Source organism: Ascaphus truei, chromosome 1 (genome assembly GCF_040206685.1).
Source record: "Ascaphus truei isolate aAscTru1 chromosome 1, aAscTru1.hap1, whole genome shotgun sequence".
Classification (NCBI taxonomy): domain Eukaryota; kingdom Metazoa; phylum Chordata; class Amphibia; order Anura; family Ascaphidae; genus Ascaphus; species Ascaphus truei.
Window position 1 is genome coordinate 136,538,291 of NC_134483.1, and position 144,179 is coordinate 136,682,469.

Sequence of the window (144,179 nt, forward strand, 5' to 3'; positions counted from 1 at the left end):
AAAATTAATTTTAATACTATAATGTTTTATTGATTATTGATTTTTGTGTATAATAATAAAATTGTATGTATAATCCTACTATGATTCCTCTCTTATGTATTTAAAGAGAGAATCTTTTTATTAGAATATTTTATGAATTATATAAAATTTCTTGCACTTAAAACCGCACCTAGATATATGGGATAGATATGATAGCTGCCCAAAAGCTAGGGTGTTTTAAACAGTTAACCTTTTGGAGGAGGGGTTAATAGTAAAGTTCCAGTGGGTATAAAATGACCAGTAGAGCAGGTCACAAGCACTCCTGATGAAGACGTCATTTTAGAGCGTCGAAACGCGTTGAGTGTGACCCTGAGACTGAGAGAGAGAGAACGTTGAGCCCGTGATGTCATCTCCAACCGGCCGGAATTCCGGAAGTGACGTGACGGCTGTTCGAGACACAGTCGGGTGGCGCGCAGCAGCAGCAGTGATCGGTGATGTGAAGTGATCGGAAGATCATATACTCCCTATGCTGTTTATCCTTTTGGATCTTGTAAGCCTCCAATTCATTCGTTTGTGGATAAAAGTGTTTGTTTTATCCCTGTGTTTTGTCTCTACTTGAGATCTTAGCTCCTCCTGTGGTTTTACCACATTGTTTGGTTGGTTATATGTGTTATAGCCTCCTCTTTTAGTTTTCTAAGTTTCTTAGAAACCACTTCATTGTGCTAACAATATCACACTATGTTGATTTTGTTTTTATTTTTGTTTTTATTTTAAGGTGCAACCGCTCCCCTGGTTTTTTCTGTGCATACTGTTTCTGGACCTTGAAACAGTCCATCTAAGGGTTTGAGTGATTTATTGTACCCATACACTGGCGACACACTTTATTCGAGCTCGGCTAGTCCCACGAATTCGGGTATACCCGGGTGTATTGAGGTTTGTGACTGTTTTCTGCCCGAGTGCATTGGGTTATTTTCCAGGCAGGGATTGAAGCATTTTATTCCCGCTGGCTGCAATACTGCCCAGTATATATATATATACTGCATTACAATTCATGAATTTATGCCATCTGGTAGACACGCGAAGCATTGCAGCCTATTAAATCCTAATCATTATCATTTAACAGATCAGCCGCCCGTCAGCCAGGCATGAACCCAGGCTGGGAAGGCAAATGCAACGGGGCTTGTCTGAGATGAGGAGCGGCGCATTCCAGGTATCTGCCAGGTACATACTGGGTATTTGCTCGAATAAAGTGAGTCGGTGCAGTACTTGTACTTGTTGATTTTTACCTTATTATCACATTGCACTTTTGTATATTATATATTTATACTATTCACTTTAATAATTTTAGTATTAGAGCGCCATCTACTGTTTGTTTGCTATATATCAATAGCGGTTAGCTCTAGGATTATGCACTATTGCAGTGTGTATTGTGTTTTTGTCTCAAATTTTCTGAAGTAATACAACTGCTCATAGGATTCAAGCGCCTCTTCAGACATTCAACAAGATCAGCTGTGATATCTATATCCTAAGTGCCAGAGAGGTCTGTCGTTCTTACAGTAAAGGCACCTGACAGATAGCATCCCACGTTGGAATATCTTTCAAGACCATCCCCGATAGGCATACCATCAGCGGCACCTGACACGATCAGTGTGATTCAGAAACCTCTCTGCCTGCGGACGTGGAAGGGACCCAGCACTGATACAGTGTGGTTCAGAAACCTCTCAGATCTGCATAATGTCCCAGGCAAGGTAAAAAGATGGCCTTGATACAGTGTTGTTCAGGCACCTCTTATGTGGCAGTACAGTAGATGGAGTTGCATCTTAAGCGGATACCCTCCGGGAGTACCCCGCTAGCAACCGACTGGGAACACTCTGGTCTTGATACAGTGAGTGCCCCCATTAAATTCTAAATCAGCGGGTTTCCCAGCCATACTTTGCCTCCCCTGTTACTCATCTCAGCAGCAGCTCCAAATGTTGCACCTGTTTCACCCTGCCACGGAAGATCCAACCACAATATGGTTATTGTCCCCGGTACTGTAGCTCACCTGCTGATTCAGAAGGTCTGAGTTGCTCCATAGTTGTAGTTTGGGAGCAGCAACAGGGCTCACTTTCTCCATCTTTTTCTCCATCTCTTTACTGTGCAGCGCCTCCATCCCATGAGGATCCTGCTGGATGCAGGATGGTCTCCACAGCAAATGCTCCTCTCCAATAACCACATACCGTAGTTGGTCCAACAGCAGATTTATTGCATAACAGCATGATAGTTCTCCAGCCCTGGAGCAGACCCCAGGGGCTTGAGGCCCAAAGAGCCCATCCCAATCTCCTTGACCCTCTTGTAAGGAAAAGCATAGCACACTGTCCCATAATCAACAACCTCCATTTGGTGGAGTGTCAGGTAATGACAGGCTTTTATACTTGTAACTTGTAGAGCTTGTAACCCCGCCCCATGACATAACATATACCTGGCTTTGAAAATAAAGGACAGAATGAAATGTTCTTGAATATTAATAATTATTCGTGTGATTATTTCAGAGTAATATCAATAACTAGCTGCTAGATACTAGTTAATACACTACAAACATAAACATATCCGGGAGGGCCAGAGCCCAGGGCCCACTTAACGGAAACTTCAGCCAATCACGTTAATGTCTGGTTAATGGTATCAACTACAAGTTTTATTAATTAAATAATGCATATGTGTTTAAACTATAGTACTGAAACAGCAACAGCCTATCCAACCCAATGTTAAAGCCTGCAACAAATAGCTTTAGCTTGAGGAGACACCACTATGTATACATTTCTTCGGCTCTTCCTACTTCACCTATTATAATTTCATTATTTTGATTGCGGATTATGCTTTCAGGTTCAAATTTTTACGTGGCAGATCCATATTGGATTTAATTATTCAAAAATTATTTTTCCATCTCTACCAGCGAGTCCCCTCTAATCTTTTTCTTATCCCCCTCTCTCTCACTCTTCCTTCTCTAACTCTATCCTCTTCTCGTTATTACAATCCTTTCACACTTTCACACCCTTTCCCCGCTCGCACTCCCTTTCTCTCCCACCCTCCTCTCTTACTCTGCTCCAAGTCTGGGTCCTAGCAAGAAGCAGTGGTTTCTGATGATAGCAGAAATTGCACCTGACTTCCGACAGTGTCTAATGTAACTTCCAACATGGGACTGCCAGGGTGGCCCCTCTCCATCCCCAGGCCCGGGACTGATGTCCCTGCATGTTCCACCTGTCGGCAGATCCTTAAGTGGCATGTTACACCTAGACATCTATAAGCACAATCACTTTCAGTAGCATTTCATAACTTAGCATCCCTATCTTTTCATTATGTTGCAATAAGATGAATTGACAGTTGTGCATATTTTTACATTTTAGAGTCTAATTTAATCTAATTTTGCCTCATTCACTGCATATAATATAGTGATTATTTCACCCTCCCAAAGTTTTACAGTACCTGTTCTTTCAGTTCTTTTATAAACCCAGCATAACAGTAAATTCTACTCCATCTAACAATCTGGCAATGATCAAACATCTAAGTAAAACACATTCTACTTTTAAAAAAAAATACATGCTTTTGTGTTTTTGGCCTTGTATATGAATAAAATGTATATTCTAATATTTTACAGCATTATGGTTTAGAATATGTAAGTTGACCTGACCCCAATTGTTGTCTATTGAATGTGAAAGCAGGTTTTTTTCTTTCTTTTATAATAAAGAAGAAAGGTAGATTTTATCTGCTGTGCTTTTTGACAGTTTGAAAGCTAATGATAAGAAAAGTTATTTCTGGGTTACATACTCACCCAAGAAAGGTTTTGTGCCTGTGCAACAAAGTTCAAGGTCTTCAAGCATCTACAAGAGGAATCATAACCGTCAGCACAGATAAAAAAATTTTTAAACGTATATTTTTATTAAGATTTTTCAAATATAAATGGAAGGGGTACAGAAAAAAAGGGGGGGAACAACCATGTGGTATTAAAATTCTTACAGTCATCAACAGTCACATTACATTGTGTACGGCATTTTATAAACAACATCCTGTATCATACTCTCCTCCCAATACCTCTTTTCTATTAAAAATCATTTCCTTATCCCACATCCCAGGGATATCAAACTCTATCAAACTTTCTTGTGGTATGGTTCAGAAATGAAGTTAGTTTCTCCATTAGTTGTACATCATTAACCATTCTAATAACTGTTACTGGAGACCAGGTTTATTAACACCTTTTATACCGGTATCATATGATTGAACAAAACAAGGAGGTAAAATAAATTGAAATTTATTCAGGAAAAGACATACCCACAATGGATCACAATATGCAATAGAAAACAGAACTTGGCCCTTGAAAAGCGGGACTTACAGTAGGAACATTTCTTGCTTTGAAATCTCTGACGCTGATTCACGTCTATTTCTCCCAGAGCATCTTTGAATTTTCCGCTGATGTTTTGGTTCCTAGAATCTGAGGTCCTGATTGGCTGCAAGGTTTCTTATAGGTTTTGGAGTTCTAGTCATAAACAATTACAGCCAAACATGAGTGGGAATTTCCCTGCCAGCCTATCACCGATATTGCCGGTATACTGAAGCCGGGTGGGCACCGATTCCAATTCTGCTAAGGGGCATGCACCAACCTGGCACCTCTGCCTCTTAGCATATTGAGCCCTCCCGCTGTCCAGGCTCTGCAAAGTCTGGGGCTTGGCAGATGTTGGCATATAGCCCTTTGTGCTATCAGATGTGGGTACTTGAGTGTAACTGCATTACTCCGCCTGCCCTAACACCTTGGCATCCCTGAGGCTTTCAACTCCGGGACCCGAGTAGACACAGTGGCACCAAGCCTGGTGGCCATCTGGTCTCTTGGAACCCAGGACTTGTAAATCCAACAGTTCATATACAGTGCATCAAACATATATACCTTTATTGAATGCACACTTTAATAAAATATGCTTTTACACATTACTTGGCTAAAATAACTAAGTCTCTTCTGGTGTGAGGGATAGAATGAGAATCTTTAATTTATACTCACTAGTCTTTTCCCTAACACTGTAAAAATCTGACTTGTTTTTTTTCTAAAACCTCAGCTTTGCAACTTAGCTGGAGTATCCCCTGAACCCCTATACTGGTATGTATGTATGTATGTATGTATGTATGTACAGTATGTCTTTATTTATATAGTGCCATTAATATACATAGCGCTTCACAGTAGTAATACACGTGACAATCATATAAATAACAAATAATACTAATAACAGATCATGGGAATAAGTGTTTCAGACATAAAGGTAACATTATAGAAGGCGTTCCTGCTCTGAAGATCTTACAATCTAATTGGTGGGGAGAACGTGCAAAGACAGTAGGAGGGCATTCAGGTAAGTGCGTCTGCAGGGGGCCAAACTTTATGTATCGTGTATAGTATTAGCCACGGTGCTACTCATATGCTTCTTTAAGCAAGTGTGTCTAAAGGTGGGTCTTAAAGGTGGATAGAGAGGGTGCTAGTTGGGTATTGAGGGGAAGGGCATTCCAGAGGCGCGGGACAGTCAGTGAGAAAGGTTTAAGGCGGGAGAGGGCTTTAGATACAAGGGAGTTAGAGAGAAGACATCCTTGAGCAGAATGCAAGAGTCGGGATGGTGCATAGCGAGAAATTAGGGCTGAGATCTAAGGAAGAGCAGAAGAGTTTAAAGCTTTAAAAGTGAGGAGGAGAATTGAGTGCGAGATGCAAGATTTGATAGGAAGCCAGCAGAGGGATTTCAGCAGGGAAGACACTGAGAAAGATTTAGGAAAGAGTAGAGTGATCATGGCAGCAGCATTTAGGATAGATTGTAAGGGAGACAAGTGAGAGGCAGGAAGGCCGGACAGCAGGAGGTTACAGTAATCGAGACGGGAGAAAATGAGGGCCTGAGTCAAAGTTTTAGCAGTCGAGTAACAAAGGAAAGGGCGTATCTTTGTTATATTGCCGGAGGAAAAGGCGACAGGTTTTAGATACGTTTTTAATGTCAGGGGCAAATGTGAGAGAGGAGTCGAGTGTTGACCTAGGCAGCTTGCTTGAGCTACTGGGTGAATTATGGTACTTCCAACGGTAATGTGGAAGGAGGAAGTAGGGCCAGGTTTCTTCTCCTCAGGTTTGTGAGGAAGTATAAGGAGCTCTGTTTTTGCCATGTTAATTTTAAGTCGGCGGATGGCCATCCAGGATGATATCCCAGAGAGACATTCAGAAACTTTGGTCTGAACAGCAGGTGTAAGGTCAGGGGTTGAAAGGTAAATTTGTGTGTCGTCAGCATACAGATGATATTTAAAACCAAGAGATGTGATAAGGTCACCTAGAGAATCTGTGTTCAGAAAAAAGAGAAGAGGTCCCAGGACAGAGCCCTTGGGTACCCCCTCAGAGAGATCAATAGAGGAGGAGGAGGACATGTTAGCAAAAGAGACACTGAAAGTACGATGGGAGAGGTAAGAGGAGATCCAGGATAGAGCTTTGTTCCAAGAGTATGGAGAATGTGAAGGAGAAGAGGTTTGTCCACAGTGTCAGAGTTACAGAGTAACCTGGGGCATATAACGGGCATCCACCTTTATACTAGGGAACCCAGGTATGTAGCAGGGATCTATTAACACCTTATGCCCCATTTACCTTTCCGGAATGTGCTGCAGACGGAATCCTAGTGCTGAGTCGAAGGACATTTCAGAGTAGGAGTTTGACTGGAGCATTGTGCTTCAATGTATCCGAGAATCTTACCTGATTCCCGGGTACATCTTTGGGGTATCCTGTAACTCGGGAACTCTGCTACATAGCCACAAGCTGTAAAGACTTTCTCCATCAAACCCACCCTGAAACTCATAGCCTGGCAATTCCAGCTTGCTGGATCCTCTGTAAAGGTAAAAACACAAAAAATCTCTATAGTCGCATAATTTACACACTGCCACACTAAAGCATTTACGACAGCCGGGTCCAAGAGCTGACCCCAAAACACGGATCAGTGGTAACCTAGTGGGCTTAATCTTTATTATTGAGCCTGGTTACCCTCTCACCATCCCAATAACCTCTCTTCTGGAGGGCGGAAGTGTCTTCTTCCACGCTGCTGTTACTGCGCATCTAACCGTGTTACAATATGCAAAATCAATTTAACTGTATAATGACTCACATCATCCATGGGCTTATCCAGAATAATTAAAACTGGATCTAGCGGCATCTTGATCCCCATCACATCTTCTATCAATTTCAGAATGGTCTTCCAATATATCTGCATTACTGGCTAAAACCACCAAATATGAGCTATAACCCCTCCAGTATCTATCAGTAGACCCCCAAAACATTTGCTTTAAACTTTTGGGGGTGTAATACCAGCGTAACACAATTTCATAAATATTCTCTTTCGTTACTATACACATAGAGGGTTTACCTGCATTATCCCAAATATCTTCCCAGTCCTCTCTTGTTATTTCAGTCTTGAAGTCCAGAGCCCACTAATTCATATATGTATGGGCCGGGGTATCCTTTTGAGGGATTAAACCCTGGTACAGAGATTAAATCAGACCCTTTTGGTATTTTTTGGTTTTACACAGATCTTCGAATCGTGTGTATCTAGGGAATTCCTCCTAATAGTAACCCTGCCGAACAAAATTTCGGCCCTGTATATATTTGAACATCTCAGTTAGAGGTAGACCATATTTTCTCATCAATTCCTCAAAAGACATCAGCTTGTCTTTATCTAATAGATCTCCCATCTCTAGAATCCCTCTACAGGTTTCAAAACCCTGACCCTGGAAACCCGGCAGAAACCCTGGGTTACCAAACAGGGGTGTAGGTCTGGATGGAGTTGACATAACTTTATATTTCTTTTTTGCCAGCTGCCAGATTTTCAGGGTAAATTTGATTACAATCGTGTCAGTCTGTCTCCCAGTACCAACCCCGAGGCTCAACCATAGCAAGGAAGGCAGACAAACTGGTCTTTTTAGTGAGCTCTCCATGTCCACCAAAGCATAATTCGCTCCCCCCCCCCTGGAGAGTGCCAGTACACCATTTGTCTCAAATGAGACAAGCACAACAGTGGGTGTGAAAAGTTTGAGTGGAGGAGTTTTGTTCTGTTTTGTCCTTTTTTATGTAGCTTAATGGAAGAAGAAAACAGTTGCGCAAATCTCATCAGGACATAGAAAATAAAAGTAGAGACACAAAATAGTGCAATATTGTCAACTACAACAAATGTAATCAATGTTGATAGCTCTATAAAGTTTGCACTCACGTGTACAACGTGATATTAAGGCGTTGTGGTTGTTAGAAGTTACCAACTTTAATTTCCAGACAGATACTCCGGATCAACATCAGTATTGTTGCATAGGAAAGGAAGGGAAATCCATATACAAAGGAGAAAAAGCAAAATAATATAATATTGCTTTTAATATTAAAAACACAAAGTATTCCACTTACATAAGTGTCTTTGTGGCGAGCATTCAGACCACCCTGGGTCATATGGACACACAATTATCTTCACAGCAACAGCACCTGCTCCGCGGCCATCACAGCATACACTGGGCTGATTAATGTAGTCCTCCACTCTGGATGTCACCAACAAAGTTCCACTCTGTAGTCAATGACTCACCCAATTCGTGTTTCTACTTAATAGTCTTCCTCAGGGGCTAATCTAACATATTGCACTGTTTCCCTTCCCTGAGGAAGACTATTAAGTAGAAACGCGCATTGGGTGAGTCATTGACTACAGAGTGGCACTTTGTTGGTGACATCCAGAGTGGAGGACTATATTAATCAGCCCAGTGTATGCTGTGACGGCCGCGGAGCAGATGCTGTTGCTGTGAAGATAATTATCTGTCTATATGACCCAGGGTGGTCTGAATGCTTGCCACAAAGACATTTATGTAAGTGGAATACTTTGTGTTTTTAATATTAAAAGCAATATTATACTATTTTGCTTTTTCTCCTTTGTATATGGATTTCCCTTCCTTTCCTATGGAACAATACTGATGTTGATCCGGAGTATCTGTCTGGAAATTAAAGTTGGTAACTTCTAACAACCACAACGCCTTAATATCACGTTGTACACGTGAGTGTAAACTTTATAGAGCTATCAACATTGATTACATTTGTTGTAGTTGACAATATTGCACTATTTGGTATCTCTACTTCTATTTTCAATGTCCTGATGAGATTTGAGCACCTGTTTTCTTCTTCGATTGCTGGTTGGATTTGGTCTGAATCCTGTGTCGGGAGCTGGATTTTCTAAGGACAGTATATTGTTTATTGTTATTTTGGTTTAAAGTGGTGTTATTTGCGCTTGATTATTTTTATCACTATTGTTTATGTAGCTTAATAACTTGATTTTATTTTTCCAATGCTGGTGAGTTTCCATCATTTTTCCTTTTTGGAACGGTAGTCCATTTGATCTATCCACCTCTTGTCTCACATGAGAGGCTACTGTATATACTATTTTAAAATATTTGGTACTGCCAAACCCCCTCCTTCCTTTGGCCCGACCTATACTTCATAAATCCATGCTGACTGTTACTAATAATGTTGTTTTCCATAAAGTATTCCTGAATATTATCCCATACTAAACCTTCAAGTAGCTTCCCCACTATTGATGTCAGACTTACAGGTCTGTAAATCCCTGGTTGTAAATACAGAGGCAAAAAATGTGTTTAACACCTCTGTTTTTCCTTATCTACAAAAGTTTGCCTGCTCATCTCAAACTGAAAGAGTCCTATATTTTCTTATGAATTATGATTATGTTTTTTTTTAATCTGTGATGCAAGCACACTCCTGTTACTGTTTTTTTCCCCTTGTAAATCACGTATACATGTTCAGTGTGACTGCTGCCTCAGCAGTAGGTTCTAGTGAGAGAAATTAAGGGACCTAGGCTCTTCCCCCACGCCACATCCCGTGACGCAACGGTGGACATTCCTGTCTCAACTACACACCAACGTTGCATTACATTGGGCACTAGAGGCGTTAACAACATTAATTACTTCACAGCTGCAATACACTCCACCACTGCCTATCAGTACACAGTCTACCTGTGATGGCTCATTGCCTGCAGCCTTCCCATTGGCTCTCTGTTCTTTATATGCTCATCCAGCCCTTAGGCAAATTGGCTGAGCATAAATTGCTGTTTACATTTCAAGTGCTTGCCTCAAGCATCCTGCTGCCCTGCTGTTGCTCTTGCATTCTGCCTTGATTTTCTGTTACCTTTGACCTCAGCTTGTACCCAGACCGCTGCCTTCTCTGACCCCTGACCTCAGCTTGTATTTGGACTCCCACCTTCTCTTCTCGTGGACCCCATCTATGCACAATGACCATCCGACTTCTCCAATTCTAGACCACGGCGGGTATCATGACTTTTCTGACCTCTCCTACATGACCTCCACTCTGCACTGCGGATACGGTTACGCGGTTGTAGGACAGTGTATATCACTATCCACACCTCAGCCTCGTGGTCCCGTCCTGTTTGTGGTGAGCACTCATTACAATATGCTCAGCCCCACAAACATGGACCCCGGTGAGGTGGGTCACGTCCTGCACATGCACTCTGACATGTTTAACAAAATGGTGGAACAGCTTGACCAGAATAGTCGACGTATAGAGCTACTTCTACTTACAGTATATGCTATGACTGACCAGGCTAAACGTGCTCCTGTGGACCCTGTCCCCTCAGCGGTGTCTGCTCCCACAACCATTCCCTTGAACGGAGCCTTCGAACCCTACTGCCTACATCTACGCTATGGCAGCGAACCCCTTGGTGGTTGTGGGTTTCTTAACCAGTGTTCTATTCAGTTTGAATTGGTGCCATCACGTTTTCTATCCCAGCGATTTAAGGTGGCCTATATTGTGTCCCTGCTAGTTGGTGATGCTTTGGCGTGGGCTTCACCCATCTGGGAACATTTTTACTAAGCTGGACTTACTGTACGAGAAGCGTACAATCTTGTAAGAATCTGACAGGGGATGAGTGTAAAACAGCGTTTAACACTCTGACGGACATTACGAATACCTATTCAAGCCTTTCGATCTTTGTAATGCTCCCGCGGTATGTCAGGACTTTGTTAACAAGGTTTTCAGGGATCACCTGGACCAATACTTAATTGTCTATCTAGGCGATATTTTAATCTTCTCTAAGTCTGCACGCGAACAACCGGGTCATGTCAAACAGGTACACCAACGACTACGGGAGAATAACTTGTTTGCGAAATTGGAGAAGTGTCATTTCCATCAGACTACAATGTCCTTTCTGGGATACATCATCTCCTATACTGGCCTTGCCATTGACCCAGGCAAAGTGAAAGCAGTTTTGGATTGGCCTCATCCTATGACCCTGAAGACCGTCCAAAATTTTTGAGGCCTCGGAAATTACTGCCAACGGTTCATACAAAATTTTTCATCCATAGTAGCGCCCATGACGGTGTTGACGCACGAAGAAGCTGACCCGGAGCTTTGGCCTTCTGCAGCCCTTCAAGCATTCGAGAAGCTAAAAACTGCTTGTGCATCCTGATCCAGGACTGCCCTTCATGCTCGAAGTGGGCACTTCAGATGTTGTAGCTGGGGCAATCTTGTCCCAAAGGAAGACTCCACAAGCCAAACTACACCCATGTGCATTCTTTTTTTTAAAAATCTCACTCGCCGAACAGAATTACGACGTGGGCAATCGTGAACTGTTCGCCATCAAAAGGGCCTTGGAGGAATGGAGACACTTACTCGAAGGCACTGAAAATCCGGTTATTATTCTGACAGATCATAAGAATCTGCTCTACATCGAAGGCACTCGCCACTTGGGGTCGCGACAAGCTCGATGGTCTCCTTTCTTCTCTAGCTTCAATTTCATTATTTCCTATCTACCAGGTTTTAAAAAAGTGAAAGAAGACGCCCTCTCCTGTCAATTTTTAGTAGAAGACAGAACATACTTCCATCATGTATCATCTCTATTAACACATTTGATACTATGGAGGACAGTCTGATATTCCGGAGGGTCTCGAAGTTCCAGAGGGATGCCTTTTCCCCACACCAGCCTATCGTCGAAAGGTATTTGAATGGGGTCATTCATCTAAAAGTTTCGGTCATACAGGTACAAGGATAACTGTTGATCTTCTGGAACTGACCTTTTGGTGGCCAGGGATGCGTAAGGACATTAAGGAATTTGTCACTGCATGTTCTACTTGTGCCCAAAACAAGACTCCCCGTATCATGCCATCAGGGTTGCTGCAGCCTCTCCCGATTCCGGACCGCCCATGGTCTCAGTTTTTCATGGATTTCATCATTGAACTACCCGTATCCAGAGGAAGGAATACCATTCTGGTGGTGGTCGACCGGTTCTCCAAGCAGGCCCATTTCATTCCCCTCAAGAGCCTACCCAATCCTCTCAAACTATCTGAAATATTTATAAAGGATGTATTTCATCTTCATGGGGTCCCCAATTTATTGTGTCAGATTGAGGCTCCCAATTTATCTCTAAATTTTGACAGGCCTTTTGCAAACAACTCAGAATCTCTCTTCACTTATCTTCCGGCAATCACCCTCAGACTAATGGTCAGATGGAGCAGATGAATCAATCACTTGAATAGTTCATCTGTTGCTTAATTTCTGATACCCAGGAAAACTGGGTAGAGCTCTTGCCGTGGGCCGAATTCTCCCATAACAATCTACGTAATGAGTTTATTCAGGACTCACCATTCTTTTCCAATTTCGGCTTCCATCCCTCAGCGCTTCCTACAGTGGGACCTGGATACAGGGTACCAGCAGCAGAGAATAGGATTCTGCATCTTCAAGAGTCATGGCTCAGAAAGGCAGTCTCTATTCAGAAAAAGCAGGACGACCGGCATCACCATGAAGCACCGATTTTTTTTTACATTTCAAGTGCTTGCCTCAAGCATCCTGCTGCCCTGCTGTTGCTCTTGCATTCTGCCTTGATTTTCTGTTACCTTTGACCTCAGCTTGTACACGGACAGCTGCCTTCTCTACTCCTGGAACCTGGCTAAGCACAATGACCATCTGACTTCTCCAAACCTAGACCACAGTGAGTTTCACGACTATTCTGACCTCTCCTTCCCTTACCCGGCTACACAAGCTCAACTCTGCACTCCGGACGCGGTTACGTGGTTGTTGGTTGGTGTATATTACTATCCCCACCTCAGCCTTGCGGTCCCGTCCTGTTTGTGGTGAGCACTCGTTACACCAGGAAGCCTGGGTGGATATCTCGGTCAGGGTAAGCCTTCCGAAGCAGGCGCCCGGCACCTATTTGAGCTTAGTTTTCACCCCCAAACCTCCAGTAATTGTGAATTTTGTCTTTATTTTGTGTATTAATTGTGTGTACGCGGGTTTACCCGAATAAACTCCATTTTATTCCACTACTGTGTTTTGCCTAGTGAATGATCTCGGTATAAAAGTTTTACAATTCCTTGTCTCCCGTGACAATACACAACTATAACAATGGTATTTGGGACCAAGGCTAAATTCTGAAAGCTACCAACGGCAGAGCTACAAATCAGAACCAACTCTAACACTATTCTGGCCATTGTCACTAGTTTTAAGTATCTGGCATATGTCATGACTCCCATTTAACATTTTTGTTGCGTATTGCTACTCTGTCATCCAAAACCTATGCAAAACAAGTTATTTGTAGGAAAATATCCTCTCTTAGCCCCCGCTGGGCGCATCACACAGCAGATGTTAATGCTAATTATAGACTACTGGGACATAGAATTAGGTACATCAACCCAAACTCCCTTTGACAAACTAGAAACCCTCTACAACTCAACATTGTTTTCTAATGTCTAAACTAAAACACACATCACTGCAAAATGCTCAAAAACCTACTATATATTGGCTATCCTTGAGACTCTCAAAACCACCTCCAGTTTAAGTATCTTCAGGACTACAGCTGTCTCACATTGTAATCTTGTCTGTAACTGTTACATATGCCCATAATCGTATATTATCCCTAACTGCCCTGGAATGTCTGTAAATTGAATGTATAACTTCTGTTAATTTAATGTAACCATGTATTGTCCCCATAACTCTGTGCCCTGGACATACATGAAAACAATAGGTAATACTCAATGTATTATTTCCTGGTAAAACATTTTATAAATAAATAAAAGTCTCTACTTTATTAAAAAATTAAATACATGCAATATAAGTTGTTTATTGTGAATATGTATGTGCTAAATTATATACAATTATCCTAATAATCGAATGCGCATATTTCATGTAGAACATGATATGTAGTAGTAATGTGTATGTAGAGGGTAAACAGCAAAGATTGGAAGGTGCACAGCTTTATTGTAGAAAAAGAGGGCTGAAAAGCCCTACTGGCTAACACAGATTTATTGCACTGACAAGGTGTGAATAGCAGCAAACAGTAAAAAAAACCTCTAACGCATACTGTAGTCCTGTTTTTAATAGCAAATACAGAATGATAGTGATATATGGTGCTTACGTTTTCAACCGGCAGCAATGTTTTCAGTAATTATAAGTGTATTGTCTATAGAGAACAAACTAATTGCCTAAAACTGGTCAACTGCATCAGGACTTGATATACAAGGAAATTGGCGAAGCATAAAATAAACAATATGGTGCATACATACAGTACAAATACATAGCGCCTGGGGAATACAATATTTGATCATGAAATGTGAAACACATTTTAAATGTTACAGTTCTCTAAAATTTCAAGCATGAAAAATATAGGAGTTTTCAGCCTTTTACCAAAATAGTATAGCCATGGCAGGTCCAGCTATCTTTCTGCCCTCCTGTCATGTAACTTCTGATAGCTTCAGATATCAGGGTATCTTCTTCTCCATATACCAACCTAGGAGGAATTGAATATACCAATATTTGAATTTGTGTTGTATGTGGTTTTGTTAGTTAGTCCAATTTTATTTTATATTATTGATACTTAAAGATTGATTTTAATTACATCATTATTTCATAACTAGGAGTGCTATAACATGGGCCCTTTTTTACTTTGTGTTCTTACTAGGTTCAGTCCACCAAAATAATATAGCCATGGCTGGTCAAGCTATCTTTGTGCCCTCCTGTCATGTAAGTTCTGATTGCTACAGACAGTGACAGGCATTCCTGTGGGATTTGCCTCCATCACACAGACTCCTTGAGTGGCAGGAGAGGTGGTGACACTGGGTCTGTGTTGCAGCCAATTATGGTGCAGACCCTGTGCCCTCTCCTTTTGCATTAAGGAGGATGCCTTCCAAATTATACTGGTAGATCAGTCTGAGTTGTGTGCTTTCCCACCCGGGAAGGGAGAGGAGCTCAGCCCCTCCTGGTGCTGAGGGAACCAAGATCTGTGCATAGCACAAGGTCTCAACATTATCTGCTGGCCAGCACCATCCAAGGGCCTAAAACCCATTCTCCACTATATTCTCTTTTATACCACCTGCAGTGGCTGCATCAAATAAAGACCCCTTTTATACTGTATATGTAGCTCACTTTCCCTCACCGCCTGGAAGATGTGTGACTACGGTGTGTGTGTGCAGGGTGCAATAACTGTGGCTCACAGGAGGCCTGAGCTTCTGCTGCTGGGAGCCTGGAGTGTACCTGGATCGATGCTCGGTAGCGCCTCCACCTGTATGGGATTCTATTATTTAGAATAACCCTGTTACAGGACCCACATGCAATAAACCACATAGTGAAAAGATAACAGTTTTACTACATGAACTTCTATGAGATATATACATACACCACCACCAGGCCACACATGGCCGTACTCATCAACCCTCTGTGCCCCACCAGGAACACAGTCCCCAAAGTACTGAAGAGGCCCTTGGGCACCAGCCACCCTGTTGTCCACAAGGTAATACCGCACCCAATGTGTGGTACAGCGCTGCCCACTAAAGTGTTTGTTGGTGCACTGGCAGAGTTGGGTACCTGCTGGGTGATCCCACACCCGGGCGCACTGTGGAAGATAGGATCCACGGATGTCCTCCGTGAAGCCTCCACCTCTATGTTGGGTGGGTCCCGCGTGCATGGTACCAACTTAAGAGTCTCTGTGGTGGCAGGTGTCTGGTCCCAGACCACCTGAGTACAGGATACAGCCATGTCCTGTCTTGATCCGTTTGCTATGATTCTACAGGGCAGTGACCCTACCCATGGCTCTGTTCCTGCTTCAACCACAAGCCCTTTGGTGCTGGGGCCTAACAGGGGATCTCAGGCCTAGTGCAGGTGCCACAGACACCTGCATATACCTCCTACCCAGACCTTGTTCCAGGTCCAACTGGCGTGGTTCCAGGCACGTGAAATGTAGCAACTCTTGGTGCAGGGAAATCCGGACACGTGATTGGCTAAGCTTGATCTGACTAGCAACCCCTAGGGCTGCTTGGGATTGTAATTCCACTATGGAGTACTCATTGTAATGGCCGCCTGCTCACGCTGCTCCTGTGCATGCGCAACATGTCCTTTGCTCTGGCGCCAACCTCAACATGGCGGCACCATGTAGTGGTACTCCCAGCGGGCCTCCCGCGATCTGCTCACCTGGCAACAACCTCCTTGCAGCCACCAAAGGTGCGTGCTCCCTGTACCGGCACCCCGCGCTCCCGCAACACTCCCGGCACCTGCCGGACACACCTGCCGCTGCAGCGGAGGTAAGGGGCTTATGGGGGACCAGGGGGACCCGGGCTACATATACTTATGGCTAAGTCACAGTCTATTGGACAGACGTATTGGACAGATGTATAGGAGAAAAGAACTGTCATGGTAGGGACTGCCCAAATGAAAAGAACCTTAGGATCACCTAAAGCCTGTCCTGTTCCCCACAACATCGCAGAAGCTCATCTCTCTGGGACCCTCACAGGTAACCAGCACCACACGTAGCTGTAGCCTAGCCAAAACCTCCTAGTTGGGGGGGGGGGGAGAGAAGCAGTGCTACAATAAAATAAAACAGTTCCTGTTATTACTAAGAAAAAAAATCTATACTTATTTTTGTAACTGTAACTAAATACAGTAAATGTAAATAGTTCTTAGATTTTTTTTCTGTTGATTGGAAATTTATCAAATGTTTTCTCCAAGATGAGTCTGTCTTCTCTTTGTCTAAAGGTAGAAGAAGAGTAGGGTATGCTGGTGGAGGAATGGAATGTGATTCAAGCTAAGGAATTCAAATCTCTGACAAGTTTTTAATTACTGTGTTTGCAAATTATCTTTTAAAAATGACTACAAATTGTTTATAGGCACCTGTATTGCAAAAAGGTCTGCACCTTTAAACTACAGTTTGATGACACTAGGCAGTTCTGTAATAAAATGCTTTGAGGTTAAAATGAAAGGATGGCAAGAGTACTGCTTTTAGGATATAATTTCTGTAAAAAAATATTGTAATATAAAATATATCATACATTAAATTCCCACAAGAATGTGCTCATACTGTAAGTATTCTTTTTATTTGCTGTTGGCTGTACGGTGGAGGGTATTGGTCACTTTTTTACCCACATACAGCTGCAGCCACCGGCATTTGACCACATCCCGGGGAAAACTGTGAGTTCCCCAGCAAAAACCCTGCGAGTTGTCTAGAGCAGACTTAATGGCCCATCGGATTAAAACAGCGGGGGTCCCTGCGTTTGAATGAGACTCGTGCTGTGTGAATCCTACTAGGGTCCACCTGTCTGTAGGAGACGCGCCGTAAGAGATAGACTGATAAGGACCCCTGCTGTGTTAATCCGATGGGCCATTCAATTTTCTGCGGACCATCTTGCGGGGAATTTGGTGAATTGGCCGTGAGTTTGGAACGTGATGCGGTCCAATAGCGGCTGCTGCCTCTGTAACTTACTTTGTGTACCTGTTTTGTGACCACTACCAGCTTTGCAATACAACCTCTGTACTCTCCTGACAATGATGAGACCCAAAAGGTCAGAACAGCTATCTGTGATTAGGCTTGATGAACATTCACTTCTTTAACCCAGGCTTTGCTGAAAAAGCTATGTAAAGCAGCAAGCATGCACTTATAGGGATAAATGTTAAAATGGGTTAGAAGCAAAAAGTGACACACTGTGTGTGCTCATTTGCATGTTAATACATAGAATCCCTGGCTACAGTGGAAGCAATGTATGCTGAGTGACGATGCGGAAAGCCTGATTTGCGGACCTGTCTGAAACATTTGAATGTGATCATATATATTTGCTTTTAAAAAAGTACAGACATAGCATATTGCCAGAAAGTGCTGTGTGCTCCAGAACAAGGTTAAAATGTAGATTTCACATGAAAATAAAACAGCTAGGCTTACTGTCATTAAATAAGCAAAAATTTAATCTGGACTTATTATATAAATAGTACAATGTAATGGGCAACATAAGAGGACTCAAATGATCTGCGTGTAAGTTATGTCTATGCCTATAATGACATATTCAGACACAATAGTATCTGACATGCAGTGTGAATAGCCTTGTATATATTCAAACAAAAACAGAAAGGCTAGCGCGACATACAAAATGACACAACATATATTACAATACTTCAGTGCTTATCTGCTCATGAGTAAGGGTCATTTAGTTAAACCCTTTGACCAAAAGGTTAGAAGCCTGAAACCACTTCACGACATGACCAATCTGCAGGTCCTAACACTACCAGGCACAATTCTCATGTACTTCTCTTTTCTGCTGGAGGTGGAAAGACCATACTGGGTCTGTGATTCACAGCATCATGATACAGTATGATAACGCAGCTATGTAAAGCAGCAAGCATACACTTATAGGGATAAATGCTAAAATGGTTTAGAAGCAAAACGTAACACACTATGGGTGCTCATTTGCATGTTATTACACAGAATCCCTGGCTGCAGTGGAAGCAATGCATGCTGAGTGACGTTGCGGAAATGCTGATTTGCGGACCTGTCTGAGACATTTGAATGTGATCATAAGTATTTCCTTTTTTAAAAGTACAGACATAGCATATTGCCAGAAAGTGCTGTGTGCTTCAGAACAAGGTTAAAAATTTAGTTCTTACATGAAAAGTAAACAGCTAGGCTTACTGTCATTAAATAAACAAAAATGTCAATGGGACATACTGAATATAGAGTACAATGTAATGGGCAACACAAGAGGAATCAAATGATATGTGTGTAAGTTATGTCTATGCCTATAATGACATATTCAGGCACAATAGTGTCCGACATGCAGTGTGAATAACCTTGTATATATTATTTAAATAGAAAAAATGAAAAGACCGCGCTCCATGATAAAAATAACAAAAAAATGTGCTTTAATCCATAAAAAGACAATGCTCACTTAATCAGTAATTGAAAAAAGTAATTGACTAACTATAATTTATAATAGCCACAGCTGTTAATAGTCCCATAGCAGAACAAATAGGGACAGTGAAGCAGTTGACACAGTAGTCCCAATTTCAATTAAATTCAATACATTCACTTTGTGTACAAAGCGCAGTACCTCTCTATTTGGTGCAAAATGACATCAACTGGTCTTGATCTCTCATGATGTAGGTTCAACCCGAATTTGCTTTAGTTGTAAATACTGAGGGGCCTATGCAGGAAATGGCGAAAAGTCCTATCTCGACAGTTTTTCGGCAAATATGCCTACAGCAATTCAGTAAATGCGGAAAAGCTGGTGAGATGAGCAAGATCCGCCGTTTTTTTTTGGCGGGAAAAAAAACTTGCCGCACATGTGGCGAGAAGCCCTATCTCACCAGTTTTCAAACCCACTGTATTCTAGTAGCGCCGATCAGCATCTTGGCGCTGATCGCCGCTCTAGAATGGAGAAATTTTCTCCAAATCGCTCCGCCAAGAAAAGTTGGCAAGAAGCTGGGGCTGAGCGGCGATACGGGACATAGAAAAAATCAGGCCTTTTTCCTGCCTCGGATTGATGCCGTGGGGCTCCAGAGCTGATACCCATTAATACCAGCACCGGAGCCCCCCGACATCCATCCGAAGCAGGAAAAATGCATTTACAGCTCACTTTATTACCTTAGCGGCTAACCGCTAAGGCAATGAAGGGGTTAACCATCCAGTACCAAGCTTATTGTTGTGAGCGGGGGTAGATGAAGGGGGTATTTGGGCTTTGGTGAGTGTTTATGACTCGTGGGGGGGTTGCGGGTGGACTTAACCCCTTCATTACCTTAGCGGTTAATAGCGCTACGGTCATGAAGTGGTGAAGCCCTCCAGCTACCCATCCGCAAGCCCTAAACAACCAACGTTGGGGCTAATACCCACTGCACCCACCCCTGCTAGCCACAATATATATATATATATATATATATATATATATATATATATATATATATATATACAGTGCTCGACAAATAATGATAATCAGTCGCCCGTTGCGAGTGGATTTAGGCAGCTGACGACCCGTGCTGCAGCTCAATGAATTCCCCTGCTCGTGCCAAATTTATTTTTTTTTTTTAAATAAATAAATAATCCCCCTCCCTGATTGGGTTAAAAAAAAAGTTAAAAAAAATGGCGGCAAATCCTGTGGTCCCGGCGCGCGTGCACAGGGCAAGCAGAGTGTCCTGCCATTTGCGCTGCCTGTTCCCCCCAGCAACCCAGAATCCCCCGCATCCCTCCCCCCCCCCCACTCCCCACGTGGGACGGAGGGGGAAGCCCAAACCAAGCCCCGCGCGCAACCCAGCCCCCCCCCCTCCGCTCCCCATGTGGGACGGAGGGGGAAGCCCAAAACAAGCGCCGCGCGCGGTCCAGCCCCCCCCCCCACACCCTCCCCCCTCCGCTCCCCACGTGGGACGGAGGGGGAAGCCCCAAAAAAGCGCGCGATCCAGCCCCCCCGCACCCTCCGCTCCCCACGTGGGACGGAGGGGGAAGCCCAAAACAAGCGCGCGATCCAGCCCCCCCGCCCCCTCCGCTCCCCACGTGGGACGGAGGGGGAAGTGCCAACCCAGCTTCCCCCGTGCGCGCCTCCTGCGCCAGTCCGCCTCCTGCCCATGATCTCCCCCTAATCACCTGCCCCCGATCCTCGCTTGCTGCCCGGGGGTGTCCGGGGAGTGTGCTGCGGCGTCGGCCGCTTCGGGGGGGGGGGGGGAGGGACGGACCTGCTGCTTCTGCTGCTGAGTCCCACGCTGCGCTGTGTGTCCCATGTCTTGGAGAGGCACCCCAGCCATGTGGAGGGCCCACTGCCGTGCGAAGACCCCACTGCTGCCACGTGTGACCCGGTGAGTGTGTGAGTGTGCCTGTGAGTGTGTCTGTGAGTGTGTCAGTGTGCCTGTGTGTCTGTCAGTGTGCCTGTGTGTCTATCAGTGTGCCTGTGTGTCTGTCAGTGTGCCTGTGTGTCTGTCTGTGTGCCTGTGTGCCTGTGAGTGTGCCTGTGTGTCTGTCAGTGTGCCTGTGTGTGTGTGTGTGTGTGTGTGTGTGTGTGTGTGTGTGTGTGTGTGTGTGTGTGTGTGTGTGTGTGTGTGTGTGTGTGTGTGTGTCTGTCTGTGTGCCTGTGTGTCTGTGTGTCTGTCTGTGAGTGTGCCTGTGTGTCTGTCAGTGTGCCTGTGTGTCTGTCAGTATGCCTATGTGTCTGTCAGTGTGCCTGTGTGTCTGTCTGTGTGCCTGTGTGTCTGTCTGTGAGTGTGCCTGTGTGTCTGTCTGTGAGTGTGCCTGTGTGTCTGTCAGTATGCCTGTGTGTGTGTGTGTGTCTGTCTGTGTGCCTGTGTGCCTGTGTGTCTGTCTGTGAGTGTGCCTTTGTGTCTGTGAGTGTGCCTGTGTGTCTGTCAGTGTGCCTGTGTGTGTGTGTGTGTGTGTGTGTGTGTGTGTGTGTGTGTGTGTGTGTGTGTGTGTGTGTGTCTGTCTGTCAGTGTGCCTGTGTGTCTGTGAGTGTGCCTGTGTGTCTGAGTGTGCCTGTGTGCCTGTGTGTCTGTGAGTGTGCCTGTGTGTCTGTGAGTGTGCCTGTGTGTCTGTCAGTGTGCCTGTGTGTCTGTCAGTGTGCCTGTGTGTCTGTCAGTGTGCCTGTGTGTCTGTCAGTGTGCCTGTGTGTCTGTCAGTGTGCCTGTGTGTCTGTCAGTGTGCCTGTGTGTCTGTGAGTGTGTCTGAGTGTGCCTGTGTGTCTGTGAGTGTGCCTGTGTGCCTGTGTGTCTGTCAGTGTGCCTGTGTGTCTGTCAGTGTGCCTGTGTGTCTGTGTGTGCCTGTGTGTCTGTCAGTGTGCCTGTGTGTCTGTCAGTGTGCCTGTGTGTCTGTCAGTGTGCCTGTGTGTCTGTGAGTATGCCTGTGTGTCTGTCTGTGTGTCTGTCAGTGTGCCTGTGTGTCTGTCAGTGTGCCTGTGTGTCTGTCAGTGTGCCTGTGTGTCTGTCAGTGTGCCTGTGTGTCTGTCAGTGTGCCTGTGTGTCTGTCAGTGTGTCTGTGTGTCTGTCAGTGTGCCTGTCAGTGTGCCTGTGTGTGTGCCTGTCAGTGTGCCTGTGTGTGTGCCTGTCTGTGTGTCTGTGTGTGTGCCTGTCTGTGTGTCTGTGTGCCTGTCTGTGTGTGTCTGTGTGTGTGTGTGTGTGTGAGTGTCTCTGAGTGTGTGTCTGTGAGTCTTCTGCGTGAGTGTGTCTCTGCGTGAGTGTCTGCGTGAGTGTGTCTCTGCGTGTCTGTGAGTGTCTGAGTGAGTGAGAGTGAGTGTGTGTCTGTGAGTGTCACCCTCTCCCTGTGTCGCCCTCGCCTTCTCCCTGCCGCCCTCTCCCTGTGTCGCCCTCGCCCTCTCTCTGTCTTTGTCTCTCATTCTCTCTGTGTGTGTTCTGTGTCTCTCTTTTTTTGTCTCTCATTTTTGTGTGTCTCTCATTTTTGTGTGTCTCTCATTTTTGTGTGTCTCTCATTTTTGTGTGTCTCTCATTTTTGTGTCTCTCATTTTTGTGTGTCTCTCTATTTTTGTGTGTCTCTCTTTTTCTGTGTGTCTCTCTTTTTCTGTGTGTCTCTCTTTTTCTGTGTGTCTCTCTCTTTTTCTGTGTGTCTCTCTTTTTCTGTGTGTGTCTCTCTTTTTCTGTGTGTGTTTCTCTTTTTCTGTGTGTGTCTCTCTTTTTCTGTGTGTCTCTCTTTTTCTGTGTGTGTCTCTCTTTTTCTGTGTGTGTCTCTCTTTTTCTGTGTGTCTCTCTTTTTCTGTGTGTGTCTCTCTTTTTCTGTGTGTGTCTCTCTTTTTCTGTGTGTGTCTCTCTTTTTCTGTGTGTGTCTCTCTTTTTCTGTGTGTCTCTCTCTTTTTCTGTGTGTCCCTCTTTTTCTGTGTGTCTCTCTCTATCTGTCTCTCTCTATCTGTCTCTCTCTATCTGTCTTTCTCTATCTGTCTCTCTGGCCGAGTCCATAGAAGGACAGGCCGCGCTGAGCCGTGCGGACGCTCCGCGCTGAGCCCCTGCATACTCAATGAGGATGCCTTGAGAGGGGGCTCACGCGAGCGTCCGCAGGCGTGCTGAGGCGCTGGAGTTTTCAGCCGACAGCCAAGCTGTTTTTCAGAGCACTGTCGGCTGAAAACATCCAATCAGCGCGGAGCAGCGTCAACGTCACGGCGCCTTGACGTCTCTTTATCTGTCTCTCTCTGTCTCTCTCTCTGTCTCTCTCTCTGTCTCTCTCTCTGTCTCTCTCTCTGTCTCTCTCTCTGTCTCTCTCTCTGTCTCTCTCTCTCCCACTCTCTCTCTCTGTCTCTCTCTCTTCCACTCTCTCTCTCTCTTCCACTCTCTCTCTCTCCCACTCTCTCTCTCTCCCACTCTCTCTCTCTCCCACTCTCTCTCTCTCTCCAACTCTCTCTCTCTCTCCCACTCTCTCTCTCACTCTCTCTCTCTCTCTCACTCTCCCACTCTCTCACTCTCTCTCTCTCACTCACTCACTCACTCCCACACTCTCTCTCTCTCCCCCACACACTCTCTCTCTCTCTCTCCCCCACACACTCTCGCTTTCTCCCCCACACACTCTCACACTCTGGATCTGGATATCTTAACTGCCCTATACTACACTGAAATAACCTATACTGCTTACTTCCAGATCTGACTCAAGCTTCACACGGAAGACATCGAACCCCCCCTAACCCAGAAGACAGGTAACGAACACCTCCCCTCCAATGTATAACATTGCGGGAATGAGGGTACCTGGACTTTGAGGGTCTGCGGATCAGGTAAGATCCCAGACGGGATTGCTGCTTTAAATATTGTGAAGCGGGGGCATCCAGACACTAGTTAAGGGGTGCAGGAAACTAGTCATTCACATCTGGCTTTTTTTTCTAGATTCGACATTTATACACACACACACACACACACACACACCAAGGACTAATTGTAGTATAATGTAATACAATAAATATGTTCTTACTAGGAATTTATTCAATTTATTCAATTTATTTAATTTATGGCTTTTTTTAAAATGCGTGGCTGGGGGCGGGACTAGAGGCGGGGTTGGGGGCGGGACTAGGGGTGGGACTAGGTGGCGAGTAGATTTTTTGGTTCGGCGAGTAGATTTTTGGGTGATTTGTCAAGCACTGTATATATATATATATATATATATATATATAATACACCAACAAACCCTAAACCTCCCTATCATACAGTACATTTATGTAATTTTGTGGATGCACAGCAATGATAATATAGGCTGGCGGTGGCCCTCGGGTGTTCCCTGCAAGTGTCCCCGCTTGCCAGCAGTATCAAATCTGTGCCCCAAAAAAATAATTAAAAAACACATAAATACTTTAAATAAATACACCCCCCCCACCCGCCCTCTAACTTATACAGTAATAGTAATGGCCAAAATAACTATTATCCTCATATGGATAATAGTGCATTTGCCCCATAAAAATACATGAATCCCAATAAATAAAATAAATACATCTTGCACTGACCCTTGGCCGCTAGCCACGATGAAGGCCATCCTCACCTTCCTCACGTTCATGCCCTTGGGTGCTGAAAAACAAACACAAGCATAAAAAGAGCCAATGTAATGTCCCCTAACCCCTTAATCACCTTAGCGGTTATTACACTGGCGACACACTTTATTCGAGCTTGGCTAGTCCCACGAATTCGGGTATACCCGGGTGTATTGAGGTTTGTGACTGTTTTCTGCCCGAGTACATTGAGTTATTTTTCAGGCAGGGATTGAAGCATTTTATTCCCGCTGGCTGCAATACTGCACAGTATATATATATACACTGCATTACAATTCATGAATTTATGCCATCTGGTAGACACGCGAAGCATTGCAGCCTATTAAATCCTAATCATCCTCATTTAACAGATCAGCCGCCCATCAGCCAGGCATGAACCCAGGCTGGGAAGGCAAATGCAACGGGGCTTGTCAGAGGTGAGGAGCGGTGCATTCCAGGTATCTGCCAGGTACATACCGGGTATTTGCTCGAATAAAGTGTGTCGGTGCAGTAACTGCGACATTTCCTTTAAATGACGTCCTAATTTTTTTTTCTTTAGCCAAAATCACATGCTTTTCACGGCCCAATCAGGATTGTGAGAACCATTTGATGCTTCCCGAGATACAGGCCCGGTTATGGGGTGCCGGTATCTCCTATGAATGGAAATGTCCAGCGTCACGTGATCGGGCTATCTCCATGCATAGGAGATACCGGCACCTCATAACGGGGCCTCTATCTCGTGAAGCAGGGGGTCCCCGGACATTAAACCAACGCGGTTCATCTCCGGAGACCCCCTGCACATCTACAATATTAATAAAATTGTCATGTAAACATTTTTTATTTGCCGTCGAGATTTGTGCAGATAGAGGCTGATCTCGCTCTCTGCTGACAGATCTCGCCAGCGGAGCCCTTCTCGCCAGGGCTCGCCATCTCTCTGCCGGATTCTTCTCACAGATACGCGCACCTTCCTGCATACTGCGAGGGGAATCCGTCAAAAACATGGCGAGTTCTACATCTGGCGAATGGCCATTATCGCCGTTTCCTGCATAGCCCCCTGAATCTTTTAGGGATCTTCACTGCTAGATTAGAAACTCTAACAAGAGAAAAAAATCCCCTTAGCTCACAATAGTTTTCACCATGTAGAGTCACAGGAAAAGCGGACGACGGTTGTAGAAAAGTTTCTAAGTTCTCTGTGACTGTGTGCATCATATGTCTGAGCTGCACTAGCTGTGAAACTTTACTGCGGTATCTCCCTGTCAATGCTTGATAATATCACCTCATTGGATCAACACAAGAAAGTCACGTGTCTCCATTTGAATGTGATCAACTGTATTTGCTATTAAAAAAGTACACATGGTATGGGATGCCGATACTTCCGCCATATTTAAGTGTGTCCGGAACATTTAAAAAATGCTGAATTATAAAGGACGTCATGACGGTGGCGTCCTGAAGCATGGCAACGCCATCTTGGTGCAGCAACACGGCTTGTATCACAGCTTTTTAGGTGGACTTAGCCGTTCCTCACCGCATACACTTACCCTTTATACAATACTTATGGATAGAAGTGGGCACCTATGGACTCCTATATAGCAGATATTATACTGCCCCTTTATATATGCGGGTGCTCATTATCCTAATCATTATCTTAGTTCAAGCACCCATGATGCATAGACATGTAGTGTAATTTTATGTAACACTGACTCATTTCCACATTAGGGATACTGATATGCTGTTCTGTTATTAATAGTTGTCACGAGAGACCAGGACTTTTAACACATTTATTTATATTTGTACCGGGATCATTCACTAGGCAAAACAAGGTAGTAACAACAAAATGCAGTTTATTCGGGTAAACCCACATACAACACAAAGAATAACCAAAATACAGGTAAAGGTACACTTACTGGATGTCTGGTGGTGAAATCTAGGCTCTATTTTGTGCAGGGTGCCTGCTTCATTAGGCTTAAACTGACCAGGATATATACCCAGACTTCCTGGCCCTCTTTTCGACTGTAGTTCCTAGCCGCGACTGCTACGTTCCAAAACAAGAACTTGTACCTTGCGTCTGACTTAGTCTCCGCAGGGCAGACTTTCCTAGCTTCAAAACTAAGCCGGTTGCTCTGCTATTCATGATAGCACAATTTTGAAAAGCTCGCCCTAGCTTCATCGCCACTAGTTCGACTGGTTCCCTTACTGGTTCCCTGACTGGGGGTTCTCCTTATATACACTTACACACACTGCGCTGAGCTATCCTCCACATGGAGGTAGTAGGAGCGACCAATCAGAGCGTGGGAATTCCTTCCTGCCAGCTAATAGGAATAGGGGCTCATCGTTTGGCTGATGTCAGAGGAGGGGGCATGTCAAGCTGGCTCGGTATGCCCAGTGGGCGGGACATATGGATTGACCAATGGGAAATGTGCCTACGTTCTGTGGCTTCACCCAGTCAACCCATTTCCACCTACTGGACAGGCTCCACTGAGTCTGGCAGACCAGAGTGTCCTCCCCACAGGGGATCTCTGTTCCCCCGGCCTCTTAACAACCCGACATCTCTCAACATTCCATCTCCTCTTTGAACTACGATTTCTTTTCAGATCTCCCGGCACCTATATAGATGCCCGGGCTTACAGTACAGACATCCATAGCAAATGCACCAAACATGATAAAACATATTTTAATACATATAACTTGGGGAGACCCATATCTATGCAGGATATAGGACTGGGATATCTGGGCTTGAAACCAGGAGTCTGGGGAACACTGGCCAGCCTTTTTCAATTCAACCCGCATACCGGCAAATCATGCCTGCACGCCGGGAGAATTAGGGGACTACCGGTAACTTTGGCCCCTGAGCTCCTGCAAACAAAACAACTGCATTTCTACCCAAATATCCCACCTAAAACTTACACACATAAAGTTTCATGAGTCTAGGGAAAAGGGAACATGAAAAGTATAAAACCAGGGGACACTTTAACTTTTGCATGTTATATTACATGACCTCTTGCTTATGGTGCTATGTAGCTGCCAGGAACCCACGTTTTTCAGGGATAACCAAATGGGCATAACCTTTATTATATAGCCTGGCTACCCCCTACGGTCACATGTGAGCCTTTTAAGTGAGAATATATAGTTAGACTATAGTTTGACTAGAGATGACAAGGGACTGGACATACTGCAAGCTCTTCTACACAAGGCAACAAACAGTGAGCTACTCTTACCACACTATGATCTCATGCTTGTTAGCCTGCACAATTTAACCCCCTATACACCTTATTTTACTGCAGCCTTTCCCAACACTGACTGCACACAACTACCTACCACACCCACTACAAACCCTGAATAGGCCCTAGCATTGCAATGCAGCAAAACATTTGACAAGGAAAAGGCACACCCCTTCTGTTTAGTCTGCACACACTTGGCTCACAACAGCTCCATGCAGTATTACCTGCCACTGGCATAATGAACCTGGTATATACTGCTGCGGCAGAGTTTATTCGAGCATTTGCCCGTTCTCTGCCGCAGCAGTAGCCTGGCGCGCGCCCGAGAGTGACGGGCGCGCGCCGAAGCAGCGGAAGAGCGCCCTCCGATCGGGGCGCTCTCCCTACCGCTGCCGGGTCCGCCGGGTCCCCCGGAACCCCCTGCCGCCGTCCCGCGATCGCGGGACACCAGGGCTCCCTCGGGGAGCCCTGGACACGCGTGCAGGGGGCGCAGGCTCCTGAAGACGCGTGACCACGCGTCTATGACGCGCGGCACGCCGAGGGGCGGCCACTAGCAAGCCGGGAGATTTCCCGGCTTGCGGTACCGACCACACTCGAATAAAGTGTGTCTGTACTGTACTTCAACATTGTTCTTTTTCGTGGCCTCATGAAAATGTTACTCCCTCTGAACACTACAAACTCCTCCCTCCTAGCCCACACCCAATATCACCATACTCCCTGGACTACTCTAAAGCCTTGCACTATCTACTGAATGTTGGTGGAGAACTCTAAAAACCAGCACACCAACAACTGCTCACTCTAATGGTAAACACCACAAATGTACAACTTCCAAACAACTACTTAAATTTCTACTCATACTATTACTCTCTTTAGCAGGTGATATTGAACCTAACCCAGGCCCTCCCTTTTCAACTCTGTCCCATACCCCTGAGACTACCCCCTACAATTTCATTACACCACACAGACACCTTTTTATTGTCACATACTGTATGTGATTATCCTCAACTGACAAACATCCTCTCTATCCACCTTTAAGACCACCTTAAAACACACCTGCTTAACGATGCATATGAGTAGCTTTGTGGCTAACACTATACACCTGATACATTAAGTTTGGCCCCTTGCAGATACACTTACCAATATGCTCTTCTACTGTATCTGTATGTTCCTCCTACAAATTATATTGTAAACTATTCAGAGCAGGGACTTGTTTTCCTAAATGTTACTATTATGTCTGAGGAACTTATTCCCATTATCTGTTATTTGTATTATTTGGTATTTATATGCTTGTCACATGTATCACTTCTGGGAATCGCTATGTACATTGATGGCGCTAAATAAATAAAGACATACATACATACTGTTATTTATAGGTGCAACCATATTTGAAATAGTAAAACTGGCATGGGGGGCGGTCCAAGTTTACCCCATATACAGACAGTTACACACGTTTCTTCAATATCTGTTTAGCTCTATTTAGGATATCTATTTTGCATAACAGTCCAAAGTGTGTAACTAATTTTGTAATGTATAACATATATAGATGCCTTTCTCTTTCCACTGTAAGGATGTAAAAATGTAGAGGCAATGCAAAAAAAAAATTTCAACATTAAAATCCACTTTTCTTTTCTTTTGTAAAAACATTAGCTAAACCCTAGAATTCCCTCATCTCCCCTTGAATGAAGTAAACACACAATGTTCCTTAAGACCACAGCTTTATTAAATTAAATCAACAACTAGATAACCTTGCAAGGCTGCCCATCTGTGATCTAGAGTCTAGGGCATTGCTGCAGCTCATGATCCCTACTGCTGCCAAAAATTTGACACTGCTGCTGTTGGGAACGATATCAGCTACTTATGTTGATCTTTTTGACTAAAAATGGCACTCTAATGCTTTGCATTGCCTAGAACTGAATGTTAGTGGCAAATTCTTGAAAACAGCACAGCAAGCACAAATAAATCAAGCTGCCATTACACACATTATTCATTTGCAATCCACAAACAAATATTTACATTTCTGCTCCTATTGTTACTATTGTTGGTAGGGGGTATTGAATTAAAACTAGGCCCTACCTCTTCCACTAATTTCTACACCAGAAAAAAATGTCCCTTTCAAATTCCCAAAAAGGCGACATTATCTGTCATCCACATAATTATTCGTAGCCTACAGACCAAACTTGATTAACTAAGGGAATGGTGCTTCTTGTATAAGCCTAATGCCATAATTCATACTCAAACATAGCTGAATCTCCAAATGCTTGACATCTCTTTCTGTTTCAAGGTTACTTAATCTATAGGAAAGATCAGTCTTAGAGAGGAAGAGGAGTGTTATTTTATATTGAGGGTGTTTTATATTGAAGATTCCTTAAAATGTGTGTTACTAAATAACCTAATTTGAAAATTGTCTTTGCAAAATGTGCCTCTCTTTTGCTAAGCAAATCATCCGGGTTGGCATCTATCGACCCCAAGGCCTCCACTACAATCCCTACAGTATCTGATATGCCTTTCTTTCTCTGCATAATTTATTCTTTGAATGAAAACAGTGAACTTTTACTTCTTGGTAACTTCAATCTCAATAGTCTTGACCCCAAAAACAACAATCTGTACACAATTCAAATTACACAATGTAACCCAAATATTTTCTCTATCAAATCTAAAGTCCCTTTCTGTCTCACTATGTAAAACTAGCAACGCTATAGAAGAACATGCCAAAAAAAAAAAAATGCGGAAGAAGCAGGCGCACCATCCACAGAGACACCAGGGAGAGGAAAAGACCCCGTACATTGCGCCGATCACACATGTGCATGGGAGTTTATCCCTTACCTCCTGCTATATATAATACACTTTTTTTGCATACTGTGCCATGAGTGTTTTCTCTACTTTTGCATGAATTGAATCGTAAGATTGTTGCTTCAGCCACACACGAACCTACCTGAGTTTCAGCTACCCCATGCTCCAATCAGAGAGAGATTTGAGTCTCTGCTATGCCTCATACTATATGATAATCTGTGAGTGAACTGACACAAACCATATACATATCTAGACCTTAGTTGTATTGGTCTCCCTATTGCGTGCTTTTTTATCTTTTACAAACTCCTGCTGTAAATATTCAGTGTATTGCAAGAATGTATCCAAATGTATTGTTTCATGATTAATGCATAGGCAGAGTACAATTCACATCCAGCTCAGGCAGGGGTCCCCCATAGTAGGTAGGGTTAAGGGATAGAGGGCTAGTCATACAACTGTTACACAATGCATTTCTACATTATCTTTCTTCTGGCTGCAGTGGTTGGCAAATAACATTTGGTTACATTGGGAGGGCGACAAGTGAGAGAGCATTATGTTGTGAGCTGTTTTGTGTACCAAACCTTCACTGATATTCTAACTTTTTTTGGAAAGGATATAGTTGTCCAGTTTTGAATAGTTTGTGTTATAGTAATATGTTTCAATATAAAGCTACAGTACTAATACACTACACCAGTGTTTTCCAAACAAGGTGTGTGCTATTACTGTAAAAAAAACAAATGCTCTAATGTTTAATGAATAAAGTTTATATTAAGCATTACACACAAAGTCTTAAAGAAGCTTTCCCTTTGAATAACATAAGTATGTATGTATGTATGTATGTATGTATGTATGTATGTATATCTTTATTTATATAGCGCCATTAATGTACATACAGTAGAGCTTCACAGCAGTAATACATGTGATATAATCATATAAATAACACATAATGAGAAGAAGTGTTTCAGACATAAAAGTAACATTTAGGAAAAGGAGTCCCTGCCCAAAAGAGCTTATAATCAAATTAGTAAGTAGGAAGAACATATAGAAAGAGTAGGAGGGTGCTCTGCTAAGTGCATCTGCAAGAGGCCATGGTGGATGTATGAGGTGTATAGTATGGACCACGTAGCTACTCATCGTTAAAGCGGTGGGTTTTAAGATGTGTCTTAAAGGTGGATAGTGAGGGTTCGAGTCAGATAGGAAGGGCATTCCAGAGGTGTGTGGCAGTCAGTGAGAAAGATTTAAGGTGGGAGAGGACTTTAGACAAAAAAGATGTAGAGAGAAGACATCCTTGAGAAGAACACAAGAGTCAGGATGATGTACTATATAGTTAGAAATTAGGGCTAAGATGTAAGGAGAGGCAGAAGAATGCAAAGCCTTAAAAGTGAGGAAGAGAATTGAGCATGAGATACGGGATTTGATAGGAAGCCAGGAGAGGGATTTCAGCAGGGGAGATGCTGAGACAGATTTAGGAAAGAGTATGTGATGCGGGCATCAGCATTTAGGATAGATTGTAGGGGAGACAGGTGAGAGGCAGGAAGGCTGGACAGCAGGAGGTTACAGTAGTCAAGACAGGAGATAATGAGGGCCTGTGTCAGAGATTTAGCTGTAGAGCAAGTGGAAAAGGTGTTTCTTTGTAATATTGTGCAAGAAAAAACGACAGGTTTTAGCTACCTTTTGAATGTGAGAGGAGAATGTGTAAGAGGAGTTGAAGGAGTTGAGTCTAACCCCTAGGCAGCGTGCTTGTGATACTGGGTGGATGATAATGCTTAATGAATAGCTGTATAATTTTTTGGCAAAAAACGTGGCGAGAAGTGACTTATCGGAGCTTTCTGCATAGGCCCCAAAATCTGTTGATGGATTATGAAGAATCCACTAACGTGTTGCTGAATCCGAAGATTGGATTCTACAAATCCATCAACAAATTATATCCAATGACGGTTTTTGATGAATCCGTGCAGATGAAAACCGACCAAATCCTTTTGCGGATTTTACACTGAAAAACGGATTTTGAGTGGAAAATGCAAGAAAATCTGGGAAACAGATTTGGATGGATTCGCCCATCTCTAATGACCACCTTGGTACAGTATGCTGTTACATTTTTATGTCCACTAACTCTGGTCAGGGAATTTCCCCCAGAGTTCTCTTGCAATAATTATCTGCATTATACTCTATGAATAAAGTTATGACATTGCAATCATCATCATGTATGAAGAACACACCAAATTAGATAAGTAAGGAGCTGGTAATAATGGTAATGGTCAAAACTGGCTCTTTTGACATTAAAACCTGTTTTTGCTTTTTCATTTGTGGAAATGGCCAGAAATACGCAGTTCACGCATAACATACAGATTACAATTAACCTTGATGAGTTCTGCATCGCATATACCCCCAGTGTTATCCTTGTAGATGACATGTCCAGGAGGTTAAGGGTGCGCATTTTGCATGCATACCGTGTTTGGTGGGGTTTCATCCCAATTGTTGCTTTTATTTGCCTTCTTCTCACTCTTTCTGTAAGCTTTCGTGCCATTTTTAGCTTAACTGGGATTCCCTGCAATCTAGCTGGACATCCATGTAGTTTAACTCGTCTTCAAAGAAGTTAGACTTCACATCCATGTGACCATTTATTTTCTATGTGCACAGCTTACATACACTGTTAGTGAAAGTTTCGGAGTGTAACATGACTTGGGCCATGGAACGTGACTTTAACAATGTTGCAATTAGTATTTGACCATATATAGGGATGTGGAGGAATACATCACATGTGATAAGCAGTATTTACCCTATAATCTTAAAAACGATAGTGTTTCCTTTCACAGGTACAACTACTCTTGAATTATATTTACCTTGTAGTTAACGTTACTGCACTGTACTATCTCACCTCTCAATAAATATTTCTTATTAAGCTTCTACCCTACTTTCTGGGTTTTGTTTGGTATTGGGACAAAAAATGGGCAGAGCAGGAGTGAAAGATGTTTAATTGGATAGGTGTGAGGACGCATAGAATGTTAAATTGATTGTTCTTACTGTAGCACCCGTTTTGTTTTCGATGATTTTTATTTTAGAATATGCATGATGGAGGCTGTGTGGTTGGATTGAGAAAGTGTTTTGGTGTGTACTGATTATTATTTTTTTTTTTAAATACTTGGTTAGGAAAAATGCCATACACGTGGGTTTCAGCATCTTAAAGGCCTTTATTTTTTCAACTTATCAGAAGCTATCCTCACAAACTTTGTTTCAAGTATCAACTGATGCGAATCGAAGGTGCAGCTTTTTATATGACTCACTTTGGGTGTTGAGTAGGGCCTCTTGGTGAAGGAGATGAGAAAACCCCATTGCATAAAAAATTAGCCATGCCATAGTTTGGTATAATGTACAGTAAGTTTTTGTTAATATACTGTAGTACTTATTCAAGTAACTCAGAGCTTCAAGCTTACAGTATATACACTTTTTCAGAAAAAACATGTTTCATATCAATTTCAACAATCAATCAGCACAACTTGTATCTAAATGATCTAAGGAGCTTTTTGAACATATGCAAACAATTTGTAATTAGTCAAATATATTTTATATATATATATATATATATATATATATATATATATATATAACATTCAGTAAATACTATATATATAGTATAGTATATTCGTATATATATATAGTACTGTATAGTATATTCATATATATATATATATATATATATTTATATATATATATATATATACTTTCTATTTAGACACAAATATACTGTAATAAAATTCATGAGATTTTCAAATGGTAGTATGTATACACATTAAAATAAATGTACTTGCATATGTTTTAAAATATGCTTCAACAGTTTTTATACAGTTTAATTAAGTCATTCATCTTTATATTGAATAGTATTTACTGAATGTTGTTTATACAGTAGGTTAAATAGGTTTGTAAATCTGTATTAGATAACAAGCACGGTTTGTCTCTGCCATTACGCTGGCTTGAAGATAATTTATTATTCATTAAAAACAGATGCTATGTACTGTAGATTATATGTATTGGCTGCGTAAAATGTTTTATTAAGACATGATGTACTGTAAATGCATTGAATTTAAGCTTTTTATTTTCTAACAGAAAAAGTAAACAACAAACAAATTCTGTTTATTCACAGTTATTAACATTCACCAGGCTTTTCTTATATGATGTATTTCTGTTTTTGTTCACCTTATTTAATGATGGTATTTTAATTGTGTCGTCGAGTTGTAATATCTCCTAAAACATCTGTATAACTTTGTAACCTGCCAACTCAAACTAGTGTATGTACAGTACATTCCAAACAGTGTCAAACACAATATTAGAACCTCAAGTTGCTTGATAACTCTGTAGCCCTTGTACCCCCACCCTGAGTGAGATTGGGGTCATCTGCTTCTCTGGATACTCCATTTGCTCCATTTAGTTCATCAGTGCAGCGCCTCTAGTTAGCATGGATCTTCTGGATAGCTGCAGGATTGTCCATACTGACACCTTTCTTTCAGCAGCAAGACATTGAAAAACACTGGTGATGGTTCCATGGTATTTATTGCAATCAGAACAGATGTACAAATCAAGTGCATTCTTCTCCCAGCTTCCCCTATGGAAAGTACACTGGTTAAGGCTTGAGACCCAAACCAGGCCTTCTGGACTCCTCCTCACATCCCCTAGTGAGATGGAGGTTAGATAGTGCTCACTCCACAGGGGGAGGAAAGAGAGACAACCCCCACTTTAGGAAAGTGCCAGTATATATAGCCTTGAGTTTGTGTTTGTAACCCTGCCCCTTAACAGGGCAGGTTGAATACTGATAGGTCATCACATCCTATGTGTGACCCAATCAGTATCCTTGCCTCAAGCTGACACTTTCTGGTTTTTGCTAGGCCCGCCCTTGGATACATTTAATATATATACAAAGCTGAAAAAGCACACAGGTCCTATTTGAAGGAATTAGCCCATCCACTGCCTGCACCAATCAGGACTTACACTGGTAGGGCCCAGGAAAAGAAGTAGCGGCCAGAGGCTAGGCTACATCTCCTTCATAGGATAAGATTGTCATCATTTTGGTGGTGTTAAAGCTTCACGTAAGTTCACAATTTAGAGGATTTCTGGACATCCACAGCTGACGGTAAAGCCAGTCATGTTCTGTATATGAAATTTTGCAAATAAACATTAACTGTGAATATCATACTACGGGGTAAAGTGGTGAATTCAATATGCCAGGAAGACCAATGTATAGGTCTGCAGTACAGCAGTGACCTTGTAAAACCAATCTTTGAAAATGCTGGATTAATTAACAATGTCCCAGCTGCCTTGTTAAGGGACTTGAAAAATCCAGTCTCTTCACTTGTACCTTGTTTCTGTCTGAATCAAGGAAGCATACCCTGAAACTGTATGTTTCTATGCTGGACTTGAACTGCCCTTGCTGCAAAAATGGCAACGCCCTGCCCAGGACTGATCTTTAAATTGTTGTTATATGCTGCAGATCAGGCTATGGATTCTAAGCAGGTAAAAGCCGCCATACTGGATTGCTTAGGCCTGACCCCAGAGGCCTACTGGCAGCAGTTGCGGAATTTGAAATTTACTTCTAAGGCCTAGATTATTATATCTGCACACCCGTGAGCTTCGGGCCATATAGCCTCGTGCACACCTGCAGCCCCAGAGATCTGTCAATTTGGCTGCAGAAGATTGGGAGGCGTGGCGGACGCATCACGAAGCTGGTTCGCCCCCATTGGCTGAACCACTCACGTGACGCAGACGCACGCGGCTGCGCTTGAAAAGACAAAAATGTTTGTCTCTTCAAAATGCAGTCGCGCGATCGCTCTCCATTGTAGATGCGTGCGCAGTAGGGTCGGCCTCATAGGCATTAAGCAATTTGTACTTGTCGCATGTGCACGCTAGAAAAATCACGCTGACTAGAAGCTTGGACTAAGCTGAAACCCGGGGTCATAGCTCAGCGCTTACTGGACTTGTGTATGCGGTGGATACAGCCCGAGCAGCGCACTAAGGAGGCCATTGTTGAGTAATTTGTTTTTGAGCAATTCCTACAGGTGATAACCCCTCCCACATGCTCGTGGGTAAATCACCATGCTGCCAAAACCTTAACTGTAGCTATTCAGCTAGTGGAAAACATTATAGGTGATTAGGACCAGGAGAGGGTCCTGGGACCACCAGCTCCTGTTGATACAAAAAGAGGGTGGCTGGTCCAGCGGATAAACTACAACCCATCCATTCGTGACCGGCAAGCCTCACGAAGGGAACAGTCTTTCCAAAAAATGGAGAGGTATGGATGCTGGTCATCGCCGAAAGCCTCGTCTTCTGCCTGATCGCAAAAAGAGGGGAACTTAAGAAGATGTTGCACACAGGAACCACCCAACTCCTAGTCTCCAGTCTCCAGGTCACCTGAGAGGTATCCACGTCAGCTCCCTATGTCACGACTTCAAGTGGAGGTAGGACCTCAGTGGCCGGAACAGTAGGGGCAGGCAAGGAGGTATCAGGTTCATAGGTAAGGGTCCAGGGCAGGCACCAATAATCATAATCGGGGTCAAAATCAGGGGTCCAAGGCAGGCAGCAATAAACATAGACGGGGTCACAAACAGGGGTCTAGGGCAGGCAGCAAGAATCGTAGTCAGGGTCTACGATGGTGAAGGGGTAACCAGGCCATCAATAAAGATATTATGCCTTGCTGGTTACCTCTGAACCCTATTTCAGGTTTTAGAGTGTCAGCTCTTCAACATGTGTATTGTGCCTGCAATGAATGTAATTGTATGAAAATAAAGATGTTATGCCTGTTTTACCTTTCTAGGAGTGTTAACCAGTGAAGATTCTCAGGCTGTGAGTTTCAGGGGAACTATGCGGTAAAAGTGTTGTCAGAATGTGTCTAGGTAGAAGGGGCCAAGAGTTGCTGGTTACCCCAAAAATGTATCTGGGAATCAGGCCAGATTCCCGGGGACATATAGACACATCACCCTGGTCAAAGATCTCCATTGAAAACAGTTACATGACTCACCGCCAGGTTTCCCTGCTTCAGCACAGACCAGAAAGGTAAATGAAGGTGTAGCCAGGTAACCTGATGGCTACATTTCTGCCCTTGGGCTGGCAGTAAACCCTGGTACAATCAGGTTGCCAGTAGTTACTAAGGGGTTTTCCCCCTCCAAGGAGGTGCACTTGAGGGTCTGCGGATGGCGGTGACATCAGGCCTGGGCATGACCAATCATGAGCCAGACATGGTGCCCTCCTCCTGGATGTACTTAAGGGCAGTACCACCCTAAATTTAGTAGTGTACTTCTCCCACTGAGGAAGGCAGGTCACACAACTGGGAGCCTGTGATTAGGGCATTCCCTTGTGCTCTTCCCTCTGGGGGGAGAGTGAGTGTAGATCATACCTCTGCCTCTGCTAGGGAGGTAGGGAAGAGCTAGGATGGCTGTGGGTGTCCTTGGCCTGTAGTGGCGGTCAAGAGACCATCCTTCAGTGGGAGCTGAGAGTACTGCATCGGGCAGAAGCCTGTGTAACTGTGCTGAACAGAAAACAATAAACCTTTCCTGTTGTTATATACCTCCTGCCTGGTGCGTGACCTTACTGGAGGGAGAGGTAATAAGTTCTACCATGGGAGATCACCTTCAGTTCCTGGAGCCTACATCAGATGGAGGCGCTGCACTGCAAAGAGTTATGTGGGGTATGAATCCCAGAAGCGTGGTCCTGTGTCTCCACTACCATCGGCGGATGACTCAGCACTCCTGTTGCCAGCAGGTATATGTACCGTGCACCGTAGTAATTGACAAATCTCCCACCAGGTAAGGGAAACACCATTACACAAAGATACCTAAATCATTGGTAATGACTGGGAATGGCCAGAAGGAGGGAGAGTTAGAGCCTGGAGAGTTACCAGAGCTTACTCTCTCTAATATTCGCCAGAGGCAATGTGAGAACCTAGTCCTTGCCAGACAGTATGAGAAGGTTGTAAAAAGTGATCACAATATGTTGAATGCACAAGGGGTAATGGTGTTCCCCCATTTTGAATTGTCGAATGATAATCTGCATAAGGTGATTAAGCATATACAAACAGGAGAGGTCACCAGACAAATCTTTGTCCCTAAGGTGTTTATTAAAGCTGTCTTCGCCCTAGACAATACTATCCTTTTGGAGGGGTCACTTTGGTAGAGACAAAACCATGGACCGTATTTTGTTCTGGTTGTATTGGCTAGGATTGAATTATGATGTTGCAAAATCATGTACCACACACCGTGAAATTGGATGGCGCTCTCCCACAATGTATACAAAATAGTAAGGGTGGATAAGAGAAAATGAATAGGTAATAGACTAATGGGTGAAAGTTGCTCAAAAACCTCTGGTAAAGACTTGTTTCTGAAAGTCCTCCTTTTCAAACATTACTCCACAAAAATTCAGAGGTAGCAGGATACATTAAAAACAAGATCATTCTTTAATGCTGTGGAAACAATTATATTCTAAGAACGAGTTGCCACCACCCAAAATGGATGAACAACGTGACAATTCCGTAGGATTAAAATAAATTGTACAGATGAGGGTGTTTTTATAGACCAAGCAGAGTATTAAGAAAGAGAAGTACTTGGGAAAAAAACTATAGTGAGGAACTCTTGAACTCCCTAGAAAAAACTAAAAACCTTGAGAGGAAAAACCTAATTAAAGCTAAAGAAGAATTATCTTCTCAAAGTGAGATAAAGAAAGATTGTAGTGTCATGTTTTGACAGAATACAATAGAAAAGCGCATAAAATTTAAAGGCATTATTGAGACATTTGCATCTACTTTTGAATGATCCTCTTCTAAAAGATGAAATTCCAGCAAAACCTAATGTGATTTTTAGAAAAGCATGCAATTTAAAAAAAAAAATAGGTTAGCTCCAAGTGCCCTAAGGAAAATAAAAAATATAGACAAAAATGCAGAGAGGTTTTCTGAAAAATGTGAAAGGTTTCTATGGATGAGCGTCCTGTACTGCTTGTAAGTATAAAGCTATGGAAAAAATGTTTTTCAAGTCAAAAGTGGGGTACCCCAGGGCTCTGTCCTGATGCCCGTCTCTTTTCTCTTTACACACTCTATCTAGGTGACCTAATCACATCTCTTGAGTTCAAATATCACCTCTATGCTGACGACACACAAATTTACTTTTCTACTCCTGACCTTACACTTGCTGTATAGACTAAAGTTTTTGAATGTCTCTCTGCTATATCATCCTGGGTGGCCAACCGATGACTTAAACTTAACATGGCAAAAACAGAGCTCATACTTCCTCCCAAACATAGCCCTATTTCCTCCTTCCACATTACTGTTGGACGTACTATCATTCACCCAGTAGCCCAAGCACACTGCCTAGGGGTCACAGTCGACTCCTCTCTAACATTCTCTTCTCACATTTAAAAGGAAGCATAAAACTTTAGTTTTTTCCTCCGCAATATTACTGTAACGGATGGGACTGAGGTGGGGATGTGAATACACCGACCTTAGACCACGAAGCCGGTTCTGGATTGTGCAGTTCGTGGTCATTCATAGCAGGGTCGGGTTTGGAGAATGTAGAGTAATCCTTAGACAAGCCAGGGTCAGGGTTGAAGACGTCAGGGTAATCGATATCCAGGCTGGAGTTCGGCAACAAGGAATCAGGTACGCAGCACATCAGCGTAGCAGCTGCACTGCGGGGATGGCCTCTACGCGAGGAGCGGGTGCGGCTAATAACAAAGGCCTCTGCAAGGCAGGAATGCAGCAGGCCTCAGGAATCAGGAAGATGAAGGTTAGCGCTGGAGATCCAGCGCTATGGGCACAGGAACCAGGACACCGCCTGTGCAATGGAGATATACAGCAGGCCCCAGGTACCAGGAAGCTAAGACAAAAGAGCTTGTGGCCAAACACAGTTACATCCAAAGGAACTTTGGGATTATGCTCAGCAACTTCCTGGGGGGAGGGGCTGGCTCTAGATAGTATTGCCAGCGATTAGGGACAGAGCTGCAGTGATTGCAAGCACAGGTGAGTGCATGCAAATCCAAGGGAAGGTCTGTTCTGAAAGTTCACCAACTCTGCAAGAGTGAGCTCCAGCAAAAACCAGGAACAGATTCCTTACAGTACCCCACCCCCCTTAGGTGAGAACTCCAGGCAAACAGGATCACTCATAGATCTGGGGGACATAGAATTGTTCCTAAATTGTCTTAGGTGGGATGTAGAGCTGTAATCCAGCAGTTCATTGGTGAGTACCATCGGTGAGAACTCTGGGCGAACAGGCTCACTCATAGATCTGCGGAGCAAGGAATTGTTTGTGAACTGTTTTAGGCGGGAAGTAGAACCATAATCCAGCAGTTCATTGGCGAGTACCATCTTTAGACATGAGAGAAGTGGTACTTCGATTCTTGACGCGCAGAAAGCATCACAAAAGGATTTGGAAATCCAGAGCTATGCAAGAACAGGAGAGTCCAGAACAGGGACGTCTGAGAGGCACAAGACAGGTGCCCGGTAGTCAGCGCTAGTCCCAGAGTACAAGACAAGACAGAGTGATTGTTGGTCGGTTGTGGTAGAGGAACATTCTGGAAGAGCAATGGCATTGCTCAAATGGGTACGTAGAAGTTTGTGAGAAGCCATTACTCCCAAGGAAAACTGAACAGGGGTTAGCAAGGGTAGAGGGTGGGTTTACTGAAATATACTGATATAATCCTTTTGATACAGTCCAGGCCCGTTATCCCAAACAAGTTGAGTGTGACGGTAGTAGAGTTCATGTAGTTTTCTGACGTGGCACTGGTAAACGATAGGAGGCCAACATTCCTGGGCATCTGAGGTTTAGGGAGCATCAGGTCCAAAGTCTGGACATCCAGAAAGGATAGAGTAGGCACCAAAGAACAAGCAGAGAAAAGCATGCCCGTGTCCACCGTGGGAGCACAAGAAACAGGAACGGACACCACAGGAAAGGCAAAGAAGTCCAACAGTGGTGTTTCAATCTTTGGCGAGGGCAACATGAAATCCAGAGGAAACCCTTCAGGCACCACGCGGGCCCTGCGGGCATAGGATCTGCTAGCAAAGTGAGAAAGCTTTGATCCATACGGACTTTATCCGGTACATCCAACATCCAACCTGGGGATAACTAAAACCTTCACCCACCCCCTGTATCAACAACAAATCAGTGCCTGCTTTTTAATCCTTTCAATTCCTTAGCGGCTGGCTGCTAAGTTATTGAAACTGGCTGCAATTTTTTTTACGGCACAGAATTGATACCGTAGGCCAGCGAGGACCCTCGGAGACCTCCGGACACCCGCAGGAACCACCCAGAGACCCCCGGACATCTACGGGGACAACCTGGATACCCCCCGACTCCCACGTGTTCACCAGACACCTGTGGGGACTACCCGGAGACACCCAGACACCTGAAGGGACCACCTGGAGACCCCCAGACACCTGGGGGGACCCCCGGAGACCCACAGGAACCCCCGGAATCCCACAGGGACCACCAGAGACCCATGTGGTACTCCTGGGGATGCCCCATAGACCTGCAGTGGTCCCCGCTGGTCTCCGGGGTGTCCCCACGGCCTCCGGTATCAATCCTGTGCATTAAAAATAAAAGAAAATGCTTTTATGTATCTTGCAATATCTTTAGTGCAAACCTTTAGCTAGCGACAAAATATTGCAAGATTTTAAAGTTTGTTATGCTTATCACTGTTTAGTGTTTGCGTTTTGCGTTAGTGTTTAGTGTTTACTGTTTGCACTGCTTAAAAAGCAGGCAGTATCGCACTATAAGGGCATTTATCGTGAATTAAACCTCGTTTCACTGTTTAGTGAATAGGCCCCTTTGACTGTCTTATACTGTATATGTTTTGCATATATTTGTAAACATATACAGTAGTTGCTTAGCAACCATGCTCCAAATAGGTTGGGCACCAGTAGGCACGCAACATTTGTATCCTGTGAACTCGCAAACTCTTGAATGTATTTAAGCCGTTTTTATTACTTGTAGTATCTTAACAAAGGTCGATTGCCGGATCAAAACGTTGATCTTTTCACATTAAATAGGTTTACATATTTTGCTCAAGTCCTCTAGAATGCTCTGTTTCACTCCTTTTAGAAAATAATTTTGTATTCTAATCACACCTGGCAGTGATGAACGAGCACCCGAGGCATTTCAAATGAGTCGTGTCAGTGCACCTTTCTCTCCATTACAGACATTACAGTCAAAAAGGACAATTATTTTTTTATTTTAAATGTGTTGGATGTAAGGTATATTACATGTTATCACAGAAGACAGTGTAGAAAAATGTGTAATATATTACTAAAATATAATTTATTTGTAAATATATCAAACTAAATCTGATATTAAGAATGAAACACGTTGTAAAAAATAGCTCTATCATTTTCTCTTCCATTATCCCTTTGAAACGTTTCTTATTTAAATATCTCTGGTCTGCAGTATTTATGTTCTAACATCAATATTTATTTGTGGATTTTAATTAATTTAACTTGTACTGGTATGATAATTACTGGATGGTTAGCATGCTCATCAAAATTATGAATTAAACAGTGAAGAAAAATGTATCATGATTTAATTTAAAATGTATTGAAACAGTCAACCACAGTTTCCTTCCTCAAGCATGGCTGTTTTTGCAGTCCAAAGCAACTTAAGAAATCATTCAATTTGGTTGCTAAGAATATATATTTCCTTTTGTTTTTTTTAACAACTCTGTAAGCAACAATATAGCAATCTGATATCATTATATTTTTTTTTCTGTTGTTTTGAGCATCATAATTTCTCCCTTAGTCCCAGATCCTCAAAACTCAATTAAGTGAGTTAACAGGACATTAACCTACAGTAAGTTAACATTACATTATGCTTTAATAATCTTCGATGTTCAATAATGTAACGTATTGTCCTGTTTTGGAAAAGAAAGTGAATTACATTAAATATATCAGATATTAGTGATTATTATACCGGTATGGAAAAGAGGTGTTGCCCCTATCATTGTCTATCCACAAATGTCCTTTAAGGTTAATGTAGGTATTTAACATGATGTTGGTTAAGTCATATACAAAGGTGGTGTTACTTCCATTCATACAAAAACAGATGAGATACCAGCACTCCTAATATAATAAACAGGAGTGAACAGTGCAAGAGGGGATAATAAGGAACACAAAAAAACTGAATGGCTCATGGTACAGATGGGCCAGTGGTTCAGAAGCAGATCCACTGTAAATATGCACTCAATATCACTCAAATGAAAAGGATGGAAAATGAGCATAAATGCATACAGTGGCGACCAACTTTATTCGAAGTTGGCTAGTTCCGCGAATTTCGGAATATCCCGGTGATTTGCGGTTTAGTAATGTTTTCTCCCGGAGTGTATTGCGTTATTTCGCGCCCGTGATTTAAGCATTTTATTCCCGCTGGCTGCAATACTGCAATTCCGTGTAAAAACGCATGGGGGCGTTTGCGAGCTGTTGTCTCTGAAGTCTAATACCTTCGCGGTTCAACCTACAGTACACAGTCTGTGCGTGCGTGCGTGCGCGCGCAGTAATAGTAAAATTGCATATTTAATTTTATTTTAAAGTACAGTACTGTACTGTACATGCTCGGACCCTGTTGGGGTGAAGTGAGGGGGTTCCTAACATCTGGGGGAAAATGAATTTTAATTCTATGGTGAGTACTGTCTTGTTGCCGTATTATTTTGGTGGGGCTGGCTGGGTACTTCTTTAGGGGGCTGACCATTACTGTACAGTAAAACTTTTCTTTTTCTTTTTTCTCAGTATACTGTGTAATAAACCCGAATAAATAAAACTATGCATTTATTCTACATGTTCAGTATCGTGTCATTATTTGTCTTCCACAGTATACTGTACAGTGGTATACAGTGCCTAACATCTATGGGCAAAAATAATTTTGTTCCTAGGTGCCCTAGAACAGAAGTTCCCACGCCAATTGCCCGTGAACTTGACCGCGGCCCTAAGTAGTTCCCACGCCAATTGCGCGAATAAAATGTAAAATAACCCGTTCGGTGGGTCTAAGCGGGTTGAAATTTACTTGGTCCTCATGCGGGGGGACCCTTGCCATAGTGGCAAAATATCAGCCTTGCACGACCCCCAGAACCGGAGGTACAAAAAGACAGTTTAAAAGCACATTACCAAAGTGGCTTTTTTTCTGCCATGCAAGTCAATGGCAGAAACCTGAACTTTAACATCACCCTGACTCCGTTCTGTTGCCACGAGAGGGTCGCAATTTGCCATGCAATCCTGCCGCAACTAGGACTACATGGTGACCGAATCTGAACCCTCTAGGTCGAACAGAACCGAAGTTGTGGGTTCCAGGTTTCTGCTCATTCTGACTTAGCCGGTTCAAAGCTTGCTCCGCCATTACGCTCAATGGTAGGACCCTCCTCGCCGGCGTGACCCTTTCTCGCCGCCATTACTGAACGGACCATGTTGGGGTCAAGTGAGGGGGTTCCTAACATCTAGGGGCCAAATAAATGTTATTTCTAGGTGCCCTAAAACAGAAGTTCCCACGCCAATTGACCTAGTTCCCACGCATATTGCTGTAGTTCCTACGCCAATTGCGCGACCAGCCAGTTAAAAAACAGTGCATCAAGCCTCTACAGTACATTTGTTACACTGGCAAAGGAGCAAATGGAAACGATTTGAGGCAATTCAACTTATTCTTTTATTGGTGGAGTCAGAACAAAAACATTTATTTACACATACAGTACAGTACTGTACAATGTTGAAACATTTAAAGTGCACAGCAATTCAAAACATCAACAAAACAAAACATTTTGATGCATGGGGCAAAGGGAGTTAAAGTGACATTTTAAGTAACATCTCCTTTATTAAAGAAAAAAAGGGAGGGGGTGTATATAGCGCTAAAAACAGAACAAATGTGATAATGGATGATGTAACAGAGCGTGAATATATATTAAACAATAGGCAAGGCTGCCAGGACCAACTAACCCAAACACAGTTAGTGAAACACAAAGAAAACAAATACAGACCGGCGCCTTAGAGTCCAAATAGATGATGTATAGAAAGTCCAAGGATGGTTTAGGATGTCCAATAAATGGTGATCTTAGTCCAGTGGACAGCAGGTTCCTCAGCAGCAAAATTGATATGCCATGCAGGGAAGACAAGAGAACAAGATCATAGTGTAACAAAGTATGGTTAAAACATAAAACATATAGACATGGACAAACAAGCACAAACAACACTAAACAAGTAGGCTGACTAATATAATGAATATTTAATAAACACAGTAAAATCCAGCAAGCTGGTGACGAGCAAGAATAGGATCCGGTGTTTTAAAACCGGAATCCTACTTACAGCAGGTCCACAGTGGGCGGGACAACACACTGATTCACACTCCAAATGCCAACTCCTATGCACCGCAACTCCAGGAACTGCTGAGAGTATCTGCTCCTCTACCAGTACAGCTGGTGAATAGCTCTCAAAGGCCCAACGCGTTTCGCGCGCATGCGCACTTCTTCAGGGGGACCTGAGTTGGCATTTGGAGTGTGAATCGGTGTGTTGTCCCGCCCGCTGTGACGCAGTTCCGGGCGCAAAACGGAAGTCGTCCTGTGAAGGAGAAGGCAGTGTCGCCATCTTTGGCATCAATCCGAGGAGGTACCTGCAGGACTCTACACGTGGCACGCGTCCAACTAGCATCTGTCGCCGGACCGCCATTACACCATTCCTTTGCGCATATCCTGTGGACCTGCTGTAAGTAGGATTCCGGTTTTAAAACACCGGATCCTATTCTTGCTCGTCACCAGCTTGCTGGATTTTACTGTGTTTATTAAATATTCATTATATTAGTCAGCCTACTTGTTTAGTGTTGTTTGTGCTTGTTTGTCCATGTCTATATGTTTTATGTTTTAACCATACTTTGTTACACTATGATCTTGTTCTCTTGTCTTCCCTGCATGGCATATCAATTTTGCTGCTGAGGAACCTGCTGTCCACTGGACTAAGATCACCATTTATTGGACATCCTAAACCATCCTTTGGACTTTCTATACATCATCTATTTGGACTCTAAGGCGCCGGTCTGTATTTGTTATCTCCTTTATTAAAGAAACCCAGTACTGTATACAGTACAGTACAGTGGGATGGTGCGCAACACTGTCAGTGAGACCTGCACCAGTTCAGTCCTAGAGGGCAGCAAACAGGGCAGGTTTTCATGGCAACGTTGAAAACCGTGCCTGTTTGCGGCCCTCAGGGACTGGAGTTGTGCATGTCCTGTGAAAAAAAAACACATCAACATCTCCTTTGTTTAAGTACAGCAGGTACTGTAGGGCAAAACATGTACAGTACAATATAGTTCAGCACAACAGTATGGTCTCACTGACAGTTCTCCACATTGTCCATCCATGGCCGATTCCTTGCAGGGCGCAAAACGCCATTAATGCAGTCTCTAACGCCTTTCATTACAGGATCTGTAACTGTATAAAAGCACCGCATTTCTTCCACAATGTTTTTCCTTAAATTGGCAGGAAGGGCCTTTTTAACGCGATTTCCTTCATAGTTCACTTTGAACACCCACTCGCAGTACAACGTGTAGGGAACATGGTGCTTAAAAATGATCAAGGCATACTTGTGGGGTACACCAGCACTCATCACCCTATACTTCTCCCTGAGACCCGGTGGCAGATCGCACAGGGTGATGTCGGGCACTGTTTCGATGCGAGCCGGTGTAGGTCTTTTGGGAACGGGTGTGCTTGAGGCGACGGGCGATGGTAGGATGTCTGGGAGGAAGCTTTCCTCCTGTCTTGGTTGCCGTGTTGTCTCCTGGCGTGGTCTTGACGGGGTTGTCATGTCCTCCTCAACGGCATACATGTACACTATATCTTCTGGTGGAGGGGGTGCACTTGGTGAAGGAAGGGGGTCGAAGGTCCCATTCATCACATCCATGTCACCCTCCTGCTCCGGTGTCGGGGAAACAGGGGCATTAGCACTGAGCAAATAATGTATGCCCGCAATGTCAGCCTCTATCTTCTCCATCCGTTGATCCATCCGTTGCTCCATTTGTAGCATCCGTTGCTCCACATTTAACATGGTCTCCAGAAGCAGATCTATCTTTGCCAGCACAATAGAATTCCCGGGGAATCCACACTTATCCCATTCAGCATCCGGTCCAACGAGCTGCTTCTTGTGCATGGCGTCTGGACATCTGGGGGGATGGGTGCAATGGAGGATGAGATGGGGGTTCCATGGAGAGAAGTGGCATCGATGGAGAGTGGAGGAGGTGACCTGTGGATACCCGGTAGAGGAGAAGCGGCAGCGTCGTCGAAGTGGGATGGAGAAGGTGACCTTTGGATTTCCGGGCGAGAAGCAGAGTCGTCTAAGCGCAAAGGAGACAGTGACCCGTCAACAGATGGAACCGGAGAAGATGGGGGTGGAGAAGACGGGATGAAGATTTCCGGGACAGCTACAGCAGAGTCGTCGAAGCATATGGGAGGAAGTGGTCTGCGGGTCCGATGGGTTGGCTGCCATTCGTTTTGTGTCGAGAGTACATCACCGTATATCTTCTTCACATAATGAGGCTTACGTCTAAGAAAACCCTTAACCTTTGGGGTAAGCAGAAGGTTTTCTTTATTGGCCTTAGCCTGTCGCTTTGCCCTTGGCGTGGAAACGGCTCCTGCCTTTCGCTTTTTCAGCATGACAGGCACGGCAGAGGTGAGTGGGTTCTTGCGTCCATAGAACCGGGGATGCTCCATGGAAGCAGGTGGCACAATACAGTACAGTATCTGGACAAGGGCAAGTTCAGATAAAGATCATGGAGTGGTGGCCTATGCAAAGTGTGTGACCTTTTATGCATGGCGGCCAGGTACAGGTGTTGAAAGTGGGCGTGTGAGTCATTACCGTATAAATACACCATCCATTTTGTGGATTCACTGCACATAGAATACACATCGACTAAACATCGAATATACATTCTTGTGTTTGTATTTCTTTCTACTCGCAGCAATGCCTGTTAAAAAGATTTCAAAGGAGCTCAGCATGCGAATTAAGGAGATGTACAGGAGCGGACACCGAATTGCTGCTATCCAATGCTGGTTAGCTACTTCTGGCCTCGTTGTGCCATTAAATACCTTGAGCTATCATGCACACGGACAAAACAGAGACCGGAAAAAGGCACCAAGGGTAACAAACGCGTAAGTATATTTATAAAACTTAACCAAAAAAATATATACTGTAGAAAACTGTACTGTACATCTACAGTACAGTTCTGTATCTACTGTAATACTGTTTTTATTTATGTTGATTTATATTACAACATACAGTAGTTTGTCTATTTATATTTATAGTACAGCAGTATACATTTTTTGTATATTTCAATTAACCTTACAATGGTATATACTGTATAGGATGTACTGTATATTTATATTTAAATTACAACAGTATATGTATTATGTATATTAATATTTATAGTACAACAAGTATATATATTTTGTCTATTTATATTTATAGTACAGCAGTATACATGTTTTGTATATTTCAATTAATCTTACAACGGTATATACTGTATAGGATGTACTGTATATTTAGATTTATATTACAACAGTATATTTATTTTGTATATTAATATTTATAGTACAACAGTATATATATTTTGTCTATTTATATTTATAGTACAGCAGTATACATTTTTTGTATATTTCAATTAATCTTACAACGGTATATACACCAGTAGGATGTATATTTATATTACAACAGTATATTTATTGTGTATATTTATATTTATAGCACAGCAGTCTATATTTTTTGTATATTTCAATTTATTTAATATTACAACATTATATTTACAGTATATACCTTTTATATTGCTGCATATTAATAAAACAATATATTTTCTTTACATTGTAGGAAGACAACTCTTCTGGTGGACAAAATAAGTGAGGAGAATGATGAGAGGAGTGCATTAAGGGTTAAAAACACTCTGCAGGAAAAGCACAATCTGACTGTATCCGAGACCAGCATAAAGAAGATGAGACGCAGCATTGGATGGAAATATGGACGTGTGAGGTTAGTACTGGACAGTACAGGAGGTAAAAGTGTTGTTTAGCAAACTGTACTGCACTGTGCCGCTAAAAAAATTTTTTATTCCTTGTCATTACAGAGTGTACACCATGATACGGGACGCAAACAAAATCAAAAGAGTGCTCCAGGCCCAGGCATGGATCGACAGTGGGGAGACTTTCCAGGATTGCATCTTCACTGATGAGTCTACTGTGTCGCTGTAGAGATGTGCACGATTTGCGTTCCACAAAAAAGGCCGCTTATCTTTGAAGCCGAGGCCAAAACACCCTGTGAAGCTGCATGTGTGGGGTGCCATTTCTAGGCGTGGACCGGGATGCATTGTCATCTTTGAAGGTAAAATTTATCAAATATAATGTCGCCTAATGCACTGTACTTGACTAGTGTTGCCTTACCGTATGCACTGTACTGTACTATTGTGCAGTTTTTTGAGCACTTTTCTTTTCTTGCTATAGGAATCATGAATAAAGCTTTCTTCCAAGACAACATTGTGCCCAAGATAGTGCAATACATCACACGCGACTTTCCCCATGGTCACCGCTTCTACCAGGACAACGATCCCAAGCACACTGCGTCAACGGCGCATATCCTTGAGCGCGGCATCAACTTGGTGAAGACGCCAGCGGAGTAAGTGCAGTAGACAGTGTCCCATTTTTGTTCCCCACTGTTTTTAGCTCTTAAACCAATTGTCCTTTCTTTCCAATGACAGGTCGCCAGACTTCAATCCGATCGAAATGGTCTGGCATCAGCTGAAGGACCATATCCGGAAAGAAGTGAAACCCTCCAAAAAGGACGAGTTGTTGAAAGGCATACTGAGTTTTTGGAACGATGTACTCACTGTGGAACGCTGCAATAAATATATAGACCATATTGCCACTGTGTTGCCCATTGTCATCGCGCGTAATGGGCAAGCATCAGGAAAGTAGTACTGTGCTGTAGTATTGTAAGTACAGTATGTTACAGGTAAGTATGGCAAAGATTTTTTCTTTCCAGATAGTAAGAGTACTAGTACTGTATACAGTAGTTAGTTTTTTCTTTACAGAGAGAGCAGCACCAGCCATCAGGTTATAGTACATAGAATTTAACAGTAGTCAGAGTATACAGTACAGTAGTTCCAGTACAGTATACAGTACACTAGTTTGACATTACTACAGTAACTGCCTACTAACTGCCCCATTTTTTTTCTTTCCAGAGAAAGCTGCACCAGCCACCTACAGTAGTTCTGCCATAATACAATACAGTACCTGCACTAATTTTTGGTTTTCTTGTCGTTCCAGGAAAAACGGTGGCCTAGGGGGATGGGGGTGTTGTGTCCAGTCAAATCTGCTTGTACAGTCAAATGTACAGTATATAAACAGCAGCAATGATGTACACAAAACCTCTCCTCTCTCAATGAACTACTGTACTGCAGACAGAATGAGGAAAAGATAAAGACTAAAGAAAAATTAATTGTACTATACAGTATATACAGTACAGTATATTATACAGTACATTACAGTACTGTACTGTATATACTGTAGTATTAAATAATATTCTTATAAATGTGCATTACTCATGTTTCCCCATGTTTTACAAAGGTTTTCCAAATGGTTATCCAATTTCAAGCTGCCAAAATAACTTAATAAAACTGCATTACTGTATGTATTATTCCTGATTATTTTTATATGTGTATTTTTTGGTTCCTGATAAAATAAAAAAAATATTTACAGGCATACCCCGCATTAACGTATGCAATGGGACCGGAGCATGTATGTAAAGCGAAAATGTACTTAAAGTGAAGCACTACCTTTTCCCCACTTATCGATGCATGTACTGTACTGCAATCTTCATATACGAGCATAACTGATGTAAATAACACATTTGTAACAGGCTCTATAGTCTCCCTGCTTGCACACAGCTTCGATACAGGTAGGGAGCCAGTATTGCTGTTCAGGACGTGCTGACAGGCGCATGCGTGAGCTGGCGTTTTCCTATTGAGCAATATGTACTTACTCGCGAGTGTACTTAAAGTGAGTGTCCTTAAACCGGGGTATGTCTGTATTCACTTTCCTGCGAATCATAATCATTGACAGCCACCCCTACAGTGCACCAATGAATTATTTTATTTATTTATTCATTTATAAAATATTTTACCAGGATTTATACCAGGATTTATATATTTTTATTTTAAAGATATTAAAGAATGTACTGTATTGTATTAAAAACATGTGACTGTAAACCATAGTGACAGACCAATATTTTCACATCCTGATGAAATACTGTCTCAGTGTACTCTCAATTCTCACAGTGCTGTGCACATCAGATTTACATTTCAAACAACAGGCCTCTAAGGGTTGGGGGAGGGGGATGGTGTGATTAGACGCAGGCGTACTGTGTTTGTAGCTCGGCTATGGGCGGATTAAGAACACAATGGCAATATGCTTGGCTAGGGAGCGATTAAAAACTCTGGAGGTGTGTGGCTGAAATAGTTAACAGCAGTGTAATTTCAAAAGGCAGTTCATCATAATAATTGGATGAATAAACCCCCAAAGACAACCCCCAAATACAGTACATAAAAAGCAAGTCACTTTAACTCCCTTTGCCCCATGCACCAAAAATGTTTTGTGGCAGAAGAATTTAATAAAGGCTGTAGAATGTATTATTGTGTGTTGATGTATTGAATTGCTGTGCACTTTAAATGTTTCAACATTGTACAGTACTGTACTGTATGTGTAAATAAATGTTTTTGTACTGACTCCACCAATAAAAGAATAAGTTGTATTGCCTCAAATAGTTTCCATGTGCTCCTTTGCCAGTGTAACAAATGTACTGTAGAGGCTTGCTGCACTGTTTTTTAACTGTCTGGTCGCGCAATTGGCATAGGAACTAGGTCAATTGGCGTGGGAACTAGGTCAATTGGCGTGGGAACTTCTGTTTTAGGGCACCTAGAAATAAAATTTATTTGGCCCCTAGATGTTAGGAACCCCCTCACTTGACCCCAACAGGGTCCGAGCAGTAATGGCGGCAAGAAAGGGTCACGCCGGCGAGGAGGGTCCTACCATTGAGCGTAATGGCGGAGAAAGCTTTGAACCGGCTAAGTCAGAATGAGCAGAAACCTAGAACCCACAACTTCGGTTCTGTTCGACCTAGAGGGCTCAGATTCGGTCACCATGTAGTCCTAGTTGCGGCAGGATTGCATGGCAAATTGCGACCCTCTCGTGGCAACAGAACGGAGTCAGGGTGATGTTAAAGTTCAGGCTTCTGCCATTGACTTGCATGGAAGAAAAAAAGCCACTTTGGTAATGTGCTTTTAAACTGTCTTTTTGTACCTCCGGTTTCGGGGGTCGTGCAAGGCTGATATTTTGCCACTATGGCAAGGGTCCCCCCGCATGAGGACCAGGTAAATTTCAACCCGCTCAGACCCACAGAACGGGTAATTTTATATTTTATTCGCGCAATTGGCGTGGGAACTACTTAGGGCCGCGGTCAAGTTCACGGGCAATTGGCGTGGGAACTTCTGTTCTAGGGCACCTAGGAACAAAATTCTTTTTGCCCATAGATGTTAGGCACTGTATGCCACTGTACAGTATACTGTGGAAGACAAATAATGACACGATACTGAACATTTAGAATAAATGCATAGTTTTATTTATTCGGGTTTATTACACAGTACAGTATACTGTACGGCCGGAAAACATCAGCATACAGTACAATATTACCCATCGAAATCCCCCCATTAGCCGTTTTCTTTTCTGAGAAAAAACAAAAAGAAGAGTTTTAATGTACAGTACAGCACAGTAATGGTCAGCCCCCTAAAGAAGTACCCAGCGAGCCCCACCAAAATAATACGGCAACAAGACAGTACTCACCATTGAATTTCCCATTCAGCTTGCTCCGGCGCCGGTCCACTGCCAGTCCAGCTTTCTTCATCATCCACGTCGATAGTTAGCAGCGGGACTAGTCCACCTGTAGTCAGCAGGGGAGGCTGGAAATCGCTTAGGTACATGCAAGCTTCATCAAAACTGCACGCCAAATCCAGCTCAGCCTCAGGCTCAGGGTTGTCACTGACAGTGGGACCGTCATTGGAAGCCGGTGCTGGTGCTGGTGCTGGTGCATTGCTTGGCAGCAACTGTCGCTTCTTAGTTGGTTTTAACACGACCCTTTGCCTTTTGCCGTCTCCATGATCATAGATACGGGAAAAATCCGGTGACACACACCAATACCCTCCAACGATTTGGGGCTCAATACGGTGAAAACAGGGGTCACTACATAACCTTTTCCTTATTGCACGCTTCCACGTATGAGGAGTTGGCGAAAATTTGTAAAAGTCATAGTTTTCGATAAAATACTGATAAATTTGAGCAACTGTTGCCATCTTATCATCTGTTGCATTAATCGCGGCCCATATCAAATACGCGTAACTTCTGTCAGGTTTTTGGAAAGCAGGCTACACTTGAACACTCATGGCGGGTGGGTCTCTGGAGAATAGTGTAAGACAAACTGAAACTGGTCTTTGTCTTTCTTTAATATGAAAAGCCTAAATTGATACATTTTTGCAACCTCTTCCTTCAGTCTCAAGGCCAAGGCCAAGTTACAATAGCACACTGTGGTACGGTATCTTTTTTAAACGAAACACCTGCAAGCCGACACATTACTGATTCGGCGCATTACAATTCATGAATTTATGCCATCTGGCGGACACGTGAAGCATTGCAGCCTATTAAAATCCGAACCATTATCAATAAACACATCAACCGCGCGTCAGCCGGGCATGACCCTGGCTGGGAGCCCGGCATGCTCCGGGTGAACAGCGTGGCATTCCAGGAACATGCCAGATACAAGCCGGTGATTACTTCGAATAAAAGCTGCCGGAGCAGTACATTAGTATGAGAATTCTCCCTAAGAACAGAAAATGGTAGAATGGTATGAGTTTAAATTTATTTTATTATATCCAAATAGTTTCAAATATAGGCTTTTGACATAAGTATTTAACGTCAATTTTCAATGTCATGCAATCTGTATACACTGGTATTGTAGGAGGTATATGGGGACAGTGCCTAATTAGCATGTGACATGATTATTGTTCCCCTTACCTTACACTAGTGACTAATGTGGAAAATCACTGGTGAGAATGTCTAATATATTCTTAACACTAATTACTGCCTCTATTTACGTTCAGTACTATAGGATCTGCACATTGCATGATTATTACCAAGCACAAACATTGTACCCATTCCTTGCAACAGCAGACCTAGATGGTATTACACATAGGATAGTACCTGACAGACTTTTGGAAAGTAACCAGTGTTTATATCCACACAGGCAGTACTTAGGAGACCACCAAACACTTCTTGTGTCTTCTGTACTTGATGAAGTACCCACTAAGAACCATCCATCCTTGTTTAGATTAACTGTTTCCACAATGTTTGTGGCATTTCGGTTGTGCCAGAACCGTTCTTACCATGGTCTCTACACTGGGAGTCTGGATGTCCCAATTCCATTCATACAGTTGTCAGAGTAACTAATGTTCAAGAGTAACCGTTATTACCATGGTGTAGTTGGACTTTAACATAGTTTCAATTGTAGCGTGGTCATGGAAGGAGGGACTTGGCCTAGAAACTCCCTTCTTCTTAGGACGCTCAAACCCGGTTCACTGTGTACACCTTAGGGTCTAATTACCGTAATCCAAAACCTACTATTATGTATATAGTCGTCTGTCTGGAGGTGAATATTGCATCATGTATCCAGTAGTGCCTACATCAAGCAGCACTGCTGTTTTATTTAGAATACATTTGAAAGCCCTATGTTTGAATTATTTGGATATAATAAAAGATTTTTAAACTGATACCATTCTATGATGTACTATTCTTAAGGTGAATTCTCATAATTATTTATGCTCATTTTCCATTGTTTCCCTTTTGAGTGATATTGAGTGCATATTCGCAGGGGATCTGCTTCTGAACCACTGACCCATCTGTACCATGTGTCATTCAGTTTTGTTTTTGTGTTACTTCCATTCATACACAGAGTAAGAAAGAGATTATACTAATATTAATCATTTGAATTTACTTTGCATATCCGAATTAACATATTTTCGAGGTATTTCAGGTGTGTTCAGTGTTATACACAAGTACACAGACAGAGAGAGGCACACAAAGAGAGAATCCTATTTTCACAAAGAACCCAGTGACATATACCCCCTTAAACACTCCTTTATACAAAATTTGGAGAAATACTTGTCAACAAAACTGGGCAATATGCTAATTTTAATCATTTGAATATACTTTTCATTTCTAAATTAGCATATTTCCCAGGTGCCTCAGATGTATCTCTGGTTTGTTCACTGGTATCTCTTTATGGTAGTGTTTGGGGCATTACATTATATTCACTCTCCTCTTTCTCTATTTCCTCTCTGTCTCTTCATCTCTTCCCCTCTCTCTCTCTCTCTCCCTCACCCCTTCCCTTAATGAAAGATTGTGGTAATATAACATGATGTTAAGCCAGCGCTAATGAGTTATACAGCGGGAATTGTTTTGCATGTCATTATCTTTGTGGATATTCATTAACCTCAGGGACAAAAACGACCATTACTGATATGGGTAATGTCACATTATGAGTCCTGAATTAATGGACCTCTGTGGATATGGCCCCTAATCTGCTAGATTTAAAGCGGCGTAACTCACCTTATATAAGAATATGTAGCAGATGTAAGAAACTGCATGTTAAAATAAATCATTGTTGTAAAACATGTTTTTCTTTGTAGTTATACATAGACCACAAGTAATAATTAATTCAATGCAGGAATATACATATTTGATTTCACTAAAAAAAAAAAATTTTTTATTATTTTTTAACATAAATGTAAAAACCAAAGGAAATAAAAATAACATGTTCTGTTTAAGCTTTAGTAGAACCTAAATATAGGACAAAAATATACTTGCCTCATTAGTCACTGTATACAAGTACATTGGCTATGGTTCCTGGGAAATCCTCCATTAGGTGTGTATCAGCCTGAAGTGTAGCTGTTCTGTTGGATAGATCCATTTATAGTATTTTCCTCATGAGCCCAGTCTGACATCACTGCCTCTGAAGCATTGAAAAAAGGGCAGAGCTGTATTTGCAGGGCAAAAAAGCTAAAGATATAATCATTCTATATTGTCCGAAGAGGCCCATCGCACTAGTTTAAAGTGAATGGAAGTTGCGGACCATTGCATTGCTTCAAAAATTATTTAATTACCCCTTTCATTAAGCGAAGCAAGAGGAACTAAGGGCCCTCTGTGAATCTCACAAAAAATCTATATAAAAGAAAGTGGCAACTCCTACCAGGTGACTCAATTTGTCATGGGTGTAGACTTATGGAAAGCAAAAGAAACCAAAGCAATGACTTCACATCAGAATTATCTTTGATATGAGACCACATGACTCCCCAAAGGTGCCTCCCTTAAAAAGTTTCCCCATCATAATCCCCCTTCATTGCTCCTGTCCACTAAATTAGCATGGACATACTTTCATCAAGAAAGGACAGACACCGTTTGAAAAGCTTGTAATTCATCACCTTCTCCTCCTCCCCCTCCTTGAATTTTTAATCTGTGGAACTTTTAGCAGCTGGATGCAATCACTTCACGTCCGAATTCTCTTTGATATGAGACTACACGTCACCATAAAGGTGGCAGCCATAGGGTGTCAGCCTTTTGCTGCTTTTTGCTGATATTTGAGATGCTCTGTTACAATTCCCCCAAAACATTTATACTATTTAACTGTACATGAAATGTCTGTATATTGAATGTATAACCTCTGGTCATTTAATGTAACCATGTATTGTCATTATAACTTTGTGCCCATGTAGTCCTGTTTTATAGAAATTTTACTGTAAATTGTCATCTATCCAGAGGAGAATTGTATATCCTCCTGAGTCAGGTTCATATAACCATCCTGAGTAAGAATCCTTACACACAGAACCCTCTTTATGTAGAGAAATTAAGGGAAATTATAAAGTAAGTAAGTAAAATAAAGTCTATAATTTGACACCCTCAAATAAGGCAAACCCCCTCCATTGGACATAATCTTTACCATTGGGGATTCAGCATTTGGAACCTTGTTACTCTGAATACTGTACATTGATTAAATCCATATTACTTCAATTGAATTGGAAACTATTTAGAAATGCATCAGCCAATAAGGAACTATAATAGATATCTGATAAAAAAAAGAAACCTACTAAAATTATATTTTGTAAATAACTTCAGTAGTATGTTAAAACATTCACTGATTATATAAAGGTATTCAGAAAGCAAAATAGCTATATAACTGGAATTCTCTCAAATATATCTACTGAGTTATTGAAAAAAAAAATCTCAAATTGGATTTTTTTTAAAGCGCTTGATCTAAGTAGCATATCAAGATAAGTATAGTTGTTAAATCAGAACTTGAGAGAAGAGTTTTAGGGCAATTTAATGACGACTTGCAGATAAAAAGACAGTAATTTTAAAATATATGACTCCAAGGCAAAATAAAATATTCTAAACTTTTTGATGTGACATAAAAGATTTATGACATCTTTATTTCTAGTTATAACTTAGTGTTTTCATTAGCATTTAACTACTGTAGAAACAACAAGGTCAAGCTGTAGGGTTGTGTTAATAAACTGTTCAGTATTTAGACACATATTTACTAAGTGGGGATATGCCATAAATCACATTTCAGTATTGGAAAAAATGTCACAGCCTCATTAATTGACTGGACGTTGAGATGTCTTCTGCCACCAGAAGCTGTATTATGGAATACACCACTTTGTAAACATGGATCCAATTGGTAAGAATCCAGTGAACAGATTGGCACAATGGACTTTTTTAAACCTAGCCATAAACCAACATTTCTGCTGCTTAGAGGAAGCCTTTCTCAAGACAGATTTAAGATAGGCCTTACAGGTGGAGAGAGAGGGTACTAGTCAGATGTTCAGGTCAAGGGCATTCCAGATGTGTGGGGCAGTGAGTGAGAAAGATTTTAGGAGGAAGAGGGCTTTAGATACAAAAAATATAGAGAGAAGACATCCTTGAGCAGAATGCAAGAGTCGGTATGGAGTATAGCGAGATATTAGGGCTGAGATGTAAAGAGGGGCAGAAAAGGTATACAAGCATACCCCGTTTTACATACACCCGCTTTACGAACACTCGCAAGAACGTACATTTATTTTTAGTTGCACCATACCCCTTTGTACATACGCGTGCTTCGCGAGTATGGACACCAGGGGGCGGCGTGCGTGCGCACCTCTCATCAATACTGCAACCTCCTTCATTGTGGTCCATAACTGAGTGGGAGTGCAGGTAAAGGGGAAGGGGGAACGGGGAGATCGGGCGCGCCATCAATCAGCAGCTATAGCAGTGATTCCGCCCGCACTGCGGCTCCTGGCTCTTCTTCCTCCTCTCCCCTCCTCCCTCCATCCTCCCTCCCTCCTCTCTCCTCCTCCCCTCCTCCCTCCCTCCTCTCTCCTCCTCTCTTCTCTCTCCTCCCTCCTCCAGCCTGCTGCTGCTGTAGAGTGGAACTTTGCATGTGAGTTACAGGCTATGGGGGAGGAGGAGGTGCTCTTCTACTGCATTCTCTGCTTTTGTGTGTGTATGACTGAGTGTGTGTGTGTGTGTGACTGAGTGTGTGTGTGACTGTGTGTGTGTGTGTGTGTGTGTGTGTGTGTGTGTGTGTGTGTGTGTGTGTGTGTGTGTGTGTGTGTGTGTGTGTGTGTGTGTGTGACTGAGTGTGTGACTGAGTGTGTGTGTGTGTGACTGAGTGTGTGTGTGTGTGTTTGTGACTGAGTGTGTGTGACTGAGTGTGTGTGTGTGTGTGTGTGTGTGTGTGTGTGTGTGTGTGTGTGTGTGTGTGTGTGTGTGTGTGTGTGTGTGTGTGTGTGTGTGTGTGTGTGTGTGTGTGTGTGTGTGTGTGTGTGTGTGACTGAGTGTGTGTGTGTGTGTGACTGAGTGTGTGTGTGTGACTGAGTGTGTGTGTGTGTGTGTGACTGAGTGTGTGTGTTGTTGTGCAACTGAGTGTGGGTGTGCAACTGAGTGTGGGTGTGCGACTGAGTGTGGGTGTGCGACTGTGTGTGGGTGTGCGACTGTGTGTGGGTGTGCGACTGTGTGTGGGTGTGCGACTGTGTGGGTGTGCAACTGTGTGGGTGTGCGACTGTGTGGGTGTGCGACTGACTGAGTGAGTGCGTGACTGAGGGAGAGAGTGCGTGCGTGACTGAGGGAGAGAGTGTGTGTGTGACTGAGGGAGAGAGTGCGTGCGTGACTGAGGGAGAGAGTGCGCGCGTGACTGAGGGAGAGAGTGCATGCGTGACTGAGGGAGAGAGTGTGTGCCTGACTGAGGGAGAGAGTGTGTGCGTAACTGAGTGACAGAGAGTGCGTGCGTGACTGAGTGAGAGCGTGCATGACTGAGTGAGACCGTGCGTGACTGAGTGAGAGCGTGCGTGACTGAGTGAGAGAGTGCGTGACTCAGTGAGAGTGCATGTGTGAGTGTGCACGCGAGAGTGTGCACGCAAGAGAGAGATTGTGCGTGAGATGGAGAGAGAGAGAGAGTGTGCGTGAGAAGGCGAGAGAGAGAGTGTGTGTGAGAAGGCGAGAGGGAAACAGCAGGGAAACAGCAGTTCGCGCATGTGCCATTTAGCACCAGCTAAACCGACTCCCTACCTGTACTGGAGCTCTGATCAAGCAGGGAAACTACATGTACAGCACATAGAGGCTGTGAATTTCATCACTGTAAGCCAAGCTGATCAAAGACCTGAGTATGAACCTTATAGTAAGCGCGACGGCGGCAATGCGACGGAGCGGACTTTGGAAGCCGGGAATATTTGATTTTTAAAGGGCTGTCGCCTCATGTGACAGCCCCCGAACAAATCAAATGCCCGGGAGCCCGCAATGCCGGCGCGAAGTGAAATATAACTTTTGCTAGCGGGGATGGGTGACGTCACCCGTCGCGTCGCCGGCACTATACGCGCAGCCTAAGGAAGAACAGCATTGTAAAACACTGTACAGTATTGTACTGTATTGTTTTCACCAAAGTCACATATCAAAGTCCCAAAAATATATCAGTCAGTCAAATAAATGCACCTCACCTTCATGCTCTTTCAGTAAAAATACTGTACAGTAGAAGATATGCCCTCTCCTTCATCCTCCTACATATTTTTAAATAATTTTCCGTTCATCCATGTTGTATCTGTCAGCAGTTATAAGAAAAATCAGCTGACATTAAAGATTTTATTTCAATAAAGCCTACTGTATTTATTTTGGTTACAAATGCATTATTTACATCAGTTATGCCATATATGATGTTTGCAGTGCAGTACATGCATTGTAAAGTGGAAAAAAGGTAATGCTTTACTTTAAGTACATTTTCACTTTACATACATGCTCCGGTCGCATTGTGTATGTTAAAGCGGGGTATGCCTGTATAGCCTTCAACGTGAGGAGGGTAATTTTGTGTGTAATATAGGATTTGATAAGAATCCATGAGAGGGATTTCAGCAAGAGAGAGAATGAGATAGATTTTTAGAGAGTAAAGTTATTCTAGCAGCAACATTTAGGATACATTTCAGAGGAGATAGGTGAGAGGCAGGAATGCCAGATAGCAGAAGGTTACAATAGTTGAGATGGGAGAGAATGAGAGCATAATTTAGCATTATAGCAGTAGAGTAAGAAAGGAAAATTTGTATGTTATGGTGCAGGTGTAACCAGGCCATCAATAAAGGTGTTATGCCCGGCAAGTTACCTCTTAGCCATGTTTCAGGTTTTAGAGTGTCAGTTCTTCAACCTGTGTATGGTATCTGCAATGAATGTATTGTATAACAATAAAGGTTTTATGTGTGTTTTACCTCTCCAGGAGTACTAACTAGTGGAGATTGTCAGGCTATGAGTTTCAGGGGGGACTTTGCAGTAAAAGTGTTGTCAGAATGTGTCTAGGTACAGTAGAAGGGGTCCAGAATTGCTGGCCAGCCCAAAATTGTTTCTGAGAATCAGGTCATATTCCCAGGCACATCAATCTGGTCAAAGTCCTCCCTTGAAAACAGTTACGCGAATCACCGCCAGGTTTACCTGCTTCAGCACAGAACAGAAAGGTAAATAAGGGCATAGGGATTTGTATATCCCGGGTACCATTATGGTTCCCTAAGTTAGTGAGGGTCCCCCAGAATATGCCCAGGTACCCCATAATCAGTATAGAGGTTCTGGGGTTTCTATAACTGCATATTAAGTTGCGAGAAGTTTTATGAAACCTAAGTCCAAATTTCAGTGAAGGAAAGATATACTGCCCTGGAGTGTGCCTAGGCTTTTTTGGTTCTAGGGAAAATTAGGTTTCCTTAAGGCAGCAGTGCGCAAACTGGGGGGCCCAAGACTTTTCTTGGGGGGTGCTGTGTTTCCAAAGGCCCCACGCTAAGGGCGCGAGGCCTCAGTAAACTTACTTACCAAGCTCTGGTCACACGGGTCTATTACAAGGCGTCGTCAAATGACGCCCATGGCCATGGAGACGTGACATCAAATGACGCCGCTGGTGACGTAATGTCACATGACCCTGCAGATTAATTCGACGCATCATTAGATGCGAGGGGGGGCACGGTCGAGGAGGGAGCAGGTGGGGAGGGGTGCAGGCGCGGGGAGTTTGTGCACCGCTGCCTTGAGGGAAGGAGATACGGTGCTGTGATTGAGGCTATGGATCTTTTCATTTCACTGTGGGACTTGGAAAACAAATTGAATATTTTTTATGTTCCATAAAATGTTTGATAGTCAATGTGGCTTTAAGGTTTATACAGTATAACTCAGGTTTACAGTGTGAGTGTAATGGCTAGTGGGATTAAAAGTATATGGTCCCATTCTACCCCGCATAGCCCAAAATTCTAAGGCTGCGCTTATAGTGCCTGCGACGGTGACAGCGATGTGAAGTTGCGGCAAAACAAATGCATTGCCGCCGTGGCGTGCGCATATAGTAAGCACGGCGTGACGGATTGGTCGCGATCGCTGGAAGTCATCTCTATTTCATTTTACAGCAACCGTCGCCTGACCGTTGCGTCGACGTTGCCAGCACTATAAGCGTAGCCTTAGACAAAGTAAAAAGTGGAAAAGTATATTTTTATTAAACTGAGATATTTGTAAATGCATTATACTTATTAGCTGGGACTTCAAAGACGGTACTCTGAGGGGGGCTAGTGGGCTACCAAAATGCGGTGCCACTGAGTTTGCCCTAGGTCCGTACTTCAAAGTCACAGATTCTGCCAGAATGGTTAAAGCCATTTGGGCAGGATGGTTAGGTGGAGTACCCTCGTCTTGGAAACAATGCCAGCCATCGCAGCTAGCATTTGCCCTCCCAGACAGGAGGCATTGGAGGCACCTAACCCAGTGGGGGAAGGGGGTCTGAATAACAAGTGGCTAAGGTGGCAAACTTGTGCTTGCCCTCGTTACATTAAGATGAGCTGCTTGCCCAGCTTTGGGGGACTGACAGCCCTCTGATAGGCTGGTTGTAAAGTTCCCAGACTCGGATTGGCTGTAGTATTTCATGAATGAATCTGAAATACTATAAGAAACCCAGGAGCAAATCCGGACGTCAGATTCTAATCGCCAAAACAGCAGCGGCAAATTTGAACTCTATGAGAAAAAGACGCGAGCCGGCTTCAGAAATTTCAAGGCAAGAAATTTTCTAAGTCCCACTTTTCAGGGCCAGGTTCTGAGAAGAGAATGTAGTGGTCGTGGCTGGAACTACACGCCGAAAAGAGTACCAGGACGTTTGGTACTTTCTCTCGGTCAAGGGATTTTGGCATCTCCGGAAGAGATACAGAAGTGTAGTCAGGAAATTCATGCCAATTTGAGTTCCAGGACTTTGTGGGAAGAGTCCTGGTCAACCTAAAGACTTTGTTTTATTTACTATTTTGACTAAGAAAGTTTAGTTGTGTAGCCCAGACCCACAGTAAGTGTGTTTTCTCCTGTGTATTGTAATCCATTGTGTGTACGACTGTTTCAAAGGAATAAATCGCAATTTGTTTTACTTCTTGGTTTTGCTCAGTGATATGATCCCAGTATAAAGGTGTAATCCCTGGTCTCCCATGACAATGTTGTTTTGCAATGTTATGGAGAAAATTAAAAACAAATAGGTAATACACTCACAAGCAAAAGGCATGTGCAGGCGTTGAGACCACAATGGGTTGAGTTCAGAATTAGATGCAGCACTTTCTCTCCCACTGGTTTACCAGTTTTAACAGCCGTTCACAGGGAAAGTTAGTTGGTGTTCGGGGAAAGAGGAACCAATTCTCGGCTGAGAATGCCTCCAGAATATCCACTTGAGTAGTCATCAAAGTAGTCCTCAGTAGCTCGACCCCACGCATTTTGCTACATTCAGATTCCTCAGATGAACCCTGAGTGCTGCGTCTAATCCTGAATTCGACCCTGGGTGGTCTCAGTTCCTGCATTCACATTTTGCCTGTGAGTCTATTACCTTTTTGTTTTTAATTTATAAAGCAATCTGCACAATCATTATTTTTTCTATTTTTCATCAGGGGAAACTCCCTTCCCCCTGTCCCTTTTTCTCTTCACCTGGCCCTGACGGACACATCAACGATGGTTCCTGGATGCACATATGAGTTTGTCACTCTGAATAACCGTACTGCTTTAACCACTCACAGACCATGTGAGTGAGTTACACATCTATTACTTCACTTATTTTAGTTTACCATACATTATTGCACTATTTTTGTATTTTATTTCCACATATTCCTAGATCTACTTGCGCTTACGAACCCCTTTTTCTGCCATTTGTCTATGTGCTTGGATTGAGTCTGTCTCAGGAGCAGCACTATATTCAAGGGATTGTATTAATTTATTCTACTATATCATACACTTGTGTTCACGTTTATCACTTTCAATGATATTTGCACTCTGATTTTTCTTTGTTTGTAAAAGGGAAACTGATAGAGAAAGTTCCAGTCAGCTGGCTACTGTGTGCCCCTATTCCTAGTTAGGATTTCTGAAATTAAAATCTATAATGTGTGGAAGCATAATATTGAGTATGTTAAAAAAAACACATTTACTATATACTGAAAAAAAAAAACAGGCCCACCACCACCACCATCACAATGCCATCTTCTGCTGTGCTTAAGGCTTTTACTGCTGCCAGTAACAACAACAAGCACACTGTTAAATCTTTTTCAAAAGGCTTAGGCTGCGAACCCGCTGCTGCCGGCGGCACGCGTGGCCGCGGCCACCAGACCCTTAATCGAATGGTCCTTGCCCCCGCTGCCTCCTTCCGGCAGGACTGACTACGTACTGTGATGCGTCAGCCTGCTGGAGCTACAACCGGATTGTTCTTTTCAGCGCTCACACGTCACGTGGTACACGAGTCAGCCAATGGGGAGGAGAGCTGCTTGTGTGTCTGTTTTGTACGTTTGGCTGTGTGTGTGCCTGAGTGCGTGAGTGCCTGTCTGTGTGTGTGCCTGTCTGTGTGTGTGCCTGAGTGCGTTAGTGCCTGTCTGTGTGTGTGCCTGACGTCATGGCTGTACCCCCCCCACCTGTTTTGGCCACGCCCCCCCCCCCTGCGGCAAGAGAGCCATGCAGACGCGTGCAACGGGGCCTTAGCCTTATCCTTAGTGTCACAGTCCAAAAAGCAATTAGTGTCACACAAGTTCTTACATTGATGTTTCTAGACTCCGAAGATCTGTTTAAATAGTTAGATGTTGAAGTGGGAGAGTCACAAATAAATCACAAGGACTTGATGACTTGAAGAGAAGGGGGGCATAACCCTTCTGTTAATGTATCACTTATTATGAATGAGGTTTCTGGTGATGATAAGGATATTGTTCATTTTGTTAAAAAAAACTGTGATATACTGTACGTAGCACTGGTGGTGGCGGAGGTATGGGGGCAATGATGATGAATATGAGGATTTTCTGATAAAAATGATGATACTGTGATTGTTCTTCACAATTGTGAAAACACAGATTCAATGACAAGTAAAGAGATCAATACAAGTGGTAGTAATAATAATAACAACAACAAGCCAGAATATTAATTATTTAAAGAACATAAGCCATCATAATCATAAACAACATATTGTACATTGATGTTTCCATACTCCTCAACATAAAAAAACACAGACATCATCCTCACTATGACAATCGTGATGATGATGATGATGATGATGATGATGATGATGATGATGATGATGATGATGATGATGATGATGATGATGATGATGATGATGATGATGATGATGATGATGATGATGATGATGATGATGATGATGATATCGACCCCCCAGCGCCAACACCACCTGCAGCAAAACATAGACGACCACTATTAGATTAACAAGTTCCTTCCACAATCACCAGTTCATCTGAGAACACAGAGGAGTATGACAGAACTAAGGAAGGAAAATGATAACAAACAGGTTTTAATTAGGGAAGATACAAGAAATCCTGGGTAAACAGGATAAGAGGCCAGGTAAATAAACAGGACAGGAAAACAGGGACAGGTACATGGAAACATGGAAAAAGGACTGGGGCATGGACAATTTCATGGGCATGGGCAAGTAAGAGGGAACATGGACTGTCGAAAAACAAAGTTCAAATGGAAGGGCTAAATAGAAACAAGAAACTTTTATAAAGACATGGAAACAGACAGAAGACAGGTGCAGAGAGGATACTAACAGAGAGCAAGAGGAAACAGAAGGGGATCCCAGTGAAGGTAGGAGCAGCAGCACACACGGTCGATATGCAAGGGAACGAAAGCTAGGAGCAAAGTCTATTAGGTATGTAAAGGATGTATCTGACGTTACATTTCATGTAGGCCATACTTATGCAAATACAACAACAGGAGCCATAGTATGGAGTTAGTTTAAACTCTCAAAAGGATCTTGTTACAGCTATCGGTATATGTTGCTAATGTAGAACAGTTGTACCCATCTTGACACCTCTTCTTTAAGAGCTCGCATGACCTGCCACCACAACACAAAGTGGCAGGAAACCTTAGATAGCCCGCATAGAACAAAGGGGGGTTTCAGTAAACAGACAACACAGTGTAATGCCACAGATGAAGACAATAGGTCATCAGCATCAAAAGAATTAACACACACCTCCAACACAATCACTTTCATGATTTTAGTGTAACAGTGACAACGACGATGACGTGAGTGCTAGATGTGCTCTCCTGTGCAGCATCAGATTGAAAGCAGGCATTATGACTTGAGTGATAACGCATGTAGTACTAGTACAAACAGCCTGATATACAGCTCTGGAAAGCAACCATAGAAGCCCACAGTACGGGAAGCGTTTGATAAGGGAAAAACATTCCATGATGAATGACAATTTAGCTACAATGCTTTCTATAGACTTGTGGCCATTCAAATGTGTTGGATCTGAGTGCTTCATAGAGCTTATTCAAAGTTGTGAGCCATGTTAAACGATCCCACGCAATCTAATTTCTCAAACAAGGTGCTTCCCGAACTGTACAGCAAAGTTGTTGCACTTTTTGATGACACAGTTATAGGGAAGTACAGTAGGGTACTCCTAACTACTGACATGTGGAGTAGTGGTCATCGAGGTGGTGACTACCTGACTGTTATTTTTTTTACTATTGTCAAAAAACAAAAGTTGGAAAAAAGAAAGACAGTCAACATCTGCAGCAGCAAGTTCCATAGACATTCTACTTTATGTATGCAGAGATTTGAAGAAAAGGCACACAAAGCTTCTGATGTGTTAGCAAAAATAGAAAATGTCATACAGCGGTTGCTAACTCCAGGGGCACTTCAGGTTGGGTGCATGGAGGGGGGTGACAGTTCTAACTTGATTGCAATACTGAAATAAGGCAAAATGACACATTCCATTTGTTCCCCAAATACTATATGTTATAGTCACCCGTTTCCGAACTCAGTGTTGGAATGTGCAGAGCCTTTTGGTTTTAGCTAGAAAAATATATGTTCGCTTTAGCCCATCGTACACAGATCACAATTTCATGTATAAGATGCAGGATAAAAAAAACTTGACTCATCACTAGCTAAAAATTGGGGTGCTGACACACTGAAATTTCACCTTATATATGTTTGAGCACCTCCTAGACCTGCAGATGGCGGTCATTGATTTTGTCATGGAGAATGCCAACCAGCAGCTGGATGGGCTCTTTCTGCAGCCTAGATAATGGCATATTTATTTATTTATTTTATTTATAAACTGTTTTACCAGAAAGTAATACATGCCTCTCATTTTCAAGTGTGTCCTAGGCACAGAGTTATAACAATACATGGTAACATTTAATGGTTATACAGTCAATTCACAGACATTTCATGGAGAGATAACGTGTGGAAATTGAGTACAGGGGGTTAAAGGTCAGGTGAATTTCCGATTGAAATTGAGAATCTTTAACATCACCAAACATCAACGAACGGCAGCAAATGGCTCACAGTCCGCATTTGGGGTGACGTAGATGTACACTGAAGGGGATCAGATTGAATGCAGCTGTGGATTCTAAGTCCTTTGTCTTTCTTGCTCATTAACATTCCAGTGGGTGGAGTTGACATTCTACATAGTATAAGTAGAAGTTAACTCTTAGCACGCTAGTCCTGTGCAGAGTGAAGCAGCTCTTGGCGAACCCCATCAGGTGTCCTCCTTTGGGAAGATACAAAAGTACACTGAAGGGGTTCAAATTGAATGGTAGAGCTGTGAAGGCTGCTTAGGTCCTTTGAGGAAGCTCCTATTTTGGTGAGTTGTGAAAAAGCTGGCATAAATTAGATCACCCCTGTAATATTCCTCCTAAAAAAAAATATAATTGTTATGCAGCCTAATAATTTCGACAATGATGATGAAGATGATGATAATAATGAAGTGTTGGCTGTCACAGGAGACCAGGACGCTTAACACCTTTTAACAGAGATCATTCAGAAGGCAAAACAAGATAGTGGAATAAAATGAAGTTTATTCGGGTAAACCCGCGTGCACACAAATGTAATACAAAGATACAGTAAAATACACATTTACTGGGGGTATGGGGTCGAAAACTAGCCTCAAATAGGTGCATGCCGCCGGCTTTGGAAGGCTTACACTGACCGTGAAAACCCTCCCGGCTTCTTGGTCCTCTTTTCGGCTAGAAACCCTAGCCGTGGCCACTACGTTCTAAAATGACAACTTGGACCTAGCGTCTGACTATCTCTGCAGGGCAAGATTTCCTAGTTCCGAAAATGAAGCCAGGTGCTCTGCTATTTGTAACTGAGCAACTTTGAAAATCCCACACGCGCTTTACCGACATAGCCACTGGATGTATATTGTAGAAAAAAGAGGATTGGACACTGCTGACTTGAAAAAGGCTGGAGAAAAAAATAAAGTTCAATATAATATATTAGGGCATATTAGGGCATAAAAGCCATAAAGAGTAAAAACACTGAGTCCTCTGATGCATTTCCCACCCTTAAGGCGCTTTATCAAAGAGTGACCCTGGTTCGGAATACAATACTATTATAGTCTCCTCCCGCCGCTCATGTGCACCACCAACCACCCCTAATAAATGTCCACGAATGGTAACCAGATGTCTACAGGTAGGTAAGAGCGAATGGGAATACACCTATCCGTGCGGAGGGGGTACCAAAAAATGCACCACGATGTGAAACATTACATATATAATCTAATCGCAAATACAAATTACTTAACTGTCTATAAATGCTCTATAAAAATATTCAAATATTAAATATCTCCCTCTCCTAAACAATTACATCTTTTGGGTGCTAAACACAACCCTATATCATACAATTATGCATGTAAATACATACAGCTTCGTTAGTAAAGGCAGCAGAAGTATATGAGTGATTAGCAGATGGAGATATGACTGTAGTATTCAAATTACTAAAAACTGAAACCCAAACCATTCAAAAACTTAACAACACAGAGAGAACAAAAGAAAAAGAAGAAAAAATAATAATAAGTGAAATACACTTAGAATAATGCTAAAAACCTATATATTCTATTGTAGTGAAAGCAAACAATTGTTATATATAATATAAAAAATCCAGATAAACTGAAACCCATATCCTAAGCTGACATATATTGAATAAAGGTATATACATAAATATATAAAGAACACACACATATGTATATATAAAAAACACACACACATATATATATATAATATATATGAGAGAGGAGAGAGCGCACACCCCATAGCATAAAATAGTACACTTATTGGATGAATAGGGAGGGAAGAGGGGGGAGGGGAAGAATATCACTCACAAGGGTAATAAAATATAAGGCAATTGTGAACATATGTTGTCACCGCCAATCCGGAATGTCCTCCTGTGGTCCACGACCCAGTAGTCACTGGACAGTGCCAGGAGACGATGCTGTCCGGAAGGCCAAGAAATTGCCACTTTAAATTCCTCAGAAAGTCTGCAAGACACCTCTACAGGCGCTCCTGATGATACCAGCCACAGGTATTGCTCCGCGCGTGTTCCGGCTTGAACTCGCGCCTCGTGATGACGTAGTGTACGTACGTGATGACGTATTCCTGACCCGTTTCGTTGCGCACCGGCAACTTTTTCAAAGGTACAGTAGTCAAGCCGGAACACGCGCGGAGCAATACCTGTGGCTGGTTTTCCCCCTTTGAGAAAGTCGCTGTTGCGACGAAATGCGTCAGGGACGTCACTACGCAATTACGTCATGACACTACATCACTACGAAAGTGCGCGATCTGGTCGAGTCGTGTTGGATGTTGTGTACAGACCGTTTGTTTCTCTTAGTCGAGTGAGACACCCAGCCGAGCAGCTAAACACCTAAGAAAAGGATACAACTGGTGTTTTACAATCTTTATCAACTGCAAGTACGGAGTATTATCTTCCCTGTGGATTTCGTCCTTGGACTGCGATGATAGTGCAGCTTGGTGGTGATATGATATTTCACAATTGTGCATTTGTATTTGACATCTTGTGAGTGCGATTCTTATCCCTCCCCTTCTCCCATCCCCAATCCAATAAATTGTTACATTTTTACGCTATGGGGCGTGCGCTCTCTCCTCTCTTCTTTTCTACAGGTTCCATTGGATGTGGTTCATCTATTTGAGAGCAGCCTGAAGTTCCCCTTCTACTGGATTTAACTACATACATTCTCTGGACTCCATATTGGGACTGGTTCTATATTTTTTAATTTTTTTTTATATAATACTGCATATTGTTCTATTTTTTCTTTCACTGGTTGTTCAATTGGTCATTGTGTTATTATCAGTTATTTATATTTATATATTCATATTTGTGGTGATATCACTAAATTTATTCACAAGTTTATATATTATATACTTCATTTTTTAGATTCACATTATAGCACATCTACCACACTATCACTGGCGCTACTCCTTTTGTTTGTTTTATATATATATATATATATATATATATATATATATATATATATATATATATATATATTATGAGAAAAAGAGCAAGAAAAGCTCCACACAAAAGCACTCTACTTTACCGATTCCCCACTCCCAGTAGAAGGCATCTGGCTGAAACGCGTAGGAGTGGGTGGTGTAGGCAGGATCCCTTGGTCTGTCCCCCCCTAGGTATACGTAATTATGGTTTGAACTCTCTTGCTCCTTTCCTCCTCCATGATTTTTCTGTGTGTCTGACGTTTAGGTGCTTTTAGACTTTGAGCATACAGGCTGTTTGAAGTGTGCCTTTGTAGGCCTTATATCCTTGGTTTTTTCACATATTGATGCACTGTGTCACTAGAGACTATCCCAGAGATTCCTTAGGGAAAGCATGCAATGATATTTTGTGATTTAATCATTTGGCCACGGCTACTTCATGTTTTCTTAGCTCTATTGTCTGAACTATATTGTATCACCTTGTCAGGGACACTTGAGCGTACTATCTGTCTGATTTGAGATGGTTCTTTCCATATTTTGGAATTGATTATTGGAGGTCTGTGTCAAGACTTACGTACAAGGGATCCATGCCTTGTTTTAATTATTCTCTGCTTATTTTTATATTTCTTGTTTTGTGACAGTTATTCAATAAAGTTGTTTTGTTATACACTTTGAATCGTTAAACTAGAGTGCTTTTGTGTGGGGCTTTTCTTGCTCTTTTTCTCATACTACTTAATTTGGCCAATATAGCACCACTGACTTATTATTTCATATTTATTTGGAGTCGGTATTTAGTTACATTTATTTATCTTGTGGACGCGGGGTCCGCCTTTTCTCTTATCATATATATATATATATATATATATATATATATATATATATATATATATATATATATATATATGTAACCCTTGTCCCCCCCCCCAGACTCATCGGTGGTGTCTAGGGTGCGTGAGGGCAGATTAAATGCATAGTGGTTGTGCATACCTGCATGGAACAGGAGGGCCTGAGCTTCCCGCGTTGTTATTGGGGAGACAGGACCAGGCTTCTGGGGTGGTAGCCTCCATGCTTTCTTAGTGGTGCAGAGCCTCCATCTTCTATACTCCCAGGGATATGGGATAGGACCTGTACAGAAGAACCTCCCTGGTCCAGGGTTGAATGCTCCAGTACTCACACAACAGTCTTTGTATAAATGTATGGTCTCTTTATTGGTCAGATCAGCGACTCCAAATGTAGTGGCGACCAGCAGCCACAACAACAACAGCAAAGTCCCGTTATTCACTCTCCTCCTCTCCTTCCCTCCAAGTCTCTCCTCCGACAGGATGGTCTGGGCTGGGGCGTTAATACCCCGCAGCCCACCTCAGAGGTTAGCCTCTGGGTGGGGAATGGATTCTCCCCATCACCCCAGCAGCGGGGTGAGGGGCATTGGTCCACCGGGTCTATCGTGCTATCAGCTCTACTCAAAGTGGCTGAGTCTCGCCTCTCCTCTCTCTGCTCCTTTATGGCTGCACAGGTGAGACCGCACTGTCTCCTCCAACTCCTCGGACAGAACAGCACCACCCGACTCGTCACTTACGGGAGCTGGCTGCTAAATATAGAGTCAGCTCCACCCCTCATGATGTCAGCAGAACCTCCCCTCTGTCTCATGCCTGCAGCAGAGTCAGGGGCCGCATCTACCACTCAGGGCAGGGCTATGAAGGGGGAAAAACCCATGATGACTACTGGTGCCTGCCCTTAACAGGACTTACCATAGTAGGAGGAAGATAGGTATAGCCTGTGCTGTTTACAGGGGGCTACACTCTCCCTATGGTGGAATACAATGGTCCCCACTTGGACCTAGTTTTAGCAGACCCATCCTACGGCGAACAACCTGGGAAACAGCACACACATGAGACATTGTCATCATACATTGCATAATGAGGTAGTTAATTTGGTAATACAACCGGGTACTCCCAACATAGAGACCCCTACAGATAATGCTTTGGATCAGGCTTTCTTACCCGCCGCCCATTATGATCCATGACGGTCACAGCGAACGATTGACCCGGCCCATGCTCAGGCCGATAGGTTACACCATGCATGTAGATACATCTACCTATGCATCATATGCGGACCAATTCGCTTATCTTATCCTCATTACGATATTCTCCCTGACCGAACTTGGCCTGAAGATACTCCTACACAGCGTCCCTGAGCCAGCTATCCCTATTCTCTTCTATTTCCCTCATGATGGGCTCAGGCACATAAGGATACTCATATCCGTGTGACTGCCAGTATCTAGCAACTATGGCCCGGTCAGCTCGACTTAGTTTGGTGAGCTTGCGGTGCCCCGCCCTCCTCGGCAGTACCCAAAACACAGGCTCTTCCGGAGCTACTTCATCGTACAAGATACTGGGGCCTCGGGTTACAATAATTTTCTGTTCTATCTCCCAGAACCTGTGATCTAACTCATCCTCCATGTTTCAGGGTACATGCAACTACACACGCGGGTTTCTTGACAAGGCTTATTTATTTAGCCATGAAAGATATACAGCACACAAAACAAAAATAGCTTTTCATCAGCAACAAAAGAAAAATGGCTTTTCTTCAGCAGACAAAACAAAAACAGTTTCTCCTTAGCAGACAGACTATATATAAGGTAGCTACCCTTTTCTATGCAGGGGACAGACAGTTCACAATTCATCTACTTTGCTAATCAGACCTTGTATCAGGAAATCTCTTTAGCAGCTTACTCCTCTCTCCTCAACAGCCAGGCTCCATGTGTCTACAGCCTGGGTTTTAACACATCTTGATTAGGCAGCTGGGATCCAACTAATTGTCCTGAGGTTCCCAGCTGAAGTTAACCTAGTCAGTGCTGCACTGCAGACTAGACATAGGTTTTCAGGCATATAACTGGTGGCTTTTATTTACCCTGTCACATTCCTCCCCTGTTAGTGTGTGGCTGGGGCTACGCACGGCTGAAGCCCAACCATCCACCCCTTCTCTAGAAAAGAAGTCAGCATTTGCGTTCTCTTTTCCCGGCCAATGCTGAATCTCAAATGAGAAGGATTGGAGGGCCATATACCACCTAGTCAATTTAGCATTGGAATCCATCATGCTATTTAACCACTTCAGTGGAGCATGATCCGTCATCAAAGTAAAATGGACTCTGCCAGGTAATGCCCACTTTACTGCGAGGCACTCTTTCTCAATCACTGAGTAGTTTTTTTCCCTTGGGAACAATTTCCTACTCAGGAAAAGGATAGGATGTTCAACTCCCTCAAACTGTTGTGACAATACTGCCCCTAGCCCTATCTCTGATGCATCTGTTTGCACTATAAAAGGGCTGTTGAAGTCTGGGCTTCTAAGGATGGGACCCTCTGATAGACACCTTTTTATGTCCTCAAAGGCTCTCTGACAATCCCTTGAACACACCACTTGTGTAGGGGCACACTTTTTTGTGAGGTCCGTTAAAGGGGCTGCCACTTCCGAATAGTTGGGGATGAACCGCCGCTAGTACCCTGCTAAACCCAGCAGAGAGCGTATCTGCGTTTTTGTTTGGGGCGTCGGAACTTCTTTCAGGGCAGCTACCTTGTCGGCTAGTTTCCTTACTTTTCCACCTCCCACTGCATACCCTAAGTATTTGGTTTCCGCTTTACCCAAGGCACATTTCTTAGGATTGGCTGTGAGCCTTGCCTCTCTTAGAGATTTGAGGACCGTTTTCAGCCTATTTAGATGGGCCCGCCAGTGTTTACTATAAATGACAATGTCATCTAGGTAGGCTGCAGCATAAGTCCTATGGGGCATCAGTACCTTATCCATGAGTCTCTGAAATGTGGCTGGGGCTCCATGCAGTCCAAATGGCATTGTCACAAACTGTTATAAACCCATGGGAGTGGCAAAGGCTGTTTTGCATTTGGACTTTTCCTCTAAGGGTATTTGCCAGTATCCTTTTGTCAAGTCCAACGTGGATATATATTCCGCGTTACCAAGGGCATCAATTAATTCGTCCACCCTTGGCATCGGATATGCGTCAAACTTGGATACTGAATTGACCTTTCGGAGGTCCACACAAAATCTTACCTTCCCATCGGGTTTAAGGACCATAATTAGTGGACTACACCACTCACTGCATGATTCCTCAATCACTCCTAAGTGTAACATTTCTTGTACCTCCTTCTCTACCAGAGCCCTACGACTTTTAGGCAACCTATAAGGACGGGAACTTACTTTTACCCCAGGTGCTGTCTCGCTTACATGGGAAATTAAGTTAGTTTGTCCTGGTAAGTCAGAAAAAACATCCTGGAATTGTGTAATTATTGCTAACAAGTCCCCTTTTTGTTCAGAGGACAACTGTTTACCCATTGGGATTTTATCGTCACTCACGATGTTCTCCCGTGGAGGCTGAGGACCCAAGTCCGTTTCCTCCTCCCCCTGGTGGATGAATAGAGACCGCTGCATCATCCAGGGTTTCAGCAAATTCACATGGTAAATTTGTTTACCCTTCCCGGACCCTGGTTGAGCGATCTCGTAATCCACATCAACCGTACGGCGGAGTACTTCGAATGGGCCCTGCCATTTGGCCAGGAGTTTACTCTCGCAACTGGGTAACAATAACATCACCTGTTCTCCTGGGTGAAACACTCTCATGCGAGCATTCTGATTGTAATGTCTCTCCTGACTGTCCTGGGCTGATCTAAGATTCTCCTTGGCAAAATGGCCGACCACATCTAGGCGTTTCCTAAGGTCTAGTACATATTGCAGGGTATTCTTATAAGGGTTATGTACACATAACCTGTAGATTCACCACTCTCCTGGACAGATATAATAATGCTCAAACAATTCTATATTCCCTGCCGGTGCAGATGAGGATAATGTAGACAAGCGACAAACAAATAAAAGTGGGTATAGAGACCCACTCAAAAGATCCTTATTGAGTGCACACGAGGCCAGGGATAGTGTATACGGTGTAATACCTATCTATAATAATGGTTCAGTCAACCTTTACAGGGAAGCAATTGCTCACTGCATTGAGTGAGGACAATTGCCACTAAAATGCCGTAGCCAAAATAACAAAATTTTATTAATTATCAGCAAAACTCACAACATAAACGGCGCATGCTCTAAACTAACTAAAACCAATTAAAATCTGGATCCGGGAAACAGTCTCAATAGTAGCGGTCAGAATATCTTAACATCTATTGACTATATAGGTATATATACTGTGCCACCATTCATTAGTTATAGTTAAAATGGCTATGCAACCCTAATGTATAGGTGTGCATAGGATAAATGCACAAAGTGGCAGCACAGGTAAAAACCAATACATGAATGCCCCTGGGGCTTAGTATATCCAATAGTACTCACAGTTATTTTGACACAATTATGGTTTATACCTAGACTGACCGCTAAGGCAGCGGGGCGGCTTTAATCATTAGGCTTAAGGTATCACCCTATGTAATCAGTAATGATGGATAATACCCACTTCTAATGATGAGTGTGTAGGTGTGTGTGGAGCAATTGTATAATATTGGTAGCGCTAATAAACAATACAGCTGCACACCTCAGTGATTAACATGGTGTGTGCAGGATCTGTAGCAACAGTGGATGTTACCCCCTCCAGCTGTTAGTATAGCGAGGCGGTTGCGCATAAAGAACCATACAATATTATAATATGTAGATGTAAACTCCCACGCAATTCAGTATAACCCGATCACATACACACTAGATACAAGTCAGCCTGTATATTTTAACCCCGCTGCAGCCCGATGCACAGACTGGTCTCACCGGATTCCTGCCTCCTTCAAGACGTCAGCGTAATGACGTCACTCCGACGTACGTTTCGCGCGTAGGGGGGCCTGCGCTTTCTCAAGGATACTGAATTGCGTGGGAGTTTACATCTACATATTATAATATTGTATGGTTCTTTATGCGCAACCGCCTCGCTATACTAACAGCTGGAGGGGGTAACATACACTGTTGCTACAGATCCTGCACACACCACGTTAATCACTGAGGTGTGCAGCTGTATTGTTTATTAGCGCTACCAATATTATACAATTGCTCCACACACACCTACACACTCATCATTAGAAGTGGGTATTATCCATCATTACTGATTACATAGGGTGATACCTTAAGCCTAATGATTAAAGCCGCCCCGCTGCCTAAGCGGTCAGTCTAGGTATAAACCATAATTGTGTCAAAATAACTGTGAGTACTATTGGATATACTAAGCCACATGGGCATTCATGTATTGGTTTTTACCTGTGCTGCCACTTTGTGCATTTATCCTATGCACACCTATACATTAGGGTTGCATAGCCATTTTAACTATAACTAATGAATGGTGGCACAGTATATATACCTATATAGTCAATAGATGTTAAGTTATTCTAACCGCTACTATTGAGACTGTTTCCCGGATCCAGATTTTAATTGGTTTTAGTTAGTTTAGAGCATGCGCCGTTTATGTTGTGAGTTTTGCTGATAATTAATAAAATTTTGTTATTTTGGCTACGGCATTTTAGTGGCAATTGTCCTCACTCAATGCAGTGAGCAATTGCTTCCCTGTAAAGGTTGACTGAACCATTATTATAGATAGGTATTACACCGTATACACTATCCCTGGCCTCGTGTGCACTCAATAAGGATCTTTTGAGTGGGTCTCTATACCCACTTTTATTTGTTTGTCGCTATTCTTATAAGGGGACTGCTGTTCCTCCCAGGACTCCTTTAGGAGGTCAAGGATACCCCGGGGTTGGCGGCCATAGAGCAATTCAAATGGAGAGAATCCCGTGGAGGCCTGGGGAACTTCCCGCACTGCAAACAGCAGAAAAGGGAGAAGTTCATCCCATGCTCTCTTCTCTGAATCTACAAATTTCCTCAGCATCCCTTTTAGAGTTCGGTTAAATCTTTCCACCAATCCGTCAGTCTCTGGATGGTAGACCGATGTCCGAACAGACTTGGCCTCTAGTAACTTTAAGACATCCTGCATCAGTTTAGCCATGAAATTTGTACCTTGGTCTGTCAACATAACCTGGGGAAGTCCAACCCGTGAGAACAGTTCCAACAACTTGTTGGCTACTTGCTTCGCCGTTGCTGTTCTCAGGGGGAATGCCTCAGGATACCTTGTTGCATAGTCAACTATTACAAGGATAAACCTGTGTCCTTTCGCAGAAGGTTCTAGAGGTCCTACCAAGTCTACCCCTATCCTCTCAAAGGGAACTGACACCAAGGGTAGAGGAACCAAAGGGGCTGGTTTTTGTCCTTTTGGACTAGTTAGCTGGCACTCCGGACATTCTGCACATAGCTTAGCAATATCACTATGCATCCGTGGCCAATAGAATCGGGATGAAATATGGTCCAATGTTTTATCCCTGCCCAGGTGACTACCCCAAGGGACAGTATGGGCTAGAGTGAACACAGATTTAACAAACGCCTTGGGAACCAATATCTGTCTGGTGACCTCCCCTGTTTGTGTCTGCCTATTCACCCTATATAGGATATCTTTTTATAGCTCAAAATGGGAGAATACTCTCACCCCCTGTGCATCTAAATCTGTTCATCAATTTTCACCACCTTGTCATACTGTCTAACAAGGACTGGGTCTTCCCTTTGCTTCTGGCGAAAGTCAGGGAGGTACAGGTCTGGTAAATCTCCAGGGCCCATATCCCCCTCCCTTTGGCCATCCCCAGCCATCACTTGTGACCTCTGACTACTAGAATAGTCACCTTGAAACCCAGATTTCTGCATCCAGTCCTGTTTGTCCAAGCGTCTTTGCTTCCGAGTCTTTTGAACCCGGTGTCTACTGGGTAAAAGGTCTGCCGAGAAGGGGAACAGTTTGCCTGGGTTCTCCTGAGCCCCAGAAGGAGGCTCCTCGTGAAAGACTGGGGCCATTAGGTCCAAAAAGAAAGGCCAGTCCCGACCGAGCACAACGGGGGCAGGGAGCCAAGGAGCGACTCCTACTTCGAGGTAAGCCTGCTGACCTTTTACCTGTAGCCGGATCCTGGCCATCAGATAGCGTTTTACATCGCCGTGTATACATTCTATGCTCCATGGGGAGTCAAAAGAATACACGTTAGGCGGTAACAGTTCCTGGAGGACCAGAGTTTTCCCAGAGCCCGAATCTACAAGGGCCTGGGTGTTTTTTCCCCCAATCAGGGCTGGAAGTAGCAAGGGCTTGTAATTTTCCCTAGTAAAAGCCGAGGCGATGGTTCTGCTGAATAAGCAATCCATCAGTGGACAGTCCACATACCGGTGGCCTTGTTCTCCGCATGCGGAACATGGAGAGGGTTCCCTCGCAGGAGGGGGCTGTGGATAGCGCTCTGCTGGACCGGTTACTGGAGACCAGGCATCTGGTGGGTCCTGTGGGCGATGTCCTTGGAAATTTCTCTCTTTTTGCGACGAGCTGACATCCGGAAGGAGATGAGGGTCTTGGCGGGGACCAGCATTTGGACTCCGTCCTTGCTGGAACGACTGCTCCTTTCGTTGGACTTGGCGGTTGCGTATGGATGGGCCGTAGGTTCCCCATTGATCCGACCTCCCTCTTTGGGCGTCCGCAAGTGCCGGTGGAGTCGGGTCCAGGACACTCGCCTGCTGCTCAGCCCCAAGGAAGTTCTCCACGAGTCGGACCGCCAAAGCTAGGGTTTCAGCAGCGTGGCGTTTTACCCACGAGCGTGCGGAAGGGGGTATTATTTGTAGAAATTGTTCCAAAACCACCTGCTCAAGAATTGCCTCCTTAGTGCACTCCTCGGGTTTTATCCAGCGTGTACACAAGTCCAATAATCGCTGAGCGAGGACCCGGGGTCTCATCTTAGCGGTGTACTTCATGTTCCGGAACTGCTGCCGGTAGGTCTCTGGGGTCAGACCTAAGCGATCCAGTATGGCGGATTTTACTTGGCGGTAGTCCATTGCCTGATCTGCTGGGAGACCCTGATATGAGGCCTGGGCTTCTCCTATGAGGAGCGGGGCCAAAGCAGTTGCCCAGCGATCTGTAGCCCAGCCCTGAGCTTCGGCAACTCTTTCAAAAGTCAGTAAAAAAGCCTCTGGATCCTCGTTCGGAGCCATTTTCCTCAGGAGTATCAGGGGTCTACTTGCAAGTTCTGGACTGGAAGACCCCTGGAATTGGGTCAGCAGCTTGGCCATTTGCTCCTCCTGTGCTGCATGCTGCTAGGTTAGGAGCTGGGTTTGCTGCTGCAAAAGTCTTTCATCTCTCTCTGCTTGCAGCCGGGCCTGCTCCTGCATTAACTGTCCCTGCTGTTTGGTCTGCTCGCACAAAAACTCTTAAAAAAATTCTTCCATTTTTTTCATTCTTGTGTGTATGTATGGCCCTTTAACTGCAGGGGCCTTTCAAAATCTCACTTCTTGACACCATATGTTGCAGGGTACATGCAACTACACACGTGGGTTTCTTGACAAGGCTTATTTATTTAGCCTTAAAAGATATACAGCACTCAAAACAAAAATAGCTTTTCATCAGCAACCAAAGAGAAATGGCTTTTCTTCAACAGACAAACAAAAACAGTTTCTCTTTAGCAGCCAGTGTATAAATCAGGCAGTTACCCTTTTCTATGCAGGGGACAGACAGTTCACAATTCATCTACTTTGCTAATCAGACCTTGTATCAGGAAATCTCTTCAGCAGCTTACTCCTCTCTCCTCAACAGCCAAGCTCCATGTGTCTACAGCCTGGGTTTTAACACACCTTGATTAGGCAGCTGGGATCCAACTAATTATCCTGAGGTTCCCAGCTGAAGTTAACCAAGTCAGTGCTGCACTGCAGACTAGACATATGCTTTCCAGGCATATAACTGGTGGCTTTTATTTACCCTGTCACACAGCCACATTGATCTCACTGTCTCTTTGCCCAATTCACGTGCTTGCTCCAGGAATGGCGGGAACCGCAATTTTAGATAGTCTCTCTTGCTGCGCGGAGCACATGTAGGGACGGGCGCCATATTGGATGAGCCCTCCAAATGTCTATGTGCCCTATTCTCAGTGTCTACTGGGTATATCGTACCTAGACACTGACTAGTCTCCAAGTGTGTGCTCTGCATTCTGTTTCTGTATCCCACTAATATGAGGTGGCTTTACCCCAGGCTCAGCGGAACTCCTCTCCTCCATGCACTGTACTCGGTGTCTACAATGCAAGTGCTCTGTGGTACGTTTGTGTGGCTGATTGCTAGTGTACCTCTCTTTCCTAGGTATGGGCATCTCCTACGTTTGGCCACTCATAGCGCAGGCCCTGGACCATGGTCCCTGGACTAGTTAACAGGCTGACCCTCGCAGTTGCCTCACGCTATCTGCCTCAGGGACTCGGACAGCTATAGCTAATCACCCCTCCTTTGCCACCTCCTAAGGGCGCCCAAGGCGTACTGTGCGAGAGTCTACACTACCCTGACTACCCTCGGTATGTGCAATTGCGCCCTTCCTTCTCAAGAATTGCACGGAGAGTGCATCTCACTCTTTCCGTTCCGCCTCGCTGTAAGCCTGACCTGTTCTGGCATCTCATCAGCGCGCCTCCAAATGTAACCCTTGTTCCCCCCCCCCAGACTCATCGTGGTGTCTAGGGTGCGTGAGGGCAGATTACATGCGTAGTGGTGGTGCATACCTGTGTGGAACAGGAGGGCCTGAGCTTCCTGCGTTGTTATTGGGGAGACAGGACCAGGCTTCTGGGGTGGTAGCCTCCATGCTTTCTTAGTGGTGCAGCGCCTCGATCTTCTATACTCCCAGCGATATGGGATAGGACCTGTATAGAAGAACCTCCCTGGTCCAGGGTTGAATGCTCCAGTACTCACACAACAGTCTTTGTATAAAAGTATGGTCTCTTTATTGGTCAGATCAGCGACTCCAAATGTAGTGGTGACCAGCAGCCACAACAACAACAGCAAAGTCCCGTTATTCACTCTCCTCCTCTCCTTCCCTCCAAGTCTCTCCTCCGACAGGATGGTCTGGGCTGGGGCGTCAATACCCTGCAGCCCACCTCAGAGGTTAGCCTCTGGGTGGGGAATGGATTCTCCCCATCACCCCAGCAGCGGGGTGAGGGGCATTGGTCCACCGGGTCTATCGTGCTATCAGCTCTACTCAAAGTGGCTGAGTCTCGCCTCTCCTCTCTCTGCTCCTGTACGGCTGCACAGGTGAGACCGCACTGTCTCCTCCAACTCCTCGGACAGAACAGCACCACCCGACTCGTCACTTACGGGAGCTGGCTGCTAAATATAGAGTCAGCCCCACCCCTCATGATGTCAGCAGAACCTCCCTTCTGTCTCGTGCCTGCAGCAGAGTCAGGGGCCTGCATCTACCACTCAGGGCAGGGCTAGGAACGGGGGAAAACCCATGATGACTACTGGTGCCTCCCTTAACAGGACTTACCAAAGTAGGAGGAAGATAGATATAGCCTGTGCTGTTTACAGGGGGCTACATATATATGCAAAAACACACACAAAGAGTAGCGCTAAAAAGTTAGAAAATATAGTGACTAAATATGCAGTTACTAACGTGATTGTACTAAATTAAATAATCAAATATACAGTATGTTATACTAAATAGTAAAATATACAATTCAGTGAATTCAACTAATAACAATTATGAACAACCAAAACATAAGTGAATATGTGTAACATAAAATCCAAAAGGATAAAGTCCAACCGGTTCCACAAGATGGTTCATAGAGATGATTAGAATTCCAAACAAACAGATCCTTTAGAGCACTCTGCAGCTTCTAAAAATTGGTATAGTCACCCACTCAATTACCTAGAAACAAAAGACAAAGATAAGTGCAGGTTCCATAGCATATAACTGTGTATAAAAGGGATACATTTATTAATAACAAGCAGTCCCAAGGAATTACACTTACAGGATATTAAAATAACAAATATATTAGAGAGAAATCTCTGTTAGGGAGTCATCAACAGGGGTGGAGGAGTCCAAGATGGATTAGATGCACCTGATTGCCAGATAATTGCTGCGTACAGCTCCTGCCATGAGCTAGCGTCGCCCCACAGTGTCTTACAGATACCTCACTTGGTCTTCCTCAATCAGGGTTAGTGTATCGGCAGTAGGAGAATCATCTGGATGAGACTGCTGGAGACACAGGAATTCCTCGCAAACCTCCGCGCACGATGACATCACCACGTCCCTACATGTTTCATCACAGCACGTGACTTCACCATGTGCTTGTCACGTGCTGTGACGAAACGCGTAGGGATGTGGTGACATCATCGTGTGTGGAGGTTTGCAAGGAAGTCCTGTGTCTCCAGCAGTCTCAGCCAGCTGATTGTAAGGATCCGTGATCTTCGGCGTGCTCGGCACGCTCTTCGCTTTCCCTAACCTGCGACCGGGTGTTCCGCTTCTCCTGCCTCCTGCAGCACATCTCGCCTGCCGGCGAATACCAGCATCCCATCTAGGGGTGTGCGCAGACCACACTCTACACTAAATTCCATCCCCGCTGGCCCTGCTTCCAGACTGCACTCGTACGGTGACGCCACCGTCACGCAGTGCGCACCCGCTATGTGCGGCACTTGCGCACATGCGCACAACCTTTCTTGCTCCTCTGCCTTTACTACACCTGTTGCTGAGTCCTCTGCCTGTGTATACACCTGTGCTATCTCTCCAGCCAACCACAGCAAGGAATGCTCCTGAGTATGCTCCAACCTTTTTGGACTATCTCCCTTTATATGCTCAGCTGCCACACTGGCAATTTGGCTGAGTATAAACCTTCCTGCTATCAAAGTGTTCACTGCTGTATTGCCTCCACAGTCTTATCCTGCTCCTTGTTCCTTGTTCCTCACCATGGCTACTCTTCCGGACTCCACTCTTCTGTTCTCCTGATCTCGGCTACGTACGACCATCTGCACCTCTCCAATACTGACCTCGGCAAAGTACCATGACGATCCGCCTCTCTCCAATCCAGACCATGGCTAAGTACCTCCTATGATCTGCTACTCTCCAACACTGACCTCGTCAAGTATTATTGACCATCCAGAACTCTCCTACCTCGACCTGGCTACCTTGACCAATTTACACTCCAGACGCAACCACGCGGCTGTGGTTTGGTGTTTTATCAAATCCCCCTTCTCGGCCTTGTTTGTGGTGAGCACTCCGTTACAGTATGCTCAGCCCAACAAACAAGGACCCGCTGAGGTTTGGCGAGTCTTGAGCATACACGCAATCATGTTTTCCAAAATTGAAAAATACTTTGAGCAAAATGACCATCGCATGGATTTATTGCACCAGAATCTCATGTCCCTTTCTGACCAGGTACAAACCCCTCCTCCTAGTCCTTTCCCTTCGGGGCCTTCTGCTGCAAATATAGCTTCCATGCTTATGTCTCCCTCATCTGAACCCCGACTTCCCACACCCAACCGATATAGCAGTGACCCCCATGGATGCAGGGGTTTTCTGAATGAATGTTTCATACAGTTTTAACTTACTGTATGCCTAATCGATTCATATCTCAAATATCCCAGGTGGCGTACATTATATCGCTACTCACTGATGATGCCATGGCCTGGGCTTCTCCCATCAGGGAACTAAGATTGGATTTCACCCAGGATTTCGGACAATTTACCCGGGAATTCTGCAGAGTCTTGATATGCCTGGCCGCAAGGTAACTGCCGCTTCCTCTCATTTTCATATTTCTCAGGGAAGCCGGTCCGTGACCAGATATGCTTTGGAGTTCCGCACTATTGCCGCTGGACCGGATGGAACGACGAGGCATTAGCAGCTGCCTTCTGGCAAGGATTTACGGAGATTTTAAAGGATGAGCTCGCTGCACATGAACGCCCCACTGATTTCGGGGAACTCATCGCCATATGTATACACGTTGATCAACGTCTGCAAGAGAGGAGAACTGAAAGATCCCATCATCGGCAGCTTACAACAAGGGTTCCTTCTTCCCATGACAGCACAGCTGAACCCCTTCCGCCAGAAGGCGTTGTAGTTGTCTTCCAGAGAGAAACAGTGTCGACGCAATGCCAGTCGGTCTCTACTGTGGCGATCTCGAACATTAGGTTTTGCCCCCACAAGTCGGGATAACGCCAACTCCCAAGGTCCTGGGGAATCACATTAGGAACACTTTATACATCCCCTATCACAGCTAAACAGCTGCCTACCAGGATCTTGCTTCATGTTACACTTACCGGCAAGGGCTTCCACACTTCTGCAATGGCCTTTCTGGATTCCGGGTCGGGAGGGAACTTTATCGATAAAGGCTCTGCCGAGAGAAATAACATTCCCCTTGTTCACAAGAAATGCCCATTAGGGTTAGAAGCCATTAATGGTCGACCTCTGCAACCAGCATATATCTCTTTACAGACCATTTTCTTTCAGCTTTGTACAGGTGAGGACCACACAGAAGAGATCCAGCTGGATTTCATTCACACCCCATCGGTGGACATGATTCTTGGCCTTCCATGGCTGCAATTCCACAGTCCACTCATCGATTGGTCTGACAAGGAACCAGTTCTGTTGAGCTCCTTTTGTTCCATGAACTGTGCTGTTCCCATGAAGAGTATTGATGGGGTTACTGCTCCCAAAGATGAGAAGGTAAAATTGCCCAAGATCTATATCGAATTTCGAGAAGTTTTTGATAAAGCCAGATCTGAGGTCGTACCACTGCATCGTCATTTCAATTGTCCTATTGTCTTGCTGCCAGGCTCTGTACCTCCCAGGGGAACTTCTTACCCCCTTTCCCTTCCTTAGACGAAAGCTATGAAGGAGTATATCCATGAAAATTTACAAAGGGGTTTTATTCGAAAATCTTCTTCTCCAGCCGGCGCAGGCTTCTTCTTTGTGAAGAAAAAGGACGGGTCACTACGTCCATATATTGATTACAGAGGTCTTAACAAGATCACCATCAAAAACTGTCAATCCTTACCACTGATTGCTGAACTTTATGAACGCCTCCAAGGAGCCAACATCTTCACTAAATTGAACCTCCGTGGGGCCTACAATCTGGTAAGCATCTGTCAAGGTGACGAATGGAAAATGGCTTTCATTAATCAAGTTAGCCTTGGCGGAATGGAGACATCTGTTAGAAGGCACAGAGAACCCGATCACTTTTCTCACTGACTACAACAATTTGCTCTATATCAAAGGCGCTCAACGCTTAGAGGCTCGTCAAGCCCGGTGGTCGCTTTCCTTTTCCCGTTTTAATTTTATTATCTCTTTTCTTCTAAAAATATCAACGCCGATGCTCTTTCCTGTCAGTTTCTCATGGATGACAAAATCGAGGATCAGCATTAACCCATGGTTCCCTCCAAATATATACTCTCCACCAACTCTTTTGATGCCTTGAGAGACATTGTACAAGAGCAGTCTCACATCCCTGAGGGTCTCGTAGTTCCTGAAGTGTGATTGTTTACCTCACCACCTCATCGGAAGAAGGTCGTTGAATGGGGTCACTCTTCGAAGTCTTCAGGTCACCCAGGTGCTAGAAGGACCACCGACCTTGTGGAACAAACCTTTTTGTAGCCGGCATGCAAAAGGACACCAAAGATTTTTTTACTGCGTGCTCGATATGAGCTTGAAATAAGGCTCCCCGGAATAAACCACCAGGACTTCTTCGACCGCTGCCCATCCCGGACCGTCTATGGACACACTTGTCCATGGACTTCATGGTTGAACTGCCGGTATCTAAAGGGGTGAATATTATCTTAGTTGTGGTAGACGGTTTTTCAAAGCAATCCCATTTTATTCCATTGAAAGGTCTCCACAACTCTCCCAAATTGGCAGACGTCTTATTGAAAGAAATATTTTGCCTCCATGGGGTACCATTGGTCGTAGTCTCCGATAGAGGGTCACAGTTTGTATCCAAGTTTTGGCACTCCTTCTGCCAGCAACTAGGGATAGCGATACATTTTTCTTCAGGGTGTCACCCCCAAACCAACGGCCAGACTGAATGAACTAATCAGTCTCTGGAGCAGTATATCTGGTGTTTCGTTTCAGACCCTCAGGACAACTGGTCTGATCTCCTTCCTTGGGCTGTGTTTGCACATACAAATTTGCATAATGAATCCACCACTGAGTCGCCCTTCTTCGTTAATTATGGGTTCCGCCCTTTATCTCTACCCATCACTACCCCCATTTCTGGGGGAACCTGCAGCAGACGACAGAATCCATAGTCTTCAGAATTTATGGAGGGGGATTCAGGAGAACCTAAAAAAGGCAACTACCAGAAAAAAGGCACAAGCGGACCGTCACCGGAGAAAGACCCAAGAGTTTAACCCAGGAGACAGGGTGTGGTTGTCCATCAAGCTCAAGGTCCCTATGCTGAAACTGGCGCCTAGGTTCATCGGTCCATATACCATCACAGAAAAAGTCAACCCGGTCGTACACCAGCTACACCTTCGTCCATCTATGAGGATTCCCTCCGTCTTCCATGTATTCCTGTTGAAGCCCGCTTTCCTGATCCTTCCTCGTCTACGGCTCCTGTCCTTATACATGGCCAAGAAGTATACGAGGTCCAGTCCATCTTGGACTCCAGGATTTCCAGGGGACCGATCCAGTATCTGGTACACTAGAAGGGTTTTGGACCGGAGGAAATCTCATGGGTTCCTCGCCACCATCTTCACGACCCCAGGCTTGTCTGGATATTCCATGCCAAGTATCCACAAAATCCATCCCTGAGTCACCTGGAGGTCGCTCCTGAAGGGGGGGCGGGTAATGCAAGGATCCGCGATCCTCTGTGCGCTCTGTGCGCTCCTCGCTTACCAAAACCATAACTGGGTGTTCCGCTTCTCCTGCTTCCTGCAGCACATCTCGCCTGCCGGCGAATACCAGCATCCCATCTAGGGGTGTGTGCGGACCACACTGCACTAAATGCCATCCCCGCTGGCCCTGCTTCCAGGCTGCACTTGCACAGTGATGCCACCATCACGCAACACACACCCGCTATGCGCAGCACTCTCGCACATGTGCCGATCCTTTCTTGCTCCTCTTCCTTTACTACACCTGATGCTGATTCCTCTGCCTGTGTATACACCTGTGCTATCTCTCTAGCCAACCACAGTGAGCATACTCCTGAGTATGCTCCAACCTCATTGGACTATCTCCCTTTATATGCTATGCTGCCACGCTGGCATAAACCTTCCTGCAAGCAAAGTGTTCACTGCTGACTTGCCTCCCCAGTCTTGTCCTGCTCCTTGTTCCTTGTTCCTGACCTTGGCTACTCTTCCGGACTCCGCTCTTCTGTTCTCCAGACCTCGGCTACGTACGACCATCCGCACCTCTCCAATACTGACCTCGGCAAAGTAACACGACGATCCACCTCTCTCCAATCCAGACCTCGGCTTAGAACCTTCCACGATCCGCTACTGTCGACCTCAGCAAGCACTACATATTTTTGGTTTATCCATGTGTATTTCGTATTTCTTTGATCAGCAATTTTCTTTTGGTATGTGTTTTGGTATGTTTTAATCTTTTGTTATTATGTGTTGCTAATAAAATCCATTTTGTATTTTCACATTACTTTTGTGTACTTCCAATAGACCCTCTTTGTCTTTTTGTGCTATGTGTAAGCTAAACAGAAAACCTATGAAAATTATTCTCTTGGCTAAAGTAGCCTGCATTTAATTCTGATTATATACTGTAACTGAGATAAGAAAAATCTCAAAATATTTCTGGCAGGTATAAGCACAAAACTACTTGCAAGAGCAAAATATCCCAAATAGACACTATGTAGCCTCAAAGGCAACTTTAGTAGCAAATTAACTATATGGAGATACAACAGAAAATATCTAGGGGAATATGTTATTTGTACTGAAAAAGTAAATTTGCCAGTTATGTGGACAGAATTCTTTGTTTTGTCTCCAAAAAGAACATTCAAACAAATGTATGAAATAAGGAAAGAAATAGCCACCAGCTGCTTTATCATATCCCAACTGTTCTCCGTAGGAAGAACAGTTTAATTGGCATCTAAATTACCATTTTTGTTGCTTCGAGATGCAGAAATATAGACAAACAGTAGGATACTTGTCAGTCTGTGAAAAACAAATCTCATGTAAATTGCCAGACGAAGGAATGAAAGAATCCATGGTTTACATTTTAATGCTTTATTAATTTGTGGGTCCTTTTAATGTGATACATCACAATGTTGGAGAGTAACCTAACATAATTGCTTTACTTATTTCCTGGAAACAGCATATTAGAACTTCTATCACTTTTAGAGAACTACTGTCAAGCTTAATTTTTGTGGATTCCAAGGCATTTTGCAAAAATCTAAATCTAAAGGAGATTAGTTTCTGCACTGTTTCTAGGGGACATAATTATAGGTGGTTGGTTCTGGTTGTACCAAACATTGTTTTTTAGTTTTGGACATGTTATTGATCCTGAAAAAGGTTTTGCTTGTGAAATGTACAAAATTCTGTTAAAAACTCAAAATACAGATTGTCACGGGAGATGAGGTTATTTACACCTTTTTACCAGGATCATTGAGAAAAACTAGGTAATTAAATAAATTGAAGTTTATTCGCATAAATTCGCATACACACACTGATACACAAAATACAGACATAAAGACACACACTTTGGGACTGGGGTTGAAAAATACACTTTCCTAGGTGCAGGGAACTCTATAGAGGAGTTTTACCCTGACCGGGAAACCCTTGGAAACCCTTGGAAACCAAATGCCACATGCCACTAGTATGTTCCCTTCTGAGAACTTGGTTCTTGCTGACCGCGAGTTACTACAAATCCTCTGGAACTCAAATTGGTATAAAATCCCAGCCGCATCTGCTACGTTTGATTTTGAGAACTTGGGCGCAAAAAACTGGACTTAGTATCTGGCAGGCAGGCTTTCCAGGCTTGAAATCGAAGTTGGTTGCTCTGCTATTCGTGCAGAAGCAACTTTGATAAGCCTGTGCGCTTACTTCCGGAGAACTACAATCTGATTGGCTCCCAGATTCTCAAAGTATTCTGAGTTTCATTAACAAAACTCAGCAAGCCAATCAACGCATGGGAAAATTCCCAAGCAACCAATCAGAGCCAAGCCGGCTCGAAAAGCCGGGTCAGCAGGAAATCTGAAATAGTCAAGGGACATGCGCAAGTTTGCCACCTTCGTCCCTGGCTATCTCAATACCATCTGCTGGGACAGGCTCCACCAGGTCTGGCAGAGCCAGTGGCAGCCCGGACGACTGCCATTGATCTCCTTACCTGGTACTCTGCCTTTCCCCGCTGACCAAATGTTGACTGGACTCTCAGAGTCCCCCCTCAACCTTATATACGGTTGGGGCACCACAAACCATACACTTGTTCTGGGTCACCTTGGCACTAGCTGGGGTACCCCCTTTAGCCTAGGGATTCCCTCCTATTCATCCCTGTGACTCTTTCTCCTTCCTGGCTATGCTGAAGCAGGGTACCCTAGTGGGGAGTCACGCTTGCGTTTTCAAGGGAGATATTGTCAGGACAAGGTGCCTACATTTATCCGGGAATCAGGCATGATTTCCGGGTACATTTATGAGGGAACTGACAACTCCGGACCCCAACCTCCTAGGCACATTCTGTTAACGGATCCTCCGCAACACCCCACCCCCCTGAAACTCATACCCTAGCAATCCCTGCTTGCTGGCATACCCAGAAAGGGAAAACGCAAAAAAATACGTTTATTGCATACAAGACATTGTAATGGTACAATATTACTGTTAACTTTATACACGGATCATGGGTAACCAAAATGGGCTTAACTTTTTTTGAGAGCTTGGTTACCCCCTACAGTCACACAGATGTACAGATGCAGCGGCCATTATTTTAACAAATCACGCAGTGTATACCTCGGAATACCCATGTCATGGCACGGGATTGATTCCAACCGTACCGCCTTAAGACGCGAGTGCTGGCGAGTGCATAAAATTGCATTTTAGTGTTCTGGCTTTTAAGCACCTGAAATTGACAAAGTAGCACAGAAGCACAGTATTGTACAAATTACAATTCATTAATTTCATTGCATTTAATTGCACACAATCCATGAAATTCAAAATAAGCAACAGCAATAAACACGTGTGCCTGGAGTGATTTGCCGCGTTCATGCCGCGTGGAGTACAGCAGCGTACACGAAAATGGCCGTGATTTGTTAAAATAATGGCTGTTGCATCTGTAGCAGTTATAACTACAATCCTTGATATTGATGTCAATGGTGTCTGCTCTCACGTTCACATTGTTTATATCCCATTACAACATGTTAGTGGGAGCAATCATGGCTGCTACATCTGTAATCAGGGAAAGGATAAAGTAACATCATAAATGTGAGGAATAGATGCAGACTCCTCTCCGTCAAGCTTCAGTCGCCTGATTGGCTCCTGCCCTGATTCCTGCCTACTGTGCAGCCCTGCGTCTGATTGGCTTACCATGCTATTTAGGCTCAGCCCTTATACCAGGAAGTTGACTGAGCATAAATCTTTGTGACATGTGCTTGTCACAAGCACTGCTGCCTCACCTTGGCTTTCTCTGCCTTGCCTTGCTTATCTTCGACTACCCACCTCTCTCCATTCCTCGACCTCGGCTTACCTTTGACTATTCTGAATTCTCTAATCCTCGATGTCTGCTTGCCTTTTACTATCTTGCATTCTCCTACCCTTACCCAACAACCCCATGACTATGAGTCCTGCATCTGAATGTGGCTTTGTGGTCACAGGTCGGTGTTTCATTTCCCCACCTTGGCCTTGCAGTTCTGTCCCGTTTGTGGAAAGCATCTGCAACAGTATGCTCTGCCACGCAAATACCGACCCCACTGAGGTGGGTGGAGATCTTACCCTGCACGCTAGCTTATTTCATAAACTAGAACTATACCTAGACCAGAACGAGAGAGACATGGATCAACTCCATCATACTGGCTCCGGTATCACACATATCAGCACCCCTTGCCCACACCACTGCATTAGTATGAGTTTTGGCAAAATCCTTTCCGGGTTTTAATATTCCGATTCAGGATTTTGCTCTTGCTCGCCATCTGTGGCTGGATTGTCCATTTTTTCTCCTGGCAACTTCCTTTTAAAGTATAGCCCTGTATGCAGGAAGTTGCCAAGCAAAGTTTCAGTTCATGCTAAATACATGCAACACTATTTCTTATTGTCTTCACGTTACCAGACCCGGCTCACGTACATCGACTAACTTTCATTTCAGCCTGCCTCGACCTCTGCCTCCACACCAACTACATAATTCTGCTGCCAGCCCTGACCTTCGGCTTACAACCCACTACTCTATCAGGACTCTGTCACTTGGATCTGGTCGGTTCTTTCACCTTCCTACCTCAGCCCTGCGGGTCCATTTCCTGCTTGAGATGAGCATAGTTACATTTTGCTCAGTCCAAACATGGACCCCGCTGAGGTAGTGTGAGCCGTTACCTTGCAAAGACAGTACTTGGGGGATCATGAGCATTTCCTCGTCCTAAACCAGGGGTGGGGAACCTCCGGCCCGCGGGCCGTATAAGGCCCCCGAAGTCATTTGGTCCGGCCCCCGGGAAGCCTGCAAGAATGGTTTAAAAAAAAATAAAAAAAATATTTTTTTTTTAAACTCCCCCTCTCCTGATTGGCTGCCCGTGCTGTCACTCTGCCAAGATTTTTTTTTGGCCCGCCTCTTCCTACAGCACCGCCCCCCTCCCTTCTCTCCTCCAGTAATGCCGGGCTCCTTAGGCTCCGCCCCTCTGTCCCTCCCTTCAGGCTCCGCGGGCCTGTCACTCTCGGCTGCACTGGCCATGCTGCTCCAGCAGCCCATCCCCGGGCCCCAGGTAACCCACATACCCCCTCCCAGGCACCTTACCCACCCCAAGGGGGGAGAGGCCTTAATATTGTGTCTGTTTGCAGAGGTGGGCTTATTGTGTGTGTGTGTGTGTGTGTGTGTGTGTGTGTGTGTGTGTGTGTGTGTATCTGTCACTGTGTGTGTGTGTCAATGTCACTGTGTGTGTGTGTGTGTGTGTGTGTCAATGTCACTGTGTGTGTGTGTGTGTGTGTGTGTGTGTGTGTGTGTGTGTGTGTGTGTGTGTGTGTGTGTGTGTGTGTGTGTTTACAGAGGTGGGCTTATTGTGTGTGTGTGTGTGTGTGTGTGTGTGTGTATCTGTCACTGTGTGTGTGTGTCAATGTCACTGTGTGTGTGTGTGTGTGTGTGTGTGTGTGTGTGTGTGTGTGTGTGTCACTCTCACTGTGTGTGTGTCACTCTCACTGTTTGTGTGTGTGTGTCACTCTCACTGTGTGTGTGTGTCACTCTCACTGTGTGTGTGTGTCACTCTCACTGTGTGTGTGTCACTCTCACTGTGTGTGTGTGTGTCACTATCACTGTGTGTGTGTGTGTCACTATCATTGTGTGTGTGTCACTCTCACTGTGTGTGTGTGTGTGTGTCACTCTCACTGTGTGTGTGTGTGTCACTCTCACTGTGTGTGTGTGTGTGTGTGTCACTCTCACTGTGTGTGTGTCACTCTCACTGTGTGTGTGTGTGTGTCACTCTCACTGTGTGTGTGTGTGTGTCACTCTCACTGTGTGTGTGTGTGTCACTCTCACTGTGTGTGTGTGTGTGTGTGTGTGTGTGTCACTCTCACTGTGTGTGTGTCACTCTCACTGTGTGTGTGTGTGTGTCACTCTCACTGTGTGTGTGTGTCACTCTCACTGTGTGTGTGTGTGTGTGTCACTCTCACTGTGTGTGTGTGTCACTCTCACTGTGTGTGTGTGTGTGTGTGTGTGTGTATGTGTGTGTCACTCACTGTGTGTGTGTGTGTGTCACTCTCACTGTGTGTGTGTGTGTGTGTGTGTCACTCTCAGTGTGTGTGTGTGTGTGTGTGTGTGTCACTCTCACTGTGTGTGTGTGTCACTCTCACTGTGTGTGTGTGTGTGTGTCACTCTCACTGTGTGTGTGTGTGTGTGTCACTCTCACTGTGTGTGTGTGTGTCACTCTCACTGTGTGTGTGTCACTCTCACTGTGTGTGTGTCACTCTCACTGTGTGTGTGTCACTCTCACTGTGTGTGTGTCACTCTCACTGTGTGTGTGTGTGTGTGTCACTGTCTCTGTGTGTGTCACTGTCTCACTGTCACTGTGTGTGTGTGTGTGTGTTTGTGTCACTGTCTGTGTCACAGTCACTGTGTTTGTGTGTCACTGTCTGTGTGTGGCAGCAGCCACCTGAGGTGATGAAGGACCTGAGTATCACCTGGGCGGCTCGGGTAAACAGCGCTCCGGGGGGAGAGGGTATAAGAGGAGTAGGGGATGGGGGGGAAGGGGTATAAGAGGAGTGGGGGATGGGGGGGGAAGGGGGTATAAGAGGCTTGGGGGATAGAAGAACGAGTCTGCGGTGGGAGAGACACCTCACTACCGCCTCTCCTCCTCCTCCCCACACCGGGCAGCAGTTGTGGAGGGTACCTGCTCCAATCCCGCCCTGCTCCGCCCCTTCCCCCCCCCCGTGCACTTACACGGCCCCCCTCCCCACACCGGGTAGCAGTTGCGGAGGGTACCTTCTCCGCCCCCTCCTCCCCACACCGGGTAGCAGTTGCGGACGAGGGCACCTGCTCCGATCCCCCCTGCTCAGACTCCCCCCCCCCCTTGCGCACTTACACGGTCCTCCTTCTCCCCACACCGAGCAGCAGTTGTGGAGGGCACCTACTCCGATCCCCCCCCCAATCAGATTTCCCTCCCCCTGTGTGTGTCAGAGAGAGTGTGTGTGTACGTCTGAGCGAGTGTGTGTCTGAGGGGGAGAGTGTGTGTCTGAGGGGGAGAGTGTGTGTCTGAGGGGGAGAGTGTGTGCCTGAGGGGGAGAGTGGGAGAGTGTGTGTCTGAGGGGGAGAGTGTGTGTCTGAGGGGGAGAGTGGGAGAGTGTGTGTCTGAGGGGGAGAGTGGGAGAGTGTGTGTCTGAGGGGGAGAGTGGGAGAGTGTGTGTCTGAGGGGGAGAGTGGGAGAGTGTGTGTCTGAGGGGAAGAGTGGGAGAGTGTGTGTCTGAGGGGGAGAGTGGGAGAGTGTGTGTCTGAGGGGGAGAGTGGGAGAGTGTGTGTCTGAGGGGGAGAGTGGGAGAGTGTGTGCCTGAGGGGGAGAGTGGGAGAGTGTGTGTCTGAGGGGGAGAGTGGGAGAGTGTGTGTCTGAGGGGGAGAGTGGGAGAGTGTGTGTCTGAGGGGGAGAGGGGAGAGTGTGTCTGAGGGGGAGAGGGGGAGAGTGTGTCTGAGGGGGAGAGGGGGAGAGTGTGTGTCTGAGGGGGAGAGGGGGAGAGTGTGTGTCTGAGGGGGAGAGTGTGTGTCTGAGGGGGAGAGGGGGAGAGTGTGTGTCTGAGGGGGAGAGGGGGAGAGTGTGTGTCTGAGGGGGAGAGGGGGAGAGTGTGTGTCTGAGGGGGAGAGGGGGAGAGTGTGTGTCTGAGGGGGAGAGGGGGAGAGTGTGTGTCTGAGGGGGAGAGTGTGTGTCTGAGGTGGAGAGGGGGAGAGTGTGTCTGAGAAGGAGAGGGGGAGAGTGTGTGTCTGACAGGGAGAGGGGGAGAGTGTGTGTCTGAGGGGGAGAGGGGGAGAGTGTGTGTCTGAGGGGGAGAGGGGGAGAGTGTGTCTGAGGGGGAGAGGGGGAGAGTGTGTGTCTGAGGGGGAGAGGGGGAGAGTGTGTGTCTGAGGGGGAGAGTGTGTGTCTGAGGTGGAGAGGAGGAGAGTGTGTCTGAGAAGGAGAGGGGTGGAGTGTGTGTCTGACGGGGAGAGGGGGAGAGTGTGTGTCTGAGGGGGAGAGTGTGTGTCTGAGGTGGAGAGGGGGAGAGTGTGTCTGAGAAGGAGAGGGGGAGAGTGTGTGTCTGACGGGGAGAGGGGGAGAGTGTGTGTCTGAGGGGGAGAGGGGGAGAGTGTGTGTCTGAGGGGGAGAGGGGGAGAGTGTGTGTCTGAGGGGGAGAGTGTGTCTGAGAAGGAGAGGGGGAGAGTGTGTGTCTGAGAAAGAGAGTGTCTGAGAGAGATAGAGAGTGTGTCTGAGAGAGAGTGGGTCTGAGGGAGAGTGGGTCTGAGGGTCTGAGAGAGTGGGGCTGAGGGTCTGAGAGAGAGAGTGGGTCTGAGGGTCTGAGAGAGAGAGAGTGGGTCTGAGGGTCTGAGAGAGAGAGTGGGTCTGAGGGTCTGAGAGAGAGAGTGGGTCTGAGAGAGAGTGGGTCTCAGGGTCTGAGAGAGAGAGTGGGTCTGAGGGTCTGAGAGAGAGTGGGTCTGAGGGTCTGAGAGATAGAGTGGGTCTGAGAGAGAGTGGGTCTGAGGGTCTGAGAGAGAGAGTGGGTCTGAGAGTCTGATTTCCCTACCCCCTGCCCGATTTCTGTGTGTGTGTGTGTGTGCGTGTGCATTTGCGTGTGCACAGACACCAACCCACAGTCAGTCATAGTCACCCACTACCCAAGAGTCAGTAAGTCACCCAAAGAGAAGCAGTTCCAGCCATCACATTAGTGGTGAGTTCATTAAATGTTTCACCAAATACAGCAGGCTAATTTTTAAGTTGATAATTTTGGATGGCCCTCGAATGATTTTATAAATATCAAAATGGCCCTTGGCAGAAAAAAGGTTCCCCACCCCTGTCCTAAACAATCAACAACTGTCACGGATGTGTGAAGTGGTGCAGGACTTAGTTACCCACATTGGCACCCATAAGCCATACTTGAAGGCTGCAGATATGGTTCCAATACTGCTTCCGTTATCTCAAGCGATCAGAGAACCTCGGATCCCAACTTCTATATGGTATGGTGGGGACCCTATGGCATGAAGGGGATTCCTTAATCAATGCTCTATCCAATTTGAATTACAACCGTCCAAGTTCACCCCGCACTGAGACCGAGTGGACTACATTATTTCTCTTCTCACTGACGAGACAATGACCTGGGCCTCTCCACTCTGGGAGAAGGATTCACCCCTGATCAGTGATCCCCTGCCTCATCCATCCCTTCAAGTTGGTGTTTGACGCTCCAGGACAAGTATCTTCAGCATCAGCTTCACTCTTGCAGATTCACCAGGGAACTCGCATGGTAGGCCAATACGTCATTGAGTTTCGTACCCTCACAGCTGAGACCAGCTGGAAGAATGAAGCTCAAGTAGTGGCCTTTTGGCAGGGAGCACTTGAAGGATGAGCCGACCAGCCGGGACCTCCCTAAGGACCTTGATGAGTTAATTTCTCTTGGCGTACAGATCAATATCAGAATCCAGCAATGCCTCTCTGAGAAATGCCGTGCTATTAGGAGCCCGACTAATCGGTTGGCACCAAATTTCTTTTCTCCGCCCCCACCAGATGACGAGCCTATGCTGCTGGGTACTACCAGACTGTCACAACAGAAGAGAATTAGGAGGTGTACCTTGGGCTTGTGCCTGTATTGTGTGTCCCAGGACAACTGGATCCGTGACTGCCCAATCCTTGCTGGGCCAGGAAAATGCCTGTGTCCAGTGAAGTTGGAAGAGAATTCTATGGACATCGCTATCCTTCCCTCAGTGCCTTCCCCTATTCTTCTGCCGGTTTCCCTCTCATGGGGTTTGGCCTCAGTCTCTACTGAGGCCTTCGTGAATTCCGAAGCAGTGGGTTGCTTCCTCGATCTTTCGTTCGCCAAACAACTGTAACACCTGTATGCCCGCAGACCTGGCCAGTCCCCAGTACTGAGGTGGGTAAGGGTATAACACGCACTCACAGCAGTGAGGGCTTGCCCGGAGTGTGGTAAGTTGCATTGCCGGGCCTGGTGAGAAAGGGGTTAACGATATACTTGCTGAGTCTGGCTGCCAGAAGTTGACAGGTAAATCTCCAAGAGCCAAGGGGCAGGGGCAGGAGAAAGCAGCGTAGTGAGATCCAAAGCAGTATCCAGGAGTAGAGAGGTACACGTAGTCAAGCCAAGCCGAGATCAATCCAGGGAAATCCAAACAGAGGCAGGGTCAGGAACAAGGAGCTGAAACAGAGAGCTAAGCACAAGTCACTGCACACAGGAGCCACAGAGAAGCTATGCTGAGCGACGACGGAGAGGGCAGACTGGGTTATTAAAGGGCGGAGAACCAATGGTAGCAAGGGGTTGGAGTGGAGGCTTGGCTGAGTGGCTGCAGTGATATGTCAAGGTAAGCAGGAAGGGAGACAGGGGAGTGATACCTGTTAATAGCCTGCAGCCGATGAGGGGAGGAGCCAGAAGCACGGGAGGACAGGTAAGAGGATCGGGTTGGATCGAGGATAAGGCTGCCGTGCGCGCGCCCCGATCGCATGCACGCAGATGCGGCGTGCGCTGCGAAGGAACGGCCTGGCATGCAGGAGGTAAGGTGTTGAGAGAGCGGGACAATGGGGCAGGGAGCCGCCGTGGGACTGGAGGTGACGGGGACCCGCTGAGAGGCGCGTGTCCCCCGATCCTTTACAACAACACGCAGTTCCCTTCGCTCTGTTAGAGATTGTGGCAATCGACGGAAGACCCTTGGGACCTGGCGCCATCACCCAGGAGTCCCTTCCCCTGGTAGTGAACACCAGAGTTCTACATAAGGAGCTACTCCCATTCATGGTTATCAACGCACCTTCAGCACCTATAATGTTATGTCTCCCTTGGTTTCGTGCCCACAACCCTACAGTTGACTGGTTAATGGGGAAATGATCACCTAGGGCCAGAGATGTCAACGTACCTGGGATATGATTAGTGGGGTCTGATTCTGGGGTCAGGGCAGAAGATGGGCAGGATGTTGTGGTCCCTGTTCCGGGGTCAAGGCTGGGGAGAGGCAGAATGGTCAAGCTCACAATTCTAAAGTCATGGCTGGAGAGAGGCAGAATTGTAGAGGTGAGGTAGTCTGGTTGCAGGCAGGGGTCTAAGGCAGGCAAGACAAGGCTTCCATAGGGAGACTAGGCAAGGACTACCTTACACAGGCAAGGAAGAGAGGGGAATGGAAGCCTTATAATGTGAGAAGGCAGGTAAGAAAAATCGGCTAAGGAAGAGGCTTACTTCCTGCCTTGGTGGCCATATTGGTAGATGCAGGGAACGTCAGAAAGCATCCATGTTGGAGATCTTCATACCTATATGTCCAACACCGTTAACCTAATGGTGGTAATTTAACTGACACTGATTGTTTGGTGTTCTAATAGAGAGTAGAGATAGGTCATATCGTGTTATCTGTATACTGTATGCAATCCTACTGCTGCGGCACAGTTTATTCGAGCACTTGCCCGTTCTGTGCCGCAGCAGTAGCCTGGCGCGCGCCCGAGTGTGACGGGCGCACGCCGAAGCAGCGGAAGAGCGCCCTCCGATCGGGGCGCTCTCCCTACCGCTGCCGGGTCCGCCGGGTCTCCCGGAACCCCCTGCCGCTGTCCCGCGATCGCGGGACACCAGGGCTCCCTCGGGGAGCCCCTGGACACGCGTGCAGGGGGCGCACGCTCCCGATGACGCGTGACCGCGCGTCTATGACGCGCGGCACGCCGAGGGGCGGCCACTAGCAAGCCGGGAGATTTCCCGGCTTGCGGTACCGACCACACTTCAATAAAGTGTGTCGGTAGTGTAGTACTGATGTAGAAAGATTTACTGTCCCCAGCACCGCGGACAAACAAGCAAAAGCCTGCATCACTGTGTCTGCCGAGATCATGCAATGGGAGGTCCATGCTTCTTAAATGGACCGCCCGCAGCATTACTCCGAGGCACTGAAGATGTTAAGTCTTGCTACATCCATATATACCCAACACAGGTAAAATATGATTATAAACCAACTGTATCTGATTCAATGTATTTAAATAGAGAGAATTTAGACGGTGATATCTGTATGCCAAACAAGTATACTGTATAACCAACACAGGTAAACAAAATGTGTTTACCCAATTGGCACTGATTGACTAATATACTACAGTAGTAGAGTAGACAGTTCAGATGGTGATATCTTTATAATCCAACCAATATATCCAACAAAGATAGCCTATCCAACTGGAACTGATTGGTTGGTATACTGTTTACTAGTAGAGAATAGAGGGAGAAAACCAGGTCAGATGGTGTATCACCTACACTAATAACAGTATAATGCCAGACTCCTACCATGATAATCCTCCAGCAGCCTGGCAGCCATGGTCACACATCTTGTCCCAAAGGCAGATATTTTAAGAGCTGCTACATTTATATGTAGCCATGCATAATAATGGACTGCAGACATCTTCCCTGTTGGCAGTAAACCCTGGTAAGTACAGGAATGCCAGCAGTAGTTATGGAGGTTTTCCCTCACACCCTGGTGAGGTGCCCTATGTATGGATGGGAGTGGCTGCATGCTCTGAATCCCTGGATAGTGACATCAGAGATGTGCCTGCCCCCTGAGGTATATAAGGCACAACACTGTCAAGTTTGAGTTGGTTGCTAAAGTGTTGGGCTCCTGCGAAAAAGGGATTGCAGGACAGCTTTGTGACCCTAGTGCCGTAACTAAGGGCACGAGTTCCATATCAAGTCTGTCAAGGCCACACTGTATCCAGGGACCTGGCGCAGGGGTGATCTCCCTACGGGGTGAGGGGATCCCACTCCAATTAGGAGGGCAGTACCTGGCAAAGGGACAGCACGGAGGAATGTGCGGCTAGAACTGAAAGCTGCATGGGGCCGTCTATTACCTGCAGATCATCAATAAAGATGCCCTTGTTAAAGATACCCCCACTGTGTGAGTGTGAGATTCCTCGACAGTGGCAGTCACCACTGAGAAGGAGTTCCTCACCAGGACCATCTCCCTGCGGAAGCATAGATCCTGATGAGGTGGAGGCGCTGCACATGATGTAAGCTGGACTCGCACCCACTACCTCAGATACCTGTCCTGATGACATCCCCTAATACCATCAAGCGGGAGACTCAGGAGTCCTGTTACTTGCAGGTGCACCACCATACACGATCACGTAATGGGGACCGGTTAGACCACACGGGCCAATGTGAGATTGGGTGGGTCAGACAGGAGGGAATACCCGTTACATATATATTAAAGATCTAGCCAGCTGCTTTTAACAGACCTTGTATACGATAATTATAATGAATCTAGCCATGAAGGCTAGGCAAAAACAGAAGAAACTTAGCATATAAAAAAAGCAATATGCTCAAAGCAAAATATGTTTTTTATGCTGATCAAAACAAATCACTCAAACGAATGAGAACTTTGAAATATTTCTTTAAAGTATTTTATTAATGAAAAACAATTAATTGATGCATTTTTATGTTCACAAATCACAATGATTAACGGTATATTGCCTTTATCACAGTGATTGCGCTCACAAGCATTCTCTAAAACAGATTGTTATAAAACTATATATGTCACATAATTATGACTATATACCATTTGCTTTCTGCTATATGTCAACTTCAAAATAAACTCTAGCCTTCAGATATACCAGTGATTTGTATATAGATAAAAAAAAGTTCTCATCAATGTTGTTTTATAGCTTTAAATAATACATTCCTAGTAAGGCTTATTCTGTCATTGCAACTTTCTTCTAGTTAAAGTACTTTTACAATGTTTTAACAAAAAGGTGAAAACTAAAAAAAGCATAATCTGATACAGAAGAAAACATTTCATCAGAACATACTAAACTATTCTAAAGGTAGAAACATTTAAAATGATGTGTAAGATCCTTTGTGAAATGTGTATAATTGCATACATTAAAACAGGACAAACTTAAAGTTATAAAAAAATCTTCAAATCTCCATACCAATTATTCAACTTGATATTCACAACAATTACAGTAGATTTGCTTTTCAATATACTTTACAGTTAAATAAATGCTTCTGCCAAAACATTTGCTTTAATTGGTTCTACAGTATGTGGTACAGGTTGATCCCCAGAATTTTTTAATGTTACGTTATCTCATTTTGTCGTATCTATACTGTATACGTAAGGAATATCCCCAAATCTGCTTAACGCTATGTGCTTCAGCCATTTTCCTTAAAAATAAGGGCATAATACATTTTTAACGGATCTTAGACTTCTTCATATGCAAATCATATTGAAGTGAGCACTGTACCTAAAACCAGATATCGTCAGTCCGTTCATGTTATAGAATGCTAATAACGCACTGATATTTAGTGCCTGCTGAAAGCTGCACTTTTCTCACTTCTAAACCCTGTGGAGCATTGTGTTATTTCTACAAATAGCCTACAAGGTAAAAGGGAAAGTTTTAAGTGCTACCCGTATGAGTGGAGTGTGTGTAGGAAGTAACCCTTTCCTGATGTGTTATACTAACATACAGTATAATGTTAAAGGTAAGTGACGATGAGCGCAAAAAATTAGAAAAATAAATAAAAAACACTTGTTAATAATGATAATGCTTTGTTCAAAAATAATAAAGCAATAAAAAAATAGAGCAATGATCTTTTGGTGGGGGTTGGGTGGGAAAAAAATTAGACCCTGAGCCCCAGTAGTGTGAAGCTGAGCTAGGGACTGGCCATAGATAGGTTCCGGTTCCCTTATTGTGTGTGTGATTGCTATCAGGACATTTCCAAGACAGCGGGAGGTCTGGGCTCAGACTCCGCTGCCGTGCTGCTGCGCGTCTGGGTGGGATCGCCCCGGACACCTACGGGCGAAGTCATCTAGGCCCACACCGATCCTTTGTGAAGACTGTTGCAGGACCGGGTACTGGAGTGCCCGGCAGATAAACTACAAGTGCATCAACGATATCACTATTCATTCAGGACACAGTGGCTGCGCAGTCACACACATATTGATTCACTGTCTCACTTGAGGGTGGGGGAAATATTGGACGAGGTATCTGGACACGGGGTGGGATCACCCGGTGAAAGGGGAGGGTAGTGAGCATCCTGCGAGACGCACAGTATAGTGTCTGCCTAAATTAGGGACGCTGGTTGATGATAAAGAAGGAGAGAGGTTACATCATTTCTTTCGTGCTAGTAAAGTTAATTGGTTTTACTGCTGTGTGGGTGTGTTGATGTACATAAGGTCCGGCGAAGAACCACTTCCCCTCTGGCGGAAGCTGTCGCAGGTGGAGGCGCTGCACCAAGTATCAAGTATTGCGTGTGCCCCAGGCTCTCCGTGGCAGAGGCTTAGGCCCTGTGAGCCTACAGGTTATATAGCATATGGTAGTGGTCTGTGTTCGCTAGGAACCAGGGCTACATATATATAGAAGATGTGTTTCCTCACGGCAGTGTGTGACACTAACTAACATAGGGTGGTTCTTTATGCACTAACTGTGCCTCCTTCCATCATCAGCTTGTTCATCACCCAGTCTCTCTGTATCATGTATGTGTAGACGCCTAGTGTCCTCGTATTGGACCCAATAAGGATGACAGCCACAGGAAAGATAAAAAAATTACAATTTATTAGTTAAAAGTGAGAGTATCCAAATTTCAAGTAAAAAACATCTCCGGTGCAGGTAGCCACTCTCAGTACTCCAGCACAGCTCATTCCTGCTCCCGCGTATGGTCGACAGGACGGTAGTTGGAGCACTTGCAGAGGCTATGGTGGCCTTTGATGGCCAAAAAGCAACACGCCCCAATTCGGAACTACACGTTTCGCATACAACTATGCTTTGTCAGATTCCTGTTGGGATCGTGTAGCAGATGCAGCTTTTATTTCCTTGCTGGCATTATATTTGTTTAATCACAGTTGGTACAGTTTGCCCCCAACATGAAGATCACTCTGAGTTCCACTAATGGTTACTATAGCCTGGTACTACAGATGCTTTAGCATGTAATCTACAGTATAGTATTGTGCGTTACTGCATGTAAGAAATTATATAAAAGTTGCTAGACCTAATAAAAAGTCTTTATACATATATTTGTAAATGATTCATTATCAATACTTGTCTACCCAGCTACACATTCTATCTCGGTGTACAGTATGTTCATGTAATTGGAGTAGTAGTGATCAGTTTATATTGCAAAAGAATTATTAGAAAAGTAATAGTGATCAATATATTAATGCAATTGGAATAATAGTGGTTAGTATATTAGGAAGGTATTATAAAAAATAATATTTATGAATTAACATTCTTTTAACACATTGTTAACCTATAATGGTTTACAGTTAATAAAACATTTAATGCATTACATATTTAGTATGGTGTGTGAATATTCCAAATCACTAACATATTCATTGCACATAATATTTGGTGGTGTGCTTAGATACTCCGTATACCTTTATAACATTATTAAAAATATATATTTTAAAATTATCTCATTTTGTTAATTATCCCTATTCAGAAGTTTGAATATAATTCAAGGGTTAACATCAAATATTATACAAAAGATATTAAACAAAATAGATACAATACAAATTTAAACACAACGCATATTTAAAAACTCGATAGATGAGTTGATCAGATGTGGTATCTGAGAAAAATCAGAAAGATAGAATGTTAACAAATTCAGTGTTGTTATAAAAGATTACACTGCATGGCTAAAATCAATGGTGTGAATTTAGAAAAGGAAGTGTAATGAAATAAAGGCCCCTATATCAATATCCACATTCAGGCCCAGTGTTAGAATTTTAAGTCTATTATCCAGAATGTCTTCTTTTGTGCTAACTTTGCAAGCCTGTCTCCACCACGCCAGTTGGCAGGTACTAGTTTTATATTGCCCTATTTGTTATTGCTATGAATAAGGCCAATAGGGTCACTCTTGTGTTTCAAGAAAAAATGTTTAGACACATTGTGCCTCATTCAGAAAGCCTCGATAAGGCCCTTATCGTGCACTTATCGACCAAAATGGCTACTCATATTCAGTAAGCCTCGATAAGTGCTGATAACGGCCTGTATCGACACAAAATGTTATGATCCAAAGAAAATCGCCAATTGAGCGGCATCAGCCGCTTATCGACCATTTTCGGAAGGATCATAAACTTGTGCGATTCAGATACCCGCGAGTCGGCTGTCGCAGCCTATCGCAGCCCTAAAAGGCATTCTTCTCCCCAAATCCAATACACCACAAAAAGTTGGTAGATTGGTGGGGAGATGCCTCGATGAGCTGCGATATGTCTGTACTTAGAACAAATCAGGCCCTTTTCCTGCCTCGGATTGATGCCGGGGGTCTCCGGAGCTAATAGCCATTAATAGCAGCTCTGGAGCCCCCCGGCATGCATCCGATGCAGGAAAAATGCATTTACAGCAACTTCATTACCTTAGCGGCTAACCGCTAAGGCAATGAAAAGGTTAAACACCCATGCCAGGCTTACTGTGGCAAGCGAGGGTGGGTGAAGGGGGAATTTGGCCCTTAGTAGCTGTTTAGGCCTAGCGGGAGGGTTGAGGAGGGACAGAACCCCTTCATTACCTTAGCGGTTAATACTGCTAAGGTAAAAAGGGGTTAACCCAACCGTTACCCACCCGCAAGGTCTAGACACACATCCTTAGGGCTAATACCCCCTTCACCCATCCGTGAGGCCTAAGCACCCACCCCGGACTGACTATATCCATCCTGTACCCATTGAGTAGTATTGTGGTACATCATACCCATATAATAATAATATGGGCATGATAAGCCTCTATAGCACTCAATGGGCACCCTAATTACAATACATTAATACACAAGACACACAATACTAAAACATAACTAAACTCCAAAAAAACACACTTCACTAAATAAAAACAGTAGCCAGCTAATCCAATCAATACAAATAATAACAACATCAACAATGAATTAATTAAACCATTAACAAATCAAACCAATACATTCCTAAACCAACTCAAAATGAATAGTAACACTAACCAATCAAAACAATTAATTACTACAACATTAATGAATTTAAACAGTAAAATAGAAAGAAAGAAATTCTAACAATATCTGAAATAACCATAAAACGCATTAGCTAACATAATACAACATAAACTAAAAACGAACACCAATGGCAAACATTTTATTACCATTAAGCATGAAAAAACAAACAATCACATCCACATAATAAACTGAAATGAAAAAAAGCAACAGCAATACCAAGCCAGAAATGCCCCCCAAATATTGGCATAATAATGTATTAATCTGTACCCTAAAGTGGTACAGATTAATATATGATCAGTCAATGTGCCTCCCCTAAAAATCAAAAAACACATCCAATGAATAAACCTGTAAAAAGAGACATTTACAAACATTCAATATATTACTTATCTGTTGAACCTTGTGAACATGCTTTGCATGTAAGTCATTTATAATAACCGATTTGGTAACCAGTTAGATGATTTAGTGACTCCTGATGATTTTAACACACTTGGTGCTAATTTGTTCATCATATTCTCTGCCCTCATGAAAATCACCCTTGGATGCTCTAGTAAGTGATCTTTCAAAATATGATCTTGTTGAAGAAGTTGCCAATGTCTATTCATTATTTTAATTTTATTAAAATCTCAATTGTACTTCATAATGAACAGATCTTCATTTTTTCCACCTAGGCCTTTTACCTTAGATTTTAAAAGATCTTGTCTATTTAGTGAGCTACTCTTGACTATTGCTGTTTCTAAGGCTTCACTATCTGTCAGGAAGCAGGGCTCACGCAACACCTCCTTACCTGCCTCAGAGGTCGTTGCTGCTGCCCCTCGCTCCCCGCTGACGTGTCCTCGGCGTGGGACTCGGTGATCTCGCCTGACGCCAGTTCTTGCGTCCGGCATCTTGTTGGGGCGCATGCAGGAGGATCTTACACAGCGCGCACCTCCGGCAGTAATTTATTCACTCCTCCGGCCTTGTAGCCACGCCCCTGTGTACAGCTGCAGCCCCGCTCCTGCTCTCACACTCCACAGCTAATCACAGGCAAGGATCACAGCCTTCACCAGTCACAAGGAGATCCACAGCACCCCCCCGCTCTGCCTCCTTCCCTGATTGGTCCCGCCACGTATATTACCCCTGTTCTCCTTGGGAATTATTGCTCTGCATAGCTTCTGCTAGTTGGGCTAGTATTCGTGTGTGCTCTTGTTCTTCGTATTCTTCAGGTTTGACCCGGCTTGGCTTTCTACTCCTCCTCTGGCTCTGGACCCCGCTTACTCTTCACAACGCAGTCTCTCTCTGCCCTTCGATCTCGGCTCGCTCCTCTACCTCCCGGACCTCTGGCACCCTCGACCCCCGGCTATGGCAATCACCACGATTCTTCTACCTCCGGACACGGCAAGTACCTTTGGTCCCCTACTAAAGACTCCTAGCCTGGCAACTACTACCACACTCCGGACATGCCCCTCTGCTGCGGGTGCATGGTATTATACTTTCCACCTCAGTCTTGGGACGGGTCTGGTCTGCGGTCAGCACTACCGTGACATTATGCAGAGCCCAACCGACGCAGACCAGATCAAGACTGATGAACCTACCTTAGACCAAATTCTCTCTGCTAGGTGGTACAGAACCAAACCATGTCCACCAAGTTCTCTGACCTAGCTCAACAGCTAACCAACCTTTCTTTCCAGGGTGCACCACCTGGCGTTTCCTCCCCATCTCAGCCTGGATCTCTTGGCGCAGCCACACTCGAGACCAAGATACACGCACCGAAACCCTACGCTGGTGATCCGTAGGGATCCGAAACCCTACGCTGGTGGGTTCCTAAACCAGTGTTATGTCCAATTCGAGATGGCGCCTCTTCAGTTCACCACGGGACATAAGAAAGTGGCGTATGTGTATGTGTTCTTCTCCCCAAATCCAATACACCACAAAAAGTTGGTAGATTGGTGGGGAGATGCCTCGATGAGCTGCGATATGTCTGTACTTAGAACAAATCAGGCCCTTTTCCTGCCTCGGATTGATGCCGGGGGTCTCCGGAGCTAATAGCCATTAATAGCAGCTCTGGAGCCCCCCGGCATGCATCCGATGCAGGAAAAATGCATTTACAGCAACTTCATTACCTTAGCGGCTAACCGCTAAGGCAATGAAAAGGTTAAACACCCATGCCAGGCTTACTGTGGCAAGCGAGGGTGGGTGAAGGGGGAATTTGGCCCTTAGTAGCTGTTTAGGCCTAGCGGGAGGGTTGAGGAGGGACAGAACCCCTTCATTACCTTAGCGGTTAATACTGCTAAGGTAAAAAGGGGTTAACCCAACCGTTACCCACCCGCAAGGTCTAGACACACATCCTTAGGGCTAATACCCCCTTCACCCATCCGTGAGGCCTAAGCACCCACCCCGGACTGACTATATCCATCCTGTACCCATTGAGTAGTATTGTGGTACATCATAAATATATAATAATAATATGGGCATGATAAGCCTCTATAGCACTCAATGGGCACCCTAATTACAATACATTAATACACAAGACACACAATACTAAAACATAACTAAACTCCAAAAAAACACACTTCACTAAATAAAAACAGTAGCCAGCTAATCCAATCAATACAAATAATAACAACATCAACAATGAATTAATTAAACCATTAACAAATCAAACCAATACATTCCTAAACCAACTCAAAATGAATAGTAACACTAACCAATCAAAACAATTAATTACTACAACATTAATGAATTTAAACAGTAAAATAGAAAGAAAGAAATTCTAACAATATCTGAAATAACCATAAAACGCATTAGCTAACATAATACAACATAAACTAAAAACGAACACCAATGGCAAACATTTTATTACCATTAAGCATGAAAAAACAAACAATCACATCCACATAATAAACTGAAATGAAAAAAAGCAACAGCAATACCAAGCCAGAAATGCCCCCCAAATATTGGCATAATAATGTATTAATCTGTACCCTAAAGTGGTACAGATTAATATATGATCAGTCAATGTGCCTCCCCTAAAAATCAAAAAACACATCCAATGAATAAACCTGTAAAAAGAGACATTTACAAACATTCAATATATTACTTATCTGTTGAACCTTGTGAACATGCTTTGCATGTAAGTCATTTATAATAACCGATTTGGTAACCAGTTAGATGATTTAGTGACTCCTGATGATTTTAACACACTTGGTGCTAATTTGTTCATCATATTCTCTGCCCTCATGAAAATCACCCTTGGATGCTCTAGTAAGTGATCTTTCAAAATATGATCTTGTTGAAGAAGTTGCCAATGTCTATTCATTATTTTAATTTTATTAAAATCTCAATTGTACTTCATAATGAACAGATCTTCATTTTTTCCACCTAGGCCTTTTACCTTAGATTTTAAAAGATCTTGTCTATTTAGTGAGCTACTCTTGACTATTGCTGTTTCTAAGGCTTCACTATCTGTCAGGAAGCAGGGCTCACGCAACACCTCCTTACCTGCCTCAGAGGTCGTTGCTGCTGCCCCTCGCTCCCCGCTGACGTGTCCTCGGCGTGGGACTCGGTGATCTCGCCTGACGCCAGTTCTTGCGTCCGGCATCTTGTTGGGGCGCATGCAGGAGGATCTTACACAGCGCGCACCTCCGGCAGTAATTTATTCACTCCTCCGGCCTTGTAGCCACGCCCCCGTGTACAGCTGCAGCCCCGCTCCTGCTCTCACACTCCACAGCTAATCACAGGCAAGGATCACAGCCTTCACCAGTCACAAGGAGATCCACAGCACCCCCCCGCTCTGCCTCCTTCCCTGATTGGTCCCGCCACGTATATTACCCCTGTTCTCCTTGGGAATTATTGCTCTGCATAGCTTCTGCTAGTTGGGCTAGTATTCGTGTGTGCTCTTGTTCTTCGTATTCTTCAGGTTTGACCCGGCTTGGCTTTCTACTCCTCCTCTGGCTCTGGACCCCGCTTACTCTTCACAACGCAGTCTCTCTCTGCCCTTCGATCTCGGCTCGCTCCTCTACCTCCCGGACCTCTGGCACCCTCGACCCCCGGCTATGGCAATCACCACGATTCTTCTACCTCCGGACACGGCAAGTACCTTTGGTCCCCTACTAAAGACTCCTAGCCTGGCAACTACTACCACACTCCGGACATGCCCCTCTGCTGCGGGTGCATGGTATTATACTTTCCACCTCAGTCTTGGGACGGGTCTGGTCTGCGGTCAGCACTACCGTGACATTATGCAGAGCCCAACCGACGCAGACCAGATCAAGACTGATGAACCTACCTTAGACCAAATTCTCTCTGCTAGGTGGTACAGAACCAAACCATGTCCACCCAGTTCTCTGACCTAGCTCAACAGCTAACCAACCTTTCTTTCCAGGGTGCACCACCTGGCGTTTCCTCCCCGTCTCAGCCTGGATCTCTTGGCGCAGCCACACTCGAGACCAAGATACACGCACCGAAACCCTACGCTGGTGATCCGTAGGGATCCGAAACCCTACGCTGGTGGGTTCCTAAACCAGTGTTATGTCCAATTCGAGATGGCGCCTCTTCAGTTCACCACGGGACATAAGAAAGTGGCATATGTGTACTCCCTCTTGACTTGTGGTGCCCTGTCGTGGGCTTCTCTGATTTGGGAATTACGGCCAGAGATAACCCAAAACTATGCTCCCTTTCGTCAGGAGTTTCAGCAGGTGTTTGACACTCCCGCACGTCAGGATATGACCTCTTCTTCCCTTCTTCTTTTGTCACGGGGGCACCGTTCCGTGGCCAGATATGCTCTGAAATTTCAGACCCTAGCAGTTGAGACCCGTTGGAACCAGGAGGCACTCATCACCATCTTCTGGCAGGGGTTATCGGATACAGTAAAGGATGAATTCGTCTCTCATCCCAGGCCAGGAGCATTGGAGGAATTGATTGCTCAGGCTATTCGGATGGATCAGCGCCTCCAGCAACGACGCTCCGGACGCCAACGTCCTCGTTTTGTGCCTTTGGTTGCCCCCTTTCCTAGTTTTTTTCCGGTTCTAAGATTTCAGTCGTCCCGGTTCCCAGCCCTGGAACCTCTGGAGCCCATGCAACTGGGGACTCAACAGACCCGCCCACCGATACAACAACTCAGAAGGGACCGTTGGCTGTGCTTCTATTGCGGATCCCCTGACCACCAGATTCGGAATTGTCACCTGCGTCCGGGAAACGAATCCACCCAGTGAGTATAAAGGAGCTCTCCCTGGGTGCCATTTCTCCTTGCCCCCTTCCCAGTGACAAGCTCCCCAAGAAGCTTTTCATTCCGGTCACTCTTTCGGGCCCTTCATTTCGCGCCTCTGTGGCCGCCTTTGTTGATTCCGGAGCAGGTGGGAACTTTTTGGATCAGGAATTCACGAAGCTTAATAATATTCCACTCATTACGAAGAGAGTACCCATCGGACTAGAAGGGATCGACGGTCGACCCTTGAACCCGCCTTCATTTCCCTCGAGACGATTCCCCTCACCTTATCTTCCACCGATGGCCAAACTGAAACCCTTACGTTGGATGTGATTCATTCTCCCGGGACCCAGGTAACCCTTGGCCTACCCTGGTTCCAGCAGCATAGTACCCGTATTGACTGGAGGGTGTGAACTCCTATACAATGGGCACCAAAACCAAAAGAGTTACTCATTTCTAGCACCATTCCTCTCATGCAACACGCTGGGATTACGGTTCTGTCAACTCCCAAGATCAACCTACCAGAGGTCTACTCCGATTTCCTGGACGTCTTTTGCAAGTCTAGAGCTGAAGTTTTGCCCCCCCACAGGTACTATGACTGTCCTATCGCCCTGATTCCTGGTGCCACACTTCCTAGATCCAAGTCCTATACTCTCTCTGTTCCAGAGACCAAGGCCATGGACGAATACAGTGGCGGCCGAGCTGAGTCTACAGCAGCCGCCACCGCAATGCGTGGGAAGACGCGGCTTGTTTGTTTTTTTTCCGCTGCATGCCGCGCGTCACTGATGAGCAGTCACGCGGTACAGGGTGCGTGCGTGGCGCACGTGCCCAGGGCTCCCGGAAGGTGGAGCGGGGTAAGGGGGTGTGTGGGAAGGCAGAGGGTGTCCCGGGGGACCCGGGGGACCCAGAGAAGCAGAGACAGAGGTCACGAGGGGAGAGGAACGACCAAGGAAGATCCGGCTGGCGCGCGGCCAAGTTCGGCGCCAGCACCGAAAATAGCCACGGGACAAGCCGAGTGAGTGTTAGAATAAAAGCTGCCACAGCAGTACATCCATGAAAACCTCGAGAAGGGCTTCATACGCCATTCATCCTCCCCCGCCGGTGCCGGGTTTTTTTTTCGTTAAAAAGAAGGACAACTCTCTCCGACCGTGCATCGACTATCAGGGTCTCAACTGGATCACGGTCAAGATCCGGTACCCCCTTCCTCTCATATCCGAACTGTTTGATAGACTCCAGGGGGCTAAGATCTTCATGAAATTGTACCTGCGGGGGGAGTACAACCTTTTTCGTATTCGGGAGGGTGACGAATGGAAGACCGCCTTCAATACACGTAGCGGTCACTACGAATACTTGGTGATGCCCTTCGGGCTCTGTAACGCCCCAGCGGTCTTTCAGGACTTTATAAATGAAATTTGTCGAGACGTACTCAATTCTTTTGTTATCGTATACTTACACGATATTCTCATCTTTTCCAGCAATCTCCAGGATCCCATTCGACACACCAGGCTCGTCCTTTCCCGTCTCCGTTCCAATCACTTGTATGCCAAAATGGAAAAATGCCTCTTTCATCTGTCCTCTACGCCCTTTCTTGGATACATCATCTCGGACAAGGGTTTCTCTATGGACCCTGAGAAACTCAAAGCCATTCTCACCTGGCCATAGCCCAATTCCCTCAAGGCTATTCATCGTTGTTTAGGCTTTTCAAATCCTATCCTAGTTGTTTTACTATCAAAGGTTTATGCGGAATTTTTCTACCATAATTGCACCCATCACCGCTCTCACGAAAAAAGGAGTCGAACCCTCAGTTTGGTTTCCTGACGCAGTCTCAGCCTTCGAAACTTTAAAACGTACATTCATTTCTGCCCCTATTCTTCGACGTCCTGACACGAGTCTGCCCTTTATCCAGGAGGTTGATGCATCGGATTGCGGTGCAGGAGACGTGCTGTCTCAAAGATCTTCCCCGCAAGACCAGTTGCACCCCTGCGGTTTTTTCTCAAATTTTTTTTCCTCTGCTGAGAAGAACTACGATGTGGGCAATAGAGAACTGCTGGCTATTAAGATGACTCTTCTGGAGTGGAGACACCTTCTGGAGGGGTCTAGAGAGCCAATATCTATTCTTACTGACCATAAGAACCTTCTTTATATTGAGACTGCACGTCGTCTGGGCTAAAGCCAAGCTCGCTGGTCACTCTTCTTCTCCAGATTTAACTACACCCTATCCTACATCCCGGGCACCAAGAACGTAAAGGCGGATGCTTTATCCAGACAGTTCTCCCCGGAGGAGAGACCTGAAGAAGTTCCCGAGACTAAGTGACTTAGTGACTAAGTGACTAAGTGGCAGAAGCCCAAGTGACTTATAATTTCTGCGGCCTCATTCAACATTCTGGACAAGATCCTTAGGGCTCAAAGAAACATTCCGGGTGGTTTAGAGGTACCAGAAGGGAGTTGTATGCTGCTCATTAATTTCGTCCCAAAATCTTAGAGTGGAGTCATTCTGCCGCTCTGCAGGACATCCCGGGTTCCGAAAAACCCTGGATCTTATCCAACACACCTTTTGGTGGCCTAATATGGCTAGTACCATCCGGGAATTCACAAGCGCCTGCCCTACTTGCGCTCAGAGAAAAGCCCTTCGACATAAACCCTCCGGCTTACTTTTGCCTTTACCTATTCCAGAACGCCCCTGGTCCCATATCTTGATGGACTTTATTGTTGAGTTACCCAGATCTAAAGGGATGAACATCATCTTAGTAGTAATTGATCGCTTTTCTAAACAGGTACACTTTATTCCCCTCAAGGGCCTACCCACCTCACCCATGCTCGCGGACATTTTTTACAAGAAGATTTTTCAGATTCATGGGATTCCCACTGCTATAGTTTTGGACAAGGGCTCCCAATTTGTATCCAGGTTCTGGCGAGCCTTCTCCAAAAGACTCGGAATTTCACTATCTCTTTCCTCAGGATATCATCTTCAAACATATGGACAAACGGAGAGAGTCAACCAGACGTTAGAGCAATATCTGCGTTGTTTTGTGTCCGTGACCCAAGATAACTGGTCGGAACTGCTGCCTTGGGCAGAGTTTGCTATGAATTCCATGAAGAACGAATCTACTCGCGAATCCCCATTTTTTATAAATTACGGATTCCATCCTGCTCGTCTTCCCATCTCCAATACTCCCTCAGGAGTGCCAGCTGCCGACGAACGGACCGCTTTACTTCAGGACTCTTGGACCAAGGTTCAGTCATCTCTCCAGGAGGCTGCAGGAAGGTTCAAACTCCAGGTTGATCGACATCGCCAAGCTTCTCCCAGATACAAGCCAGGGGATAAGGTCTGGCATTCGGCAAAAAATATTTGTCTAAAGACTCCTACCCCAAAATTGGCACCTAAATTTCTGGGACCTTTTTCCATACTGGAACAAATTAACCCTGTCTCCTTCCATCTACAACTTCCACCAGCAATGAAGATACTCAACGTTTTCATACCTCGTTATTGAAGCCTTTTGTGCAGAGTACTCTCTTTCCAGATTATACTTGTAGACCCGACCCTGTGATTGTTCAAGGACACGAGGAGTACGAAATACAGTCTATAGTGGACTCATGTCTCTCCAGGGGGAAGGTCCAGTTTCTCATACAGTGGAAGGGCTACAGTCCGGAGAAACATACCTGGCTTCCTCAAGGTCATATTCACGCCCCTACACTCTTAAAACGCTTCTACAAGAAGTATCCGTTAAAGCCTTGGAAAAATTGTCCAGAGTCCAATCCTCGAGGGGGGGGTACTGTCAGGAAGCAGGGCTCACGCAACACCTCCTTACCTGCCTTGGAGGTTGTTGCTGCCGCCCCATGCTCCCCGCTGACGTGTCCTCGGCGTGGGACTCGGCGATCTCGCCCGATGCCGGTTCTTGCGTCTGCCATCTTGTCGGGGCGCGCGCAGGAGGATCTTACACAGCGCGTGCCTCCAGCAGTAATTTATTCACTCCTCTTGCCTCCACGTATATTACCCCTGTTCTCCCTGGGAATCATTGCTCTGCATAGCTTCTGCTAGTTGGGCTAGAATTCGTGTGTGCTCTTATTCTTCGTATTCTTCAGGTTTGACCCGGCTTGGCTTTCTACTACTCCTCTGGCTCTAGACCCCGGCTTACTCCTCATGTCGCAGTCGCTCTCCGCCCTTCGATCTCGGCTCACTCCTCTACCTCCTGGACCTCTGGCACCCTCGACACCTGGCTATGGCAATCACCACGATTCTTCTACCTCCGGACATGGCAAGTACCTTTGGTCCCCTTACTAAAGACTCCTGGCCTGCCAACTACTACCACACTCTGGACACGCCCCTCTGCTGCGGGTGCGTGGATTATACTTTCCACCTCAGTCTTGGGACGGGTTTGGTCTGCGGGCAGCACTACCGTGACACTATCATAGTTTCTCTCTATAAATCTCTCTTTCAGTATATCTGCCTATTCTCTAAAACCCACCTCGTCGGTGCAGTTCCTGCGTATCCATCTAAATTGACCTGGTGGAATGTTTTCTATCCACTTCTGATGGAGGCACCTGCTTTTTAGGAGATAGTTATTGCAGTCCACTGACAAAGTGAGAATATGATGCAAGGAGTGGGGAGGTCTGACATAACAGCACTGGGATCTAAGCAACCATTTTAAGTCAGCATCCATCTTAGGTGCGTGATATTGTCATCCATTTTGGGTATTGTCTGCATGAAAGTGGAATGAGAATGGAAGTTTGAAAGGGATTTTGTTTGTTTTTGTTTTTAAGTGATAATAAGCTGTTCTGCTAACCACAAGACCTTGAAATGGGAGAAAAGAGCCAATGTTATGAAAATAAAATATAGATAACAAGCACGTCTCGCATTCCGAGGGAGGTTCCCATGGTTATGTACACCCTTTCTCAGAAATCTCGTATATAGAGAAAAGGTTACCGGCCTGTATAAGGAATATTAGCTGAGTAATTTCATTTTCAATATGAATCACATAGTTATGCTATTAACTCAATGTGTTCATATTCATGTTTTGTTTATCTTATATGCTTACGTAGTGACGCACACGCAACCTCGTATAGGGGGCATGGGCTTAGTATTTTGGGTATAAATAGAGCCTGTATGCCAGTATGTCGTTGGGTAGTTTTATTTTGAAACTCCCTTCTATGTGTGCACACGTACACTAAATAAACTCATTTGTTATTCTGCAAATAATCCTCAAATGTGTCTTATTTATTCACACTTTTCACAGATGGCGCTCCAAAAAGGAACCCAAATATACTGGAAGCTGAGCACCTAAAAAAACACTCCTCGGTCACTCAAACCTGAGCGCTCATAGGAATCAAGGTAAAAGGCACCTTTTGAGGAAAGCCTGAGTTAAAAAGTTGTTTTTAGTGATTGTAGAGAGATGTGTTTTGGAGGGTGTCTCAATCTGGGTTGACGAGGTTACCTAGCAGTTTCAAATGAGTTTATTAATCTCTGCTCCTGTATCCATTTTAAAGTGTAACAGTTTTAATGTTTTGTTAAAGACTAAGGTGAGAGACCCATTAAAAGTTTTGGTGTTTTGGTGATGAAGGTGAGTGTTTGTATGATTAAGGGATTGTTTTCAGACCGTCCTGGGTTGTGATAAAGATTTTTTGTTGTCTGAGCAAGACGGGTCCCTGATTGTACATTTGCTCTGTCTTGTCATTAACATACCAAGTGAGTTTATTTATGGATATCTGTTTAGAAGGTCTTATCTGTATCCATGTTATAAAAGTATAAGTTTTATCAGGACTGGGTTGGACCCGCTGAAGTAATTCAAGTGTTTTCTTTGGTATAGTTATGGTGAAAAAATATGATTAAGGAACAGTCTCGTGACAGGTCCTTATTTGCATATTTACACTATTCAGAACAATAACATGCAAAAGAGTTGTACGCAATCAGCTTGCACTGATTATTGTATCAGGAGTATTGTACAGGTCAATTAAATTTGATTACTGTAGCAGGAGAATAATGGGAGACCAAAGTTCTCAAGATTTGCCGTTAGAGGTTGTGTGTCTGCAGACAAAAATAATAAAGAATGAATACAGAGAACAAGAAGAGACAATATAAATATGTTTTGTTGGCCAATGAAAATATACATGCTAGTTCAAGTGAAAAAACACATGCAAGTCCCAGTGAAAAACACGCCACCCCAAGGTAAAAAAGTTTGTTTGCAATAAATTACTATGGAAAGAAGCGTGAACCTATGGGCAGCCGCACCGGTTTTCTTATTCGTAAGAATGCGAACGCAAGGGCTCATAGTGGCAACTTCTAACTTTCAGTAATCCCTGTGTGTCTGTGGCAGTATAAATCTTTGGATTTTATGAGGTTTTTGTGGCTAAAGTCATGCATGGCAGGACCGGCTCACTGAAGCGGCCGAAATCAGGTGTGCACGTATCAGCTTTAGCTTCCATTTCCCCACAGGCAATAAGTAGTTATAAATCATTTCCTGATATAAACTCAAGTTTCGGTGCCGGCAAGTAAAATTGTTGTGCCCTTAATGGAGAGTTGCCAGATGGATTTGATACCCTAATGAATTTTTTCTGAATGATTACCTGTGTGAAAGATAAACCATGCTAAGTATCACATGTGTATACAAATCACCATCCAAGAACTTTCAAGTACTTACAAAAACATGAATATTATTTGCTCACAATGAAGTCTAAATTTTTTAAACTTAACATTAAAACTCCCACTTAACATTCGGGATGCACATTGATACCCTGACAACCAAGACCTATACCAAACTAGGGGTATTTTACAGGAACAAATCCTCCCTAAGTCTGCTGGTCAGAAAACATATCGCACAGCAAATGCTAATGCCAATTATTGACTATGGAGACTTAGTATATGGCTCAGCACCTCAAACCCACCTTAGCAAACTTGACTATCTCTACAATTCAATTTGTCGTTTTGTTCTCCAATGCAACTATAACACACATCACTGCGAAATGCTCAAAGAACAATATTGGTCATCACTAGAGTCTAGGTGCAAAGTTCACCTTTCCTGTCTTGCCTTCAAATTCTTTATGGGCAAGCTACCCAGCTACCTGAACAAGCTCCTCACCCCTACCACATGCAGCACCTATCACCTGAGATCAGACTCCAAAAGACTGTTCATGGTCCCAAGGCTCAACAAAGTATCCGGCCGCTCCTCCTTCTCTTACCGTGCACCCCAAAACTGGAACAATCTACCAGAGACTCTTACATCCTCCACCAGTTTAAGTTCTTTAAAATCTAAGGCTGTCACACATTTTAATCTGGTCTGTAACTGTTTCATATGCCCATAATATAAATTATCTTTAACTGTACATGCAATGTCTTGTATATAATGTATACCCTGCTCATTATGTAACTGTATTTGTAAACATGTATTATTTGTCTTAACTCTGTGCCCAGGACATACTTGTAAACGAGAGGTAACTCTCAATGTATTAATTCCTGGTAAAATATTTTATAAATAAATAAATAAATACATTTTAAAAAGGTTTAGAAGGTGTACATCAAGTATAGAAGGATTAAATACTGCGGGAAAGAGAGGGCATATATTCAGCTCTGTCACTGGTGAAAGTTTAAAAGGTTTATTCGTTTTGGCCATGCGGATAAGATTTTTAAAACCAGGAGATACAGTATTCTTTTTTCCTTCTGCTCAAATGTCTGCAAGAAAGAGAATCAGAATAACTGCAGCATAGATCGTGCCCCCACCTTTTTCTCCAGTTTGAGGAATGTGCAAAGATAAGAAAGTTAACTCAAAAGCTCTGGAGCATCAAAGTATTTTTAAATTCAGGTTATTTATGAGAATAAAGAAAGAGAAGGGAACTTTTATTAATATAGTTGCAGGATGAAATTGTTTGGTAATAGGTGAAAAATGTTTTTCTTTTGTTTGTTCGTTATTTTTGTGATGTTGTTTGGCTGTGTATGAGAGAAGTTTTTGTATTGTGTGTTCTGTATTGTGTGTAACCAGTAAAAACACATTTCAATTTTATTTCTATAGGATTAGGATATGTTTGGGAATATTTTATGTTTAAATATGCAGGTAAAAGCTCACAAGCATGGTTTGAATTATATATTGTATTGTATGTCTTTATGTATATAACGCCATTAGTGTGCATAGCGCTTCACAGGACTGGTGCACGTCGTAATCATATAGGTATCAAATGGTAAAGGTAATAGGTCATGGAATAAGTGATTCAGACATAAAAATAACATTAAGGAAGAGAAGTCCCTACACTGAGGAGCTTACAATCTAATTGGTAGGTACGGAGAGTGTACAGAGACAGTAGGATTTGATTAGAAGCCAGGAGAGGAATTTAAGGAGGGGAGACGCAGAATCAGAGTTTAAAGAGTAGAGTGATTCTGGCAGCAGCATTTAGGATAGATTGTAGGGAAGACGGGTGAGAGGCAAGAAGGCTGGATAGCAGGGGATAACAGTAATCAAGATGGGAGAGAATGAGGGCTGAATCAGAGTTTTAACAGTTGAGCAACAGAGGAACAGGTGTATCTTTGTGATATTGTGGAGGAAAAAGCAACAAGTTATAGAAATGTTTTGAATGAGAGAGGAGAATATGAGAGAGGAGTTGAGAGTGACCCCTAAGCAGCATGCTTGGGCTACTGGATGAAAGATTGTCCTGTACTTCAAGAGTAATATGGAAGGAGATAATAGGGCCAGGTTTGGGAGGCAGTATGGGGAACTCTGTTTTTGCCATATTGAGTTTAAGGCGAAGGAGGGCCTTCCAGGATGAGATAACAGAAAGACATTCAGAAACTGTGGTTTGTACAGCAGGTGTAAGGTCAGGGGTTGAAAAGTAAATGTGTGTGTCGTCAGCATAGAGGTGATATTTAAACCCAAAATATGTTATTAAGTCACCTAGAGAGAGTGTGTACAGAGAAAAGAGAAAATTGGGGTCCACAGAGGCAAATACTTCAGAGAGGGTGAGTAATATGAGCGGAGTGTAATGACCTCTGTCTTTGGCAGCATATAGGTCATCAGTTATTTTAGTGAGAATTGTCTCCGTGGAGGGAGCAGTGCAGAAGTCACATTGTAGAGGGTTTAGGAGAGAATGGGTGTTGAGAAAATGGAGCACGCAAGAGAATACAAGACTGTTCAGTAGTTAGAAAGACAGGTAGGGTCAAGCTTGCTATTTTTGAATCATGGTATAAGTTTTGCATGTTTGAAGGAGAATGGAAAGGTATCAGAGTAGAGGGAGAAGAGGAGATCAACAGTGATGGTGACATTCTCTTCTGAGACAGTGGAAAAAGAGTCAAGGAAAGCAAGAAGCGAAGTAGGATAGGAGGAAACAGAGAGAATGTTCTGATGTATGGATTCAACCTTTTCCTTAAAATAGTCAACAAAGTCCTGAGATGAGATGAAGGAAGAGTTAGTGTGGGTTAGACTTGTGAGTGTTGATTAATGGAGAGAAGTAGGTTTGTTTAGCTTGAAACAGGATAGCATAAATTTGTAGTGAAGGAAGTCTGAGAAAGTATGAGAGTTCAAACAGAAGGCATTAAAAGGAACGAGTGGAGGGAGATAGCATGAGTGTGTGGGAGATATAACCTCATCTATATAAAAAAGCCCATTATTTAATTTTTGAGAGGCCATAAAAAATGTAGTTCTTAGGTCTCTGGATAAAGCTCCATGTATCTAAACTTTAAGCAAAAGTTCCAATCCAATAATTATTATTTTGTTTAAGGAAGAAGCCGTTGTGCCGTTATCTTATCTGTTCTGGGTCAATTGGTGAAACGCCCAGAAACAAGTTGTCTTTTTGCCTGGGAACAAGCTTTGAAAATTATTTTTTTCCCTTTAGCCAAATGCGGAGTGTCTTTAAAAATATAAAGCTGACCATGTGCTCGGCACTGTGCAAAGAGATTATATAAAGCAAGAAATTAGTGTGAAGTCTTTTACAAAATCATTTGTCTATTAACTGAATATGTGATGTATTTTATAACTTTTAACCATTTATTTTTTTCCAAAGGTGTCCATAAGCAGAAGTTATTGTCAAAATTGTTGTGTAATCTAGAATGGGTTTGCCAGGAAGTGGTGAATTGGGAGTTGCCACTCGGGTTTTTTTGGGTGTGTCTTGTACAAAGGGTTAAATACAGGGGATACATAGTTGCAAAAGCAGTTACATAAGTGAACAGGGTATACATTATATACAAGGCATTTCAAACTTTTAGCAGAATAGTTACAGTGGAGTGTTTGGGTACAAGCCAGATCTGGATTGGCTAGGGAAATTTGTATTGGTAAAATAATTGCTTAATTGGGAGTGAATATTTTTTCCATGACTGTGGATAGTATTGGGAGAAGAGAGATTGGCCTGTAGTTTGAGACAGGGTTTTTTGTCCCCACTTGTGTAGATTGGGACAACTCTGGCAGTTTTCCAGGTTTTAGGGATATGGCCTGCAGACAGGAGAGAATTAACTATGGAAACAATTAGTTTGGCAATGGCTGGGGCATCAAGTCTTAGGAACTTAGATTGTAGCAAAGTCAGGTTCACATTGGCTACTTAGTTTTAATTTGAGGAACATTAATAGGGAATGCCTCTGTCTATATGGGGATGCTAAGATAGAAGTAAAACACATTAATACAAGAATGTATTCCTAGGTATAAATTATCTCCGTATGAGACACTTATGGGATGACTCATGACTATCAGCAGTCCAAAGGAATGAATTAAGGACCATGTTATTGGTAATAAAAATAATAAGTCTTGTATGCAACTAATACATTTTTGGAGTCTCTCTAGGCAAAGTTGAAAGTGCACCTACTCGAGACAGGGTTAATAGTCACATATTTCCTACGCAAGCATGCTTTTCATCCCAGATGAAAAGGCCCATACTAACCACCAATGCAGCAATTAAAGTGGCAGAGTTCTTTTCCTGGACCCAAAGCACGTAAAGCTCATTCCAGCTCCACCAAAGACCAAAGTCACATAAAGCACAGCTGCATCAAGTTAGCATTTTCAAGGGTAAAGAAACACCCTGACAGTTAACCCCCGAGGAAAATAAGACACCACCCGGTCTTAATCCGAACATTTATTTTCACTTTTTTTCTTTCAAAGACTCAATATTTTTATTTTTAGAGTGTGTTTAAGTTAGAAATTTAAGATGTATGTACAATTGGGTGTTGATGGGAGGATTGGTTTCCTGGAAGAATGGCTTGTGAAAGCTCTTGTATGTGTTTTGGCAGTACTCATCACTCTCTATTTATGTGTCATGTGCAGCAAAACTTTGATCCAGAAGTGTGTTGCACCTCCACCGAAAGGAGGGGGTCACCCAGGGGCGTGTGTCAGCCACAAGGAAAGGATCATAAGTCATCCATTTTGACCATCGCAGACATTGTCTGTTCTGATATTCTGAGTGAATGATGTATATAATGCGTGCAGGGGTGATGATCATGCATTCGCTTCCACTGATACCAACCCCCTTCAATTCTCAGTAATAGAATGTTGTGATGATTCTAAAAATATATGACGATAAAGATAGAGACCATTTCCTTTATCTAGCAACTGCATACCCAAAGAAAGGTTGCTTGCATAAAATAAGGTTTTAGTATTATGTGTATAATTTCTGTATTTTCCCATTTTTTAAGCCAGTCTCTTTAAAGGGTGTATCACATACTAGGAACAAGAATCAATTTATGGGTCAAGTGTCTCCACCAACCAATGAAATCTGTGTAAAAATGTATGTTCAGTTAGATAACAATTTACAGGAAGGATGTGGCCTTAATTTTGCAGTTTTTAATTTCATCATTAAACCAAGGACAGGTTCAGATTAGGTTTATGGCCTTACAAAACAGAATTGCTTTAGACTATGTTTTAGCTCCAAAAAGAGGGTATGTGCTCTAATTAAAGAACAATGTTGTTTTTTCATTCAAGATCAGAGTAGCAGTGTACAGCATGAACTAGATGAAATAGAAGAGATTCAATGGAGGCTTAGAAAGGGAGATGAGACATAATATCACCCATTGGGGTTAGGTGAATGGCTTGGATCACGTGGAGCAAAAAAAACCTTATGAATGCTTTGCTGTGTGTGTTGGTGTTACTTGTTGTCATGTATATGTGTGTCACGTGTTGCAGAGGTATGATCCACAAATATGCTACCCCTTCTTTCAATCTGATGCCACTCTTTGCAGATGCCAGAAACAGCAGTCCCTTGAAGAAAGAAGATGCCGATCACAGTTATTCAACTCCAAAAGACATGTTGGTCACCGCGCCATATGAGACTATGACAGCAGGAGGGAACCACCCTCTCCCTTTCACTCCAGTGTATACATACAAACAGTATCAGATGATGGAGCACCCCAGTATACAATACGAGTCTGTCTATGTGTCCCTGGACTAACATCATAACCTTAATTCTCAAAAGCAATGTTTTTAGAATAAAAAAGGAGGGAACTGACAAAGTGAGAATATGATGCAAGGAGGGGGGAGGTCTGACATAACAGCACTGGGATCTAAGCAGCCATTTTAAGTCAGTATCCATCTTAGGTGCCTGATATTGTCATCCATTTTGGGTATTGTCTGCATGAAAGTGGAATGAGAATGGAAGTTTGAAAGGGATTTTGTTTTGCTTCTCCTTTTTAAGTGATAATAAGCTGTTCAGCTAACCACAAGACCTTAAAGATGGGAGAAAAGCGCCAATGTTATGAAAATAAAATATAGATAACAAGCACGTCTCGCATTCCGAGGGAGGTTCCCATGGTTATGTACACCCTTTCTCAGAAATCTCGTATATAGAGAAAAGGTCACCGGCCTGTATAAGGAATATTAGCTGAGTCATTTCATTTTCAATATGAATCTCATATTTATGCTATTAACTCAATGTGTTCATATTCATATTTTGTTTATCTTATATGCTTACGTAGTGACGCACATGCAACCTCGTATAGGGGGCATGGGCTTAGTATTTTGGGTATAAATAGAGCCTGTATGCCAGTATGTCGTTGGGGGAGTTTTATTTTGAAACTCCCTTCTATGTGTGCACACGTACACTAAATAAACTCATTTGTTATTCTGCAAATAATCCACAGATGTGTCTTATTTATTCACACTTTTCACACCACCTTTTTGAAAAATGTCTTAGTCTTCAGTTGACTGTTTTCGACATAAATTCTAAGGTCTAGAAAATTTATTGACAGCCTGCTCCATTGGGATGTAAAAGCCTAATTTAAATAATTGTCATTGATATATTCTAGGAAGAGTTTCAATGTCTCCTCACTCCCCTGCCAGATAAAGAATACATCATCGATGTAATGCTGCCATAGGACCAGGTCTGTGCTATATATCCATTAAAATGTTTGCATAACTTGGCGCAAACTTGGTCTCCATCGCTTTTCCACACCGCTGAACGTGTCCCATCAAAATTAAACACATTGTGTTGTAAAACAAAAGCTAGCTATCCATTAGAACTTATCTTTGTTCCTCTAGCATATCTGTGTCTTCTCCAAGTATCCTTCTAACGGCATCACATCTGTCACTATGGTCAATGGCAGTATATAGTGAGGTATCTAAAACAATCCAGGGGGAGCATATAGGGAAAAAAACAGAGAGTACACAAATAAGTGCAGACATATAAAAGTTCAATGAAACTTCAGATTGTGTCTTGGCTCATATAGTTAATCTACTCACAGGACATCAGCAAATCAAAGGCAGTTGGCAAATTGGGTTGCCACCCATACAAATCATTGCAGTCAGGACCCCTCTTTCAAACGCTCCATCAGAATGAATGTATTGTATTCGCCCAGCTAGCAAGAACTGTTGTCGGCTTCGTCAGGAGTGACAGTCCTGACGAAGCCGACAACAGTTCTTTCTAGCTGGGCGAAACGCGTTGAGTGGACCTATTTTGGACTTGGAGGCGATCCGTAGCACACCAGCCCTGCAGCCGTGACGTCATCTTTCCTGACGGGCGTGAAGAGGGGAGTACTGATTTCAGACACCGAGCAGTGGGAGCCAGCCGAATACCCAAGGGAGGCGGTGAGCAGTTCGTCAAACCTCCATATTCACCAATTGTGTGATACATGCTTGATTTTTACTGATACATTGTAAGTGCGCATTTTTTAAACCTTCGTTTTATAAAGATTTTAATTATCAATTTGATCGCACTATGTAGTCTTCTCTCTCATCTTACATACAATACATTCATTGCGGACGGAGCGTTTGAAAGAGGGGTCCTGACTGCAACGATTTGTATGGGTGGCAACCCAATTTGCCAACTGCCTTTGATTTGCTAATGTCCTGTGAGTAGATTAACTATATGAGCCAAGACACAATCTGAAGTTTCATTGAACTTTTATACGTCTGCACTTATTTGTGTACTCTTTGTTTTTTTCCCTATATGCTCCCCCTGGATTGTTTGAGATACTGCTTTAACCGTTGGAACCCGTGACACAGGTCCCACCAGAGAGGTTTTGAGCTGGGTGTTAAATACATTATCTTTTTCACTACCTTAACACTTTTTATTTAAACTTAATCACAGTTTCTTTTCAAGTTGCTCGCGCCTTTTATCACTTTTTCCACAGTATATAGTGAGGTAACATTGCATGTTACCATAATATACTCCTGCTTCCACTCAACCGTAGCTAGCATATTTAACACTTCCGTTGTATCAGAGATAGAATCTCATTCTCACGACATACTCCTGTAGGAATGTATTGGTATATGCTGCTAGATTCCAGGTTATAGATCCTGTCCCAGAGATAATGGGCCTGCCTGGTGGTGTCGTGAGACTCTTATGGACTCTTATGGACTTTCGGCAAGAAGTAAAAGACTGCCATAATTGGATGTTTATTATTCAGGTAGTCGTACTCCTTGTCATTTAAAATTCCAAACGACTTGTCTCTATTAAGTAAAAGCGAGAGTTCTTCCCTGAATTTTTTAGTAGGATCTGTATTCAAGCATTGATAGGTAATCTGACAGGATTCTTTTAGCTTTCTTCATATAAAATTCCACATCCATAACCACCACCCCACCACCTTTATCAGCTTGCTTAAAAATGATAGATTTATCTTCAGTTAAGGCTTTTAGAGCTAGCTTTTCTTTGACACTAAGATTATCATTGAACCTACTATATTTCAATTTTTTCAAAGTCCTCCTGAATCATTTGCTGAAAGACCTTGAGAAAATGTCCTTTGCACCTACTTGGATAGAATTTTGATCTTGGTTTCAATTATGAATGTTTATAGTTTTTCTCTGGGGCTGTATTCGTTTTAGCTATTGGACTTTGTATTAGATTCGCTCTACTAGATGCCTCTTTATTCAGAAAAAAACATTTTCAATGTAAGTTGTCTTATAAATTTGTTTGCATCTATGTAGAGGTTGAAACCATTTGGTCCTGTAGCTGGAGCAAAATGTAATCCCTTAGATCAACCTGCATCCACTTACACTAAGTGTTTTCTTACTCAGGTTAAATACATTATTTACTTTGTTTGTCTTTTTTGCCTGGGTGTGTCTTCCTCTTCTTTTGCTTCTAGTGGTCTGTTTTTGGTTTCTCGCATCTATAATTTCTTGTTCTATTTGATCTCCAAGTATTGAAAAACACCTTTGTGTTCAAATTGTTAGAGGGGGAGCCTGGTCTAAAAAAGGTTTGGAGTATTTACTCCTGTAAGGTAAAAAAATTGTATCTGTCAGCTATGTTCTTTTCAGGGACTGAATGGGTTAAAACAGTCAAGCTTTATTTTCTCAGACGACTAGATGGTAAAAGTATTTCAGCTTTGGACCAGCTGTCCCAGGATATCTATTACATAAGAAATAAGATTATAAGAAACAAGACCACTAGTCTTTTTTCTGACCCCATTAGTAGTTATTGACCTTTTATCCCTGTTCCAACCAATTTAGGCCAGATAGTATATGTAATTTTAGATGTGTGATCCATATATGTAACATGCATTGTGTATAAAAACTGCTCTCTTTGTATTAAATGTCAGTTGTGAGAACTCAGCATGCATCCCTTGTGTTATTGTCGTTCTCTCACTCCGAGCTCGTCACTCTCATATCTGAGACCAAATAAGTATATACCAGATGCCGTGAAAGAAGTTACATGCTCTAAGGTCTGGTCAGGTAGACTGGACCTAACAACTCCTGTTATACTTTTCCCATTGCAGACTACTGTAACTATCCCTCCTTTCAATAAATCTACCTGGTGGTGTTCTTCTTCTATCTTTGAATTCTCTATATTCTTTGTGTAGTGCAGTACGTGTCCTACAGTATGTCTCCAATGATTATCATAATAGGGTCTAAAATCTTTTCTTTCATCATCTCTTTTATACTCATCTCTCTTATCCTTCTGTAAAAATGATCATCCCTATATTGTTGGAAATATACTGTACAGAGTGTGTCTCCCTGGGGTGATCGTGGTGATTTTGTGTTTTGTGTTTTGTGCCTTAACAGAGAGGTATATATTTTCTTTGTAGTGAAGTGTACCTTTCTAATATCTTTTGATTTCTCTCTTTTTGAATTATTGTTATAGTTTGTATTTTTTATAGAATCACTGGTTTTATCTCTAAAATCAATCGTTCTATTTTTAAAATCAAACAGTTAATTTTTAGAAAAAAATTATTTTGGTGTCCCTGGAGGTACTTGAGTAGTTTTTTGCCACTTTTATGGTTGTCCTCTACATAACCTCTACATAATCATTTTCGTCTCTTAAATTTTTAATTCTTAATCTCCAAAATGTTCTTTTCTAGAACATCAACTTCATTTGATAAGATGTTATTTCTGCTAATGAAGGTAGTATTATCTATCAGAGGTTCTAATTTTTCTCTTACAATATGTATCTAAATGTCAATCTCTGCTAAGATACTGTAATTTTATGATGGCTGGTGATTAGATGCCATAGGTCATTGGAATATGTGTCCTACTGTAGATTCTTTCCCATGCTACAGTGAACTCAATTTCAGATAATTCAAAAGAAGCCTATTGTTTTATTGAATTATTATTATTTTTTTTATTACTTACATTTTTTATTGATCATTTTTTCAAAAATAAAGAATAGAGTACAAAAAAGAAAAAGGGGAGGGGGAAATACAATGATACAATGATACATATGATCTGGTGATAACAAAATAAAGATGGAGGGGATGAGGGGAAGGGGGAAGGGAACAGAATTTGTAACAATATCATACAGTGTGCAACTGATTATATACAACATAAATCACTCTGTTCAAAATATTCTAATCTAAATATGGGGATATATTTGCATATCGAAAACAAGGAGCCCAAATCTCTGAAAATTGTGACTATACAAACAACAATGATAACCCTTAACAAGCGCTAATCTACAATGTGCAATTAAATCACAATAATGTGAAAAAGCAATAAGTGATAAGAATGTGAACACTCAATATAAGTGAACACCACTTCTAAGTGGTGTATAAGCTGCCAAGGGGACTAATAAACAGATTTTCCCAACCTGTCAAACAAATGCAAATACAAAATATAAGTCCCGGCGCTATAAATATCCAAGATACCGTGATCCAAATGAAAGTCCCAGATGAAGGTTTCTGATGGATGGTATAGGATTATACACAGAGTCCCAGGGTGTTGTTAAATCCCTTTAGCAATGTCCGCAGTGATTCTGGGGAAACAGAAGAGATACACACCAATTGCGCAGTATGCAACTACTCTTGACCCCACTCAGAACCAACGGACAAAGAAACCCTACTTACAAGATGTTAACTTGTATATTCGAGGGAGAGAATCTGTAACTGTGTCTTTATTCCGCCTCAGTAGTTCACGGATCCCACGTGACCGGCAGCAGTGATTTCCTATTCCATGCAGCAAACAGCACTCACAGGGGATGCAAGCAAGGCATGTCCATGCAGGAACAGAGAGATGACACAATGGTGTAATACGTACACACTTTAATAAAAAACTTTAAAACACAATTCACCCTCACTTACAATATAAGGGGGATGAAAATAAGACTCACGAATGCCGTCCGCGACTTGTCTACAGCCTGATGCACACTTGGGAGCCCTCCTGAATGGCGTTCTCTGCAACTCCCAACCGATGACGTCAGCGGTAGGACGGTGCAGGGCGCTCTCACAGCATCAGTGGACTATGGTGGCTGGACCGGCTCAAACACTAAGCTCCTCCTCCCTACGCGTTTCGTGACTCTGCATCACTTCCTCAGGGGACGTGGGATGCAGAGTCACGAAACGCGTAGGGAGGAGGAGCTTAGTGTTTGAGCCGGTCCAGCCACCATAGTCCACTGATGCTGTGAGAGCGCCCTGCACCGTCCTACCGCTGACGTCATCGGTTGGGAGTTGCAGAGAACGCCATTCAGGAGGGCTCCCAAGTGTGCATCAGGCTGTAGACAAGTCGCGGACGGCATTCGTGAGTCTTATTGTCATCCCCCTTATATTGTAAGTGAGGGTGAATTGTGTTTTAAAGTTTTTTATTAAAGTGTGTACGTATTACACCATTGTGTCATCTCTCTGTTCCTGCATGGACATACCTTGCTTGCGTCCCCTGTGAGTGCTGTTTGCTGCATGGAATAGGAAATCACTGCTGCCGGTCACGTGGGATCCGTGAACTACTGAGGCGGAGTAAAGACACAGTTACAGATTCTCTCCCTCGAATATACAAGTTAACATCTTGTAAGTAGGGTTTCTTTGTCCGTTGGTTCTGAGTGGGGTCAAGAGTAGTTGCATACTGCGCAATTGGTGTGTATCTCTTCTGTTTCCCCAGAATCACTGCGGACATCGCTAAAGGGATTTAACAACACCCTGGGACTCTGTGTATAATCCTATACCATCCATCAGAAACCTTCATCTGGGACTTTCATCTGAAAATTGTGAGGTGGAACCATTCAGGTAAACTGAGAGTTTTTCTGTGTAAACTATATGCCATATTTTATTGTTTATTTGGTTTAGAGATGGGGAGCAGGTTGTTTCCAATTTTTGGTGGTTGTGCACCTTGTAGAGTTTAAAATTTGTGAGACAACTTTAGCTTCTTTTGTGTTATGATTAGCCATTTGTTTTTGTATCAATATATATATATATATATACTGGATTATGTGGGACAGTAACCACTAGGATCCTGTGTATTAGAGAGAACACTTCCCTCAATGTTTGTTGAATTTTTGAACATGACCAAAATATATGCAGTATATTCCCCATTTCACCACAACCACGCCAACACAAGGGGGACACACCTGGGAGAAAGAGTTTAACCTAGTAGGAGTCATGTTCCATCTAAAAATTAACTTGTAAATATTCTCTAATCACAACACACGCTTAATTTTTGGAGGCAGCTTCCCAGATATCTTTCCAGATATGGTCCAAACTGGTGTTAAACTTCTTTTCCCAAGATACCATGTACTTATCAGGGGTTTGGCTGCTTTTGATAGGGGTCATAATATGGTATATTCTGGAGATAATGCCCTTTGTAAGGGGCTGGTGTAGACACCAATCCTCATGTAAAGTTAAAACTTGGGGTCGGTTTGATTTATAGATAGATTGGATATAGTGTCTAACCTGGAAAAATCTGAAAAATTCAGAAGACGGAATATCATAACTTGTTTGTAGCGAGGCAAATGAAGGCCTTTTCCTTGGATAAGAATATGATTAACTCTTAGGAGTTCTTTTTGGGCCCAAGGGTTAGATTGCTGATTACCTGTGCAATAAGGAAGAGAGGGGTCCAAAAACAGGGGTTGCATAAGGGATGGGATTCCGGTTAATTGGAACCTAGATTTAAGGGAGTGCCAGATATTGCAAGCAAAGATATTACCGGGTTCTTGTAAATCTTAGCTGGTCTAGATTTTTTATTAAGGCAGATGAGATTCTTAATTTTAAATGGGAAGCAAATCAGTTCTTCTTATTCGACCAATCTTTTGTGGGTTGTTTTAATTGCCAACTAATCAATTGCCCTAATTGTGCAGCTCTGTAATACTTTTGTAGATTTGGGAGGGTTAAGCCCATATATTATATTATTTTATTATTTTAAAATTTATCATCCCTGGCAATCACCCCTGCAATTTTGCTGACTTGGGGCTACTCAGTGCCTCTCTTCTGTTCATGAGTTCACCATATCAGACTTACTCCAGCATATGATCACACCTAGTGACCAGAAGGATAGTATACAAAGACAACGCTGAGGGATTTTGCTCACACATGCCTGTGTGAGTACACATAGTTTTATTATTCCCCACCCTTCACAGCACCGCAAATTGACACCTTGTATACACTCATTATACATTGTATGTTCTTGTGTTTTCTCCTTTCGCATGCGCTCATCTCAACTCCAGCCACACTTTTGTGGACTCTGGGGCTTCTATTTTGCAATACAAATTTCAGTATTTTCTTTTGGATATTGTTTAGGTCTTTCTGACAGATTTTATCTGGAAGAGTTTGGAAAAGGTATAGAAGTCTAGGTAAAATATTCATTTTAATAGTGGCTATCCTCCCAAACCAGGATATTATATATGGCGTCCAAGTGGTCAGATCTTTTGCTATTTGGTCGAAAAAGGGTTTAAAATTTGTGTTGTATAGAGTTGAGTAATCTTTTGTTATTTGAACCCTTAAATATTTCATGTGGTTCGGATTCCATTTGAAGTCAAAATTAAATTGGAGTAGTTTTACCATAACTTTAGGGAGATTTAAACTAAGGGCCATAGATTTATAATGGTTACTTTTATAACCTGAAAGAGAACCGAATTCCGATAAAACATGGAAAAATTAGGGAGGGAAGTAAGAGGTTTTGAAAGCGTCAATAGTATAGCATCCGCAAAAAGAGCTATCTTGAATTCCTCCTTTCCAACAGAAATACCTGTAATTTTGAGATTCATTCTTATTTGGCAGGCCAGTGGTTCTATGGTCAAGACAAACAACAAAGGGGACAGCAGACACCCCTGTCTGGTTCCATTTAATATTGGAAATTGGATCAGACAAAGAGTTGTTTGTTTTCACTATGGCCGTTGGGGCGGAGTATAGTGTGTTTATGCTATTTAAAATTTAGGGTGTGAATCCCATCTGTGAAAGTGTGGCCAGCATGAACTACTAATCCAATCTATCAAATGCTTTTTCTGCATCCAACGAGAGTAATAGAGATGGGCATGTTGTTTGTTTTAGCCCATGTATTAAATTCACCATCCTCCTTGTGTTTTGAAGGGCTTGTCTGCCCAAAACAAAACCCACCTGATCGGGATGGATCAATATAGGGAGAATACTATTTAATCTAGTGGCCAACAATTTTGCGTATAGTTTTAGGTCTGTATTTAACATGGAAATAGGTCAGTAGCGAGAGCACATCAGGGGGTCTTTTCCTTCTTTTGGGATTACCATTATGGTTGGTCATAGCATGTATCTAATTGGGGAAAGGCCAATGAAATATCTTGGTTAGGTATGGAAGAAGCGTTGTGGAGAATTTCTTGTAGTAAAGGTTAGAAAATCTATCCGACTAGGGGCCTTCTCAATTGTCAGGGATTAAATAGCCTCCAAAATTTCGAGGGGCTCTATAGCTTTTTCAAGGTTTAATATTTAATTCGGTTCCAATGTGGGAAGTCAGCAATTTATTCAAAAATTCTGAATCTTTTTTGCCCTTTTATTTTTAGCTGAGTCTCCCACTAGGCCAGGTAAATTGTAAAGGGATGTATAGTATTCTTTAAAAGCATCGCTTAGAATTTGGGGATTATGGAATACCAAGCCATTTAAGTATTATGAATTTTAGCTTTTACTTGTTTTTGTTTTAACTTACCAGCAGTCTATCTGCCTTGTTGCTTTTTTCGTAATATTTCTGTTGAGTCCATCTTATAGCTCTTTCTGCATTTGTCACCAACAAAAGATTTAATTTGCCTCTTACTGAAATTATTTGCCTGCAGTTTTTCCGGGAGGGGTTTGTTTTATGGATAGATTCTATTTGTGATAGTTTTTGTGTTAGTGTTTTTTTTTTTTTTTTTTTTTTTCGAGAAGTCAGAGCAATCAGCTTACCCCTAATCACTGACTTATGGGCCTCCCAAAGGGTAAAAGAGGAAACCTTTGGGGTCTTATTTATTTCCAAATATTAGGCCAGTTCCTCTTCCATTATTTGAAGATTATGTGGATTCAACAATAGAGATTAGTTTAAAGACCACAACCTTGTTTTATTTTTGGTTGTGAGGCCCCCCAATTAAGTTATAAGTGTAGTGTGTTCCAACCAAGCAGAGGGGGCAATTATTGTCGTTTTGTTCTCCAATGCAACTACAACACACATCACTGCGAAATGCTCAAAGAACTAGATTGGTCATCACTAGAGTCTAGGCGCAAAGTTCACCTTTCCTGTCTCACCCTCAAATACTTTCTGGGCAAGCTACCCAGCTACCTGAACAAGCTCCTCGCCCCTACCACATGCAGCACCTATCACCTGAGATCAGACTCCAAAAGACTATTCATGGTCCCAAGGCTCAACAAAGTATCCGGACGTTCCTCCTTCTACTTCCGTGCACCCCAAAACTGGAACAACCTACCAGAGACCCTCACATCCACCACCAGTTTAAGTTCTTTCAAATCTAAGGCTGTCTCACATTTTAACCTGGTCTGTAACTGTTTCATACGCTCATAATATATATTTTCTTTAACTGTGCATGCAATGTCTTGTATACCTTGCTCATTTATGTAACTGTACTTGTAACCATGTATTATTTGTTTTTCTCTGTGCCCAGGACATACTTGAAAACGAGAGGTAACTCTCAATGTACTGTATTACTTCCTGGTAAAATATTTTATAAATAAATAATTGCTGAGGAAATATTATCACTCATTTGTTGATCTACTAAGATGTAGTCTATTCGTGAATAACTTTTGTTGGGATGAGAAAGAAAGAGAAATATTTTATCTTATTGTTCATTAATCTCCAGGAGTCTACCAACATCAGTTCCTTGGTCATGGATACACGTCCTCAAGTGGAAGGAACTATTTTTTGTGGCAGTGGAAGACTGGGGAACTTATCTAGGTTTGGATCCATTATTGCGTTGAAATCTCCCACCAGAATTAGAAGACCTTCCTGAACAGAATATATTACCTTTGTTAGCTTCTGGAAAAAAGATTCTTGATTTTCATTAGAGGCATAGGTATTAACTATTATTAGGTGGGTAGAATCCAGTGAGCCTGTAATAATTAAGATTCTCCCAGCGAGATTGCTTTTGAAATGGTATACTTTGAAATTTACATTTTTATTGAAAAGTGTAGCCACACCATTTTTTTCATATGGGATGATGAGTGATAGGTTAGAGGGTAATCACTACTAAACAGCAATGATTGATCCTCTTTCTTCAGGTGTTTTTCTTGAAACCGAATTATATCTTCCACAAATCTTTTAGCATCTGAGAGAGCAATTCGTCTTTTTCAATGGTTGTTTAGGCCCTTGGTATTTTGAGAAATTATATTAATCAGCATAATGGTGTTTCAGAGGTATATAATACAGGTGAACAGAATGATAACTTATACATAGCATAGAAATCAGTGGATCAACTTTCATAAACAGTCTGGTACAGGAACATATATCTTGATCACACATGCATTATTTACATATCCTTGATTAAGCTAACTAGAATACACCAAAACTAACAGTGCTTGACCTATAACTAAAATTAGTGCTCTATAAGTGACAACAAAATATCTAAACAATGTGAACATTAATGAGCATATAGACATATAAAATGTGCCGCAACTCAAAATAGGAGCAGCCCAAGGTTTCCCACAGTGCAAGTTATCTCAACAACCTACACATAAGACATGAACGGGAATAAGAAGGATACCTTACATTTACATATCCTTGCTTGCTTTTTATTGAGTCTTTGTTCCCTGGTATTTTGGTCTTCCCCCTCTCATCAGGCTGTCCTTAGAAATTGCACTGGGCTCAGTGGACAATTTATAAAAGATATTGGGGCTCAAGATAAGCTTTAGTTGGAGGGGAGGGAGAGATCCTTGTTGACACTTTCTCTCACCTCTTTGTTTGCAGCCTGTATCTTTCTTCTCTCTGTACAGTTGCATTGAGCTGATCTGTGGACCAAGATAGGCGCAAGCCTCCTCTCAGCAGGGCCGTTCGGCGTACTCATCAGAGTGTGTGTCCCTTCTGATCGACGGCCTCTTTCATCCCTTCCGGAATTTGCGAGGCCCTCGGGTCACAGGTAGGGACACACTCCTTGGCCCCGCCACCGACCCTCGTCTGTCGGGCGTGCTCGGTGCCTCCCACACCGGATGGCGACATCTTGTGACTCCATCTCGATGGGGAAGCGTGGTGAATTTGGGAGAGGAGCAGCTAGTGTTTTGCCGCTGTTCACTGGGATCCGCTTCCCCCAGGTTGTGATATGTAGCGGGGCACCCCCTACCTTTACCTCCTGGAAACAATCAGGAGTTTCGGGTTAATAGCGCCGCTCAGTCCCGGTGTCCAGTTTGGGTTTCCTGGTAGAAGGGGGACCCACGCACCACAGGTGAGTAGCCCCGTTTCTGAGCTTTTAGGTTGTCAGGAAAGCCCCAATACCTTTCTGCCTGTGCTCAAAAGCTCTAGGGAGGTTTTTGGTATTTTTCCCCCCGATCTTAGGGGGTTTCTGCTGGTATTAGCTCAGGTGGATCTGGAGCTGAGCAGAACTGCGACCGGCTCATTCAGCCTCCTGGCCATGCCCCCCTTGTTTTATTATTTTTGAAGAAAGTATTATCATTATTAACAAGTGTCTATTTATATATTTATTTATAAAGAAATCAGTGCATATTTAGAAATCAGTGCATTAACTTTCATAAACAGCCTGGTACAGGAACATACAGTATACATTGAAAAATACACATATTATTACTTAGTATTGACAAATGCTTATAAAGCTGTGCATGGGGAGAGGTTAGGCAAGGTGGGGTGGGGTATGCAGTGGACCCTGGTTTCCAAACTATGTTTGAGGGGACCACCCATAATAGGTCCCATGGTGTCAAACTATTGCAGTCACAGGATAAATGAACATGGGGGGGCGGGCAATGGCCCAATGGCCTAATGCTGCAGCGCTCCTTTGTTTAAGAGCTAAACCTTCAGGGAGGAAAACCAAAAGCAACACCCCAATAAATACGGGGTGAATTATATGTGTGGACTTACACATCAAGAGAAGAAAAAAGGGGGAGGGAATCAAACATTGTAACTACAGCTAAACCCCGTTATAACGCGGGTCTCGGGGTCCACCCCGAGACCACCGCGTTACTAACGGGGTCGCGAGAAAAAAAAATGGCCGCTGCGCTTTAGCGCATATTCATCCCGCGGGACAGGAGATGGGAGCGGGCATGTCCCTCCGCTCCCCGCTTCCCCCTGTCACCGCGGGACAGCCCGCGGGGCAGGAGATGGGAGCAGGGATGTCCCTCCTGTCCCCGCTTCCCCCTGTCACCGCGGGAACTGGCAGGCAACATCCACTCCTCACGAGCCGCACGGCGCATGCGCATGCGCACGGCGAACGTGAGGGGTGCCTGCATAAGTGTGCTGCTTTTGGAGACAGGTAAGCAGTCTCCGGAAGACCGCTAACCCCACCCCCCTCGCCGCAGCACAGGGCCCTCGCGTGTGTGTAAGTGTCTGTGAGTGTGTGTAAGTGTCTGAGTGTGTGTGTAAGTAAGTGTAAGAGCCGGAGCGGGAGGTGGGAGGTTTGATAGGGAGGGGGGGCGTGGCTTGAGCGGAGGGACCCGCTACTCTCCCCCCCCCTCCCCGGACTGCAGGAGGGAGCTGCTACTCTCCCCCCCCTCCCCGGACTGCAGGAGGGAGCTGCTACTCTCCCCCCACTCCCTCCACTGGCTGCAGGAGGGAGCTGCTACACTCCCCCCCCTCCCCGGACTGCAGGAGGGAGCTGCTACTCTCCCCCCCCTCCCCGGACTGCAGGAGGGAGCTGCTACTCTCCCCCCACTCCCTCCACTGGCTGCAGGAGGGAGCTGCTACTCTCCCCCCCCTCCCCGGACTGCAGGAGGGAGCTGCTACTCTCCCCCCCCTCCCCGGACTGCAGGAGGGAGCTGCTACTCTCCCCCCACTCCCTCCACTGGCTGCAGGAGGGACCCGCTACTCTCCCCCCCCCTCCCTCCACGGACTCGGGCTGGAGCACTCATACATACACACACACACACACACACACACACACAGGCACTCACGCACTCATACACACACACGCGCGCACACACATGCAGGCACTCACGCACTCACACACACACACACAGACAGGCACTCGCACTCACACACACAGACCGCTAACCCCCCCCCCCGCCGCAGTACAGGGCCCGCCGTATCCGCAGCGCAGGGCCCCGCCACCCCCCCAACCCCCACAGCACAATGACTTCCCACCCCCTTAACTTTGTGAAACAAAAGTCACAAGACGTTGTACAGGCAAAATACATCTGTTAAAGTGCAGTTGTCTGTTTATTTCTATATAATAATTGTGTGCAGTGTGCAGTGTGTGTGCAGTGTGTGTGCAGTGTGTCAGTGTGTGCAGTGTGAGCAATGAGCAGTGTGTGTGCAGTGTGTCAGTGTGTGCAGTGTGAGAAATGAGCAGTGTGTGTGCAGTGTGCAGTGTGTGTGCAGTGTGTCAGTGTGTGCAGTGTGAGCAATGAGCAGTGTGTGTGCAGTGTGCAGTGTGTGTGCAGTGTGCAGTGTGTGTGCAGTGTGTGTGCAGTGTGTCAGTGTGTGCAGTGTGAGCAATGAGCAGTGTGTGTGCAGTGTGTGTGCAGTGTGCAGTGTGTGTGCAGTGTGTGTGCAGTGTGTCAGTGTGTGCAGTGTGAGCAATGAGCAGTGTGTGTGCAGTGTGCAGTGTGTGTGCAGTGTGCAGTGTGTGTGCAGTGTGTCAGTGTGAGCAATGAGCAGTGTGTGTGCAGTGTGCAGTGTGTGTGCAGTGTGGCAGTGTGAGCAATGAGCAGTGTGTGTGCAGTGAGTGTGTGCAGTGTGTGCAGTGTGCAAAAAAAAATTTTTTTTTTTTTTTTAAACGGGAGCCACGGGAAAACCGCGTTATAACCGAATCGCGGTATAACGAGGCGCGTTATAACGGGGTTTAGCTGTATTTACATCACCTTATCTTTTCTCATTTTTTGAAGCATTGAGTAGATCATGCTGGCAGCCAGTGTTCGGCTATCTCAAAACCTATATTTAGTCTATACAGTAGGGGAAGGGAAAAAAATAGAGTAAAAAATATACATAAAACATTGGGAAGACATTTCTGAGATGAACCACATATCGACATGAGACCTACTGTATATCCAGAACATACTTCAACTGCGTTCAGGTTAGTTCAAATTATCTCGAAACCTATAGTTAACTTAAAAAAATAAAACTGTTCTATAATGAGTGACATAGCAGCCTGTAACCTGAAACTAAAACACAGCACAAGAGATTATCTTCGACAGCCTCTTAATAAATTGTCTGTCTTGGGGCCTCATGCTATAAGCAGCGATAAGCCCCTTATCGCCAGCTTATCACCAAAAAAAGCCTACAGCGATTCAGTAAGCCCCGAAAAGCTGGTGATAAGAGCAAAAATCGCCAGATTTTTTTGGCGAAAAAAAAATCACCAAACGCTCGGCAATAAGCCAGTTTTTGCCACTCATCACCAGCTTTTCTAGTAGCAGCTGATCGCCGCTCTAAAATGGAGATTTTCTCTCCAAATCGCCTCACCACAAAAAGTTGGCAATTAGGTGGTAAAAAGCTAACGATGAGCGGCGAGACTGGACTTAGAAAAAATCAGACATTTTTCCTGCATCGGATTGATGCCAGGTTCTCCAGAGCTGATATCCGCATCGGAATCCCCCAGCACGAATCAGATGCCTGAAAAATGCATTTACAGCCCACTTCATTACCATAGCGGCTAACTGCTAATGCAATGAATGGGTTAACCACCAGTGTCATGTTTATTGTGGGTAGCATGGGTGAGTGAAGGTGGAATTTGTCCCTTGGTGGGTGTTTAGACCTTGCAGGGGATTGCGGGTTGACTTAACCCATTCATTACCTTAGCGGTTAATACTGCTAAGGTAATGAAGTGGTTAAACTCTCCCGCTACCACCTGGTTGGTCAAAACACTTTTCCTTGGGGCTACTACCCCATTTACCTACCCTTGCTACCCACAATAAACAGAAAAACACACAACAGCCCCACTACTCACCTCCTAGGACCCCAAAATACATTACAATATCTAATAAACACCAAAACACAAACAACCCAGCCCCTGTGCCCCCACATAAACTTTTTGTTTGTTTTTTACACACATGATTAATACCACAGGCTGGCGGGGCCCCGGCTGGTCCCCATGGGTGTAGACAGGCCCCACAGTACACACCAGGGGTTCCCACTGGTTTCTGTGGCCCTTTGGTTGTCCCAGATAGACTCCCTGCGGGTGTCCGTGGGCCTAAAGGGGTCCATGGGTGGTCCCCGTGGGTTTCTGGGGGTCCCCAGGTCATCCCCACGGGTTTCCGGGGGCCCTTGGGTGGTAACCACCAGAGTCTGGAGGACCTCGGGTGGTTCCCACGGGTGTCTGGGGGCACTTAGGTGGTCCCTAAGGGTCCCCCATAGGGGTCCCTGGTTCCATCCCGCAGGTGTCCGTGGGTCCTCAGGTGGTCCCCATGGGTGTCTGGGTGTCCTTGGGTGGTCCCCGTGGGTCCCTGCTGGCCTGCGGCTCCATTCCTGTATTTAAAAAATAAAAACATGGCATTTCAATAAATACACCTCCCCCCACCACCACCAAACACATACAGTACAGTAATGGGCAAAATATCTATTATCCAGATATGGATAATAGATTATTTGCCCATTATTAAATACAACATTAGCCAGGCACCATAAATAAAGTAAATGAATACCGTTCTACTTACCCCCGCCAATATGAAAGGCATCCTCGTCAGCTTACTGCAGGGCCATGTCCTCCGTTGCCAGAAAGAATACATAGCAAAATACAATCTAATAGCCCTTAACCCCTTAATCACCTTACTGATATAGCGGTTATTAACCGCTATAGTAATTAAGGGGTTAACCCACCCTTCCAAGCTACCCAGCCGGGAGGCCTAACCCCCCAACCCGGGCCCACTACCCCCACCCTCCACCCATTCATTGGTACAGTGGGCATATCATGCCCATATAATATGGACATGATTTACCCCTATAGCAAAACATGGTGAAGCTAAAACAAAACAGGCCCAAAATACAACACATTACATATAAAAATCAACACATAAAAAATGCCATTAAACCAAATGATTGGCACAGTAGGTAAATCATGCCCATATAATATGGACATGATTTAACACTATGCCAGTCAATGGTGAACCTATAAAAAAAAACAATTACCAATTAAACATAAAATAACAGGTAAACACAACAAAATGAGCACCAATCAATTAATCAAATACCAAATCAACACCAGAATTAACTATTCCAACACCAAAACAAAACCATCAATAAATAAAATAAGTCTCCAAAAAAACACCATCCTTCAAATTCAAAACTCCAAAAATAAACAACTCTTAAAATGTATACATCCAAAACAACACAGAAATAAACAATTAAAAACACCACCAAAAAATGCCATAATACAACATGAACATGCAAATTAAATAGAATACAAATATTTAAAAAAATGAGACAACATGTATAAAAAACATTAAAGCAAGCATTTTGCAAAAGAACCATTGCTTCTTGCTGTATGTATATATAGACGTAAAGGGGCATACATAAATACAGTTGCAATGAATTTGTTAAAAAAAAAAGTTGCCAATACACCAAAAAATACAGTAAAAAAACCTGTAAAATAAAATTAACATACATTCAATTTTTTAACTTACCTTTTGATGTCTTCACCCTCCAATTCCCGTGGTCTCTGCATACTCTCGAACCAATCCATGATCCCAAACAGCAACGGATATAAGGTAAGTTATAAAAAAAGAAAAACATGTAAAAAAAAATCCCAAGTCCTTTTCTTCTATCTTTATCTTCATCTGTAAATTGTAAAATTGTAATCCATTTTGTGCTCGTCTATCTTCTTCGCTATCTTCTTCCATCTTCATCTTCTTCTTAATCTTCATCTGTAATGTCCTAGTAATCCAATTGGAGGAGGTCTTTCCTCCTCTGCTTCTTTCCGTCAAATGAGGTTGCACAGGCTTTTAAAGGTCTGTGACGTCACATTTGAGTGCAAATTGTTCACATGCCATCTGATTGGCTGTGAAAACCATGTGCCAATTTTTTATAGTGATGTCATGTAGTGGGAGTGAAGCCAGCCAATCAGAATGGCTGTGCTTCTTTTCCCATTAACATGACGTCACTTAATCCAAGATTAAGACAAGGTATTTCAGCCAATCAGATGGTGTGTGAACCATTTGCACTCAAATGTGACGTCACAGGCCTTTAAAAGATAGTGTCCACCATGCCATTCAATGTTTTTTTTGGCCTTTTATTTTCTGTAACAGTAATGTGTTTTTTTTTAATGCATGGTTTAATTTTTTGATTGGCAGGATGCATGTTGTTGCCTGGAAAGTGGCAGCTCATGCCCTCTGGGATTGGGAGTGCCACCATGCCAGTCAAATTTTTGGTGTGGCATTTTAAGATTAAAATTGAATGTGTTTTTTATTAGTGGCTTGTTTTGAATATTGTCAGGATGTATGTTGCCTGGCAAAGTGGCAGGCCATGCCCATTGGCCATGGGAGTGCCACCATGCCAGTCAATTTATTGATGTGCCATTTTAAGATTAAAATTGAATATGTTTTTTTATTAGAGGCTTCTTTTGCAAATTGGCAGGATGCATGTTTTTGCCTGGCATAGTGGCAGCTCATGCCCACGTGGATTTTAACATCTTATGTTGCCAATAAAGAAAATAACTTGTGAGCACATTCACATGTCTTAGACAGGTCTGCAACCCTGCCTTACAACCATTATAGCCTAACATACTGTGCTTCCACCGCATCAAGTGATTCTGGGAAATGACATGGAGAGGGGGGAGGAGGGGGGAAAAGGGAAGAGGTGGAGTGAGGCGCTGGCAGCCCTACACATCCCTGAGCAACCACCGTAACTCCCCTCGCAATTCCCCCAGCAGCCTCACTTCCCCCAGCCACCTCACTGCCCCCAGCAGCCCCGCACAAATCCCCCCGCATCGATCCTTGCACCAATCACCGATCACCGCACCAATCCCCCAGTCCCACACCGATCCCCCCACCAGCCCCGCACCTATCCCCCCCAGCCCGCACCAATTTCTCCCAGCCCCGCAACAATCCCCCCCCAACCCCGCACCAATCCCCCCTCCCAAGCCCCGCACCGATCCCGCCAGCAGCCTTTGAGTGTGTGCAGTGTGCTGTGAGTGTGTGCAGTGTGCTGTGAGTGTGTGCAGTGTTCTGTGAGTGTGTGCAGTGTGTGCAGTGTGTGTGCAGTGTGTGTGTGCAAAAACCCCCATTTTTTTAAATATTCAGTGTCCACGATCAAACTGCGTTATTATCGGATCCGCGTTATAGCGGATTGCGCTATAACGGGGCTGAGCTCTATATTTATATATATAAATATACAGCTCAGCCCCGTTATAGCGCAATCCGCTATAACGCGGATATATATATATATATATATATATATATATATATATATATATATATATATATATATAATATGATGTGGTTGGTGCTGGGGTTAAAGCTTTCAGGGATTGTGTGTTTGTTAATTGTCAACTGGTAACAGTTCTTTGGAGGTTGGTGACCCCTCCTCCCTGGGTTTAAGCTAACTCCTCCCCACTATTTAAGTCGGTTTTTTTATGTACCTGTGCAGGTCTGGTCTATTGAGACATTTCTCCCTCCACTGCAGAGGTAAATGACAATATTAACAGGACCTGTATACTGGTCATGCCGTGACGTGGCTGTAGGTTTATAACATTTTGGCCAAGGGGTTTAACTAAATGACCCTTATTTATGAGAATACTAGCATTGAAGTATTTAACTATGTATTTTGTCACATTGTATGTAGCATTGGGTATTTTTGTCTTCTGTTGTACACTTTTGGTCATGCCCAATAGCACTCCTTTTGATACAAATATATATATATACAGTATGATATGATGTGGTGGGTGCTAGGGTTAGAGCGTGCAGTGATTGTGTGTTTAATTATATCTTCTAATGGTATAGTTCGAATATAAGCTATAAAGAAGTATATAAGGAGAATATCTGACTGGTTATTATTGTCCTGTAATTAATTAAATGAATGCACAGAAGTGGCTAATACAGTAAGGGATTTCAAAAGGATTGGGATAGACATAAACCTATCCTAAATGTAAAAGAAAGCAAGGATTAAATATAGTTTGAGGTTTTATAACAGACAGGAAAATAAGGAGACTAGACAAAAAGAGACAAGATTCTGGCATATGACACATAGTAACATTCAAGGCTAGAACTGTAATTCTGGAAGGAACACAGCTCACCAAATGCCACAGTAATAAAGTATGGTAAAATGGTTACAAATTAGATGATTGATGCTTGAAAAATCCAGATTAGTGTAATGATTTTAAAAAAAAATTAAATATATTTTTACTGTAAATATAACTTAAAGGTGTTGCTGAGTTAAATGTATGTAGTATTTTACAAAAAAAAAAACAGTGTTCATTTAAAAAAATGATATTTAAATATCAAACATTTTTATTCAACAAAATCATCATTTCCCTAATTTAAAAAAAATCAACACATCACTTATGTTTTATTGTGCATCTTTTTAAACCTTCTATTGCATATATACATTTTAATCGTGCCAGCCTGAAGTACAGTCTACAAGAAAATGTTGCTCTCACATTTAATTTCAGAGTTTATTAAATACTGTAACTCATAAATACATAATTTAGAAATATTTGCTTATTTTCTTATAAAACTTCCATATTTAGTAGATGCCATCACATTGTTTGATTCTTTGTTAAATAATGAAATGAATACTACAGTACTTATACTTTAATTTTTAGTATTGGACCTTTAGTTAATTGAGCAACGCAGATGGATATGAGTTACTGTACCTTGGCTTATTAATAAATAAATAAAAATTTAACAGTTATTTATACATACAGTACAGTAATAGCAGTGGCCAGAATGATTGAGTATTGTTACAATGAGTTAGAGCAGAATCTGGCCTATTATTATACTGTAATAGTTAGACATGTTTGTCGCCTTTCCAAAGTGCTGTGGAAAGGTGGCAAAGGCATGGCATGGAATTGTACATGTTCTTTAATATTTCAATTGCTTAATTGTTGTCTACAATATAAAGGACTAAGAGCTGTTTCCACGTGTAAAAATATGAACACATGTAAAAATATGCATAATCAATGTGTCTAAGAATTTATTTAACAATTCTGCTTTGGGGACATTGGCTTTTAGCAGTCAACAATTTTACAAAGTTGTAATGATTTAATAAACTTGGTTTTAGAAAAAATTGTGAAT